This window comes from Diadema antillarum, unplaced genomic scaffold, assembly GCF_040938485.1.
Source record: "Diadema antillarum isolate AM-2024a unplaced genomic scaffold, OU_Dant_1.0 seq00000400_RagTag, whole genome shotgun sequence".
Lineage (NCBI taxonomy): Eukaryota > Metazoa > Echinodermata > Echinoidea > Diadematoida > Diadematidae > Diadema > Diadema antillarum.
The window spans coordinates 1,847,000-1,985,000 of record NW_027271391.1 but is presented as its reverse complement, the minus strand read 5'-3'; the positions used below and the strand labels follow the sequence as shown (position 1 = coordinate 1,985,000).

The 138,001-nt window shown below is 36.9% G+C and overlaps 4 protein-coding genes across 6 annotated transcripts in view; all 4 read left to right on the top strand.

Annotated features, from left to right (window-relative positions):
* Window positions 1-4,331, top strand: part of LOC139732153 (uncharacterized) — a 37,283-nt gene extending 32,952 nt beyond the window's left edge. Inside the window, exons 9-13 of the mRNA XM_071643025.1 lie at window positions 649-816; window positions 1,591-1,807; window positions 2,639-2,872; window positions 3,455-3,564; window positions 4,140-4,331. Coding sequence (XP_071499126.1) covers window positions 649-816; window positions 1,591-1,807; window positions 2,639-2,872; window positions 3,455-3,564; window positions 4,140-4,331 — 921 coding nt within the window. The remainder of the gene's footprint in view (window positions 1-648; window positions 817-1,590; window positions 1,808-2,638; window positions 2,873-3,454; window positions 3,565-4,139) is intronic.
* A 15,366-nt stretch (window positions 4,332-19,697) lies between these two features.
* LOC139732132 (uncharacterized) lies at window positions 19,698-133,351 on the top strand. 2 transcript variants are annotated; one of them, XM_071643006.1, is made up of 18 exons: window positions 19,698-19,828; window positions 32,894-33,009; window positions 115,029-115,085; window positions 115,936-115,988; window positions 116,335-116,539; window positions 117,191-117,376; window positions 118,041-118,238; window positions 118,647-118,844; window positions 119,271-119,468; window positions 120,141-120,272; window positions 121,032-121,126; window positions 124,302-124,344; window positions 125,901-125,986; window positions 126,765-126,932; window positions 128,019-128,235; window positions 130,043-130,345; window positions 131,566-131,675; window positions 132,748-133,351. In XM_071643006.1, the coding sequence occupies exons 2-18, from the start codon at window positions 32,970-32,972 to the stop codon at window positions 132,952-132,954; spliced, it is 2,496 nt and encodes an 831-aa protein (XP_071499107.1). In that variant the 5' UTR covers window positions 19,698-19,828; window positions 32,894-32,969; the 3' UTR covers window positions 132,955-133,351. The 2 variants fall into 2 exon arrangements, with proteins under 2 accessions (XP_071499107.1, XP_071499106.1); XM_071643005.1 differs by lacking the exons at window positions 19,698-19,828; window positions 32,894-33,009 and adding exons at window positions 102,148-102,259; window positions 113,846-113,950.
* Window positions 47,986-59,912, top strand: LOC139732124 (caspase-3-like). The gene is made up of 8 exons (XM_071642993.1): window positions 47,986-48,076; window positions 51,411-51,453; window positions 52,165-52,250; window positions 52,584-52,751; window positions 54,026-54,242; window positions 57,304-57,603; window positions 58,679-58,788; window positions 59,666-59,912. The coding sequence occupies exons 4-8, from the start codon at window positions 52,593-52,595 to the stop codon at window positions 59,870-59,872; spliced, it is 993 nt and encodes a 330-aa protein (XP_071499094.1). The 5' UTR covers window positions 47,986-48,076; window positions 51,411-51,453; window positions 52,165-52,250; window positions 52,584-52,592; the 3' UTR covers window positions 59,873-59,912.
* LOC139732123 (uncharacterized) lies at window positions 73,688-94,734 on the top strand. 2 transcript variants are annotated; one of them, XM_071642992.1, is made up of 17 exons: window positions 73,688-73,731; window positions 76,965-77,061; window positions 77,867-77,920; window positions 78,764-78,816; window positions 79,198-79,402; window positions 80,085-80,270; window positions 81,010-81,207; window positions 81,552-81,749; window positions 83,424-83,573; window positions 84,291-84,385; window positions 87,162-87,204; window positions 87,885-87,970; window positions 90,343-90,510; window positions 91,031-91,247; window positions 92,542-92,784; window positions 93,231-93,340; window positions 94,485-94,734. In XM_071642992.1, exons 2-17 carry the CDS (start codon window positions 77,022-77,024, stop codon window positions 94,689-94,691), a joined length of 2,253 nt encoding a protein of 750 aa, XP_071499093.1. In that variant the 5' UTR covers window positions 73,688-73,731; window positions 76,965-77,021; the 3' UTR covers window positions 94,692-94,734. The 2 variants fall into 2 exon arrangements, with proteins under 2 accessions (XP_071499093.1, XP_071499092.1); XM_071642991.1 differs by lacking the exons at window positions 73,688-73,731; window positions 76,965-77,061 and having other exon boundaries at window positions 77,736-77,920.
* Window positions 133,352-138,001: the final 4,650 nt, after the last annotated feature.

The window sequence follows — 138,001 nt, the reverse complement described above, 5'->3', positions numbered from 1 at the left end:
TGAATTTGTCAAATGAACTTTTAAATTCCTAAATGAAAAGAATGATTTAAAGACATTTTGTCCATTTCATCACCTTTGTGGCTTTACTTCCTATGTCATTTGACGTGGAATTTGATAACAATTCTTATTTTCGTCCTTTAGATTGTCTTTAGATTCCTTTAAGGCAGTAAACAGATACAATAACACGAAAAATCATTTTTGCCATCTCATTTATATCCCTCATCGTGTTAAATTCGTCTTTTTTATCATTTTCATCTTGAAGGGTATTTGCAAATGAATGACAATATGTCTTTTTTTTACATTTTTACTCTTGTGCCTTGGAGGACAAAAATGAGTATGTTCACTTCGCGTAAAGTTCCCTCTTACTAGGCTGATGGCCTATTCAATTACCTTTGATATTGTATTAATCTTATCAAAATATTTATTGAAAATATGAACCTGAATATTTATAAACTATGATCTAGATATCGATGGCTGTGTAAACGTGATTCTTGAAGTGATTTTTACATCAAAAAGAATAGTGTCATTTTAAATTATACTTTCCTTTTGACATTGTTGGCGTCATTTTACACTATAATCAGCTTTCACAGTGTTTTTGTAGCATTATACGGAGTTTGAAATTAGAACAAATAACTTTTTTTTTTTCAGAGTTACTCAATGAATCTGAGAAAAAAGGGCATGGCATTTGTTCTTAAAAACAACGACTTTGTGGACCGAGGAAAGAGGAAGGGGTCAGAAGTTGACGTAAAGAATGTAACTCACGTCTTCCAAGAAATCGGCTACAAGGTCATAGTAGTCCAGGACCTCACTGCAGACGTAAGTTCGTCAAAATTATCAAGATTATCTTCACAAAAGTAATTTTTCAGCATAAGACGTCAGTCAGTGGTAACAGCGCAAAATATCAACAGTTCTACAGATTGAACCATATTCTGAATACGTTTGTTTGAACGGATATAATTCAAGCTTGAAAGTTATTGCGGCGTTTCACAAGGTAGGCTGTAAGACCCTCTAATGTTTATTTTCTTTATAAATGACTTGCAAATCTTCGAATGTCCTTCCATTCATACTATTTCTAGATTATTCAAATGTCTTCTTTTCACGCCGAAATCCAATTACTCTTGCGCGTATCGTAAAGTTTGAATGAATACGAGCAAATAATTTGTCTTTAAACCATCAGAAAACGAAGTATATGCTTTTTAGTAATACGATAAAGTTTTGACAACAGATACTGTATTAATAGGAAATGTATCTAGAATTGAATTTCTTGGTGTTACTGTCGATGATAAATTGTCTTGCCAACTCGTGTGCACTGAAAATCACCTGCGTTTTTTTTTCTGTTTTCTGTTGAAGAAGAAAATGAAATTAATTCATTAAGTTGAATTGAATTTTAGTGATAATCATCACCATGTGGTATGATTCATGTTACACTGTGAGGTGCAAAACATAACGCGGTAAGTAATTACCGAATTGTAATCTACTATGGACCGGTAAAGATGATTACAACAAAAACGACGTTTGAATACATTTGGTTAACGACTATATCGGCACTGACTACCTAAGGGCTAAAACTAATATCATATCATGTCATAGGAGATCAGAGACGCCCTCGCCTCACTGAAGACAAAGATTCAGTCATCTCACACATCCGCCGTTCTCGTGTTCATGAGCCACGGAGACCGCGAAGGGATTTGTGGAAAGGATGGGAAAGTCATCAGTGTGGAGGAAATTAAGGATATCTTTTCCGGGAGAAACTGTCCCAATTTATGTGGAAAACCCAAAATATTTTTCTTCCAGGCTTGCAGAGGAGGTAATTGGAAATGCCATTTGCAGTCTCGCTGTTTGATTTTAAGTGATTATCTATTGAACCCATCGCCTGAACGAAGCGAATAGATCATTTATGAAATCATATAGTTATCATGGAATCTCCTTAATGAGATATCACGCTTTTGAAGATGCATGTAAACACAAATGTCATATTTGCAAAGTGGAGAGTGCATACTATACAAAAACCCTTGAATTAAAACACGAACAAACAAACTTGTTCAAGTTGGGTTACATAACTGTAAATATCTATAGATTCGAGATGATAGTGAAAGTTTCGACTAATTGGACTGAATTCATTATTTTTCATGAACTCTTGAAGTTGTTCGCAGAAGAAGAAAAAATGTAGGTATGAAGCACAAGGTCAAATGCGGTACAGAAGGATCGAAGAAATAGCATGTTTGCTCTATGTTAGCAAAATTCATCAAATTAAAGTTGAGTTAAATGTGGAATAGAATTGTACACTTAGAATTTCAGAAGGTAAATATAATCGAAGTTTTGAATGTTGACTGCTTTAAAGGTAAATCACACACACATTCCTAAGCTACTCGTTGGCTTCAAAGTGGAATCATAAATTACATCGGCTGTGATAGTCGCATTGATAGAAAAATCTTCCCCCGCTTTGTTCTTTATTGTTTTGTTTTTTAATTAGTGCATGCTTAGGCTTTCAACAAATGATAATGATAAACATTATCTCTCTTTTCCTTTTTGACTAACTTTTTAAACCAATTGCTTATTTCGTTACTGGACAATATGAGAATAGGAGACATAAAGCCATCAAAAGTGAGGGAAACCTTCATGATTGCTTTTTCTCCAGATAAAGTGACGACGAGTGCAGCGGACAAACCGGTACAGCCGATACCACGGACTGACAGGTCCAACACTAGAGGTGTCGGCTCGTATAACCCAGTGGACATTGGAGATGAATCAGGCGAGGGAGTAAACTCTGGTGCTTACGCAGCGTGCCAGACTTCGGGGAGCCCCCAACCTGTCGAGTTCGACAATGTTCCTGACAATGCGCACATGTTCATCGCTCATGCGACATGCGAAGGTAAGGGATTGATCATGGCAAAATTAGAGACTTTGCGCACATAATGTCACTTATTATCAATGGTCGCGATAATAAACTGAGCATCTTAGCTTTTGAAAACGTAGCGCCGGCCATGAAAGATACTTGAAATATTCAACATAGCAATGCAAAACATATTGTTGTTTATTTAGATGCACGTAAAGAGACCGACACCAACGAATCATTCAGCCCACGAGTCCTACAGCCACGAGTCCTACAGCCCACGAGTTTGACACTATGAAGCAAACAAGGCCCACAGGGCCAACATATTAAGCCCCTTGTTGTATCTGTCGAACTCGTGGGCTGTTTTTTTACCAATTTAGTTTGAAATACATCTGCCTTATTTAGCTACTGTTGAACTCTTTGCTGTACGACTCGTGGGCTGCTTGGTTCATGGACCTTTTTTAAATATCGAACTCGTGGGCTGTATGACTTGTGGTTGTCGGTCTCGTGGGGTGACCCCGTTCATTTCACCCACATGAATTAATATTTTATAGTATTTTAAATAATACGTTTCCATGTTAACACAAATGCAATTCACACTTCTCTACCGACACATCTAAGGCTATGTTGCACTGAGGGATAACATCAACGGATCTTGGTTCATTCAGGCGTTATGCGAGGAACTTATTGCTGGGGCGCACCTGTATGACCTTAGCACCATCATGAACAAGGTGAGATCATGAGAGAGCCACTTAAAAAATAAAATCATTTACCATTAACTAGCATAATGAACATCAGTATTGTCTGACAATTAAAACATTAACAAACAGCTGGCAAAGAGTAGGCATTGTTAAATGGTCAGATTTAACGTTCCTTACGCAAAAAAAAAAAACACAAAAAACCCCCGAAGGCTCTATAAATTCGACTTACCTTCGAAAGGGCACTTAATTTTGTTTTCTATATTTTCAAAGTCACAAATGAATAAATTGTATAAACTTTCTTCATTTTTGAATAAACGTTATTTTCTTTAAGTTAAGCATCTATGGCAATGGTTTTCCCCTTTATCAATTTAATTTTGTTTTATATAATCAAGCTCACAGGTGAATGAATTGTATAAACTTTATTTATTTGTGAATAAATGTTATTATCGTTAAGTTAAGCATCTGTGGCAACTGTTTTCCCTATATCAATTTGTGGATAGCATCGATATAATTTGCATCCTTGGGATCAGTAATTACTACGTAGACATTATTTTTCAAAATTGCCACACAGAAAGTCCCAATGTTACTTTCGAATTCTTCCAAAGGTGAGTGGGCGTGTCCAAAGACAGCGAGGTTGCCTACGCCAGGAGAAAGGAAGGGTGATCATCTACCAGACAACGCAGACAATCAGCCAGGGGATAGTGAAGAAGTTATACTTCTTGCCCAAGTATCCTCCCAAAAGATTCGCGGCAGTCTCTCTGAGCATGGATACAGCATCCAGGAATCATGTAGTATGACGTCATACACTCATCCTCTGTGTCGTGAGCTCAAGATCAATCTACAGAATATTTTCGAGCAAACTATTACACTAGCTGCTTTCAAAGCCTGTAGAGGTGTCGCGTCTGTAGATAAAATGTTTAGCCCGATCCCCATAAGTGATAGTCGTATGAAAGGTGTTGGTTTGGCATACTGTATTGGAACATACTACAAAGTACTCATGTCGTGACTTTTAGAGAAGTGTCATCTACATCTTAAATTAATATGTGGGTTTGTGGAGAATCATTTACAGCCAAGCATCCCAACCTTTTTAAACCCGCAGCCCACGCTGACTCTTTTTTCTTTTGAGACCAGTTAGATCACATACATCAAATATTTTTTTTTTTCATTCTGGACCGGCATCGCGACCCAAGTGCGATAGCTTCGCGGCCCATCGGTGAGAAGAGCGGATTTATAGGACCTTGCCTGCTAATATAGAAGGACGGTGAACCAGCTACGGCATAATGTGTTAAAATTATGTGATATGTGTGAAAATGCAAAATTCTATAAAGTATTGTACTCTAAGTATTCGTATATGCAAATGTCATATTGTACCTTATATTTCTGATTGAAACTTGTATAAAATGAAATATATATCATTGTTTTATTTTGTGTTAGTACACAAGACCCACTGGAAAACTGTTACCAAACTAAGCGAACTATCTGTTCAAAAATAAGACTGAATAATTAATTAGTAAGTAAATATAACGTTTTCCAAGAAATGAAGTCTTGATATGGCACGCTAACACCTTCTCACAGCTATTATAAAGATTTGTAGGGCAAATCATGGCACAAGAAGTCTAATTAGCAAAGTTCTCTTCGCTGACCTACCAATTACAACCCAATTCAGTTCAGTAACACTATTGCTGTGTTGCTCATTATGTCTGTGATATCCAAAATAAAAGAGACAAATTTGTTTTCCATTTCATTTAAGAAACAGGCATGTGCATATCAGTTTAATGTGCACATCAGTTTTCCCAAGGGAATACAAGATATCTCTAATGTTGTCCAACGTATGGACATTGTTATTCCCTCGGACCACAAGACTACAACTACCCCATCTACGGCGAGTCACCGCCAGTCTTCATAAAACTGAATAACAGAGTATAGACCTATTCCGTGACGCGCTATGTGTATTATCGGCATGGGCAGCGCCATTACTGCGGTGTCTCAGCCGACCCCCTCCCCTCTCTCCCACCCCCTCCCTATATTAGCACGCGCACGGAATGAAAAACTGATGCATGGTTGCTTTAGCCAATAGGCATCTCGTATTGTGTGCGCGAATGCTTGCTTAGTGCGCGTATGGCAAGCCTTTCTTACAATTAAAGTTAATTTCTGATATCACAAATTGCATTTTGTGATATCAAAAAAAATCAAATTTTTTATATCAAGAATTCAATTTGTGATATCAAGTATTAAATTTGTGATATCACAAATTCCCGTAAGTGTAGCATATGAACTTAATTTGTGATATCAAGAAATCGAATTTGTGATATCACAAAATCCATTCTTGATATCACAAATTCAATTAGTGATATCAGAAATTCGAATTCTTGATATCAAAAAAAGGTTTCACGTGAAAATCCAATGGTAATTCGTGATATCACAAAATGATTTTTTGATATCACAAATTCGAATTTGTGATATCACGAAATAAATTTGTGATATCACTAATTTAAATTTGTGATATCAAGAATTCTTATTTGTGACATCACAAATGCGAATTTCTGATATCACAAATTCCAATTTGTGATATCACGAATTGAATTATTGATATCACAAATTCGAATATGTGATATCAGTAATTCACAGGGAATTCGAGCGTTAGTTTTGCGCTGAAATTCAACTGTGAATTCGAGCGTTAGTTGAGCGCAGAAATACACGGGGAATTCGAGCGTTAGTTCAGTGCAGTAAATCCCTCTGAATTCGAGCGTTAGTTGAGCGCAGAAATACAAAGTGAAATCGAGCGTTAGTTTTGCGCTGAAATTTACCTGTGAATTCGAGCGTTAGTTGAGCGCTGAAATACACAGGGAGTTCGAGCGTCAGTTCAGTGCAGAAAATCGCTGTGAATTCGAGCATTAGTTTAGCGCAGAAATACAAAGGGAATTGGAACATTACTTTTGAGCTGATATTCAGGTGGAATGTATACTACTGCTAACTTTTTTAGAACAATGTTCAAAATACAAATAATTGAGAGATTTACACATCCATCATTCCCTAAATGATCATCAAGGTATATTCGATGAATTATTGATACAAATCAATTGTTTTGCAACATTTTATCAAGAATTCAATGATACTATGTTCACTTAGGGCCTACATCTAATTCATCGTTTAAACTAATGCTCGAATTCACAGTTGAATTTCAGCGCAAAACTAATGCTCGAATTCCCTGTGTATTTCTGCGCTCAACTAACGCTCGAATTCACAGTTGAATTTCAGCGCAAAACTAATGCTCGAATTCCGTGTGTATTTCTGCTCTCAACTAACGCTCAAATTCCCGTTGGTTTTCTGCACTGAACTAAAGCTCGAATTCCCTATGTATTTCTGCCCTCAACTAACGCTAGAATTCACGGTTGAATTTCAGCGCAAAACTAATGCTCGAAATCAAATGCTTTCTTTGCGAAAGATATGTGCTGAAATTCCATGCAAATAATGATATCACAAATTGGAATTAGTGATATCACAAAATGTATTTCTTGATATCAAGAATGTAAATTCGTGATATCACGAATTGAATTTGTGATATCACTAATTCGATTTCGTGATATCAAAAATTGATTTTACGTGATAAACCAATGGGTATTTGTGATATCAAAAATTGAATTTGTGATATCAGAAATTCGAATTTTTTATATCACGAAAGGGAATTCGTGATATCAGAAAATCTTTTTAAAGAGTAGTTTGGCTTGCCATATGCGCGAACCTTTGTTAAGTGCGCGATAAACATGTTGCCCGTGGGGTGGGGGAGAGGAGGGGGGGTGGCTGGGACACCGCAAAATGAGCTAATGGCTGCGCCCAGTGCCACAAATTGTCTGCTGCCGTCAACGAACCCGAATCGGTCAATATGCATCACGGTTAACTCTATGCACACTACAAATCAAGTGTTCGCGCAACATACATACCGAACGTTTTGCATCGGTAAATAAATCTGTATGGAGATGCGTGTCACAAATGGTAATAGGATGTACAAGGGGCGACCGAAAAGTTCTAGTCCTCAGAAAAATGGTGAAAGGCAAAATATATATATATATTGCCCCAATCATCAACCCCACGACCCTTGTGCATCCACGCATATTTCCCTCAGCGGTGCCTCGAGTAGAAGTCCGTTGGTTTGTCCTCCAGATACTAGTGGGCAGCATCAATGACCTCCTCATTATTGATGCGGCGTTATCCAGCAAAGCCGTTTTTTTGTTGCTGTTTTTGTTGTTGTTGTTGTTGTTGTTGTTGATGTTGCTTTTGTAGTTTTTTTTGTTTTTGTTTTTGTTTTTTGTTTTGTTTTTTAAAGATTTGGGAAGACCTACGGGGAAAGTCCTGAAAAGTCCTACGGGACTAAACAAGCATGGTGGATATGGTAGGGGCGGATTAAGTTGGAAGCCACAGTCGCGGATGCCCTGTTGCTATCGCAACCACTGATGGATATCCTGGAGAACCCCTGGTGAAACAATGCTCCATCTGAGAAGAGCTGATTTATAGGACCTTGCCTGCTAATAGAGGGACGGTGAACCAGCTACGGAAGGCGCGCCCTAAAATTAAGGCTAGAAGCGCAATCCCGGGCGAAAAGAAGGATTGGGGCAATTCATATTCACGTGGGCAAGTGCTCTGGTTGTAGGGTTAAAATGGCAAATGTAGGCTCAAGCTACTGACCCATACGAGCACAGATCTCAATCATGCTCGTAGTGGAATGTTTAAGTACACGTATCCTATTATACACAAGTGGAACACCCTTGGTATTCCCTCTTCACTGAACCCTATAAATTACATCAACACTTATTTTCTTATGCAAATTTTCTACGCATATGTACAAATTAGGGAATGTTACGAAACCTAGTCCAGACATTGGAAACTGACTACCAGAACATGGAAATGAACCAATTAACCATTCGTCGTGCCCTTTCATAGTCCAGAACGAGAATCGACAGGGTTAAAGGCGCTATATAGTTAAAGAGCAGAACAAATCTATATTGTTAAATAATGTTCAATGAATAAATCCTACGTGAAATCTATCAACAAGTAATATTTCTGAACTTGATGCCTTGATGTTTACTCTCCGGGATACTTGTCAGTCGTATCACAGAAAAAAAAAAGGTTTATTGAAGAAATACTGTTTAGGTGAATGTGGATCAGAAAGCATATCTTCTTTTTTGTTAAAGGAACCTCAAGATGTCTATTTCTTTTTCATAATGATGTGGAGATGATCGCTGTGGGGGGGGGGGGATTATTCTCCTCTCATGGCTGACCTCCTCACAGAATTGTGCTATGTCAAAGATTGTTGATATTGCTTTATAGATAGGTTCCTATATGTGTCACATGATGTCACGAATAATGCTGCGTAAAATACAGCCATGTGGAATTAATTTCTCAAGTTCAAAATATAAAAAAAAAAAACAGACAATGGCTCAATTTGATCGGAATCGGAATTGAAGTTTAAAGATTATACCGGAATTTTTTTTTTTTTGAAATTTTATACTGGCTTTTTATATTTGTTGTTAGTTTTACAGCAAATCTTTATTGTATACATATATACATTAATAACTTTTAATTTATTTCATCTTTGTTACTTTCTTTGTTATGTCAGTCTTTTGTATGTAGGCCTACTACTTTTTACCTATATGGCATAATGTGTTTAAATTATGTGATATGTGTGAAAATGCAAAAGTTCTATATTGTACTCTAAGTATTCGTATATGCAAATGTCTTATTGTACCCTATATTTCTGATTGAAACTTATATAAAATGAAATGTATATCATTATTTTATCATGTGTTTGTACACCAGACCCGCTGGAAAACTGTTGCCAAACAAAGGGAGCTATACCATATCTAAATAACACTGAATAAATAATTAATAAGTAAATATAACGTGTTCCAGGAAATGAAGTCTTGATATGGCACGCTAACACCTTCTCACAGCTATTACAAAGGTTTGTAAGGCAAATAATGGCACAAGAAGTCTAATTGGCAAAGTTCTCTTCGCTGACCTACCAATTACAACCCAATTCCGTTCAGTAACATTATTGCTATGTTGCTCATTATGTTTGTGATATTCTAAAAAAAAAAAAAACAGGAGAAAAATTTGTTTTCCATTTTACTTAAGAAACAGGCATGTGCATATCAGTTTAATGTGCACATCAGCTGTCCCAAGGGGAATTACACAAGATATCTCTAATGTTGTCTAACACATGGACAGTATACGTCATTCCCTCGGACCACAAGACTACAAATACCCCATCTACGGCGAGTCTTCATAAAACTGAATAACGGAATATTGACCGATTCTGTGACGCGCTATGTGTATTTTTGGCATGGGCAGCCGACCCCCCCCCCCCCCACTCCCCCACCCCCTCCCTACATTAGCACGCGCGCGGAATGAAAAACTGATGCATGGCTGTTTTAAATAAGAAAAAATTGTCACTAGTTGAATGCTATTAAATGTGACCCTGCACCTCAAAACAAACAAAAAGTCGCCAGACATGAATTTTTAGTTAAGACCATATTCTGAAAGAGCAGACTTTAAGCTTTAAAATGATGTATAATTCAAATCAAATGGACTCTCTTAACCTATCTAAATATTGGAAAGAAAGCACAAACTCAGGAAAAGTGTGAACTGAGAAAAGAGGCTCTGAAGTATAGTGTCTATTCAAGCGCTTAATCTTTACCAAACCGTGCTGGCTGTGCGATGAATGGGACAAAAAACAGGAAGTAAACCACCAGAGTAACAACAATGAAGGGATTATCAGATTAAACTGAAATTAAGCATGCCTCATTAACTCACTCTGTCCATAATTAATGCTAACTTTCAAAGCAGTAGCATTATCCTTTCAAAACTTATTAGAGTTGAAAGTGAAGAGTGTGGACAAGGTTTTTCAGAAATGAAAAAGGGATTCTAAAGACACACCTAATCACACTATTCTACCAAAAATGTTGAAGATAAACTGCTAAAAAACACACTTTCCTGCCCGTTTTATGATACCAAATTTTAGCATAATGTAAAAGAAGACCCGCTCTTTCACAAAATATGAAAAAGTCAAGTTCGGCTAGGTTGACCCATTTCACTTATTTTCAGTCCTCACGCAAAATCAGTGTGTGCGACTTTATGTTCGTTTTGAGGTGCACTGTCACAAATGTTCTGGTGTCGTCTCGTAAATGGGAAATCAGCTAAATCATCAAGCATTATTTATAGCTTTGAATTTTTCTCCTTTTTGAAGGGGAAAAATCAGATAGGTTCAGAGCTACCAAGTCTCACGCATTCTGCGTGAGACTCAAGCATTTAGGGTCTGTCTCACCATCTCACGCATGGCACCTATTTTTCTCACGCATCTGGTGAAGTCTGCAATTTGGGCCAAAAATAAGGAGCATATAGCTCAAAGGATTAAAGTGATAGTTGCAATTGAAGGTATATTTCCCTTTTGCCTTTCAAAATTGATAAAAAAATAGTCACTTAAGTATGCACCAGATCGCATCATTAAGATCTAATAATTTAAAAAAGCTCCCTACCATGGGAGGGGGACACCCCCCCCCCCCCTCGTTCGCGCGCGCATGCGCGCGAGCGCCGAGTTGCCGAGTCATAAAAATCTCACTCATAAAAGTTTTTTGAACCTGGCATCTCTGTAGGTTGGATTTTCAAAGTAAAGAATACTCTTGATAGCTAGCTTAGGCCTTTCTGACGTGTGGAAGAGTCAAGTAAGTAATCTATCTTTATCTTCATTCAAAAGAATAATAATTTTAGATACAAAAATTAAAGATATGAGTTAGTCCAGGCTAGAAGGCACCCAACCTTGTTTTTGGATATATACAATGTTTTTTGATGGTTTCTTGTCAATTCGAGGGAGCTGATTCCAAATCCGATTGATGCCACTCGTGTAACCTTGAGCATTTCGGCCAAACGCAAAAATCCAAAATGGCCGCCAGATATGCTAATTCGGCCGTGATAAACACAATAATGTGCATTATATGACCAATTATTCCACCAAACTTTGTACATTTCTGCTTCTAGAGTTACTCCATCTGCATTTGCAAGCGAATTTTCATTTCATATAGGTTCATTTAGCATTTAAAGCTCTTTTTTTATTCAAAATGGCCGCCATTCCTATGCTTATGTACTATATGAATGGCAAAACATATGCATGGAAATATAGAACAAATTTACTGTATTTCCAGTCCCGTACCTACAATATCATGAAGTGTTGCATATGTGCAATATGTTGGGTGTCACTTTCAATATACAGGGGGCCTACATTATGAGCATTTAATATTCATAAACCTTACGATGTTGAACACAATTTCTTATATATTTCATTTTGTCTCAACAAAAGTCTCAACAATAAGTTCACTAAACGTCTCGCAAGGAATCAATATACCATCATATTCTACATGCCGGTTGAATAAAAAAAAATGTAATACTAACACAATATATTAAGGAGCCTAGATACATGGTATTTATCAAATAATGTTGAAAATGGAGGGGAAGCTAGAAAGCAAAGCTTGTAATATGCATTCCCCTAAAACCATATTAACAAAGTACAGAAAAATCCTATATAGTAAGTGCAGAGATACATGGTTGCAGACAAAAACACATCGGACATTAATGACACAACTAAAAACCCTTTACATTGTAGATTTTTTTTTTCCAGCGAGGAGTTGGGGGCGGGGGGGGGGGGGGGAGCAGTCCTGAGGCGAGTTCGAAATGGATCATAACGTCCATCACTTTGATATGATTTAATTTAGAAGTGCCGCCTTGAGCAAACCTGATTTTCTTCTTGAATTAAAACAACAACAAAAACTGTTGAAGGCATAAACGGAACTGTCCTAATGCAATACCGTACAAACTGTTCATTAAACATCAACCAAGGAGCAATGTGAGATACCTCTTTTAGTTCTCTCACAGTTCCCAAGTGTTGATAATATACACTTTGACATCATAATCTCATTCAGTCTTGTCTTAAAACTAAAACTGTCATTTTTATTGTCTTTAAAGAACCCTTTAATTGTATGTTTAGCAGCAGGCGACATCAGCTCCAAATTTGCAGAATTCTCAGGTTAAAGATGCATATTAGTCCTGCAATTGCTTTAATTGCACCACATCTGGTGATGTTCAGCACTTACTCAGGGGTCAGAGGGCGATTACTTGCCATAGAAACAGGATGAAAACATGAAGACTTGCTTGATCACCACCCGTTGAAGCCCTGTGGCTTTGTTGCCAGGCCAGAGACAGTGTTGTAGGTAACTTGGGTGGTATCAGAGATGACATCAGACCAGCATCTGCCCCAACCTGTTTTGGGGTCAAAGCTTTCAAGTTACAGTTGGGAAATCTAGGCTTGTGGGATTTCAGGCGCATTGATGGCAGGTTGTTCAAGGGGGCATTTCATGAAGTGTTTTGTCAGATCTTTTCTTTTTGACAAACTGTTATAAGCTATTAAATCCTTGCATCTGATTGGCTGAGAGCAAATTTGTCAGACAAATTTGTCAGACAAAACGCTTCATGAAATGCCCCCCCCCCCCCCATGCTATCGTGTTTGGAAGGTCAGGGTATGCGTTGACGGCACTGGTGACACTGGCCATCCTTTCCTTCCAGTGTGAGGGAGAGTGATCGAGTGCCAGTGAAGGAGGGTGGACTTCCTTATAGCCTATACTTGGAAGGCTTGCCAGAGAGGGCTACCTTGAACATAGCATTGGCAAGATGGTTACTAAGATGGAAGGCATGGGTCTGATGATAATCTAAGAAAGGTTGGGGCAAAGTCTCCAGAAGATGAAGTACTCCACCATTGTCTTGAGATGGGTCAATACTCGGCTCATGTCATCCAAGGACTTTCTATGAGACGTAACTTAGGCAAGATCATCTGCAAACTTCCTATACGTGAAGTGAATGTAATGTCAACACATATGTTTTCCTCTGATGCAAAGATGAGCATGCAGGTTTCACAGATCTGTAAGTTAGCTAACTACTACATCAGAAATCTGTGGAGGATCAGAAAATTTATTGATGCTTCTACTTGTCACGCAGCAGTCCGTGCATTGGTCTTATCGCGACTTGACTATACTGTAATGCTCTTCTTGGCGGAATCAGTCAGGCTGATGCGGATCGCTTACAGAGAGTTCAGAATGCTGCCTTTAGACTAGTGTACCATGTTCGTTCACGTTCTAATGCCACTCCTCTTATACGTCAACTCCACTGGCTGCCAATCAAAGCAAGAATATCCTTCAAGCTTCTCCTGCTGGTCTACAAAGTAGTCAACAAAAGAGCTCCAGAGTACATTGAGGAGTGTCTGGTACGACACTCTCACTCTAGGCGCACTCGTCTTTCAGCATCCGTTATCTTTACACAACCACACACGAAAAAACTAGCCGGAGATGCAGCTTTCTCTTCTTGTGCTCCTAGGCTGTGGAATAAGCTCCCTCCTCTTCTCAAATCTTCACCCACACTCGATCATTTCGAACAAAACTTGAAGACTTATCTATTTTGATGTCCCTCTATGTGCACTGGACTTTAAATACTGTCACTGCCTGGTATTTTGTATATATTTTATCTCCTATGGCGACCAGGGATGACATGTCATAGCGCTTTGCATCCAGTGGAAAAGGCGCTCTGTAAATGTCTACTATTATTAAAAAGACCTCTAGTGGAGTTAGTTTGCAGCCACCATTAAGGAGGCCATCATTCAGAGTCCTAACACAGCTGGTCTGGTTACCGAGAGCAATCCTGAATCTGCAAATGCTGAAGATTACAGACAAGCAGTGTGAAGTTGTTAGAACACTGCTTTCAGAATGAGGCAGCACTGTACAGATCTCAGAGTCTCCCTCGACATCATAGGCCTATACTCAAACACATTCACTCCGAAAAAACGGTGGTAAAATTCATCTACCATATATAATTCATCTGGGTTAACATTAACAACTTTGGGGCATTGTTTTCATTTCAGAGATTTCACAACAGGAAGTGAGGTGGTCCCTTTTTCCACTTTCCCCTGCCTCATGTTCTTTCTCGGATGAGGGGACTGAAAAGTTTGTATAATATCGCTTTTAGATAATGTAGAAGAGGACAGTTAATTGGAAATTTCAGTTGTGTCATCATCTAGGATTCAGCCTTTTAATTCAGTAAATCAGAATGAATATTTTGATGTTGAACATCTCAAGGCAAGTAAGTATCAAATGTTCATGTCTAATAATTCCTGATAAACGATCTTGATGTTGGCGTCAATTCAAGTTTTGGTGGATTTTTCCAAATACCTAGGGGAAAATTCAGATTGAGGTAGCAAATTTGGATGTTTGCATCAAAAAATAAAACAGCCTTTGTTAGTAACATCCTTCTGATCTATAATCAGCACACAAATTGGTAAACAGTGTACCTGAGTGACAGAAAAAAAAAGACTTTTTTTTTTTAATTTCACACGCTCTGCCGTTCATATTGTGCAGGGGTATATGAGTGGCATCCATTTTGAAGTTTTGTATTAAGAAGAATAAAATAAGCCTAAAAACAATAAACTTTCTGTTTGTTTGCTTGTTTGTTTGCTTGTTTTGCTAGTGGCACTCATCAGATTTGCATTGCACATGCAAAACTTGATAAAAGCGTAGGTATGTGACTGAAAATTCGTCTTCTATTTCTATGCATATTTTTTGCCATTCATATAGTACATGAGTATAGGAGTGGCGGCCATTTTGAATTGAAAATAAGCTTAAAATACTACATGTACCTCTTCAAATGAAAAATTTCTTGCATGTGCAAGTAGAATTACTCAAGGAACAAGAATTTAAAAAACTTTGATGGAATAATTTGTCATAAAATTGACATAACTGGGATTATCATGGCCAAATTAGCATATCTGGCGGCCATTTTGGATTTTTGCGTTTTGCCAAAAATGCTCAAGGTTACGCGAGTGGCATCAATCGGATTTGGAATCAGCACCCTCGAATTGACCAGAAACCATCAAAAAACATTGTATATATCAAAAAACAAGGTTAGGTGCACTTTCTATGGAGCCTAGCCTGGACTAAGTCAACAGGAGTGGCACAGTGATGTTGAGTTAAACAATCAATGCACTGTTTATAGAATTTTTAAGCAGCAATTATGCTTTGAAAAGTATCTGATTCGTCTTAATGAAAATGATAGGATATCTTTAACACGTTTTCGTTGCCTTAATCATAAGCTTCCAATAGTGTCTGGGCGTTACAAAGACATTCCAAGAATTGAACGTTTGTGTACCTATTGTTCTCAAAATGATATCGGTGATGAATTTCATTATTTGTTTGTATGTCCCTTCTTTAAGACAGAACGTAAAAGATTTCTCGAAAAATATTATAGGAAGTATCCTAACACATTTAAATATGATCAATTGTTCAATTCCACTAGGAAAAAGACTTTGTCAAACATTTCGAGGTTTTGTAAGGTAATAATGTCCTTTTTTTAGTTAGTTACTGCACTTTATTATTTCGTTTGATTTAGTTTATTTTATATACCCTTTGCATGATTATTTGCATCAGGCAGTGCCTGCATCGTTCGTAATTCATGTGATAGATTTACATTCGTATAGTATATTATTTATAACATACTTTTATGCAAATCATATTTGAAAAGTATGTTGATATCTTGTATATATTTGTATTATACATGTATATATGTTAATTCTTATTTGACATTTTTCTATTTTGTGTATTTTCAATTGACATTGTACTCCCATACCCCTTGAGGGTCGTTGAATAATAAATCAAACTTCAAACTTCAAACTTCAAGCCAATCGGCGTCTCGTACTGAGTGCGCGAATGCTTGCTTAGTGCGCGAACCTTTGTAACAAGTGCGCGATAAACATGTTGCCCGTGGGGTTGGGGAGAGGAAGGGGGTAGGCTGAGATACCGCAAAATGAGCTAATGGCTGCGCCAAGTGCCACACAGTGCCGTATATTAACTTGTCTTCTGCCCTCAACGAACCCGAATCGGTCTATATGCATCACGGTTAACTCTATACACACTACAAATCAAGTGTTCGCGCAACATACATACCGCACGTTTTGCATCGGTCAATAAATCTTTATGGAGATGCGTGTCAAAAATGATAATAGGTCCTACAAAGTTCTAGTCCTCAGCAAAATGGTGAAAGGCAAAATATATATATTGCCCCAATAATCAACCCCACTACCCTTGTGCATCCACGCATATTTCCCTCAGCGGTGCCTCGAGTAGAAGTCCGTTGGTTTGTCCTCCAGATACTAGTGGGCAGCATCAATGACCTCCTCATTATTGATGCGGCGTTATCCAGCAAAGCCGTTTTTTGTTACTGTTTGTTGTTGTTGTTGTTGTTTGTCGTTGTTGTTGTTGTTGTTGTTGTTGTTGTTGTTGTTGTTTTTAAGATTTGGGAAAACCTACGGGGAAAGTCCTGAAAAGTCCTACGGGACTAAACAGGCATGGTGGATATGGTAGGTGCGGATCAAGCTGAAAGCCACAGTCTCGACCACAGATGGTTATCCTGGAGAAACCCTGGTGAAACAATGCCCCATCTGTCATCATTCCGGGACTTTTTGTCTTGTTATTCTCGTGTAGGTTCTTCAGTTAGTCAGAGTTGTATTTTCCTTGTTTTGACCCAAGAAATTTGATGGGTAGGATTGAAATTAAGAAAATTTTCAAATTCGGTCTTCCTATCTTGCTCCTTTCCATGTTAGGCTTGAAAACTTTTTAGTCGCTCTGGTAAAAAAAAAATGATAGTAATAAATAAATAAATAAATGAATAAATAGATAAAAATTGAAAAAATAAATACAAAATACATAATAAGAATCATGATATACAAGGCATACACCAAAGTCAAATACATAGAATATTCAATATCTCTTGGTTTAAAAGTGAATGCGAACCGTTATGTTCCATTCCAGTCCTTAAGTACCATAGGAGGGTTCTTGTGCTAAAACTGCATACAGAGGTCTTGCAAGACTACGTTTTCACTGTTTAAAGGGTTGGTATGGTTTTGGTTCGGGTATAAGGAGATTAAGATTTTAACTTTTAGTGAGATAATTAGAAACCACTTATGAATTATCAAAGCGCAAAAAAAAGGTATTCAAATTTTATCTGATGAAAATTCGTTTTGAAATGGACAAGACCTTTTTTTTTTTTTTAACCGCAACAGGGAAATTATTGTTATAATTCTTTTTCGGTTTTATTTCTAAACAGAATATATTCATAAATACACCAAAAGGCAATTGTCAAAAAGAAATCTAATTCAGTCTCCTTATGGGCTTTTAACAGATGCATTCCTTTTATCTCAAAATCAATATTAAATATTAGTTTTATTATAACTCTTAGAATCGAAAAGAAAACCTTATTTAATTTACTCTCAATAAACGCATGTTCATTATTTCCATCTACACTGCAATGCTCACATTTTCCATCTCTTTTGATATGCCATCTGTAATTTTTTTTTTTACTGGTAGCAATTTTTTTTTTGATTTCTTTGCAATAAGATAAGTTTCTTTTTAATATTATCCAATCAAATGATGAGTCCAATATCTTTTTCCAATATATACAGCATCTGCTCCTATCGGGACAGTGTGTACATCTGAAACATCATAAAACATCTTGATTACTTCTTTTCTGCTTTCTTATTCCTAACTTTTATTGTAGGAATTTCTAATTATCTATTATGAAACTTTATACCTGATTCCGTCATTGTCTGTCCATGATTTTGGGATGGCGTGGCGTACTAAAATATAACAAAAATCAATGTTAGCTCACTTTTCTGTCATTTAAGTAGATCAGTTAATAGATATAAGATTACCATTCTTGGATATGTCTTTAACAAATACAATACCACTTTGATACCAACCATCATAAAATAAAGTACTTTTATGCAAATTTACATTGTTATTATGCCATAAAATTCCGTAGTGTACTCCATGTACACCATGGGTTGATATTAAAAAAAAATATTGTTCTTTATCATTAACCAAACTTCTAATATTTCAATATAAAACATTGAGAGTTGATTCTTACTTATCTCTTTCATATTCATACAATCCAAATTGGAAATTAGTAAACAATTTTAATAACCAACAGAATTACACCAATGAAAACACATTTTACTCCATGTTCCTTTTGTTGCACCTATAGTGCGTCCAAGCCATCTCAATCGGAAGCTGAGTTTTTGCATGGAAGGTGAAATTTTATATGATGAAAATCCGTTCTGAAATGGACGAGATATTCAAAGACAAGGTAAAACAATGTGGTCCCAATGAAATGTGGGTCCCAACTTTTTAGGATTAATTAGTTTTTGAATATCTAAGCCATTTCAAATCCGATTTGCATCAACTATACTTTGAATTTCTCTTGAATTGTATGGTCTTTAATATTCCATAAGAGGCTTCACATTACCTCACACACACACACACACACACACACACAAAAAAAAAGTTAGAAACGCGAAGCTCCATCTCAAACAAAACTACACCAGCCCCTTCACAAGAGAAATAAAATAAATATTTTCTAGGTATTCAAAGGATAGGCTGCCGAGTCTCAACAGGAGGTGCTGTTTCTAGAGGAATCCATGCGGGTTATTAGCCATAGCAGATTGCTATGAATCCAGTCCTGAATGTGAATATCTAGTCCTCAGAATGAATCTTGATGCTGCTTTTCATGACTTTTCCTTGATAATCTCCATAATCTTCCATAATCTAGAATCGCTGGTACATGAAAGTGATGAGGCTTAGGATGGTCCACTTCTATGTGGGTACACGTATAAGGTGTGAGACCTGAATTACGGCAGATGTATAATGGCGAGCTGCGTACACGGTTCAAAGAATAAACTAGCCAAAGAGGTTCTGTACATAGGACCTCTGGTGCGCTGGCAAACACATTGTGAGTGAGAGAGAAGGAGAGAGAGGGAGAGGGAGAGAGAGAGAGAGGGAGAGGAAGAGAGTGTCGAGGGCACTGAGGGGAATACGTCATAGGGAAAATCCCCATCCATGGCCATTACAGTCTGTGTTCAATTGGAAACTCTATACCATACACCGAGTACTATAATATGCAAAACACATAGTGATCTCTATTTACGTAAAGATTAGTGATAACACACCAGTATATGGCAACAGTTATGAGCATGCGCAATCACATGAGTCCATCCGGACCGTGCTACATTGATAGTACTAGCAGACTACCTATTGAATGTCCTTGTGCATCGCGTGTCGGAAACTTTCACATTTGACTGCCGATTTCTATTGTAAATTGAGGATGTAAAGTCACACCAAAGTCTACCCTCAAGAAGAAATCTTGAACGATACGCAAGGTGAGTGCTTGGTTTCTTCTTCTTTTCTTTTCTTTTCTTTTCTTTTTTAAATCGTAGTCATCACCTTTCTGCTGGACCATCTGAGCTTTAGGGTCGATCTTCCATTCTCAGTCGGTGAAGCCATGCCATATCACGTGTGGAATGAATGCAAATGGCAGTTAAGAGTAAGATGCGCATGCTTCAGGCAGACTGAGGATACGCATTAGGAGTATCTTGCGATCGAGAAGTATAGATGCAAAGTCTTCTCATGTATTCATAATGGAGAAAAGTCAACCTGAGAAACGTCATCATTGGTAAACGCAATGGGCAAGAAATGAGCTCATCGAGTCCGTCATATAAGTTGTAAAGTGAAAAGATGATTATCCTAAGATGAGCACTTACGTAGACTAATTCCCTGAATCAAGACATGAAATTGTTCCTTCTATATGTATATTCATTTAAAAGGAGGTTGAAGCTTTCTATTGTACAATTGTATGATTGAACTGAATCGAGCTAGCCTGTAGCCGTACTTGGTTACACTGGAAGAATCTGCATTTATATTAGCCACTATTGCCCAAACACAGCTGGGCTTCTAATAAGAGCAGAGTCTATTCGAGGCATTTTTGCAATTCCTCTATGTTTCTTCTCCTTTCCATCCGTCACAATACTTTCGACATAATTTCTTTTGTATTATCTTCTCCCTTCATGCTAATAGTCTTGTCTCATCTTATCTTGTCATATTTGTCTAGTCTCATTTTATGTCAATCTTCTTTCAAGTCGTCATGTTGTCCCAGTTTCATTTCATTTGATATTTGTAACTCTGTCTTGTTTGTGGGATTCCACATTTTTTTTCAACCTATTTTCCATTGATATTGATTCTCAGACAGCTGCCAGAGGGGTCCACATACCAATAAGCATTGTCTTTTCAGTGGGACCCTTCATTTTTCGTACATTGCATGTCATTCATTTTGATTATTCATTACAATGTATCAGTATATACATTGTACTATAAGGTCTCATTATTGTTGTATAATCTGTTCATTTCACAACGCCTTGTTAACATTAATTATCTGTTACAAAAGAAAGTGAAGTGTATGCTAAGTTTTTGTCAAAAAATGAAAACAAACTTGAATTCAGTTCAGTTGAATTGATTTTTGTTATGTTTTATTTGGGGACAAAGACAGGAAAATTTGTCTTTTTCCAGGTACTTCTGATATATTCATAGCATTGTATTTTCAGCTCAACTGGATCCTTGTATCTTACAGAAAACATTTCCAGACTCAATCGTTCAGTCTATAATTGTGAAGGCAAAGGGGAGGGGAAGAGGGGGAATAAAACACAAGCATTTGAGGAGGTGGAAAACCAGATGCATTCTAGTGCTGAAATCCTGTCCTTGGTCACGTATTCAGCGATAGTGCACAGATAAACTTGTCGTTGTAACCTTGCTATTCACATGACGCTTTGCAAAGGGGAAACGATGTCGGCATCAAACCTCAAAATGGCCGACGCGACTTCCATTTATGTGTGTGTGTGTGTGTGTGTGTGTGTGTGTGTGTGTGTGTGTGTGCGTGTGTGTGTGTGTGTGTGTGTGTGACAGGAAGATTGTGTTATTGAGTGAGTGTAGGTAGGGCAGCTTCATGACACCGGGACATTTTTATTTGGTTATCTTAGATATCATATGTGACCGTGCATCACAAAACCAACAAAAAGTCTCCAGTCCTGCTTTTACATGAAGACTCAACAAAGGTGAAACGGGTCAGCGTAGTCAATCTTGAGTTGTTCGTATTTTCTGAAAGAGGAATTCTTCTCCTACATTATGCTAAAGTTTAGGATGATAAAACAAATGGGGTTTTGTGTTCTTAGCATTTTTTTTTTTTTTTTTTTGGGTAGAACATCTTTTTATAGAATAATGTAGTCAGGTGTGCCCAAGAGATCCCCTTTTCATGTATCAAAAAAAAAAAAGATACATACTCTTTACTTTCAACTCTTATAACTTTTGAAAAGTTATTGCTATTGCTTGGAAATTTGATATTAGTCATCGATAGAATGTGTTAACAGACGATTTTTAATTTCAGATTGACTTATAATCCCTTCATGTTGTTGTTATGTAGTTTGACATCCTGTTTTTGTCCCATTCATTGCACAGTGCACGGCTTGGTATAGATTAAGCGCTAGAATAGACCCTATACAGTGGACTCCCGTTATAACGAAGTCCTCGGGAACGGCAATTTTCTTTCGTTATATCCAAATTTCGTTATAACCGAACAAATAAATGATAAAAAAGCAAAGAGCAAAAAATGTTGCGGTCCGAATTCTTACTTCGTTATAACCGAAATTTCTTTATAACCGTGTTAGTTATGACGGGAGTGCACTGTACTTTAGAGCTTATTTTTCTCAGTCCACATTAATTTTGTTTTTTCTAGAGTGTATGCTTTCTTTCCATTGCTTAGTCAGGTAAGGAGAGTCTGGGTGAATTGAGTTATACATTATTTTTAAAGCTCAAAGTCTGTTCTTTCTTGAAACTCAGTGTATACATGTATCACGAAATGGAAATTCTCTGGGAAAGTTTTTGGCCAAAAGGTCAAATGTTAAAGGTCAAGTGAAAAGGCTACAGTTCACTTCTTCCTCCATATCTCGGAAGTGGCCCAAGGTATCATCATGAAACTTCGTACATCATGTACTGCCTGTCAGTGATTCCCTGGGTAATTTTAGGGTCACGGGGTCAAAGGTCAAGGGTCAAAGGCCAGGTTGAAATGTTAACATGTTGCTATTTAATGCTGAAATTACACTTTTTTCTCCATACTTTGGAACTTTAATAGTCAATGCATGTTAAAGGCCAAGTAATAATCGTCAAATCCCCTAATTACTGCTCTCTTAAACAATATAGCCATTAATCCAATTAAACCTACTTCAAGGAAGGAGAACAATCACCACATTTGTGACAAACATGTCATTTTTATTTTTTTTCCCAAATACGTGAAACTGTCATCACACATTGTCAAGACGTACTATAGACTTATTGGAAGAACCATGCATAATGGCGGAGGCATACCAGTCGCCATAGCGACATTTCTAATTTTGAATCAAATTTTGTTTCAAATAATTATGTCTGTTGAATTGACTTGGTAATACATTTCTTTACGTTTTTTCATGAGTTTGGATTTTCCCATTGTGCGTTGAAAGGGATGTGAAGTGTTGTTAGCATTGTTCTTCTCTACGAATCACGTACTTTATAGACCGCACAATGTCAGGAAACGAGAGTGTTTATGCAAACTCCGGGGTGAACCGATTTCCAGGTTGAAGAATGAAAAAAAAAAACATGTGAGCGCTCAAAAAAAAAAAACATGTGAGAGAAGCATAAAATCGTTATGACCACAAGCACCTCTATTCGACTGTCCTTTAGTGATTAGTTTGTTTAGTGTGTCATATTGCATCATAATCATACTGTCATGAATTGTTTTCATTTGCTGCTGAAGGATTAGCTCAGTATACGTTAGAGAGCATAGCTCACGGGTAAATTTGAGTGTTTTTGTTGTTGCTTTTTGTTTATTTGTGACCCTGTAATTTTCAACAGCAGCATTTAATCATTGAGGTTGTTCTCATAGCTGTAACAATAAAATTCGATAAACCTTGGTTGAACTTTGTTATTACCTTTGACAAAATGCTTGTACACAATATCAGTGACAATTTGGCTTGTTGGTTATGACAAGAGGGTTATAATGATTTAATGACTCAATCAGTATGTAAACTTCAATCAATGAATAACACAATATTTCTCGGGCATTGAGCACATTAGAATTCCTGTGAGAAGCAGACAGCAACGAAAATATTTCTTCACAAAAAAAAAATGCCGTCACTATCAAAGTCTCTGATAATCAGCAATGTCCGATTTGTTCTTAATCTTCAACTGGTGATTTTGATAAATTTGATAGTCAAAGTACAGTTTAGAAAGATGAGATAACACGTGATGGTTTTATTTATTTCCAGTGACTTCCTTATGATGCACCAAATCTTCTGTTATTGTCTTCTTCGATGGTTACTAGACACAACGTGAATTAAAGAAAACACAAACAAATTTTAGATCAGGAAATGAAAGCGAAACTTAAAAATCGCTTGACTGTCTAAAACATTTAAAGTTATCAAAATCCTCGTAGCCAAGTGCTAAAAGGAGACAGGTGGTGAAAGAACTATAGTCAGTTGATTAAATAAACGTTAAATGGGCACAATCAGAATGTTAAACAAATGAATACAAGGTTGTCGAAGTTCAAAGGGGAGCCATTATGAAAAATGCAAAATTTGATACCGTTTGAATCACAGGAAAAGGGTAACTGTCTGGCTTTCATTTATACATCATCACTGCAAAACTAACATACAAAATTTATTTTCCAAGTTTGTGAAAATCTCAGATTTTGGTCATCCATGCAGTGTGTGTGTGTGTGTGTGTGTGTGTGTAAAGTGAATTTCAAAGGAAAATATAACTCAAAGATTAATGCTGATTGAAATTTTTGAAAAAAATGAAAATAAAAGAATGTTTTCATGAAAATTACACATTCCATCAACTTGATACTGACATAATTATGTTAAGGGTAGCAATTATTCCCCCAGCTTTTTGAAAGAGGTTAGTCAAGTGCTCTTTCATTATGCTAGAAAAGTTAATTTTTTGTTGAATTCTCTTTACATTTCCATTATATTGTTGTCCACTCATGACATCATGACCTCTAGTAGTCTCCTCATCAAGCGGTTCCAACACCAAAACTTTAAAAATTCATAATTTTAAAAATTGTCCGATTGTCCGATTTTCCCCAAACTTTCACTAATGTGTTCTAGTAATGTTGCTGCTTTCACTCAATCCACTTTTCCATTTTGTCTTGGTTTCCTTTAAAACATCATTTCTAAGCGCTTGCACATTGTCATCCGCCATAAAAAAAGGAAAGTATATAATGTACTTTGAACCCGGCAGGAAACTCAGCAAACATCAACTTGGCAAACATGTTTGTTCTTCGCGATCTGTCTCCCGCTCTCATTACGTCCAGCTCTTCTAACTTCCAAGGACGGCCTGCACATACAAACTCTCACACACAAACAACTCTGAATGGGAATGGGCATAACCACAACGTATTCATTGGATCTGTTGGTGTTACTATACTAAAGACACTTACAAGCGATGAGGCGTGTAGTCCAGTTTCAAGTGATAATGAAATACATGGTCCAATAAAAGTCTGGGATGCTCGGTCAGTGATGCATATATTCTTAACTGCTGATGATCCACAGACGAAAAAAGCTGATATTTGTTTGTTGTTGTTGTGCGGAATATGTCATTAAGAATCCCAGAAATGCTTGTCGAAATGTTTTCAGACTTCCGAAATCTTAACCATCGAACAATGATATACATATAAGAGGATTGTAACTCTTGCAAGAGCACGAATAAAGAAGTTAAAATGCTTACAATAATGTGAGGTGACAATGTCAAGGTTCGCTTACATACAAACATGCAATATTCGTACAATGCAATACGTTAAAGAACTTCCTTGGCTTGGAAAGGGTTAGCAAAGGCTATCTCCTATCATGAGTGAGAAAAGTTACAATACAATGATTACAAAATCTACTTGTTGAAGGAATGAAAATGGAACTAGGCCCGATTGATTTGTTTCGTTGTCCTTGCTATAGTTGTAAGATTATTGTAAGATTATCATGATATTATATCATGATATTATATCATGATATTATATGATGTATGATGTATATATATATATTATATACACATCATTACCTGTTAAATAGGTTATGAATTGAAATAATTCCCATACAAATTGTTTGGAATAGGAAATTGGCCACCGATTGTGACGCAGTCCACCTCGGGTTAGAATTAAAACTCGCAGGAAAGTGCTACATGTTGTTAACGTTTACGCAATACGAAAAAGAATCTACACAAGAGTGCAAGCATATGCTCCATGGAAGCGTATACATTATCCGAAAAGGTTCACGATTCCAGCTATTTCCTTATCCCTTTGTGTGTTTTGAATGCCGTTTGGAACACACAAACCCAACAAAGCGTTGTAGACACCGTCCAGAGTCCCTGGCACAGAAAGGGTCAAGAGTAAGCTTTTGAAGATTTGATATTGATATTACATTCTTTTCCTTAAAAAACATTAAACAAATAAATCAAACAAATAAAAAAATACACTGCGTGTATAAAGCGTCGTGGTAGACAATTATCACACATTGAAATGAACATAAATACAGTGTAACAGAATGGACCCGTTCTTTGTTAAACAATTTGTTGAATTAATCTCGCTATAAAAGCGTATTACTCCTTGCTACGACACAATAAAAAGACATGGAAAACCAAATCTGCGGTTATGGTGGTTTAATCGTGGAAGCCATAAGTTATATAATCCATACAATCGAATGACAACGTGCTTATCCATAATAACGAGTTCGATCTTGCATATACATTTTGATATAGTGAGAACTTCTTACACCATTCCAAACACGTACAATAGTAATACACTTCACAGCATTATGCATCCCGAGATGAAGGGGGTTTATAGCCTCTGTGACAAGGGCCCTTAATTCATATAGTAAACCAATGTTACTCAACTGGTATATCAAGCGAAAGCAAAGCCACCCGTAAAAGTCCATCTGCCCCGCCGCACCGATAGCGAAATTGGCAGGAAATAAAACCCAAACACCTGTTCTGGTCGCATTAACAAGTGCTTCACGAGGGCACATATACCAACTCCGATCCCTTGCGTCCGCGCCATGAAGCAGTCACCGACCAGCGCGACTGCCCCAAGACTCGCATATTTACGGAGGGCTTAGATAACAATCCATCCTCGTGGTACTAAGGTCAGCCTGCTTCGCTACTCGCCGGTAAATAGAATTGCATCCAAAAGTATGTTACCAGAACAAAGCCCCCTTTACCTCGAGAGGAATATAATTATGAACGATTCAAACTGTACTTTAAAGCAGATGTTATCCTATAGCGGCTTAATTTTATCAAAATACGGCCGCAAAGTATGGCAACCCCCAAGCAGGGGCGAAAAACCAGCAAAAAACCCTTCAGCTTTCTCAACCACCATTATTATGAAGGGAAAATGTCGCCGGAAAATTCCCCTGCGGTCCACCTGCGCGGTGCAACCAAGCTACGCTCTTGAGAATGGCCACACTATCCCACTGTTACCTTACAACCCATGCCTCCCTGATATCCATTCAAATATTGTTATCATTAATCGGCACATCCGTTTCCATCAAAACCGAAACGTCCATTACGACGCCCGTATGGAAATACGTAGGTAAGCTTGCCCCCTATGTACTTTGTTATCAATTATCGAAACACCCATAAGAAATGAAATACCAATCCAAGATTTGCAGGAGGCGGACGGGGAGGAGGTGGGTTTCGAAGTTCAACGTGTAAGACAATGCACGAAATCCAATATTAGGAGCCGCCTCAATTACTTCCTGCTTCCACGACAAACCACCATCGAATGACGCTACCTAAGCAATTTCTTCACCGCGTGCGCTTACCCCCGCAAACGAGAGGGGCAGCAAGAGCAGGGGTCACCTGTTGCGTAATCCCCCTGCCCTATATCTGCCCGGCAACATCGCTACTGTGTCCTTCAAGAGTAAATTGTTTTAACTTCCTTGCAGTCCGTTAAAACCCATTACTCCTTGCTACGACACAATAAAAAGACATGGAAAACCAAATCTGCGGTTATGGTGGTTTAATCGTGGAAGCCATAAGTTATATAATCCATACAATCGAATGACAACGTGCTTATCCATAATAACGAGTTCGATCTTGCATATACATTTTGATATAGTGAGAACTTCTTACACCATTCCAAACACGTACAATAGTAATACACTTCACAGCATTATGCATCCCGAGATGAAGGGGGTTTATAGCCTCTGTGACAAGGGCCCTTAATTCATATACCCCGCGTTCACATTGTCCCCCGCGCCGCGGGGACAGCCTCAAGAGATCTTATCTTTTTTACGACTGACCGTTCACATTGGTATCTCATCTGTCCCCGAGCTGTGGGGGCAATTGGGGCTTGGGGCGAGCTCTGCCAGGCATAGCGCATGCGCACATTTGATGACCACAGCTGGACGCTATCAATTTCGCCCCAAGGTCACTCTCCCCTCCAAATCTTGTCCCCGTACCCGACTTGATTCGCGGGGACGAGGGGACAAGTCCCAGCGAGCGTTCACATTATGGTTTTGGAGGAGAAAGTCCCACAGCTCGGGACTTTCCCCGCGGCGCGGGGGACAATGTGAACGCAGTGTAAGTAAACCAATGTTACTCAACTGGTATATCAAGCGAAAGCAAAGCCACCCGTAAAAGTCCATCTGCCCCGCCGCACCGATAGCGAAATTGGCAGGAAATAAAACCCAAACACCTGTTCTGGTCGCATTAACAAGTGCTTCACGAGGGCACATATACCAACTCCGATCCCTTGCGTCCGCGCCATGAAGCAGTCACCGACCAGCGCGACTGCCCCAAGACTCGCATATTTACGGAGGGCTTAGATAACAATCCATCCTCGTGGTACTAAGGTCAGCCTGCTTCGCTACTCGCCGGTAAATAGAATTGCATCCAAAAGTATGTTACCAGAACAAAGCCCCCTTTACCTCGAGAGGAATATAATTATGAACGATTCAAACTGTACTTTAAAGCAGATGTTATCCTATAGCGGCTTAATTTTATCAAAATACGGCCAAACGGACCCCCAGGGTCCGCCGCCATAGGATAACAGAGTCACCGAGAAGTACGGACATCATTATCTCCAATCATCCAAGGAGCTCAACGGAGCAGCTCCTTTATAATCCCCTAAATTCATACGCAACCAATCAAGACCCTACTAGAGCATGCCCGCTACCCCCAGACTAGCATATAACATATATACAACCTATAATAGTGAAACATGAATGTACACGGCCGAACAATAATCCAGATGGCACAACACTGACGGGCCGCTACTTTACGAGTTCGTATTATATTTCTAATTTATTTACTTACTAATGTATTCATTTATCTACGTGTTTAGTTGTAATCCATGCCAATAGAGTTAACATTATTATATGAGAACGGTTGGCCACAATATTAAACTGTGTCTTGAAGGGCCCAAACAAGGGAATGTATGATACAAGGTAAAACAGTCAAGTATGTAAACCCGAATAACGCGGAAAAGAGGAAGCAGAACCTACAATCCTGCGGGGAACCGGCTTCTGTCGAAAGTCAATGCCATGGCCTGTTTGGGTCCATTTAAGAATACTGCTCCCTGCCGCTAAATACACCTGTGCTCCAGCCCATGGCTGACATTATAATGACGCGAGAATATTGCTTTATTTATTTATTTTTTTTGGCTTGTCTGTTTGTTAGTTGGTATGTATCGTGCTTTAATCCATTCGGAACAATGTATAACACAAAGACCAGGCAGTTCGAGATCGGTAGTGGGATGATATCATGGTAGCCTGACAGCGACTACCAAGGAATGATAGGATAAAGTTGCCCCGGGTTGAAACGCACACTATAAAAGTCGATGATTCTGACCTCCTGTGTAAACGCACACTATAAAAGTCGATGATTCTGACCTCCTGTGTAAACGGAGCCGACCAGGCAGCAACGCGAAGGTGGAGATGCTAATGACCTTATTACTATGCATGTCCGAAGAGCGAGTCCCAGCAGGATAGCCCGAGCCCGCTTCGTCGCTCCCCTGAATCCCCGTCTGCGATCACTCTTACGCCTGTATTGTGATAAGAGAGAAAGAGAGAAAAAGAGACGAGAAGCGCGGTATCCGAAATGGAAATGGATGGGGGGGGGGGGGGGGGAGGGTGCTAACTTTGGCATGAAAACAAACTTTGTTGCCCTATCTGTACTTTGACTAATGTAAGACAGCGTTCGGCAACTGTAATGCAACTGTAATGCACTGGCATATTGATAACTCTCAGTTTACAACTCTCAGTATACGATAATAACGATTGGGTAGCCCTTACCCCAACTTGAAACATATAATTAAAGCTAAGAGTGAAGAACATTTGGCTTTCAAAAGATTGATAAAAACTTATTTTCGCTTTCAAACCAAAACTTTACTTGGGTTGTAAACCCCGAAACGCTCAATAAGCGCCACAATAATGTGCGCTATTATGAGAAAATCTTATCAATTCGGATGTAGCGTCTAAATGTATTAGACGACCACCGGCCCATGCCTTTAATCCTTGCATCCGGAATGCCTGCCGTGGCAGCTGACGTGGCCGCTCCAATACGGAACGAATGAGAAGAAAATAGTGCGACTGGGAGGCGTACGAACTCCACGGAGCGCTTTAATATGTTATTGAAATCCTTCCTAACTAGGGGGGCCCCGTCATAACGCACGAAGAAAGCTTCGCTACCACGTGGACGCACAGCCACGTAGGCACTAGCGGCTGCTACTGGACATAAGCTCTTGGATTCGTTGCTAGGCAAGATTATATAACAACCGGCACCCCCCTGGTCAGTCTTGGAAGAACGGAGGTGTAGCTCCAAAGCTGCCTTGCCGCTGTGCAGGCGAACGTCAATCAATCTGAGAGTGGGGGTGTGGTTTCGGGCGCGGACGGTAAATTCCCCAACCCGGAGAAACGCAAAGAAAGCTACTAGGAAAGCAGTTCGAAACAGCAACGCGTCGAATGACGAAGCGCACACGTGTGGGAGAGCCACAAGCATGCGGCTTAATATGGGTAAGGTGATCGGGCAGCGCACGTCCCTGGAGATGCGACCACGTTTGCTGCCGTCCAGCATGCGCCTAACGATAAAGCACTGTGTGACGTCACGTAGCCCGCGTGACTGCAAATGAAAGGAGAGCCCCGCGATATAGGTGGCCAACGTGGCAGCTGCGTAACCGTTAAGGGACAGGTAGGCTATAAATTGCACAATCTGCTCGAGCGTGGGGTTAGCGCTGAGGCTGAAATGATAAGCCGATCGAAAAGATTGAAAAGATTCCCATGCCTGTGTATACGTGCTGTGCGTGCTAGCAGCCCGGGATTGGGATAGGAGTCTCTCTCGTTCTAGCACAAGCTCTCCCACAGCTGGCGTGGCAGGGGGGTCTCGTGGGGATCTGCTTGTGGTGCCAACAAACGGAATCTCTCCATCTGAAAACGAGACAAAGAATCAGCTATGTCATTACGGCAACCGGGGACGTAACGTGCTCTGAACCAAATGTTGCGCTCGAGGCAGCACACTACGAAAATTCTGACCAGGGCCATAATGCGTGGGCATTTAGAGCTCTGCTTGTTTATGACATGCACTACCGTCTGATTATCTGAGCAAAACAGCACCTTCTGATTAGCAATGCGCTTTCCCCAAACTTGCACTCCGATGACAATGGGAAGAAACTCCAAATATGCGATGGAATGTTTTTCCCGCAGCACCCCGGCGGGCCATCTGCCCTGCGCCCACTCCCCATCGAAGTAGATGCCAAACCCAATGCTACCCGAAGCGTCTGTATAAAAACTGAACGCGCTATTCGAAGTCCATTCGCTTGCCGATCTAATCACGGTGCCATTGAACTGCATTAAGAAGGTGAGCCACGCACGCAAATCCTCTCGGGCGCCGCGGGTCAATCTAACCTTATGAAATGGTTGCTTTATCCCAATTGTAAGGTCAATTAGTCTCCGCAAGAACGCTCGCCCAGGTGCGACCGCGCGACAGACGAAATTAAGCTTGCCTATTAGCGACTGCAAACGCCGGAGTGTAAGCTTTTGGCAACAGGTGGCTTCCTCTAGATCAGCGCGCAAAGCCACCACCTTCTCTGCTGGGACCTGTACAGTAAGCGAAACAGAGTCGATTGTGAGCCCCAAATACTCGATAACGGTGACAGGACCCGTAGTCTTGTCATTAGCCACTGGCACCCCAAACCGCTCACACATTGCAAGGAAAGAACGCATTAGACTGGCGCATTCACGTCGAGAGCTAGCTGCGAAGAAAAAATCGTCCAAATAATGCAATACGCCATCCGACTCAGCGATATTTCTACAACAATACTCAAGAAAGGTACTGAAACGCTCGAAAATCGCGCACGACGCCGAGCAGCCCATCGGAAGACAACGATCGTAATAATATAGACCATCTATGCGCATGCCCAGTAGCTCAAAATCATCAGGATGCACGGGGATAAGACGAAAGGCAGACTGTATGTCCGCTTTTCCCATGACTGCCCCCTGCCCCAAACGCGTTACGAGGTCAACGGCGTCATCGAAAGTAGAATACCTGACCTGACAATCGCGCGGGTCAATGCAATCATTTACGGATGCACCGCGAGGGGCTGACAGGTGTTGGATCATGCGAAATTCCCCTGGCACCTTCTTTGGCACCACCCCAACTGGGGAGCAGCGAAATCTTGGAAAAGGAGGTGAGACATATGGACCGACTATTCTCCCCAGGCTAACCTCTTTGAACAATTTACGATGTAGAACTTGCGCGTGTGCTGTCGCTGAGACCAGGTTCCGTGACTCGTGAGCGACCCGCTCCCCCGTATAACCCAAACGGAAACCAAAACGAAAGCCCTCAATAATGTTAACTGCAGCTGTCTTATCCGGATAATTGCGCAGAAAGGGGATCACGCGCTCAATGTTAATTGGGGATGGGCCGAGAGTCTTTTTGGGTGCCATTGACAGCGCCCCGCGTGCAGGCTTGAGCTGTGTGGGTAGAGGAGCCGCAATTTGCGCAGACATGTGCGAATCTGCAGATCGCCCGCTTGCAAGAGCCCGCGTTGAATGCGAAGCAATATTAGGAGCCTCCTCAATTACTTCCTGCTTCCACGACAAACCACCATCGAATGACGCTACCTAAGTAATTTCTTCACCGCGTGCGCTTACCCCCGCAAACGAGAGGGGCAGCAAGAGCAGGGGTCACCTGTTGCGTAATCCCCCTGCCCTATATCTGCCCGGCAACATCGCTACTGTGTCCTTCAAGAGTAAATTGTTTTAACTTCCTTGCAGTCCGTTAAAACCCATTAAGTTTTAGAAATCTTCATTAACGTACTCCGAGAAAATGCAAAGATGAAAAGAACGATATTAACAAATTTTTCAAATCCATTTCACGTGCAGAAAGACTTCACGCGGGCTTCTCACGTCCAGGCCATAGGCAAGAAATTTCGGGTCTGACTGCCAACGTGTTTACATCATGAAAGTGTCATCAGCTATTTCGATTTGCGTCTTCATCGGTACGTGCTTTGTTACTTTTGTTATTATGTACGGCATGTATATCTTTTTTTATAGAATCATTTACAACAAAAAAGTGTCTTATATCAATTGAAACTATAACACATTTTACACATGACTTCTGCATTATTTTCTAATATTTATATATCTATACTGATATTTCATTATGAGTGTATGTATAGAATTATCATATAGTGCATGATAGAGCAGGACCACTTGTAAAATGAATTAGGCTTATTTGTTAACAATTTGTACGAGTAAATAAATTGCTGTAAACATAAAGACTTTTATGAATTGTAACAACAATCAATTTTAAGTGATACGAATGCAACCGATCACAGTTCCTGTTATGAGTATATCCTTGCTTTTTGTTGTTGTTGTTGTGCATGATTTCTTTCTTCAACATGCTATATTTATCGAAAATGTATGTGACTATAATTGCGCGTAAATACAAGTTACTCACATACATTGTACGTGTATGTGCATTAAAAGTTTTACTAATCATCTTTGATTTTTACCCTACTTGAATTATTGCATAATCGCATCGCAAATGTTATTGTACTTTATTATTTTGTTGGAAATGAAATAAAATTATATGAAATGAGTGAAATTGCAGAAACGCTTACACTGTAAGTGTATAGGTTCAACATTGCGCCTTTACCAGTGTAACACCGGGAGCACCTTTACGGGTGCAATTTTGTAGCTTTCAGACCAGTGTCACAATTGGAGTACCAAAAGGTGAAACTTTGCACCTTTGTGGTCCGAATGATGCACCCTTATATCTCAGAGTGTACCTAATACTTGTAGACTGGTCGTCTACGGGTACTTGGGGGATTCTGGGCATCAAAGCCTACGGAGATTTCAGTAGCTTGTAATAAACGGATTGGGTACGCCCAGATATTCGAAGAACATCTAAAAAGAAAAAGCAAATAGAAAATCATTCAATATAGTCGATAGCGAGAGATACGGAATGTGACAGTCTCTTGCATCTTGTAATCCACAGGTTGTTTGAGGACCTTACACGGTGAAGGACCTGTAGAGTACGTGACAGACCCAGGTATGATTGTTCTTAATTAAGCAAGTAATAAATGGTCGTTGCTTTACGAGACTTAATTTGATTTGATTTGATTCTATTGGTTCCTGCATTATATCATTGCTCATGCCGATACATACACATATTATTACATTGATGGTGCCATACATATTATATATATATATATATATATATATATATATAAACATTAATTGTAACAAAGTAAGTTTCTTCATTACCTATAGAATATACAGCAATAAAGTTTCTTCATTGCCTTTACAATGTACAAAAGAACATATCAGTGATGCAATGAATAACGCAGAAGGGCTACAGCTTAAGCATTGCTTGATTTGCATGCAGCCCTCATAATACATAACATATAGGAAAATAGGAGGGAGGGATGACTTGCATAGAGATAAGATAGAAGAAAGGAGAGAGGAGAGGTCTGTCTGTTTTCGCTAATACACAAAGTTAGATCACCTGGATCACTTAATAGTAAAGCATGGCAAAATATTTTCTCACCGAGGAACAGGTGAACAGTTACAGGTCATGGTCGGTTACATAACATTACGCAATAAAATCTGAACGGCGATATTCCCACGAGGGAATTTCATATACAATACAATTACAATGACATTATAAATAAGATCACTGATATCCAGAGAGCAGCATTGTCTTTACAGCTTTCTTAAAAGAATACATAGACTTAAGAGTTCGAATTTCAGAAGGAAGAGAGTTCCAAATATCTGGTCCAGTGAGTCTGACTACAGAGCCATCACCGTTTTAGGATTTTGTCAATGAAATTTATCAGATTGCCTAGTGGGATAAGAATGTATGTCCTTGTTTAACTGAAATAATGAGAAAAAAGAAGATGGCAACTGACCGTTATACAAACGAAACATAAAAAGTGAATTTTGCAGAAAATTAATGTCATTTACCTTTAGCAATTATTATGTGTTTTTAATTCTACGAACAAAGGATCTGAATGGTCCCGATAACCTAAATTGGTGCATATACGTATAGCTTTCTTTTGTAGAAGCAATATGCTGTCGATGTGACGTTTTGCAGTTGCCCAAACAATGTTACAATATGAGATGATCGATAACATCAACGAATTATAAAGCATAAATAAAATATTCTTTGGGACATAATACTTAAGCTTACAGAGACACTTTATCTGAGATGTATCGCACATGAGCATTCCATTTCATATTTTCATTTATATATATTCCAAGAAATTTGACACTTTATTTTTGTTCCAACAATGTACCATCCACCATAATATCTAAATGGTGCATTTCATTTTTATGCTTCTTATTATGAATATAAATAAAATTTGTCTTTTTTAAGTTGAGTGATAATCTATTGCTCTTAAACCATGTAGATAATTTCGGCAATTTTTAGAGTTCTTAAAAGCGAATGAAAATCAGAACTGGAACAAAATACATTGGTGTCATCGGCAAACAGAATATATTGCAGTAACTTAGATGAATTTGTAATATCATTTATATACACTAGAAATAGTAGCGGTCCCAATATGGATCCTTGCGGGACGCCACAATGTATGGGTAAAACTTCAGAGTTTACCGATTCCTAGTATACGTACTGCTGTCTATTTGATAAAGTAATCTTCAAACCATTCCAGTGGAATGCCACGAACTCCATAACAATGTAATTTGCGTAAAGGGATAGTGTGGTCAAGAGTGTCGAATGCCTTGCTCAGGTCCATAAACACACCAATGACATGTTTTTGTTCAGCTAAGGCAGTCGACACTCTGTCGTACAATTGGGCTAGTGCCATATGTGTAGAATGAAATTTCCTGAAACCATGTTGGTCTTGGCTCAGTATATCATTTTGTAACAAAAAACCAGTCTGTTATAAACAAGCCTTTCTATGACTTTAGAAAGACTAGGAAGAATAGAGATAGGTCGGTAATTTGAGACAAGAGAAGAGTCATCTTTTTTGTATACTGGAATAACTTTTGCAATTTTACATGCGTTCGGAAATATACCAGTTGACAACGACAAATTACAAATATGTACTAAAGGTGTCAATATACTCCCAACAATTTGTTTTAAAAAAGACGTGCTCATTTCATCATGACCACATGTATAACTTGATTTTAGAGAATGTACAATATCAAGGCTCTCACTAAAATCTGTTGGTTTGAAAAATAATGAATTATGGTTTGACGTGCCTAAATACTGCGAGAAATCTGTCTGTGTATGATCGATCTTAGAAGCTTGACTAGGACCTACATTAACAAAATACTCATTGAAACAACATGCTACATCTTTAGGATTACAAAGTGTTTGTACGTTATTCGTAATTTGAAATGTTGACACCTTCTTTTGCTTACCAATGACCTCATAAATAACCTTCCAAGTGGCTGACATATTTCCAGTAGCATTTTCAAAAGCTTCCGTATAATACATTCTGCGGGAAAGCCTGATAATCTGTGTAAGTTTATTTCTGTATAATTTCTATCGATTAACATTATCGTTATCAGGATACCGTAAACTATATCTATATAAAACATTTTTTCTTAATGGAGCGAAAAATTCCCTCTGTTATCCACGGATTTTTGTTTGTTTGGTTTTTTTTTTCTTTTTTCTTTTCAATTGTGGGGATATGTTTGTCAAAATAAGAAAGAAATATATTCCAGAAGGTGTCATAAGCAATGTTTGGGTCTGTAGAAAGTAATACATCATCCCATGTTTCCGTGATTAAATCATCGTTGAGTAATGAAATATTTTCTAATGTGAATTTCCGCTTCTTCTTACGTTCTTTTTGTTTAACATGGGAATACGGTGTGTCTCCACAAATGAAAAATATAGATAAATGGTCAGAAATATCACTATACAAAACACCAGATTTCGAATAATCTGTGTCAATATTAGCAAAAATGTTATCGATCAACGTTGATGAGTCGACCGTAATTCTCGAAGGCTTATCAATTGTAATGTTACAAAAATTTGCTTGCAAAATATTGCAAAGTTTATTTCTAAGGATGTGCTTTTCTTTCGAGAGATCAATGTTAAAATCACCCATAATATATATATAACCACTGTTATTACTTTCAGGGAGAATACATCCATGTGCTACATTCGCACTTTGCACGAAGTGCCTAATTGACAATGTATTTTTTGTTTTAAAGGGGGGGGGGCTGTGGCATCTAGTGGATAAGACTCTTCACTTTCAATCGCACGTCCGAATCCCGATGGTTCGAATACTGGCAAGCACGTGCATCCGTAGACAAAATGTTTAAACCAACCAAATCCCTCTCGACCCAGGTATATAAATCAATAACGCCATGGTAATGATATCGGTAGAGCCCTCTGTCTCTACCATTATTATTCTTACAAGGTGGCGTAGGTGACAATACTGAAAGCATCAGACATCAAAAATATCAGACATGAAAAGTTTAATTTTTTTGTGACGGTGAAAAAACAAGCTGCAGACAAGTCATACCACAAGTAAAGATATTGCTTGTAAAATTCATAGAAAAGTGAAAATGGCTTTGAGTGGGAAGAAAATGCATTTTAAGAGTAGTATTTTCACCTCTGATTGTAATACTCATGATAGGTTTACCTCTTCTACGGGTAACAAAATAATCCGTTATTTATACTGTTTGCATTTTTTATCTGATTTGTTGAGAGAAAAAATAACTCAATGGAATTGAGCCGTACTGCGTATGCGTGTTGATGACTATTTGTAAGAACTCTGATTATGCAATAACAGAGGTTTCAATGAAAATTAACGCAAACAGTATAAAACCGATATTTCCCGAAAGGAAACTCAGGAAATAAAAATCTCCGAATTGATGATAATATTTCATCTGTACATATCATCTATTCCCTGACACAGGCGAGATTTCTGATTTCGAAGGTGTATTGTTACCGCCAGCACACCAAAAAACAGTAAGTACATCTTCTCTCTCGCAAATTCTCTGTAAGGTCATTGCTTTTCTTTTTTTTCAATGTATTTTTCGTATTTCTTGATATGACTCAGGAACAAGAGGTACTAGTATGCGAACGGATTTATGTGTGTTTTCGTACTTGCAGTACATTCTGCAACCGTGAATAATGTTCTTTTATCAGTCCAGTTGTCAAGACTTTAAAACAGAAGAGATTTGGGTGTATTGTTACTTTTTCACAATATATCATTTATTCATGAGGCCTTGATATTATTCGATACATTTGCAGTAAATTTAGTGTAACACTTTTTTTATCAACCTTTTTGTTTGATGTTTCTGGTTTATCTGTTTTCCTTTTTTTTTTCTCTGGGATAGGTTTTTATATGTTGTCGCATAATCAAATACTTAGTGAGGGGCAGAGTGCATAGCTGGGGTGAACTCTGGGTTTACGATGGAACTGCGACTGACGTTGAGTCCCAGAAGAAGCTGCTTATTACTCATCATCACGGACTTAGCCCAACTTATGACGCTTTGGGCCTGGCTATGATAGATTATCTGACGTCACTAGGAATTCTCCACGGTATGTATCTTTTTCCATACTTTTTATCTAATCCATATTAAGCATAAAGGATATTATGCTTCTATAGGTTTCTGCTCATAAGCAAAGCAACAACAATGTAGTTAAATTATATGCAATAATAAAAGAGATAACCTAATAAGATCAGACGATATGATAAAGTCGTTTCGGTATTCATTTCAGATACCCTGGCGTTATATTATCTAAGTGCTTATTTTATTAATCTCAAAGTGAATGAAGAATTTCACATTGATAAAAAAGGAATGATTGTCGTTCATACCAATGCTGTGTCAAATGTATTGCACATATAGATATTATTTATCCCAAATTAATAATTCATTTCATTATCTACCTCTTAATAAATGCATACAAAAGCAGAATTTCATATAAAAACATGCGTTCAGAAAAGTAGAATAATTCACAAGAAATGTTCATCAACGTAATATGAATCTTACACATTCACACAAGTGCAAGCTGGTTTTTTATCATAAGTAGCTGCATACGATTCAATATGTGTAATCACATAAGTATTCCCTTGAAATGCATGTACAGGGTATATACTTCAGCTAAAACATAAAAACAAAACTCATCTTTTCAATTACTACTCAGTAAAAGTACCATGTCTCATCATAACGTGTAGAATCACATACTCAAATATTTCGCTGACCAACTAAGAATCGCACACTTCATACGCAAACCAATCTTTTAAGCATGGAAAGGATGCACTTTGTTTACATAAATGTCTAATTTCTTCAAAAACCTTGACAGTCACCAATTACCTGCGAGTATTTCAGTTGTCAACATCTGGAACTAGTGTGAGTGACATTATTGCATACCTCATCAACGGACTCCAGTTGTGAATTACTCTTCCTTTGGGAATAATGATTATTATCCATACGTTGCTTTACAATGAAAACATGTTTTTTTTTTTAATTCTTACATAAGTATAGGTGTGTTTGTTTTGATTTTAAGATTTTAAAACTCTTACGTAAGCTGCAGCGTATTGGTGTCTTTTAAATGAATTAAAAGGTCTGCATAATGCTCCACATTTTATGTGTGCGTGTGTGTTTATGTGTATGTGTGTATGTGTTAGCACCACAATGCTCAATAGTGTCTTCAAGCTGTAGTGACCTCAGGAATAATTACGTTAATTTTACTGCTATTCTTGCTGTAACGTAACTGTCATTGCTCATTCGACGTGTGATATGAACGAAAGAACTGTCTCCATTACTGGGACTCAGGTGTAAATATAAGGGAAATGAAGATGTTTACTGCAAGTTTTTAAGATTTCTTCATCTCCATCTTCAGACCGGCACAACTAGGGTGAGCTTGGTAATATGTTAAAAAAAACACGAAAAAAAAAAGAAGAAGCTTAAGCTTGTTTTTTACCTCTTCTATGGACTAATAGCCTCGTGATTACATGCACTTTTCACAAAGCGAACCAGTGATAAATGGGGAAAAATAACTCAAGAACCAAGCTGTTATTTCAGTATTGTGCTGTCAAAAATAAGTAAGATATTTAAGAGAAAGTGTGATATCAAAATGAATATGTATATACGTGTATGTGTACATTAAACTTAATTTATATCAAAATATAGTTATGCTTTATCGTTGTGTGACATTTTGGAAGTGCGACTGTTGCATATAAAAAAAAAAATGTAACATCGCCCTCCGCTCCGCCCTCATCCATAGCCCGAACATTACAATTGCTTTTTCTAATTTGCAAAAACATAGATAAACCGTGCACCATCCCTACCTACTCCTATCCTTTGCTGAGTACCTGTGCGCCGGGTGATAGCATAAGCTGTGAACAGACGTGCTCGTTTTCGTGTAGAACACCGGGATTCCAGTTGGTAGGCAGTCCTCAAATCCAGTGCTGTAACAATGGGAGTTTTGCCCCAAACGTGCCGTCATGTCAAGGTAAGCATCCTAAGTTTGAGTCGTTTAGGATTATACAGTGGGCTTTAGAATCTCTGCAATCTGATTGGTCAATTGTTATGCATTGATTTTTACTGATCCACATTAAGCCATGCGTCCGGTATTAAAAATCCGAACGCGGGCCATGCATCTGGTAAAATCCTAACGCGTGGCTCACACCTTGTATAGTGTTGTAGGTTTACTGGACGCATGATGGGGGAAACTGGTTGTATTCAATGAATTTACGGGCCCATGTATAAACACAATTTGAAACAGTCTTAAACCACTCGCTCATTCAAATCTCGCCGATCCACTTTGTCATGTGCATCATTTATATAAAACTATACAGTATAATGGATGTTTGTTCTCCTAACAGAAAAAAAGTGGCATAGTATTGGTTTGGTACATTGTTGCGTGGTTGGCTATTTGCTCAATACCGAACGACATTGTGACGATTCGTGAGAATTTCTCTGATCATACTAAACACTATCATAAACGGCCTTGGATGAATCTTACCTTTATTTGGCTCTGTAAAGTATTGATTAAAAAAGAAATGTGCTCATTTCGAGAAACAAATATCCCGACAAATTTTAGAATAAATATGAGTGGTCTGTACATATGGGGCATTGTGGATGATAAGGCATTGCTGAAAAAAAATGTCTTTATATATTATAACATTGATAAACCAGCCTTCACGCCACCGTCATCCCACCCCTTGTCTCAGTGCGGCATGCTGTATATCCTTACTTTGAAATTGCTGACCAAATCTGCTTGCCTCTATAATGTGCTGCACCAACTGAGTCAATAGTATCTACGTAATATATGAGTCTATTTTCAACTTTTTGAACACCTTGGCTAAAGCTGGCCTCCTTTTTAATACTCAAACTCCGTCAAGGTTTGGTTGAGACGAATATCCTGAGAGGATTCTGTTTTATTTTCTGTGGATATGCTTCATATTCTGTTTGTCCATCAAATTTGATCAAATAGTCTGTCATTTGTGCTTCATATGCTGATTGATTTTTTTAAGCTGATTCCTGCGTTGTGAGTACGTCGTCGATGACGAAGCACCTCATTGTGAGTAAGGGCAACTGCGCAGCCGGCCAACGAGTCGACGTCGATATCGGATGTGAATTCTCTTGCGACGTCGGTTACCGGCTTTCAGGCAGCACCGTCTCGACATGCGGGCGAGACGGAACATTTTCTCCTCCATTTCCAACCTGCATAGGTAGACTCCTGTTTCTTATCACTGCAGTTTCAATGAGAATTGAATACCTGTATATAAGAACGACCCAAGTCCATTAGAGAAATTTTGGGGGAAAATGAATAAATAACTTCATACTGCTTTTAGTATTTTCAGTTATTGGGATGTTATTCATACAAATCTGAACGTGAAATAGCCACTTGAATGATTATCTTTATTTGCATGACTTCGTAAATGGTTTCCAAAGGCAATAGCCAAATTTGGACTTGGGTCGTTCTTATATCTCATGTATTCAATTTTAATGATATGTTTATATTGTCTACTGATATAAGGCTCTGTTCTAACAAACAAACAAACAAACAAAACAAGTGCTATAGTCAAACTATCTTATGTGGTCTCCAAAGCTGATTCTTTAAACGTTGGTATTGTGTGAAGGACTTCAATTTGCTATAATTTGAAATGACATCTGAAAGCATAAATCTACAGCTGCTTGAAAGCATCGTTTTTACTGTCATTTCATTGGTTTCACAATGTTTTTTCTCCATATTCATGTCAATAATCTTCTCTTGTCTCAAAATAGCCCTGCGTCTACATTAGTCTATTTTTTAAAATATATATCTAGTGGACTCTTGCCTAGTCAACCCCTCATGGATAACAGACCACCTCATTGTCCAAACGGGTAATTGCCTTGCCGGAAGCCGAATCGACATCGATGCCCAGTGCGAATTTTCCTGCGACGTCGGATTTCGTCTTTCGGGCAGCAACACGTCGACCTGCGGTAATGACGGATCGTTTTCCTCGCCATTTCCAACTTGCATCGGTAAGCATGGCCCCCTATAATTGCCATATCCGTGTTTGTTAAATACCTACATGTAATTGAGAATGGCGACTAGTTAATTTTTTTCTGCTGGTAGATCACACCTCTTGAAGATGAGTAAGGATTCTACAAATTTTCTTGAAGCCTATTATTTATGACTTCATTTCAAGGTTTACACACTTAGGTCTTAACTGTGCTGTCAATCCAGTGTTGACATTATGTAGAGAGCATTATTTCAATCAACTAAATCATGAAAGGGCATAATGAAATGTACTGCGTGGCCTCTCGCCTCTCAGAATTTCTCTCTTTATCTCCTTTTTTATCCATCTATCAATATATATACCTAATTTTTTATGATATACAGTATATATATATATATATATATATATATATATATATATATATATATAGAACTTTCCACGTGTTGGATTTCGAATGTTGTAATCATTATTATAAGAAGAACGAGTCTCAAATACGCCATGAATCCAACAAGAAGGTTTTTTTTTTAATTTACAAAATTTTCAGCCTGCCTCAGGCCTTCGTCAGTGATGTCTTAGTATACACTACACTGACGAAGGCCTGAGGCAGGCTGAAAATTTTGTAAATAAAAAACCTTCTCGTTGGATCCATGGCGTATTTGAGACTCGTTCTTCTCATTATATATATATATATATATATATATATCTTGTGCCATATTTTGATCTCTAAATCTTTAAGTGTCGATTATTTTGATCTTCTGGCTTCAATCTTTCGTGTACAGCTGATTCCTGCCTTGTAAGTCCGTCATCGATAACAGACCACCTCGTTGTACCGGACAAATGTCATGCTAATCGCCGAGTCGACATCGAAACCAGGTGCGAATTCTCCTGCGAAGAGGGGTACCATCTTTCGGGTAGTGACTTCTCAACTTGCACGAATGACGGAAGCTTCTCCTCACCGTTTCCAACCTGCGCAAGTAAGACTGTTTTTCAAAACTTACCTAATTATAAGGTTACTGTTGTGTTGTGTTTTGTGTTGGGGCTAACTTAACGTTTAGCCAACTTAAAGCGTCACCGGAATGTTGACAATACCATGTCTTCATGTGATTTTCATCACAGAAATCTCGAGATAGACGAAGTTTATACATGTGTTCCACGATTTCTTTCTAAGACTTCACAATCTTGTGGGGAAAAGCATCCTTAAAACCCAATTCATCATATGAGTGATTTCCTCCCAAGCTACGTTCAAAAGAAGAACATTCAGCGACATTACATGTGTTAATTACATGTTAATTACATGTGTTCCAGTAGCCTAGCCGAGGCTTGGGGAAAATATGCTGAATAAGCAACCGGTCTTTGCATAACGAGGCAAAAGGCCCACTGTGTATTCCATTTAATACTATGAATACGACAATGATAACGATAAATAAGAGGAGGAGGAGGATGACAACGACAATGATAGAAAAACATGATAAATTGTTACTATTTTATTTATTCATTTATTTATTTCCAGCAATAGGGTGGATAGCCGTTTTCAGCACAGCTGATTTTCAAAAGGGTCCACTTGACATACATATCACATCACTGGCGTAGCCAGGGGGGGGGGGGGGCGATGGGGGCGATCGCCCCCCCTAAGATTTGGACCGGGGATTTGGGAGGCGGAAAAAAAATGCGTGTATACTGTATGCATGCACATGAAGCGGGTCTCCTTTGCAACCTTTCATCAAATAAGATATTGTTTTGAATATTTCACTCAAAGTGTGCACCAGATCGCTGAATTTCAATTCAAAATATGCAAAATCTCTCGTGCTTGGGAGGGGGATACCCCCTCCCAAACCCTCCCCCTCTGTGCCTCTTTCCCTAGCTTAGTACACTTTTTAGATTTACAAAAAAAAATTATGAATAATTCTGAGTGCACAAGACTTATCACTTATATTCCGAAAACTCAAGGTTCCCTCATGTATAAGGGGAATTTCCCCTTTTAATCGACCCTTTCCTCCCTCAGTCCCCCCCCCCCCTCCCCCATCAGTTTGTGTGTGTGTGTGTGTGTGTGATTTTCCAAATGTTGATTCCATCAAATGTGCGTAGACGAGATATCTCAATTTCAACCTTAAAAAGGCAAAAGCTCAATCGGAAGGGAAGGGTGGGGATAACACTCGCCCACGCCTTCTCCCTGCTCGCCCGCCCCTCCCCCAACCCTTCCGCCATGCATAGAAGTAGACTGTGGCTATACCCAGATCGCTTTATTTCAATTCTAAAAACGCAAAAGCTCCGCGAGCGGGAGGAGGAATCCCCCTTCCCCTAAGCTCTACCTCACTAGACTTTATACATACAGTGTACACACAGATGGTGCACATTCAGAATAAGAGCTAAATTCCGTGATTTTATCACTTCGATGAAAAAGTATTGCACCAAAAATTTGCAACAGATCGCTGAATTTCAGGTCTGAAAATGCAAAATCACCTTCGTGTGGGAGGGGATATTCCCCTATCTACACCCTCGTGTGCATGCTTTTTCTGTTTGACTGCTGAACAGTGTTCATGATATTCAGTGTAAGAATTACTACAAGAAGATTATTTAAATGATACCATTTTATATAAAAATTGTTCAATAATAATCTACACTAAAATATACTGCAACTTTAAACAAGTGGGACTGTTTCAACTCGTTAAAACACGCAAAAACATGCATCAAATTGCACCATTTGCAACATCAAAATGCAAAAAGTTCTCACTGTGGGAGGGGGGACACCCCCTCCCGCACCCTCCCCTCCCCCTTCGCTCTCTCCGCTCTCTCGGGTTCAGTCACGTTCATGATATTCAGTGAAAAGGATTAATACAAGAAGCGTATTTAGATGATAGCATTTTATAGGCAAATTGTTCAATGATAATCTACATCAAAATATACTGCTACCTTAACCAAGTGGGACTGTTTCACGTCGACAAAACGCGCAAAAACATGCATCAAATTGCACCATTTCCAACATCAAAATGCAAAAAGTTCTTATCGTGGGAGGGGGACACCCCCTCCCACACCCTCCCCTCCCCCCTCACTCGCTCCGCTGGCTCGGGTTCAGTCGCGTTCATGATATTCAGTGAAAAGTAATACAAGAAGTGTATTTAGATTATACCATATTATAGGCAAATTGTTCAATGATAATCTACATCAAAATATACTGCACGCTTAAACAAGTGGGACTGTTTCACGTCGATAAAACGCGCAAAAACATGCATCAAATTGCACCATTTACAACATCAAAATGCAAAAAGTTCTTACCGTGGGAGGGGGGACACCCCCTCCCACACCCTCCCCCCCCCCCCTCGCTCGCTCCGCTCGCTCGGGCTCGGTCGCTTCGCTCGGGTTCAGTCGCGTTCATGATATTCAGTGAAAAGAAGTAATACAAGAAGTGTATTTAAATTATACCATATTATAGGCAAATTATTCAATGATAATCTACATCAAAATATACTGGAACCTTAAACAAGTGGGACTGAGTGTTTCACGTCGATAAAACGCGCAAAAACATGCATCAAATTGCACCATTTACAACATCAAAATGCTAAAAGTTCTTACCGTGGGAGGGGGGACACCCCCCTCCCACACCCTCCCCCCCCCCCCCCTCGCTCGCTCCGCTCGCTCGGGCTCGGTCGCTTCTCTCCCTCGCACACTAACCGCCCCCCCCCCCCCCTAAGATCAAATCCTGGCTACGCCGTTGTATCACATTCATATAAAAACAACAACAGCGATAAATACACGGTAAAGCTTGTACACTATGGGTATGAGACCATTGTAAAAAGTGACTTGCTATCATGAAGAAAGGTTACCTAATGATTACATTTTTGTGTGTGTATCAAATGTAATGTTTTCATCACCACCTGGCAATACGTCACCGTTACCTGCCAGTCGCATCAACCCCACGACAGTCGCCAACAAGTCACGTGATTTCGTCTGCCTCACCCAAACATGTGACCGACGTTCCAACCACGGACAGCAACCCTGTGTCACACGTTACTGACGAGAATCATAGCGCTCATAACAATCTACGAGGTTGGTAACTTGTCATATTTACTTTTTCTTTGGAATAACTACAGAGACGTACAATTCTTGTAACATTCGTGTAAAAGAAAAGAGAGAAAACGAAACACAGAAGGGGCATGGAGGTGGAACTTGTAAATGTCTTCGCAATTTTGGTACTTGAGTTCAGTCATCTTTTTGTAGTAACATACAATGTACTACTGTGCATATAAGAGCTAACTAACTACATATAAGAGGAATAGAATTACACCCCTAAAACGGAAGGAGTTCTATCAGTATCGGATATATGATAACGGCGTTATTGGAAATGAATTGTGTTTACTGGTGTATTTTCTTTTCTTCTTTTTTTCTAGGTAATGATGTTTATCATAGATGTTAATTATATTATTATCAAATGTTAGGAAACGTATGCGATGACATCATCTTTTTTTTAAGAACATGTCTAACTTTCCATAATTCTCTTATTTTCTGTGTATTTTTTTCATAAAACTTTATTTCTCGTGTTTGTTTGATCACACAACTTTACTCCAGCAAAGTTTAACATTGAGTAGTACAATGTTGTATTTCGCTTAATGAAATGTGTCCATCGCTTTGTCTGTAACATATTGATAATCGGGTTGGGAAATCTATTGCTAACATGATGCAGAAACAGAGTTGGGTTTCTTTCATAGAACAAATATTATTTCGAACTTTGAACACTGAACGGAGATCCATGACGGTATCACGAATGGCGGTGAAACAGTTAAACAAAAGAAAATCAGTGTAGTGAATGACATCGATCTCGCATTTTCGCCAAATAGTATTTTTTTTTTTCATTACATCAACATCATATATTACATGGCTCTCATTTGTAGTCTTCCAGACGTTTATTTGTTCTTTCATACCGAAGGATAAGTTTTGAACAATTCTGTATTCAATACTCAGACATGATGAAATAATTGTTATTGTATTTACATCTGTTTGCTTTTCAAGCCGTCATGAGAGTATTACCGTAGTTGAGTTATGACATTTGTGTTTCTTACTGTAATAACCTTTATTATCATTTCAAATGACTGAAAAAGAAACTCCTGTGGAATGTAAAATAACTGACCATATATATATATATATATATATATATATATATATATATATTGAAAAGATATTAAGAACATTATTTTATATTTCAAATAGCTAAATCTGGAGAGAGAAAAGGCATATTCAATGTCTGTGGATGGAGGCTGCGCTTTGCCAGTGAAATGTGTTTGTTTAAACTGGGAGAGGGAGAGATATGGCAAAGTCAACAATATCCGGATAAATAATGAATTTTAGGAAGTTGGAGGCAAGTATCAAATGTCATTACATACATTATTTTGGGTATAAGATTTATTTTACTCCTTCCTGCTTGGGGTGGGATGAGTGGCATGATTAATGCTTTTGGTTTAAGGCTTATTACAGTTGTTTCAAGCGTTTCAACATGTAAACATATAAAATGGCCCGTTTCTGTCTTGCCTGCTTCTTAGGTAAATCATGGCTGCCATATTTGGCATTTCTGTCGCTGGTCTTCCTCGTTATTCCGATCGCAATATACATCAGGAGGAGATTACGCGTAGTCACGGTAAGCATTCATAAAGGGTGTAACAACCCTCTTTAGCATGCTGCCCAATTACCACCTGGTTTCACCTATGTTATCGTAGGTACATAAGTTAGCTTAGTAACAGCGAAATTTCAATAAGGCTTCAGCTGTAGACGACAATACTAAATGTCAAATACTACAAAATTTCAATGTTAATATTCAGTGTTGCTTTTGACGCCACACACACACACACACGCACACACACACATACACACACACATATATATATATATATATAATTATATATATATATATAATTATATATATATATATATATATATAATTATAATTATATATATATATATATATATATATATATATATATATATATATATTTGTGTGTGTGTACGTGTGTGTGTATGTACATACATAGTGTATGTAATCTGGCCTAAAAGCTGTCGTTACTGCTACATAGTAAAGCCATTTGCGATAATAACGTGATTCAAACGATATAATTTAATAATTGCTTTCATGAAAGACAGTGTATAATTATTGTTTACAATGCAATGTGAGATGATTCATGCGAGCAAAATCCACATGACATCGCCTCATTCATACTCTACGCAAGACCTATTTGTGAATGACATCAGAATATGTAAAATACCGAAGTTGAGATAGTTCCAAAATGTTCTTAGCGTCAACCTTCTCTCTATGTGATTTTACTCTCTTTATTCAAGTCAACCTTAACATGCGGTGAACTTTACTTTGGTTTCTGCTTTCATCATTGTGTAACAGTATCCTTATTGGCAAAAAGGATTTACTTGGGGACGTCTGAAGTTACGTCATTTTTTTAGGAACCGCTGACCTTCAACGTATTATACAAAGTAGAATGTGCTTTCTTCGAAACTAGTTTCGAAACCTATGTTGAATGCTCTGAGCGCTTATCATTGCCTTCGATACTTATCAAGTATCAAGTCAGATTATAATGACAGAGATAAAAGGGTAGAGACAGAGAGAGAAGGGGTGAAATCAGAAAAAGTATAGACAGAGATTTGGAAAGGGTAATTCGTCACAGATATATATTTTCAGTGTCATTTGGGAAAACGTAACAAATCAACTGCCTGAATTAGTAGCAGACCAAAGTTCGCGTAATGAGGAAGCTTCTCAAACTATTGCACTACTGTCTTCCCTCTTTTGTTTACCCATCTTTCACAAAATATAGTTTGGTAGCCAGTCTTAATCGACATCATCCTCGAAGAGATATAATGCACTTTGGTATTCAGTAGCGATACCAAAGGCTTACGTAAGATTGCAGCAATCCAAACTTTGGACTTTAAGCAGGCGGATCGAGTTCATTGCCCACCTTAAACAATCGTGAAGACATTGATGGGCGTAAAATGTTTCCGGTTGCTTTTGTTTGGTTTGTCACGAATTTGTTTCATAAACACGCCTGACACCTTTAGAGGGACTGTACAGTACTGGTTGGGGTGGGGATTCATGTTTTGAACATTCTTAAGTGAGATAATGAGAAATTATGAAATATGAAAGAGCATGTAATTTTAAGAAGGATTCAAAGTTTATTTGATGAAAATTGGTTTTCAAATGGCTGAGATACAAAAAAAGTGATAATAAAAAAAGGCGACATGCCACAACTTTATTAGGATCTCTTTGTTTCACCTTGTTTTTGGATATCTCAGCCATTTCAAAACCGATTTTCATCAAATAAACTTTTGATGCCCCTTAGAATTGCATGCTCCTTGATATCTCATAGAGTGGTTTCTGAATATCTCGCAAAATGTTAAAAGCTAAATCCTCACCTCGACCAGAACTGTACACACCCTTTAATCTTATATTACGGATCGGTCGAACACAATGCTATCATTTAATAGTGCGATGCCTTCTTCGATGTATTTGGCCATACTATTTAAAGACAAAACACGGTGATACAAATACTCTACTACCCGAGTGCAGACAGAGTGCATTTAAATAACTTTGCTAACAATATTATATTCACCTTCGCTTATTAGTTTATACTTTTTAACGATACAAATATTTTTTCATTCCAATAAAAACTTTGAAAGTCTTGCGGCAAAACTAAATTGAGAAATATTCAAAGTACGTTTGAGGGGGTGGAACAAATCATTACTATATATATCTGAGCAAAATTTATGAAATATACATTTCATAATTTTTCAAATGTCAATCATACTCATAACTAGTTTTACTTGTCGGACATCCCATTGTCAAAAAAAAAAAATCTACTGAACTTTTTTTTAGGTGCAAGGTATGCATTGATGCAAATTTGTCGTGGAATGAGCATATAATTTACGTACCTCAGTTTTTAGAGGTATCGGAATTCTATTTTATACCGTCTGAAAGAAAAATCTCTCAAAAGGCCTTGACTGTTCTGTTAGCATCATTATGTGGAAATTGGAGTTCAGTCAAAGCAAACTCAATACTATTCTACGAAAATGAGCCGTGCATTTATTGATCGCGAACTCAGACCGTATTCTATCCATTGCTTTATAAAAAAAGCACTAGATATAAATGACATCTAGACCTTTCAAACACCATACACAAAATATCATCGCCCCACAAACTGTCCACACAATTGCACTCTGCACCACTGAACATTTTTCCCACTTGGTCGGTGGTAAATCAATTATCCATTTACACTGTCGCATTGTATAATCTGTGATGAGGCACTTATCCTCGCGTCTGCTTATGATAACAGTCTCCTGCATTCCATTACACTTTAATCAATTTACTTAATTTGTCTCCCTAAGCATAGGAACATGATATCTTAAAGTCTGAATATGCTTAGAATGACACCTGCTCGTCTTCATTTGCAATCATCATGAAATAATGCCGTACATTTCAGTAAAGCATGTACTTGTTTTCTTGCACTTTTTCACCGTTACATTCAAATGTTACTCAATAACTTTGTTTAACTGACTATGTGCTACATTAACATACGAAAAAGGAATATAGCAATCACATCAATTCTAATTAGAAAAAAGCAATTTGAGCTGAGATGTTCATGTTTCTCCAGTTATGCCTGGGCACGAATTGGAGTGTTACTGTATGAAGTACGGGTTGTAGATCTGGGTATTTTTTGAGAGAAATGGGAAATAGTTCCAACATATTGGCAATATGTGTTAGCAAAATTGCAGCTTTGAATACAAAATGCCGCCAAGGGGAAATTGCCCTCACTCTGGAACTCCTTGCACATCAGAGCTCTGATATCATGAACAATTTCACATCCTTGTCCCGTAGAGTCAAACCATGAAGTCGTGTGGTAAATATGAATTGCAAAATCTGTAGTGTCATTGATTTGTATTCATTTCTATTTGTTTTGTTTTGTTTTGTTATTAAGAATTACCAACCCCTGGATAACTCCCAAGAATGTGTCCTACCAAGTAAGTACATTGTTTTTCTATAATGTTATACCAACACTGATACAATAATGTAGGAGCAGTAACCGTGAAAAAAAAAAAGTTTTTATAAACGTAGTCATTAACTCGACCCGAAGAGAGAGAGAAAAAAAAATGTAGTGGCCCGAAATAATTATGCAGGGTTCAACATTAACATTTTATTTATTTATATGTGTATGCTTATACACACACACACACACACACACATACACATAAATGTATATATACATATATATATATATATATATAATTATATGTATATGTATATTTATTTATTATATACAATTTTTTTAGGAGGCGCGTGACCTTATGTAGATAATTTGTGTCTCGTCAACAACTTTGAACTTCAAAAAACCAAATTATACATATATATATATATATATATATATATACATACACATAATGAATGAATGTATACAAACGAGGGCATATGAATGTAAGATCTGATTAACGCACAATCAACAAAATAAAAACGGAGAAAGCAACACACAGTACGTTTCCATTCAGCGAACATATATGTTTAGAATTGAGAAGTACACCAAACTGGCATTTTTACCTTCCTTTTGATCATGGTAAACATTCATTCAGATGAAATATTCTTATAACTTCAGACGATAGTATGATATAATGCAGTGTACAAAAGCAATATGATTTGATCTATCTTGTGCTGAACTTTTGTATGATCTTCGTATAAAGATATCTCTCCAGATGTTGACGGATACTACAAGCATGAACACGTGACTCCAGCCACGCCCACTAGGGAGCAGCTCGATCCTAGCGAGGTAACTATATCTTTATTATAGAAGTCGACCGATGTGATTACATATTTCTCGTTATAGTATACCTATATACTCTCTCTCTCTCTCTCTCTCTCTCTCTATATATATATATATATATATATATATATACATATTAAGAGAGAGAGAGAGAGAGAGAGAGAGAGATAACATGTGTAATATGGTTGCATGTCTGTAATAGCAAACGTTTACGTATATAATGTTTCTGGATGTGTACTAAGTAATGGTAGATATAGATAAATACGGTCATGTCCACGACTACATGTTCGGATGTCTTACAACGTCTTTTTTTTTTCTTTATTGTCTTTTTTCTTGAAGTGCTACTGCATGAGCCTTAGAAATAAAGGAATTGTATTCGTTCTCAACAACAACAACTACGTAGACAGAGGGGTCAGGAAAGGGTCAGAAATCGACATCATCAATGTGACGCACGTGTTCAACGAGATCGGCTACACTCCTGTTGTAAAGCAAAATTTGACCGGACAGGTTAGTTCTTTATTGCCTACTGTAAAAAGATTTTTTTTTTTGAAAAACAAACAAACAAATAAACCATGCTCTGGCAAAACGTCGCCTGATATTTCTGTTGTTTGTTTTAATCTGTTCATTTTGTTATCGTTGTTGTTGGATGTATTTGTTGCGTGTCATATTATTATTATTATTATTATTATTATTATTATTATTAATAGTAATAATAGTATGATTAAGATTATAATTATCATTATTATTATCCTCGTCATCATCATTTTCATTATTTGTTTACTTCTTCAAACCAGATGTAGCGTTCACCCAGTCTTTTATCAATCAAATAAATTGTATTATCAATTTGTTTCGTCCCTAAATTCGTGCCTGGATTCAGTGTTTTAATTTTCTTACACCACCTTGAATTCTCTGTCAGTTTCCATGTCCTACATTTGTAATCGAAAGTGTCAAGTATAGTTACATGTTTGTTTATTTATTAATGTTAATTCCTCGTATCTTCAAATTTAATTTCAATTTCAAAGTAAATTTCATTTTTCAACAAAACATATACATTTCACTTCCTTTGATAGCTGAGCTTTGATAATTGAGGAACCTTGTATAATTGTGATAACAAACAGAAGTGGTCGACAGTAATTTAGTTCGGCTGCAACTGGAGTCTTTCTTGATTCTGTTATATTTGCTTTTTCTTTGTGATCTATACTGTCTAGGGATATTATATACCTGGGAACAGATATGGGGAAAACAAAGACATGGCATATTCGATTATTTACTTTAAAAAATCATACAAAAATGAAATTAACTTATGATTTTCTACGGAGTAGTTTCGTTGTCCAAAATTGTGTGATTAATTCCCTGTTTCTTTCTTTTAAGGTCTGTTTAAAAGTTTACATACAATACTTTGTATCTATCAAAGGTTCATTTTCGCATGGGCAGTGTTAAAGAAATAGAACGCCATTCACAGGAATTCTCTTGTTTTTAATAGTGGTCGACCCTGCAATATGAAAGAGCATGTTAACCAGAAAACATATAGAGGCAGATGGATTGATAAGTAAATATGAATAGATAAATGTATAACTAACTAGAAAAAAGTATGAACAATTTAACCTATATATATATATATATATATATATACTGCATATATATATATATATATATATATATATATATATGCATATATCAATAGATAAGAGATAAATAGCAAAGTTTGTAATTCTTCCATAAACCCAGTTCACGTGTTGAAATTTTGATCACGATTTGTATTTGGATGCTCCAATTTGAAGGAGATAATAGGAGCTCTGGCTGAGGTCAAGAAAGCGATCAGGAAGATTCACACATCAGTGGTACTGGTCTTCATGAGTCATGGGGTACAGGAAGGGATCTACGGCAGCGACGGTGTCGTCATCACTGTGGAGGATATCAAAGAGATGTTCTCGGGAAAGAATTGCCCCGCCCTCATCGGAAAACCCAAGATATTCTTCTTCCAAGCATGCAGAGGAAGTAAGAATTATTCACTATACCTTCCCCAAACCCAAACTCAAAGCAGATAGAATTATGCGTAAATATATCATATTTCATATTTTCACGATATTTCTTGTCGTTTTCCTCTTTACCTTCCTTGTTAAAGGCATACATATGAATTTCGCTTATTATACGTTGTAACTTAAAAATAAAATTGGATTTATATGTTTTGTCGGAATTGGAACATAAATAAATAAATGAATGTGAACCTTTTTCACGAGAAAACCCGCCACATAGTCCATCAAAAGGACTCCCAGCCTGTCAAAATGAGATATTTTCCCATGAGGACCAGTGTTTATTTTTAAGTTAAACTCGAATACGATGGCACACACAAAAAAATGCTTTTACTGTAATCAAATCTTGCAAAAAAAGGTGGCAATTAAATTTTGTATAGAGTTTAAAAAGTGTTAATTATGGCGATATAGCAGTTACAGCGAATGTTCATGTTTCAAATGATTTAAACTTTATTTTCATTTTTTAGCAGAATGTACAAAGAAATAACGTGAAAGCTGGCGTGCGTGTCGTTGAAAATATACACAGCAACCCAGGGATAACAAAATGTTCATGTCTTTATGGTCAGTACAAAAAATAAGAAACTTACAATGTGATGTAATGTGAACAGTTTGCTTGAAAGCACCATAAATGAATATTGGATATTCAGCCGTATTGTCTTGTCCCGGGCGGTAATCTGAATATACCATAAATATAATGTATTAACCTCACCCGGTAGTCCAGGAAAAATACAACCCGCCGGATACAGCCTTGCAACGGACGGAGAAACTGCCTAGGGCCTACAAGTTGTTTGAATTGAGTGAAATGTATGGGGGGGGGTGTTGATTTTTGTGTCATGAATAAAAAGGAAATAGGTAGAATACATAAAACACATTTTGATATTCAACTTTCCTGACCATCCCATAGGTAAGCTGAGAATGGCAGATTGTAGAACCCCCACATTAGTGAACATTGTTTAGACACTATATGCAGACATACAGTATGTATTGTTTGTAACGGTGTCTAAACCGCAGGCTGAATTTTAATCCTGTTTTAGCGAGGAAGTGGTTAAAGGGATGGTACAGTATTGGTGGAGATGAGAATTGGGCTTTTAACTTTTTGCGAGATACCAAGAAAACACTTATGATATAGTACAGAGCATACCATTTTAAGAGGAATTCAAAGTTTATTTGATAAATATCGGGTTTGGAATGACTGAAACATCCAAAAACAAGGTAAAACAAAGCGATCGTAATAAAGTGTGGGTCCCACAACTTATTAGAATCTCTCTTTTTTGGATATCTCAGCCATTTCAAAACCAATTTTCATCAAATAAACGTTGAATTCCTCACAGAATTACATGCTCTTTCACATTTCATAAGAGGTTTTTCATTATCTTACCAAAAGATGTTAGAAACCAGAAATTAGGTCTCAACCAAAACTATATGATCCCTTTAATACACCGTTATTTACGGTAATCTTCCGTTGTCATGAAATATTATTCATTCAAACGAAATTATTGCAATATCGTCCTACAAGGAATGTCTGGATGAGACGAGACCTTTACTGCATTTCATAATTCCTGAAAAGGTGCAATCTATCATGTTTCAATTGACAATACATTTAATACTCATTCCTGTGAGAGAAATGAAAAAACTAGATATATCGCTACGGCGACTGATATGCCTCCGCCATAATGCATGGTTCTCCTAATAGGTCTATAGTACAATGTCTTGACAATGTGTGATGACAGTTTCACACAATTGGCAAAATATTGAAATGACAGGTAGTGCAGGTATTTGGGGAACTGATGATTTTTACTTGTCTTTTGACCCTTTTATATGTTTATGCATTGAGTAATTTTCATGGTATTGAGAAAAAGTATAATTTCAGTATCAATGGGAAAATAGCATTATCTAAACCTGGCCTTTGACCTTTGACCTCACAGTTCCAAAGAGAATCACTGTTAGGTTGAACATGCATAAATATGTAAGTTTCATGATGATACCTTGAGTTACTTTTGAGATATGGAGGAAAAAGTGCAATTCAGCACTTTCACTTGACCTTTGACCTTTTGACCTTTGACCTTTTGGTAAGAAACTTCCCACAGAATATATATTGGGTAATACATATATACATCAAGCTAAAAAAAAAAAACACCTTCAGGCATTGCATAAATATAAGGAAAGTAGTGATATTTTGAGGAGTTGACCTTGACCTTTGACCCCTGACCTTTGAACCATGACCCCAACTTCCCTAGATAATCACTGCCCATTGGAACAAGCATATATTATACTAAGTTCCATGAAGATACCTTGAACCATTTGCGAGATATGGAGAAAAACATGAATTTTCAACCTTTTTTTCACAAAATAATCTGTGACCTTTGACCTTTGACCCCGTGACCCTAAAATCCAAACAAAGTATTATCCCCCCCTGGATATACCCTCATACCAAGTTTGATGTAAAACCACCACACGGTTCTTGAGATATCGACAAAAACAAAACGGGATGGACGTACGTACGGACGCACGGACGGACGGACGGACGTTCGGACGGACGGACGGACGACCCGAAAACATAATGCCTCCGGCCACTTCGTTGGCGGAGGCATAAAAGATATATATATATTGCAACAGTATCTTTCTTCGGGTGTTACTGTTCTGTAGGACATGGAAAATGGCTAAATGATGGACACTCAATGCCCATTTAGGAGCATTTCGGCTCCATTGTAACCTACTATGTGCCGGTTTTCCGAAAAAAAAAAGGAATTAGGAAAGAGAGAATTAACAAAAAAAAAAAGCAGACAAACTTGTTAACCTCATTGTGGTTGGCTCATCATCAAAATGAAGACAATAGTTGTGATGCGTCTGATTGGAATTCGGTTAAGTGTTGCATGGAGGGAGTGTTGCACATATTCATCAATATACATCATTGTGTGAATCACATATCATCCAAGGAACAGATGAGAACAGAATGATGCTCTAATCATTAAATTAACATATCCTGTGCTAAAATGTTTGATTTTTTTACTGCCCTTTTACGATAGACAAATTAACAAAGAGCGCCACCGACGACCGGACTCTGTCAGTCGTACCAACGTCACACAACCTGGAGGACGGGGGCTTCCTCAACACACTTGCGAAGGAAACCGAAGGCATCGATCCAGCGAGAGACAGTGAACTACAAACCCTGAATACCGGAAGTACGGCAACGGATCGCTTGGAAGCACGGGGTGAACTACAAACCCTGAGTACCGGAAATACGGCAACGAATTGCTTAGCAGCACTCGAGACGGACGGCGTCCCCGATAATGCCGACATGTACATCGCCCATGCAACCTCAGAAGGTAAAACTCTGAACAACGTTGAACAAAAGCAACAAGAACAAAGACATCACCATTCTAGATGCTGCTGTAATGTCAGGTTAGGTAGTGACATAATTCTATGAAGTAACCCCAGTGGCGATTGTATCAGCACATTAAAGTGAAAACATGAAAAGTTGTAGTTATGAGAATCAGGCATAATGAAAAATTCTAAACTAGTTATTATTCGTCTCTTATGACCGTTTTTCTTTTTGGTTTTTATCTCTGTTTTCGTAGTCATTGCATGAACTGGTAATGGAAAATGACAATTAATACGCAAAATCCACTTCGTTGTATCAACGTTGAATACACATTTAACAGCATGTGGTGGGACGAACACTGAACAATGAAATGAAGATGGCGATTAAGCTGTTATCATATAATAGTGTAACTGGAAAAGACAAAAAAAAAAACAGTTAAAGTGAGGCAGTCCTCACGAATTAAAAATATATATATATATGTTGTTGTTGGTACCTCCAATGAACTACTTTCACCAAACACAAACTTTCAAATCACCAAATAAGCTCGTAAATTAGTAAAGTAGTATGCAACACGGACAGAAGATATAGAAAAGGACCGTGCCTATTTGATGTCAAGTACATGGTTTATTTGATTTTAAAATATAGGCCTATATACATTTTTGTTTACAATATTAATTTACATGAATTATATATAACTAAGCTTGAAATATTTTGTTTAGAATAATTAAATCACAAACGTTCACATTTTATGGTAAAATTACAACTGATCATTTGAACACTTAAATTGGTTTTTAGAGGCACGGCTGTCAACTTGGCGAGTAGGGCATGCATGACGTAGCATCTTTTTGCAGGCTCTTACACGATCGCTTGCACGAATTATTTTTCAAAATTCGCATACGGAGATAGTTTTTAATGTCCATGCGTATAAACTGGTGAAAGATTATATTTTTTACTCTTCTGAATTATCAGTACAGTGAAAATCTCAGGACTGCCTCCCTTTAAGCGAAGCAAAAGTAAAAAAAAAAAAGATAGTGTTTGATTTCGTCCGTGGTTTCTTTTTTCTTGTTCTTTTGTCAAAGGCTACTTTGCGATCAGAGACCGAGTGAATGGTTCGTGGTTCATCCAGGCTTTGTGCGAAGAACTCATTACAGGGGCCCATCTTTATGACCTCGACACAATAATGACCAAGGTAAAGAGGTCAAATCGTTTATTTCCGGGTCAATCATATCATTATTATATCCCATGAGTTCGCTGCTCAGAGTTAACCGATTTTGCATGGTATATCGAAGGAGACGATATGAGCGTCTTACGCGTTAACAAGGGTAAATGATATGGCTATCGCGTGGTATGCACTGCAAAAGTTTAAGAGACCAATATAGTAAATTAATCAAATCTAGGTGAATATTGTTGCGGGGAAGCTTAAGGCTGCAAACCGCAGTAAAAAGCCAGCTAGTCAAACACGAAAATAAGAGTAATAACAATGTCATGACCACGTAACAAAAAAAAAATCACACTAAGAAAATGGTGAAATATTACAAGACAGAGAAACCAAAGCTGTGTGACCGGAATAACAGCTACTTAATGATCATGTCCCGCATGTCACGTTGAACGATGAATCGTTTTCAAAGCATATTTGAAGTTTTGTAATTTGATATGTGACCCGCCACCGGCTTAACCAGATATAGTCTCTAATGTTGTAGTTCAGGAACGTGGCTATGTCTCGTCAAACTGCAGGAAAACTCAAATTTCTGCCAAAAAAAAAAAAAAAAAAAAATCTTCACTTTGATCTCTTGATATTTAAACTGTAAAAGTCCAAGTATGTTTTGAAATTTTGAGCATCTATGTAGTTCTGATGTTGCATATTATAAGTTCAAGTATTGATACTGTGAAATCATACTAATCCATCAGCCCGACGGGGATTTAATAAACCTGATGTCCACGTTTGTGCAACGCTCCGCTCTTTCACCATTGGAAGACGATTTGAAATGACTGTAAATTTATCTCAGGTTTGCGATTCGTAAAATGATTTCATTTCGCCATCTTCTCCTTTGTGATTTTTTTTTTAGGTGGCCAAGCGTGTAAAGAAGTTAAAGGGAGAAATCGAATACAACGGGTACAAGCACATCACCTATCAAACACCACAGGCAATCAAGCAAGGGATTGAGAAAAAAATCTACTTCTTGCCAAAGTACCCGCCCTTACGGAGACACATGCCAGCTGAAAGGAATAATAACGCTGTCAAAAGACAGACAAGTCAAACGAGATTGGTGTAAAGCCTGAGACTGTTCAGAAAGGCTAGATGACCAGTTTTATAATGGCAACCCTTTATTGTATATACATTTATATATATATATATATATATATATATATATATATATTTATATATATATATATGTATGTATGTAAAATATATATATGTATATATACATTTCAAAAGGAATTGTGGTGTGTATAATGATTCCTCATGACTGTGCTGTATGGCTACTTGTTTCTATCAGACGACTTTACATGTTTGAGGTGAAGAATGATGCTTACCATGCAGTAACTGTACCTGAGCAAAGAAAAACAACCTCGGATTATTATTAATTTCAGTGATAGCTTCAGTCACTATGATTTAGATTTGATAACCAACGAGACGGAAATTGCAAAGCTTCCAAAATTGTAATCTCATTCTTTAAAACGCTTACATGCTGGTACTGGCAAACTTCAGGATAAAACTAAAATGCTTCACAACTTGAAGATAGACAACATTGTTTCTTAAACAAAAACGAATGATAAACGTTATTTCATTTGAACAGTCTCTTTCATAGAATGATTTCCTTCCGCAGAATGGTTTTGCTTCTTTTGTTTTACTCAGTAACGAGTATTGTAACTGCGCTCTTCGCGGAAAAATGCACCTATTGATTTAGAGTGATGCTTATATTTCATCTTCAAGTATTATCCCCAGACACATGGAATTGCAACATTTTATAGAGGTACTTTCTTTCACAAGCCGCTCTTTTGTGTCACCTCTCAAATGAAACTCATAATAACATATGATTACAACATAATAGGCGGTGTAATGTTGTTTTGTGTTAACTGCTGGAAAGAACACAGTGTCCCGAGTGTGAAACACAATATGAAACACAGTTTGAACACATTGTAAACACAATTTGAAATCTCTTCAAGCTGTTAAATTCGAGCGTTTCTGAATCATCAATTCACAGTGGGAAACAGAACATTACTATGAAAACTTTCTGTGAAAAACCACACCACAGTGTGAAATGGACTCTGTTATAAATTGAGCATTTTCGCATTGTCGACTATGTGAATGCATTGTGAACACACACTGAAACACTATGTTTTTCTAGCAGGGTTGCATGAGTTTGACCATACTTCTGTCTGCAGTGTGTGAAAGTATACTGCAAATGATTTTCCAAAACCAACATCAAAAGTCACAATACACGTTTACACTCCTAATATATAAGGAATACAGTCTGAATACATAACATAGAAATACAAAAGTAATTATAAAAGTAAGAGTGATTTATAAAGGTCATAAACGAAAAATGGGAGCAGAAATCGTTGTGAAATTTGACGTCAGATTGTTTCATTGTATGAAACACAGTTGATTGTTTATAAAATTCACTTAACAATTAGTCAAATTTTGGTATTGCTGTCACGGGTCATAATTGCTAGTCAATATGGTAGTGTTATTATTAGCAATTACAAACATGTAGGCTTGTTTATGGATCGCAAGGTCATGTAATATATTTGTGAATTACGAAATAGTTCTCTCATCCCTTCATTTTGTGTAGAAACCTTAGCATGCAATAAACCAAATACAAATGCAATGTGGACTCCTTGTTTGGGGGCTTCATTTTGAGAAACAACCCTGCCTTGAGGCCCCATCTTATATTTCCAGCCTAACCGCGCTCCTGCGTTCAATTATCTCTGTCATTTACTGGAAAAATACTTCCTATATTCTTATATGTATGGTACATGTTTATTGTATGATACTATTGTTTATATTTGTCTACTTGTTTAATAGTTGTCATTGTATATTTTGTATTTCTAGTTTGAATTTGTACTTATTTGAATGCAGAAATAAACCCAACCGAACCAAAACCAAACTAGAAAATTGATTCTTCTTTATTCCTTTAGCAATAAGCCAATTGCAGTACAGCGTAGTCACCGTAGATTACACTATAACATTTACTATATATTTCCCCCATCTCTACATTGGTAATTACAAGTTGAAAAGTTCATCCACATTTAATTTTTTCATACTAATCGTGCCGAACATATTTGTGGCGCATTTTAAAGTCATTTTTCATCTTGGAATGTGGTTTGCGTTTTCGGCTGTGTCTGGTAGTAAGACTAATCATCTCAGCCACGTTCTCATTTGGGCAGAAATGTTAACTTTATCATAACATAGCTAGTTTCCGATCTAAACCTAGTTCTTATAGTTATCACGCGAGGGATATGTAAATAGACATTTTAGTATTTATCAGAAGGTATGTACCAAATTAACATAATAATTTTAAGGAGAAGTAAATGAGTTTTTTTAAATTTATTCAAAAATGTACTTACCGGATGAATATTTCTAATGTGTAGGATGATCTTGAAAATTATGAAAATCAAAATATATGCACCTACGATTTTTATCAATATAATTGTCTCCCTCTGTACAAATGAACATCAGCAGTTGTGATCTCAAAAATACATTTTGTACAGAAAGAGAGAGACAATCTACCAAAAAAAAAAAAAATCATGGCATATCTTTACCCCTCTGCCTTATCATGATTATAATTATGCACGAATCTCTGTTTGTCATTTGTACAGCACTGAAAGGGTCCCTTGAAAAATTACAATTTCGCCATAAAAATTTGTTCATAATGGCTAGAATTCAAATTCCAGCTTACATTTCATTTTTTCCATGAAATATCTGTATGACACTTTCTGTCTACGTGATAGGAAATAAAGTTACCGTAGTTATGATCACGGAGAGACCAAGAAAGGGGCGGAGGGGGGGGGGGGTCACAGCTATCACAACGATGGTGTACACAATCTGTCATATACATTCTGTACATGATAATCCATCACGTTTGAATAGGCCTACCCTTTTTGTAGGCTATAGGCTACAGTTCATTATGCAAAAGAATCGTTATTCCGAAGGTTCGTTATTCCAAAGGTTCATAATTCCGAAAATGCAGTAAGGTTCGTTATGCCGGAGTTTCATTAATCCGAAAAACAAAAATGGTTCGGGATATCCAAGGTTTGTTAATCCTACAACATATTAAGTTCCTACTTTAACGAATTAAGCTTGATCGTAATGAAATAAGACCATTTTGAAAATTAGCTCTATGACTGAGAAAGGGCGATCCTTAACATGAGTGGAGAATTAATTAAGATAATAATGATGATAATAATAATAATAATGATAACAACAATAATAATCCAGAAGGTTTGTTGATACGCACCTTTTTATTTCCACTCATTTTCGGAATACGAACCTTAAGAATAATGACACAAAGTTTGAATTAACAAATCTTATTTCATTTTCGGATTTCGAACATCCGGGTATACGAAAGTCGTGTGATTCAGAATAAAGAACACCACTGATTTTATGCTGCGCGGGAATGAGTTCTGTACTGAACAGCATAGGACATCTTATCTCATTATAAGAAAATGGTAATTATTTCGTGTCTCAAAAAGCAATCATTGTCTTCTATAAGACAACTACACAAAGCAGATTGGATTACTGCAATGTCGTTGGAATAATACTAAGAAGTAAAATGTCAAAATACTCAAAACTGTACAAAGAGTGGAAACCAGATATCCAACTAATTTTCAATTTTGTAAAACTTTGTCCACTGGCACTGGAACAAAGACCTGAGAAAAACACATTGAATTTGATTAAGAAAATCACCGCACAATATATCCCAGAATATCTATTAGAGAAATCTGATTTTAGATAAGCTTGTCATAAGAAGTTTATTGTTTGTAAGAAGTTTTAGATACACTTCTTATGATATCGAATAAGTTGTTAAGCTTCTCCTTGCCCAGGATAAACATACATTTTGAATAGAAAAGCCTCAGCTACTATAGGGCTATAGACTGTGGGATGATTTTGTCAACAGATCTGACATCCCAATCCACTTTTGATGGTTTTAAAAAAGTAACTAGATCGGTATTTTGAAAGAGATCATAATAGAGTAACTTCGTGGAATATAGTGAATACTGTGACCGCTGATCGGACAAGATAATTTCGGTATTACACTGATTATATTTACCCCTTGCAAAATCCTGTACCGTCTCACTCGTGACCACTCGCCATTTGTATAATTATCGAAATCCTGACAGAAATGGCATGATCAAAGACTGAAGACTACAATAACCCACATTGAACGAGTTTGTTCACCATTTGCATGCAAGGCACATGTGCCTGTCAAACTGAAAAAAAAAAAATACCCAGAGTGTGATACAAAAATCATTAATACAAGAACACATATAGGAAACCAACAGCATTGTGATGCAAAAAAAAAAACAACAACACGAAATCTGTCGGGATCAGAAAAGACTCAAACAAGTGAAAAAATCTACAGACAATCAGATACAACGTAGCTGTGTAATAGACTGACATGAGTAATCATCTCTTTTGTGTCTTATATAAATGTTTTACGTATAAATACACATCACACAGGTGATAGCATGAATATAATTAAATTATTCCCAAACCGATCAAAGAAGTTCAAACAAAATAGCATCATAGAATATTGTCAATATGCTACACAGCTATTGAATGTCTTATCAAAATGTATTCACATGTATGTACCGCAGAAGACTTAAAACTGGGCCAATATTCATTGAAACCCCTAACGCCCTCATAGTAAGCCGACCTGTAAATGGTGATGTTTTGTGTTTACCTTGTTGACCACCGTCACTTAGACTTGGAAGCGTGAATGGACTGAGGAATGGCGTACCCGGTAATGTGTTGACACAATACTTTGTGTGTGTGTGTGTGTTTTTTTTTTTAACAGCTGGCCAGTGAGGGATCACCCTTACCCCTTCCGAATATTCGCTTTGAGAAATGACAGCAGCTGAAGTGCGACGTCTATTTCGAGTTGTGTCTTTTTGATTGCATAACCGGACAACCGGATATAAAGATGTGTTTTGGCTTGTTTGTTTGTTATGTTTTGTCTTGTTGGATTGTTTGCTTGAATATGTGTATCTTTCAATATAGAACAAGTTGAGATTCGATATGATAGAATCTGGCATGTGTTCATCACCGTCAGATTCGAGATATGTACATTTATATTACAGACATTATCTGTCCGAGTCCTGTGGTTGCGTGTATTCTCCATTCATGTGATCAACATGTGGACATGACGCTATCCGTCAGCAAACAATCCAAGTTTGCTTTACAGCTTGACCGTAGTTAGTGCGAATATTATGTAACGTAGGCTGAAGTTCTACCTGTCAGCTTCTTTTGATGATGCTTCCAAGATCACTTAGCAATATAGAATATGCATCACAGTTTCTACCCATACGGCCTTCGAAGAGTTCATACTTTTCAAAGTATGTGTTCGCATAGAATATACACGCTTAACATGCTTAATGTTTGGCATCGGTGAATGTTCGTCAATTGAGGATCTGTTAAAAATCAATGATAATGAAAAATAAAAAAAAAACTTTCGCAATTCTCTCGTGTTTATAAAAGCATGTACATGCCAACTTGGTTCACGTCAGATCACCGCCTGCTCGTCACTATTTAAAACATACGCCTGCCGAATCTTCACAAGAGATGCCGTTTATAGATTCGGCGTTATAAATTTGGCGTTACCAAACGCAGCGAATGACAATTTGATATGTATCCAACTGTTCAATGCTCATTTTCTAGTGAGTGTTCCATTAATATTGTTCTGTAATACTTTAATTGTTACGTCAAGTGATGAGGTTTAAGATGGTCAACTTTATACACAGGTGTGAGAACTGGCTGAGAGGAAGTTAGAAAGAGAGGGGAGGAACGGGAGAAAAAAATCACTGAGGGGAATACGTCATATAGGGGAAATCCCCCTTCGGACGTCCTTCTACGCTAAAGTTTGCTTTTACAAGTACATGTACAGCCTCACCCCTAGTATATCAGCAGTATGTCAACAGTTATGAGCATGCGCAATCGTGTGGACCATCCGATTCATCCGGAAAGCATAAACTGGCAGTCTACCTATTGTAAGTCCTTTTTATTCGTGTGTTGGAAACGTCTTTCCTTGAATAGCTCATTGTTGATTTCTCTTGTAAATCGAAGTAAAGTTTTAAAAGATTCGCCCTCCAGAAGAAGATATCCTGAGTGACTCGCTGAAAAAGGTCAGTATTGCATTTCATTCAGATAATTTCCAGACCCTTCCGTGCCTGCTGGTCATCTGAACTGTATAAAAGAATATCCTCAGTTCTCTGTTAGCGAAACCATTACACACCATTGGCCTATGTGGAAAGCATGCACATAGCAGTTGAATTGGGAGTTGGGTGCGCGTGCTTCCGGCAGGCCGATAGTTTTTAAAATGGTCACTTTTTTTTTTCACAGGTCAAATCTGCCATGGCCCTACATCCGGACATCTAAAAATCACCACTGGGCATGTTTTTTTTTTTTTTCACCAAACCCTCAATTCTCTCAACTATCTGCTGTTACCTGCAATTCTTTGCCAACAAAGCTCAACAGCGTACATCTTTTAGATTTCTTAAGAGAATTGAAAAGTGCGTGGCTCCTTCTCCTCACCACGGTAAAGCTATAGTCAATATTTTACATCGGTCTTCTAGGCCATTTTTGCTGTTCGTTCGGAAGGGTCAAATACCTTGACACCTGGACTTTTACGATCAATCTGTATTGGTTTTATTGTGACGAAGAACAACTGAAAGGCACAACTGCGTTAGCTTGTTAAGAAGAAATGATAATTAAAGAAAAAGAAATAACAACATTTGACGTTTTAGCGTCGAACGGAATGTATGTTTGTCACCACCCTTCAGCAGCTAAATAAGGCTGCCATGCATGCAGGAATGTTCCATTTTATACCCTGTCTTGCCCGTTGGATTTAGTGGCGGGCATTATCCTTTGATAAATAAAGAGAGTTACATAATTTCTGATTGAAAATGGGCTGCTTTCAATGGTCAAATCCACCATCACTGCGGCCGGGTATGTCAAAACACATTCCAACCCGGAGCTCTTTGGTTGATAATTTTCCTTTTTCTTACAACTTATTGTTACTGAGCAAGAACATCTGAAGTCAACCAATTGTCAGCTAAGCTTCCATACATTTTTCCTTGTTTTGATATTCAACCATAGAACTCAATTGTGTATTAGCCTCACCACATGTGGCCAATTACGTGTCTTGTGCATGCGTAAACCAATGTCAGGGCGAGGTTTCCCCTCCACGCCTCTGCTATCCGACCTCTTCGTTGATCCACTGTGAATCAATGTACAGAGATTCACTTCATAAATTATTATATTTAAAGAAATCACATTATATTGTAAAGATTTTGATAACCGGTAAGGTGAAAAACCTAATGAGAAAAAAGGGAAATCAGTTTCTGTCATCACTGTAGGGGTACACAGTTCAAATCGGCAAGGTTATGTTCATCCGCCAACCAGCCTGCGAGCTGAATGTTGACAATTAGTACCTTACGTTTTCACGTATCAATTGTAAAGCCAGAAATGTTCACCTGCCTGTTTCCCTTTAAGTTTCAAAACTTTTTTGAACCCATATCTCCAACTTTCTGAATGAAAGTTACTAATCAATTTGAAGTTTACTGATAACTGGCAAACGGTTTTTACAAACCTCCATACTTCCTGTTATTGAACCTCGATTTTCTCAGTATAGTATCCCCTGCACTGCTTTGGCAGGCATTTATCCCTGTACTTGCCCAACAAAATTATTTTGTTTTGCAAATCATCTTTGTGACAGTCAGAGGTGTTTCCACTGACGTAACGTTCTTATTCTATGCATGTGTACTATCAGAATTTTGCAAGAATGTGTAATCGTTCACATGTTTAGTGTAGATACTGAGCGTGGCTACTCTTTCACACCACGACCTACTTATATCTCTGTATGTTAATCAAGCCACTGCAAGTGGCACCTGTGTTTGACGCATGTTGAACGGGTTCCTGTTTGTACACCCTGATTTCCATTCAATATTTGTACAGTATTTTTTTCTTCGACGTGTCTTTTAATGGGTACTGAGTACATGGTTAAAAGTCTCGTATTTGATAGTCAATACAGAGATTGCAAGAAATGTACCTTCACTCCCCCTTTACTCCCCCCCCCCCCCTCCCCTCCCTAACTGGACAAGGGCCACGGTCCTTTGGTTTTCATATAAAGGAACTCTAAAGTTTGTAATGAATTTGTATAATGAATTTGTGTTAACCAATGATTTTATTCAGTTATTTCTGCAACGTAACCATAATTATATATAAAAAAACAAATAAATGTGTAGTCTTTATAGTTGTCCACACACGTCTAAAATATAGACACAGGGCGTGGCTCCCCTTCCTCACCACGGCAAAAATTAAATCTAATATTTTATATCGGTCTTTTGAGCCATTTTTCCTGTTCGTATGGAGGGGTCAAATACTTCGACACTTTGACTCTCATGATCAACTTGTATTGGTTTTATTGTGGCTAAGGATCATGTAAGGCACAATGGCGTCGGTTGAGTTAAAAAAAATAACAAATAAAGAAAAAAAATAATTTAACACATTAGCCACGAAAAGAATGTATGTTTGTCACTACCTTCCAGGAACCATTAAAAAGCTACCATACAGGAAGATTTTATTTGCCCTGTTGGATTTATCTGACGGGCATCGCCCTTTGACTCGTAAAAAAGTTACGTAATCTTTGATCGAAAACGGTTGCCTTCAATTGCCAAGTCCACCATTACTGGGAATGGGAATGTCAAAGCACATTCCCATCCGGAGCTCTTTGGTTGACAGTTTTCCTTTTTCTTACAACTTATTGTTATTGAGCAAGAACATCTGAAGTCAACCAATTGTCAACTAAGCTTCCATACATTTTTCCTTTTTCGATATTTAACCGTAGAACTCAATTGTACCTTGTAACATCACTACAAATATATGTGTTGTTAATTACGTGTCTTGTGCGTAAACCAATGTCAGGGCGAGGTTTCCCCTCCACGCCTCCGCTATCTGTCCTCCTTGTTGATCCACTGTGACTCCCAACGCTGTGTGTAATGAATGATAGAACCATGGTTTGTTTCAACCATTTTTATTTCCTATTATATACATTCATATGTACATATATATATATATATATATATATATATATATATATATATATATTTTGTTTTGATGGCGGTTATCAAGAAAGTTTAACGGGAAAAAAAAGAAAACCTTTTTCCGTCATCATTTTAGGGATACACGGTTCAATTTTGCAAGGTTATGCTCATCCACCACCTGGTCATTCTCCACAGTATGGTGACAGTTTATAGTACCTCATTTTTTCACGTATAGATTGAAGCCAGACATTTCTACCCACATATTTCACTTCATAGTTTCAAAATGTTTTTGAACCCATAACTTTAAATTTTTAAAGAAAGTCACTAATCTTTTTTAATTTATAACTGGTAGATGGTTCTTTTAAACCTCCCACACTTTTTGGTATTGAACTCCGATTTTTTTTATCATTATTATTATTTTTAGTACAGCACATCCCTCACTGCTTTGGCAGATATTTATCCTCCTGTGAACTGTCCGGGAAAAAAAAAATCCCTTTGTTCTACGAATCACCTGTTGAAACTCCGAACCCATTGATAAGACGTCCGTATACATGTACAGTAAGCAGTTTCCATGAATGTATAATCGTTCACATGTTGTGTGTCGACACGAGGCGTGGCTGCTTTTTCGCGCCACGGCCGACTGATCTCCAATGGTAATTAAGCCACTGCAAGTAGCACCTGCGTTTGACGCATGTTAAACGGGTTGCTATTAACACCCTGATTTCCATTCAGTATTTGTACTGTTTTTTTTTTCTCTGATACGTGTGTTAATGGGTGCATGGTTAAAAGTCCCACATTCAATAGCCAATACAGATGTTGCAAGAAATGTACCTTTACTGTTTACTCCCCTTTACTCCCCCCCCCCCCCCCTGTATACGGGAAAGTCTCCCTGAACTTTAACTGGGCAAGTGTCACGGTCCTTGAATTCTCTGTCTGTACGTGTTTTAAAACACAACACCTTTATACTGAGTGGTCCGGCTATCCCCTGGTGATCTGTTGTAATTGCGTACTAGTAATTATTGTAAGTGTGACCAAGATGGGTCTAATTGTACCAAATTTTGTATTGTATATTGAAACCCCACACACATTTGCACTTTGCACACACACCTGCACAGAAGTATGCACTTGCAAAATGCACATTAGCACCTATGCAGTTGTTGTCTCTCAAATCTCCGGTAATTTACATCTCTGTATTACGGAATGGCGTCGTCACATGTGAATACCCCCGATATTCCTGCTGACATTATGCCTATGCGCGACAGTAAATATTACACACCCCTTGAATTCAATGATATTGTATCGTATAGTTCAGATAATATTTCACTTCTTCATATAAACTCTAGGAGTTTGAATAAAAATTTTGAATATATGGAAAATCTTTTGCACTCTTTAAACAATTTTGAATTTTCTGTTATTGGAATAAGTGAAACTTGGTTACATCAAAACTCCCCAGATATCTTTAATTTACCCAATCATAAATTAGTTAGGGCTGATCGTCAAGGAAAAAGGGGTGGCGGTGTTGCGTTTTATATTATTGCGCAAAATTTACAGTTCAAAATCCGTTCTGAAATCACGTTAAGATATGCAGAAACGTTATTTATTGAAATTGAGAACCCAATCTCTAAAAACGTTATTATAGGTTTAATTTATCGACCTCCTGATCTGAATTGTGAATTATTTTGTGATGAATTGGATTTATATCTCCATAAGATAGGTAATGAAAGCAAACATGTTTTTATTTTTGGTGATTTCAACATTAACTTTTCCCCCACATCCGATAACAATAATTCCCTTAATTTTATGCATTTAATGTATTCATATGGTTTTATGTCGATTATCAATAAACCCACCAGGATAAATCCACACTCGTCAACTCAGATTGATAATATATTTTCGAATGTGTATAATAATACAATTATGGGGGGTATATTATGTTCTGAAGTTTCTGATCATTTACCAATATTTTCAATTTGTGAATGTAAAGTGGGTCGCAATAAATTACATGATAAAATATGGTACTATAAAGAGTCAAAACGTAATGTGGAATTATTGAAACAGAATTTATTTTTAGAGGAATGGACAGATATTTATAGTATTAACAATGTTAATTTGGTATATAAATGTTTTAATGATAAATTGTTGTATTATTATGAAAATAATATTCCTTTATGCAGAATAAAAAGTAACCGAAATAAACCAAGAAATCCTTGGATTACAAAAGGTATTTTGAAATCCATAAACACTCGTAATTTTTTGTATAAGTTACATATTCGTAACCCAACTGAATCTAATTTGAATATGTATAAAGTTTATCGAAATAAATTGACAAAATTGATTCGTTTATCCCGCAGATTATATTTTTCTGATAGAATGAAAAAGGTTTCTTCGAATATTAATGCAACATGGAAAATTATTAAAGAGGTCCTAGGTAAAAAGCCTGATTCTCCGCCAACGGATGATATCACATTAAACGGTATTAAAATAAATGATCCTAATATGTATGCTAATTCATTTAACTCATTTTTCGTTAATATCGGTCCGGAACTTGCTACTAAAATTAGCAATACTTCTGCTCATTTTACAGATTATCTTTTTGACCAAAATCAAGAGTCTATTTATTTTAACCCAACAAGTCCCAGTGAAATCATTAGTATCACTAAATCTTTAAATAGCTCTAAATCTTGTGGTTCTGATAAAATAAGTATGATGTTATTGAAAGAAATAGTTTATCCACTCGCAGAACCGTTAAGTTATATATTTAATCTTTCTTTATCACAAGGTATTTTCCCTGACCTGCTGAAAATAGCGAAAGTTAATCCTGTACATAAAAAAGATGATCCTCATGAAATTAGCAATTATCATCCTATTTCTTTATTGCCTAGTATATCCAAAATCTTAGAAAAAATTGTTTATAATAGACTTCTTAAATTTATTAATAAGTATGATTTACTTATTCCCAATCAATATGGTTTCAGAAAAAATTATTCAACTGATTTAGCACTAATACAAATTTATGACAAAATCACGAGTGCTTTTGCAAACAAAGAACATGTTGCAGGTATATTTTGCGATTTGAGTAAAGCATTCGATACTCTTGATCATTCTATTTTACTCACCAAACTTAGTCATTACGGTATTCGAGGACAAGCACTTTTATGGCTTAAAGATTATCTAACTAATAGAAGACAATATGTTATTTTTAATGGTTGTGAATCTGACCCCCTTTTAATTAAATGTGGTGTTCCTCAAGGCTCAATTTTAGGCCCATTATTATTCCTTCTTTATGTTAATGATATCATAAATACATCCTCTCTTCTCTCTTTTGTTCTATTTGCTGATGATACGAATATATTTTATTCTCATAAAGATCTTAAGATTTTAAATGACACTTTAAATATTGAAATTAGTAAAGTATCAAATTGGTTTAAGTCTAATAAACTTTCTTTGAATATAAAAAAGACTCATTTTATTCATTTCAAACTTCATTCTCATAATGAAGATACGTTGATACATATTAACATTGATGATATCCCATTAGAAAAGAAAATGAATTCAAAATTTCTAGGAGTATATATAGATGAAAGTTTGACTTGGAATGAGCATTTACATTATGTTGCAACGTGTATTTCTAGAAATATAGGGATAATTTCCAAGCTGAAGTTCTTTCTTCCTCGTTCAACTTTATTTCTATTATATAATTCCTTAATTCTCCCATATATAAGTTATTGCAATGTTGTATGGGGCACTTGCGGCTCTACCAAAATAAATTCTATATTTAAATTACAAAAGAAAGTTATACGTATTTGTACAGGATCGCATTTTCTGGCTCATACTGATTCTTTATTTCATGAGCTTAAAACATTGAAGGTTTTTGATTTGAATATTATTCAAGTAGCAGTAATTATGTTCAAATATATACATCATCAACTTCCATCATCGTTTGATAACATGTTTAGGTTCAATACTTCTGTCCATTCGTACCCTACTCGTATATGTAGAAATTTCCACCTTTTGAATCCCAAATTATTAGTGACACACAAATCTATAAGACATTCGGGTCCGGATATTTGGAATAATCTCCCGGATAATATAAAGTCTTGTTCAAGTATTTATTCTTTGAAAGCTTCACTTAAACGATATTTGATACAATTATATTCTCCAAACCAATTGAGCTAACAAATATTTATAGTATAGATTGTCATCTTATTGTCAATCTCAATTTTCTTCCTACAACTGCATCTTGCACTCTCACCTGCAACTGCACTGCACTCACCTGATCACCTTCCTCCAAGAGAGTTATGTCGTTGGATAGTCATTTTATGAGGCCTCCATCCATTTCAAGCTTAATCGCTTATGATGGTGGTCTCCTGCATTCAATTATCTCTGCTGTTTACTGAAAAATACTGTATATTTTATTTTATGTTTCTGTGTATCTACATTGCTCAATGCAATCACCTATGTGAATCTATTTATGTACTGTTATCGATTTATTTCACTGCACTTGTTATTCTTTGTCTTTGTACTTTTTGAAGTTTGCATTCAAATTGCATCTGATTGAATGCAGAAATAAAAGCAAACAAACAAACAAACAAACAAACAAAAGAAAAAAGAACCCTCTATATTTCAGTATTTTTCATACACATGAATAGACTCATACCATAGGTTCCCATTTACTCGATTAACATTTACTGAAAGGTCATGATATTATACGGTACGTTTTTCACATCACACCAATTAATATGCAGAATACGTACTTCTACCACCATAGAGCTACTGGCTCCATGCTTCTACAGATCAAGATCATCACAACACACAACGCACACCTCACAGCGCTGCTGCGCACACCCTCTGCACTGCCGTTCGCAAAGTGAGTGGCAACATTTACAATGTACTTTATGATATTCTTAATTTAAGATAGTTGTAAGTTTACGCTGCATTTCCATTTTCCAGAACTTTTTTTTTTCGAAGTGTTCCGTGAGTCTGTTAAAATGTGCTTTCAATTTGACATATCCATATGTATTATATATATAGACTGGAATAGTGGACCTTCCATTCGATTTTACAACGTCATGTGTATTGATGCACGAGATTCGTTCGTACAGTTATGCCACTTTAATTTTTTGTAGTATTGTATTGCAAAGGTAATGCAAAAAAAAAATAGCTGAACTGAGAGATATGAACAACAGTGGGACTAAATGATTAAAGAATATTTGTAACCACTTTGCCGTATGTATGAACAATAAACAATGAATAGTAAAAATTAGAACTTAAAGATACAGCACAAAATCACAGAATGTTGTTATGGAACTTTATGTGTTAAAGGAGAATAAAATCCAATATGCATGTGCATTAAGTGAATGCAGCAATACTAGCCCGTTGAGGACGAGTCCCGAGTATACTCTCGCAGGTGTCTATGGGAAATGTGTGTTGTGTGAAAGTATATGAATTTTTAGGTTTCGGTGCATTCGTCGATGGATGAGAAGATGGCAATATTTTTTGACGTCACGTATGGAAAACGGTATAACGAAAATATAAAGCCAATTTAGCATATTTTCTCTTTTCAACAAAATCAAAAAACACTTGACTTCATTCTTTCAGAAAACAGGGGGAATATAGATTATTACCCTTAGCGACAATATGTCAGCAACAAGTCAATGGAAGGTGTACTTTCCATTAAAAGAACAAGACATTTTGGGGAATTACGTTTATCTTCTCTTTATATCGTTCTCCATTTATGACGTCACCCCATGTTGCAGTCTTTCTATCCAGCAAATCTATAAAGATTTCTAACATCTGTCATTCTGAACAGATTGTCCGATTTTTCTCAAACTTTCACTGATGTGTTACCTAATATTGTAGCATTCACTCAATCCACATGAATATCTGGCCTTCATTCCCTTTAAAAGACAAAGCAAGAATGAGATATTCAGGTATCTATAAATGTACTCCCCCCCCCCCCCCCCATCATGATTTGACTGTCGTAACATCACAGTTAGATGGAAAAACAAACGCTAAAAGGGAAAATAATCAGAAATGATTTTGTAATCCTATTACACTGTCTTTGTCTAGTACCTCCTTGGTGTAGCAAAGCATCACACGTGTACTTTGAACCCTGCGGGAAGGATGACAAACATGCTATTTGTTCTTCACACACACATATACACACACACACACACACACACTCTCTCTCTCTCTCTCTCTCTCTCTCTCTCTCTTTATCCAGCTCTCCCCCTTCCAAAAGCAAGCAACAACACACAAAAAAAACTCTAAAACAAAATGAAATATGAATTGACCCTTTAAAACAAACCTTCCTTCATTGAGTCTCTGTTTCTCTGAGACACTTTTACGCTGTTGTTATAACAATATGTAGGTTTTCCCGGTCAGTTTCACACTGTTATCATTCAAACTCATGAATGTGCATTCAAAGTCATACAGCGCACGTACGCTCAAATATTCATGCATTCTAATTCAGAATTATGAATCCCATCAATCAATTTCATTTAAGGAAACTCTATTTCGTTTCCGTCCAATGAAATTACGCCCACGCGCGTTTAATTTCCAAATGTGAGCATTGCATTTCCTATTCTTGCATTCAAATTTACGCGATAAACCCGATGAACTTATTTGGGGCGTTCAATTTCATTTTCAGGTGATCAATTCCCTACCTCGTACAATGAATTTAATGAAGAAGATGAAATATTTTTTTTAAGAAGAGGGTAAAGGGATGAGGAAGTGGATGTTTCTCATAAAAGCAAAGACAAGCACACATGTATACACAGCCCAGATAGGCTTATGCATTTGATCAGGTTTAAAGGTTCTGTATTGTTCCGTATTCATTGATCATGGGTTTTCATTTCATAAAATTCTAAATGATATTATTTTATTATCAGCAGTGCATCGAAACAACACAACAGTTCAATCATACTCCTTGATGACACGAAATTCGCTATAAAATAATAACTCATGGGCCTTGTTCACTTAGTGTCTAGCTCATGGGCTGTATGACTCGTGAGCTGTATAACTCGTGGGTGTCGAGCTCGTGACATGCATCCGCTTGTTCTCCTGGTGGTGATGTGGTGTGTTAGTGTGTGTGTTTGTGTGTGTGTGTGTGTGTGTGTTTCTTTTCCAATTTTAGAACCTACCCTATTACATGCAGAAATTTCATGTCTTGACGTCAAACAAAAATAAACTTTTATTATATAAAACCTTGTTGTCTTTATAGAGATTCTCACCAAATGATGATAATAACAAACTGTCAAATGATTAAAACAATTTCCGTATTAATTGTTTGGAAAAGGACGAAAACAATCCCCTTGATAAAAAGACTTACTACTCTAGAGAAAGTGCTACAAAAATCAAATCTTATAAATGAAAAATAGAACAATACAAGCATTGTGCTAAAATGAAAGCATTCACGATTGTGCGCAACGGTTCAAGATTCAAGAAAGCTTCCTTGAGAAGGAGCTTGTCAGGATTTAATGACTACATGATGTTCTTATCCTACAAAAATGACGTCGATATGAAGCGTCATGTTACAGTCATTGAACATTGAATTGGATGTGAATATTATGCCACAAGATTGATTTTTTTTTCAATATATTCTGGTCGAAAGGTATAAAGATTCTGTTTTTTCACGGTATTTCGAGGAAAAAGCAGACATGATTTAATCGAAAAGGAGTGGTATAGGCATTTAGTGGTGGAGATGAGGATTGGGCACTTATATTTTTTGTGAGATACCAAAAAGCCACTCATGAAATAGTACAGAGCATACCATTCTACAAGGAATTAAAAGTTCATTAGATGAAAATCGGTTTTGGAACTGCCTAGACATCTAAAAACATCGTAAAACAAAGCGATCATGATCATAGGTGGGTCCCACCTTTTATTCGGATCACTCTGTTCTGGATATGTCTGCCATTTTAAAACCAACTTTCATCAAAGAAACATTGATTTCCTCTTGGAATCAGCATGCTCTTTCGTAATATTTTATAAGAAGTTTCTCATTATCTCGCCCAAAAATGTTAGAAACCTGAAGTTAGATCTCAATCAAAACTATACGATCCCTTTAAGACAGATCTTTGAAATTGCTTTCACGTCCAGGAGCCTGGCATCCCAGAGGCAAGGAATTAGTGATCTGACTGCTGGAGAGCTTAAATCATGAAAATTTCATCGGCTATTTCAATGAGCATCCTCATTGGTATGTGTTCGATATACGGCATGTCGCCTAAATCAGTTTTCGAGAATGATAATATTTCATAAATAGTACAAGATAAGTATAATAAGTATCATAAGTATAAGTATAAGTATAATCATAAGTATAAGTATAAGTATAATTAAAAGTATAAGTATAATTTTACAATGCACAAATATGAAACGGGCGCATCGTCAAAATCGCTAGCTGATTGCAGGGAAGTAAAGCAAGTACTAGTGACTGCACTCTGACCAATCAGAAACGGGGATCCATGATTTGGGGTATAATCATTATAGTGCTTCATACATAATGCACCACGAGGTTCCGTAAAATTTGTAGATAATGTAAAAAAGTAGTATAGACTGGTTCTTTTTAAAACATATGCAAACTTTTATGAACATAACAATTAAAGTTATGTGGTACGAGTGAAAACAGTTGCAGTTAATGTTATGAATACTAGTATGCTATTTACTTTTAGTTGTTGTTTTTGTGTTCAACCTGCTTAATTCTGACCAAAAAAAAATAAGTATGTTTTGTATGTCAACATAATATTACCTGATACGACACATACATACGTTATTCACACACGCAAACCCATTGACAAGAACTAGAAAACACTAATCTTGGTTAAAATATCACAATCAAGAAATGCTTACATAATACCTGTGAACATAGGGGTCCTGGGCAAAACCCATGGAGATTTTAGTATTCTCTGGTTACGCTCATGTGCACGTGAAAAAAAAAAATAATACAATTGTTTCCAACAGAGAATTACGGAAAGTGACTATTTCATGCATCCTACAACCTACAGGTTGTTTGGAGACTCTAAATGGTGCAGGACCTGTACAGTATGTGACAGACCCAGGTATGATTCTCCTTGCATCATATTGATATATATAATATAATTAATTGTCTCGGCAGTGGTTCGGATAGGTTTGATCAACCGTCGTGATTACTCCTTGGGAGAATGTATCTTGTATTCCATTCGTTCTTGGTATATGGTACCCATTTGCATGTTCTGTTTCCATTGTACGGAAAGACCGATGAAAATACTGAAAGTAAAAAAAAAAAAAAAAAAAAAAAAAAAAAAAAAAAGATGTCAGGCGAAAATGTCTAATGTTAGCATATACGTGGCAATGTAACCGGCAAACAAGATATGAAATAAATAAAGAAATAACTGGTAAAAAAATCATGGAAATTTAAAGATGACAATGAGTCAAAAAGTTGAATTAACTCCTGGCATTCTTACCTCTGATATCAATGTTCATGGCAGTCTTACATCTGACCTTAAATCTGTGGGACTGTTTCCATTTGTTTGTAAGTTTTATGTTTTGTACGCTTCCAACATGTCCAAGGGTCAGACAACAGTTAAGTCTGTACTGCATCCCTATACCTTCCTTTGCTGATTCCTCCAGTGAACTGTAACGTAATTAGTTTGAGGAGCAGAAAGTACTTTATGGTTTCTTGATCAAGAGGCGACGATAACAGCGAGAAGAAAACAGAAGAGGAAATGGAATTGGCAAAACTTGTTTCATGTTGATGAATGAATATCCGTAACAACCACGATTTGGTAATGAAAGGAGATTCATTAAATTTAAATCATTTATGATGTATTCTATTTACAGACCGAAAATGTTCCTTATAGGGAGGCAAGAAATATAATGACGAAACATCTCCGAAATTATTGTCTTATCTATCTATGACACAGACGCGATATCCCATTTCGAAGGGAAATTTGTCCTGAATCCACACAAAGCAACCGTGAGTAGATCTTCGCTTGTAAGGCCAATGTTTTTCTTCTTTTTTTTCAATTTAATTTCTTACTTCTTACTGTGATTTAGGGGAAAGATAAGTGTCAACAGCACATGCTGCAACAGTGACCTATATTGTTCTTTTTCAGTCCAATTACACGAGATCTTTAAAATAACAAGGAAGTTATGTGTAGTTACTTGGGCGTAAAAAAATAGTACGATTTAAAGCTATTTATATAAATCCTTCGAAATTAGGTTCATCGCATGATATTTTAATAATGGAACAGGTGGGTTTTGTGTGTGGTTTTTTTTTTTTTTTTTTTTTTGTTTTTGCTCATCTACGTTTTTTAGGGGTTTGGTTAACCTATTTTCCACTTCTTCTCTGATATAGGTTGATATATGTTGTCGCCTAATCAAATTCTTGGTAAAGGGCAGAGTGAATAGTCTAGGCGAACTGTGGATTTACGATGGAGTAGCGACTGACGTTGAGACCCAGAAAAAGCTGCTTGTCAATCATTATTACCACGTCAGCACAACTTACGACGCTTTGCGCCTGGCTATGATAGATTATTTGACGTCACTTGGAATTCTCGCAGGTATGTACCCTTTCCAATAATCTTCATTTTCCCATCAGTATATAGAAGTAATTTTACGTACAGGTTTGTGGTCGTAAGGAAAGTTACAATAGCGCATTTTAATTGTATACGATGATAAACGAGATACAACGAAAGAAATGGTCGCTCCAAGTGAATTCCAGTTGCCCAGGCGTGATGTAAGTGCTTACTCAAAATATAGTCTACATGATCAACTTTACAAAGAATTCAAATATGTAATTGTCCTTGACCCGCCGCGGCCGGTAATATCAGAAATGACACATGTATAACTAGCTATCATTTATCCCAAGCTAATACTTTATTCAATTCCATACCAATTCACCTGTCTCATCCCAAGGTATAACCCCAACTAACTGCATTTGTTCAGTAATATGGACATTATTAGAATAAATAATGCAGAAAAGCAAATAGTATTTCACTCTTTATCAGTGTTGTATTACAATGAATATACTCACATATGCAAAGACAGCCTTATATCGTACACAAGTATGCATGGAATTAAAGAATTAACAAAAAATAGCTTACCATTATAAACGCTCTATAATTGTATCAAGACATTTAGGGAGTGTAAATGCTGTATTTATCATGAAAATGTTTCGCATCCCCCTCCATATCATTCGTGACCGCCTTCCGATACCTCAAACGCTCTTTTTGCCATACGCAGATATTCCGTGCACCATCCCTACCTTCTCCTACCCTTTGTTGAGTTCCTGTGCGCCAGGCGATGGTATAAGCTGTGACCAGACGTGCTCGTTTTCGTGTAGAACACCGGGATTCCAGTTGGTAGGCAGTGCACAAGTCAAGTGCTGTAACAATGGAAGTTTTACCCCCAACGTACCATCATGCCAAGGTAAAAATTGTCAGTTTGAGTCATGTACAGGAAGGATTTATCATGGATTCTCGTACTTTTCTTTACGGTGACGTAGTGTTGGTTTAGTTGCTCTGTTCAGAACGATGATAATATTCAGACGATGATATTCATGATGATTATCAGCACATACTCACCCGAACGTTGGCCAAGATTGTTTACTGTGTAAGGTATTGACAAAAATATTATGTTTATAAACATATTATGCATATCTACAAGATGCTGAGATAAAGAAACCTAAGAAAGGACGCGCCCCATTAGTCTTTAGAATGAATGAGTGTGTTCGATGCATTCGCGGGCATTGATCTTCCCGCCATCCCGAACAACCCCCCCCCCCCCCCCCCCGCCCCGGCCCCTTGTCTTGTTGCATGCTCTTCTTCCTAAATTTCACAAGTGTCGACCCAATCTATCGGCATTTATTATCATACTAAACTCAAAAATCATTACTATGAAGCCTACATTATCCAAGCTTCTGCCTATTAGTAGGTTCCTCATATTACACATTCATATTTCCTTATACACTTTGTACTATTATATTTGTTTAATTGTTGACTAATTTGTGTTGTGCTTCTCTCTCGTAATCAAAGGAATGTAAAATTATAAGAAATTTGGAACATTGAACAATGAATTAAAAAAATTTAGAGGATTAACTTTTTTTATGGCTATGCGTTCTGTATGACAAGCATGTTTTGTATGCTGATTGATTCGCCCTCCAATTCAGCTGATTCCTGCGTTGTGAGTACATTGTCGATGACAGAGCATCTCATTGTCAAAAAGGGCAACTGCGCAGCCGGCCAACGGGTCGAAGTCGATATCGGATGTGAATTCTCTTGCGACGTCGGCTACCGGCTTTCAAGCAGCACCGTATCGACGTGCGGTCGAGACGGAATATTTTCTCCTCCATTTCCAAACTGCATAGGTAGACACCCGTTTCTCATCACTACAGTTTGATAGATACATGTATTATGAAAATAATACATAGGACTTTTGGTCTGCCAGGGTAAAGCTCTATTCTAGAAAAAAGAAAAAAAATGGGATTGAATCCACCCGACGCAACCTTAGTTGGCCAGCACAACTTATAGAAAAATAAATGCTATATTTTAAGTACACAATTCTCTGATGAAATTCCTTTTGTTCTGTTTTTATTTCGTATTTGAAAACACAAATTTGGTGTTTTTCCGGTCACTGCATTGGTAATCATTGCATCATGTATCAAAACAATTCTGCATCTATCAGTCTACCTTTCTTTGGTTTCATATCCAGTGGACTCTTGCCTAGTCAACCCCTCATGGATAACAGGCCACCTTGTTGTCCAAACGGAGAACTGCCTTGCCGGAAGCCGAATCGACATCGATGCCCAGTGCGAATTTTCCTGCGACGTCGGGTTTCGTCTTTCGGGCAGCAACATGTCGACCTGTGGTAGTGATGGATCGTTTTCCTTGCCATTTCCAACTTGCATCGGTAAGCTTGGCCCACAATAATTAAGATTGTCACATGATAATAGCGACCGTTTATTTCTCTGCTGGTAGGTCACAACGCATCTCTTGAGGATGAGTAAACAGTCAACGAATTTTCTTGACGCTCATTTTTATCATTTCATTTCAGGATTACACAACCAAGTACAGAACTTATTGACTTTAGTTTTTCATATTCTGCATCGGAACGTTGCTATCAATCCAGTAATGGCATTATGTAGAGAGCCATACTTCAATCAACAACAGTCAAATTGAAATGTCGTGGCGTATCTCCCCTCTCTGAATCTCTATCTGTATCTATCTATCCATATGTATGTATGCTTATATTATGTGTTCGCATATAGGTATCTCTCTCTCTCTCTCTCTCTCTCTCTCTCTCTCTATATATATATATATATATATATATATATATATGTATATCAAGAGTAAAGACAGTCGTATAAACACAGCAGGAGCCAAAAAATTGAAATAATATATATCTAAAATTGTGTAATAAAATGTATCTAAAATTTTTATGAAATTTTTTGGCTCCTGCGGTGTTTATACGACTGTCTTTACTCTTGATATCTATTTATTACACACCGTCGCAGAACTTTCATTTTTTTAATGATATATTTATATATATATATATATATATATATATATAATTACATTATCACATGATTGTATGATTTGTGTCACATCTTGTGATCTTTAAAGGAAACCTCCGGATGATTTTCAGACTTTTACATTTGAACAACTACAAATTAGTTATACTGACTACGTAGTTTCAGAATTTATAATGATTGGGGTGACGAATAAGAATGTTTTCAAAATTTATAATAAATTGCAATGAACAAGGATGATGACATGGCAGCCTAACCATAAGAATGCATGACTTGGGGCTAAAGAAGCAGAACAAAAGAAGAAGGCATGCATAGATTCTACACAGGTGAACTTGTTTAGCAAGCGGTATTGTAATGGAATCACACTGCTACATTTCTGAAATAATATGTGAGGCTCCTATGTCATCACCACTGTTCAGTGTAATTTGTTTAAGATTTTTCAGAGTATTGATTTCTCTGCTCAAGGACCACAGTAAATTCTGCAAATCCACGTATTTATGGAACCATCGATTTATGTACTACATGATGTTATATTATGAAAATCGTCTGGCATGGAGTGCCCCTTTAAATCTTATGTCAACAAAGGGCGACGTAAAGTGTAAATGAAATATTGGCGACACCACGTCTTCATGTGATTTTCATCACAAATATCTCGAGATAGACGAAGTTTATATTCCTCGATTTCTTTCTGAGACTTCACTATTTTGTAGGGAAAAGTATCCTGGGAAGCCAATTCGTCATGTGAGTGATTTCCTCTCAATCTGCTTAGTTTAGTTATTGATGACAAATATTAAAATAAAAGCATCCAGTGTCAAAGCTTTATAACAATCACATGTGTTTAACTTGCCTGGTCGAGGCGGGGGGAAATCTGTTCAACAACCTGTCTTCGCATAGCGAGGGGAAAATTAGGCCCACATTGCCTCCCAAAGAATAATATGAATATGACAATGATAATCATGAATTAGAGGAGGATGCCAACAACTTTGGTGATTAAAAAAGAATGTACATCAAATTAAATGTTTTCATCACCACCTGGCAAATACGTCACTTGCCAGTCGCATCCACCCCACGACACTCGTCAACCAGTCATGTGAGTTCGTCTGCCCCAGGCCCACCCAAACATGTGACCGACTTTCCAACTACGGACAGCAACGCTGTGTCACTTAGGACAGACAAGAATGACGATGTTCATAGCAATCAACGAGGTTTGTGATTTGTCATTATTTACTTTCTCATTCGAAATAAAAGCAGAGAAGAACTATTCGTCAAACATTCGTGTAAATGCGAGAAAACGAAACAAAGACGGACGGTCTAGATAATGTAATGACATACATTATACCAGTTTCTAGTCAAGGGCTAACATAATAATAACTACACGTGACAGGAATGGAATCACGGATAGAGTTCTATTACGATTGGACATAGTTGGTAGTTTAAACCAACTCTCATCTCCTTGTTTAAACCCTTTAGGCTTTTAGGCCATCTCAAAAGTATCAGCTAACAAAACGCTTGTATATTTTTCAAATGACTTTAAAAAGTCTGTAGAATGTAAGATAACAGACAAAAGAAGTTATTGGAAAGAAAAGTAGCTAAATCTGGAGAGAAAAAGACATATATTCATGATCTTTGAATGGAGCTGCCCTTTGTCAGTGAAATGTGTTTCTTTAAATTGGGAGAGGGAAAGGTACTCTAAAATTCTTTAATATCTGCATAAATGATGATTTCTAGGAAGTTGGAGACAAGGATCATGTGTCATTCAAAACACTCGCAATTAGATTTCTTTTTATTTCCTGCTGCTGGGCTGCTGGGGGCCAAGGGGAAGTGCCATGATTAACGCTGATCAAAGTTGCCTCGCACTACTCAAAGCATAGTCAACATGTGAACAAATGATATGTCTCGTTTCTGTCTTGCCGGCTTCTCAGGTAAATCATGGCTGCCATCTTTGGCATTTCTATCGCTGGTCTTTCTCGTTATTCCGATCGCAATATGCGTCACGAAGAGATCACGGGTGGTCGAGGTAAGCATTCATAAAGGGTAGCAAACTTCTTTAGAACACTTATTAGTTTTCATTTGGTTTCACCTATATGCATAGTATCCACATTAACAGCGAGATTCTAATCATGCTTCAGCTGTTGACAACAATATCGACTGCCAAACACTAATGTTAATATTGATATCACATGTTACCTATGACAACAGATAGATGTATTCGTGTATGATATTTAGATATACTAAAAGCCATCATCACCGCTCTACAGCAAGGCCATCCTGGAATGATATTTTGATTTAGATAGTATATACATAATGGCTCATACTGTATTTGAATTGTGATTGACACCAGGAATCTGTAAACTCATCTGAAACAGTTCCAACATTTTTGTAACCTTTTTTTTCAGAGTCAATTAAGCTTTCAATGTTCTGATATGTGACTTTATTTTCTGTATTCAAGCCAACCTGAACATGCGGCAGAGCTTCTCTTTAATTTGAGCTTCAATCATTTTGTTTGCAAGAAGGATTTAGGACGTTCGAAATTACGTCTTTTTTTAGGAACCGTTGGACCCCCCCCCCCCCTTCCCCGGGAGGAAACTAGTTTCGAAACATATGTCGAATGCTGTGCGCGCTGTTCATTGTCTTTGATATCTATCAAGTATCAAGTCGATCGATCGAGAGAGAGAGAGAGAGAGAGAGAGAGAGAGAGAGAGAAAGGAATAGGAAATAGCATAGACAAATGTGACAAAGGGGAACTCTTCACAGAAATATATTCCCGGGGTCAAAATTTGATGAAACGTAACAAATCAACTGCCTGAAGTATGAGCAGGCCAAAGTCCGCGTAATAAGGAAACTTCTCAAACTATTGAAGGACTGTCTTCCAGCTTTTGTTTACTCAGCTTTCACAAAGTAATTTCTGGTAACCGGTCGTAATTGACTTCACCTTCTAAAAGATATAATGCAGTTTGGACTTCAATTACGATGTCAAAGGCTTACGTAAGATTACGGCATTCCAAACTTTGGACTTAAACAGGAGGGTTGAGTTAATTGCCCACCTTTATCGATCGTGAAGACATTAATAGGGCGTAAAATTGTTTCCGGTTGATTGTGTTTGGTTTGTAGAGAATTTGTTTCGTAAACACGGCCTGACACCTTCAATCTTATTAAAGGTGATCATCGAGTCAGATACATGTTATCATCCATTAGTGGATGGCTTTCTCGATGTATTTAGCTATACCAAGTAGGTTCGAGAAATGGAGTCACAACAGTCTTATTCGCTTTGATCCCATGCTCGAAGCCGCCACTCAAAAATATTTGAAGTATGTGTCAAACTGGATCTGCCGCTCAGATGCGAAGATAATTGACTCGTGTCTCACTGCATAATCACCAGCCACTTTCCAAGGAAAATATGTCTTTGTGATGGTAATTACTTTTCGCTATCCCTACGATGGGCGGTAGACAATGGTAAAGGCACGGGGGTGCGCGAATAGAAATTGCTCAAATATTGCTGAAATAGATATCAAAATTACTCGAATGTACGTGATTGTACGCTAATCTGACGTATTAATTTATAAAGAACTATACTTGAAGATGATACCATATTAGTTTCATTTTGCGGAAATAAGGAGAAAAGTGATAAAACCGGCTTTCCATGAGGGTAAAATTTCAAACACTTTCACAAAATACAGCTCAGATTTACACTTTTGCACATATGTTCGAACGGAATGGACTTTTGTTTTATATTCTTTATCATTAGGTCAAATTTCATTGCATTTGATATATAAACGAGCAGCTAAACCCGATATTATGTTAGCGTTAAAAATGAATCTTCAGATTGCTCAGGAAGATGGCGGCTTCAAGCATCGAACATCAAAGGCACAAATGCACCTGTGGAATTATTTTGTCCGTCCATAGAAAACTGACAGCTGATTGAATGATTATAGTCAGTTGTAACTCCATCTCTCAAACCTCCTTAGCTATACTATCAGACACAACATGGTGATGATTTTATACTTATTACACCCCAGTGCAGACAGAGTTTGAATGATTTATATCAACAATATAGCAAATTCATCCTCGCTTTTTAGTTGTATACTTTCGCAGATGATACATATTGGTCTTATAATTGATGCAAATTTATAGTGGAATGATCAGACACAATTTCCATACCTCAGTTTCTAGAGGAATCAGAATTCTATACCGTCTTCAAAAACAATCTGAGAAGTCCTTGATTATTCTGTTCAATGTACTAATAATGCTGTATAAACCATGTAACACTGTGTGGGGAAATTTGGGTTCAACCTAAACAAACTCAATATACTACTTCTACAAAAACGAGCCATGCGTTTGATCGCGAACTCTGCCAATACATATCTCCATCCGACCATGTTTTGTCCATTCAAAGCACTAAAAATATATGACATCCAACCTTTCAGATATCAATCTGTCACATACGCACAACTCCTCGTTGCACAAAATCTTCACATTTTCCCACTCTGCACCACTGCACATTTTTCCCACTTGGTCAGTGGTGACTCAAGTACCCATTTAAACTCTGTCGCATTGTATAATCTGTATTTCTGCGGTCATTATTGTCGTCAAGCGTCAACTTATGACAATAGTCTTCTCCATTTATATACACTTAGATGTTTTTGTTTAATTTGTCTCTTGAAGGGCAGGTACAAGAAACTTTAAAGTTTGATTATGCTTAAAAAGGCATCTACTGCTCGTCTTCATTTGTATTATCATGACACAATGCTGAACAATTCAGTCTTTGATCTTTCTTTTGTGTTTTTTTTTTCAAGAATTACCAACCCCTGGATAACTCCCAAGAATGCGCCTTATCAAGTGAGTGCATAGTGTTTCTGCCCATACAACTATTTGATATGCATGAAATAACAACATTGATAGCAACAGTAAACGATTGATATTGGGAAAAAAAAGCTCCTCTGCATATTATGTTTGCATACAAAGAAGGCCGTATGCATACATACATTCAAACACAAGTGATTAATGTAATCTGATCAAATACGCACAACCAGCAAAATAAAATCGAAAAAGACCAAACACACTTCATTTCCATTCACTGATTGGTGAGTGGTTGATGGATGAATGGTGAATGGTGTTGGTTTAACATTGAGACGTACAAAAATATGTCATCATAAGCTGCCCTTTGATAAATATTCATTCAGATAAAATGTGCGTCTAGTTAGCTTGTATAATAGTATGATATGATGCAGTGTATACAAAGCAATATGATTTGATATCTCTGTCTCTTTATAAACCTATATATCTTTATAAACCTATATATATATATATATATATATATATATTGTTACGGAGGTTAACTTGGCCTAACAAACCATCATAACCACCAAAAATACCCAGACTCTCAAACAAGGTGTTTGGTCGATCTCGGTCATCTTGTCGAACTCTTTTATTTACATATTCCTCCGCGGAACAATAAAGTGCCCAGAAATGATAGTACAATGCACATGTATCCATAACAATATGATCTTCGTATAAAGACATCTCTCCAGATGTTGACGGATACTACAAGCATGAGCACGTGACTCCAGCCACACCCACCACGGAGCAGCTCGATCCTAACGAGGTAACTAAAGAAGTCCTGAGGGGCATTTCATGAAGCGTTTTGGTCAGATATTTTTCTGACAAACTGTTACAAGCTACGGAAATCCTTGCATCTGATTGGCTGAGAGCAAATTTGTCCGACAACTTCGTCGGGCAAAATGTTCCATGAAATGCTCCCCTGATCATCAGTGCGATCACGGTTTGCGTGTGTGTGTTTGTGTGTGTGTGTGTGTGTGTGTGTGTGTGTGTGTGTGTGTGAGTGTGATGTTTGATATACATAAGATTAGGTGGTTTGGGGTGCATGCATGTGTGTGTGTGGCGGGGGGTTGATCGAGGTGACTATGTTTGGTATGTTGTGATATTGGTTATATTATGGTCGGGGACTTTTAAAGAGAAGTACATGTACAAGGAAAATAAAGGGGTGGAGAATGCTTTAGTTGTAGAGGATGTCTAAAGGATGTGATTTTGGTTTAGGTAAGGATAGGACTTGGTATAGTGATATGTTATCAATGTTAATACTAGGCCCTATATAGGTTGGTGTTAAGATCTATATGTAGGAATATATGTGGAATTATTCATTCATTTCATTCATTTCACTAATTTCATTCATTTCATTCATTTCATTTTATTTCATTTCCGACGAAAGTATAATATGACAAGTGCATGTAAACAAAGTAAAGTACAATGTTACATTTACATATCCAAATGAGATTTAAATGCACGTCATTTGTTTACAATGAGACAATAAACATACTTTAAATGAAGAAATGCATTGGCAAAATGTAACTGAATCATAACAAAGAAAAAGTCAGAAATGGAGGGGACTGTTAAAAAGCCAAACTTGTAGAATGCAGTCCCCTCGTAAATAGTTAATTGTAGTAGTAATCAAACGAAACAATTAGACATATTCCTCGGGAAGGAGAACACAAAACAAGTACGCACACAAACGCACACACAGACAGAAACAAAGCTGCTCTCTTACATACGCGTAGAAAGAACAAACAGGAGGTCAAAGACCAGAAAAGGGACAGGAAGAGGACGGAGGAAGGAGCAATGAAGGAAGACGTCAAGGGTCGATGCCAAGGCACATGAGACTTTCGTACCAAGATGTGGACTATTTATATGAATAATGTATTATAACAGTTATAAAATAAATCATAGTTAAAGACGTTAAAGCAGAGAAATAAATTAGCAGCTTTCAAGAATGCAATGATATAAGAATTGATAAAAGTTTTCTCCAATTCAAGGGTAAAAGTGTTTTAACTTAGAGCTTCTTTTATGCTGCTATCAAGGGAATTACAGAATTTAGGTCCGGTGAAAGAAAATATAGATTTTGTAAAAATGGTCCTAGACAGTGGTAAATGAAATTCATTAGATTGTCTAGTGGGGTATGAATGCACAGTTTTACTTTGAATAAACATGGAGTCACAAACAAAAGGAAGGGAATGATTTATTAACTTATACATAAACTGCCATAAATTTAAACAATGCAAATCCTTAATTTTTATAACATTGCTTTGATGAAACAAGTCATTAGTATGACATTTCCACGATTCTGCACAAATAATACGAAGAGCTTTTTTCTGCAATAATAATACTCTTTCTAGATATGAGGAATAAGTGTTACTCCAGGCAAGAATGCCATAATTCAAACAGGGTAGTATTAAAGATGAGTATAACATTAATAAAACATTTTTGGGAAAATAGAATTTAACTTTATTGATTACGCCGATATTTCCATTTGGATGAGGCAGTGGTGAGATTTTGGGTATGGGTGGGCACGGACGGCTTTTATCTTTTTCTTCTTTTTTTAGATAAAGGATTTCGACAAGTATGTGTTCACTTAGTTTGATTATGCGTTGTCATCTGATCACAGTAGATTATTATCAAAGTTATGTGAAATATTTTTTCAGTTACCTTTTTTATCGTAATGAGTTGTTTTGTAAATACAGGGGGGAAATCTATAATTGTTTAGTCCAATTCGTAACACATTTGAAGTGATTTCTTTCTTTCATTTGAATTATGTTGAATCAGAAATAAAAGTTATTTGAAAAAAAAATGTATGCGTGCGAGATAGGTCCATCGTACAGAAATGTCAACAAACATGGCAAAAAAAAAAAAAGGTTTCGAAACATTGGGACATTAAAATTGACTACTATTCTATCATGAAGAATAAATATGCATATGTATTATATGTTATGTATATACGTATGTCTGTATGTAGGTAACATAGGTAGGTAGGTATAAAGCAAAAGTTTACGAATACAATGTTGGTGGATATGTACGAAGTGTTATAGTGGCAGATATTTCTATGATTACAGCATGTGCATGCTTACACATGCGGATGCCTGACGGTTTTTTTTTTCTTCTTCTTCTTCTTCTTCTTCTTGGAAGTGCTACTGCATGAGCCTGAGAAATAAAGGAATAGTCTTCGTTCTTAACAACAACAACTACGTGGACAGAGGGGTCAGGAAAGGGTCAGAAATCGACGTCATCAATGTGACGCACGTGTTCAACGAGATCGGCTACACTCCTGTCGTCAAACAAAATTTGACCGGACAGGTTAGTTCTAAGTAATATTTGGAAAAAAAAAATGCTCTGACGAAACATCACCCGATATTTTTACTATTTGTATAATTTCGTTTCTGTTGTTATTATTGTTGGATGTATGTTTTCTTTTACTTCTAACCCGACGTACCATTCACCCAGTTCAATCAATTGAATAAATTGTATTATCAACTTGTGTCATCCCTAAATTCGTGCCTGGGATTCAAGGTTTCAGTTTTTTTTTCTTCGCCATCTGGAATTCTCTGCCATTTTCCATGTGCGTCATGAAGCCTCAATAATCACTGCTCCGACTCGTATCAGCTAGGTGCTAGGGTAATTACTACTGCAGGCAAGTCTTTTCACTCTTTTGTGTGCTGAGATAGATATGTAAATATGAATAAATGAATGCATGAATAATTAGAAAAAGTATAAACAATGTATAATCAAAGGAAATACCAATATTTGTATCTTCCTCCATAAACCTATAGTCCACGTGTTGAAATCACGATTTGTATTTGGATGCTCCAATTTCAAGGAGATAATAGGAGCTCTGGCTGAGGTCAAGAGAGCCATCCGGAAGATTCACACATCGGTGGTACTGGTCTTCATGAGTCATGGGGTACAGGAAGGGATCTACGGCAGCGACGGTGTCGTCATCACTGTGGAGGAAATCAAAGAGATGTTCTCGGGAAAGAATTGCCCCGCCCTGATCGGGAAGCCCAAGATCTTCTTCTTCCAAGCATGTAGAGGAAGTAAGAATTATCTACTACCCTGTCTCAAACCCTATACATTGTATCGGGTTTCACCTGTACGCCTCCGTAGTAACTGGCGTCTCTCAACACCAAAGCAGATATGCAGATGTCATATTATGTTTTTACAATATTTTTGTCATTTTCTTCTCACCTTCCTTGTTAATGAAATACTTATAGTTTCACTCATTATAATTTTGTTATGTCAACATTTGCACCCATCTTCGATAAAAATGGTATTTACATATTTTGTTGGAAATGGAAAATGAATGAATGAATGAATGAATGAATGTGAACCTTGTTAGAAGAAGACCCTCAGCACAGTGAGCCAAAATGAGATATCGCCCTCTGCCAGTCTGTGGATCAGTGTTATTTCTAAGTTATACTTCCCTAATACTCTAAATATCATCACGAACGCGGTGATCAGAAATCAGCTCTTACTGTAATAAAAACGGGCAAAAGGGTGACAATCAAATTTTGTAGCAACCTGTCAACGTAGAGCTAAGACCGTGTGGATTATGCTGATATATCATTTACAGCGGATGTCCATGGTAATCTTAACATTTTGCTGGAAAACACCGAATTGTATATTTAATAAACATAAATATAACCAAGCTTAATATAGAATATCCAGTTGTCTTGTCTTGACCAGGTGGAAATCTGATTGTGATGTTATCCTGTCACAATTACGTAAATCATTACTCATTCTAATGGGTTTTGCTTGGATACTAAGCAGTCGCTATAATGTCTTACAAGGAATGTCTGTGTGAGTCGAAGCCTTTATCTCCTTGTAGAATTCGTGAATAAGTGCAACTAATCATATTTGAACTGAAAATACGCAGCGAGAGAAAGAAGTACTGCAACAGACTTTCCTTCTCCGAGGTATTACTGCATCCCTGGACATTGAAAATGGAAAATAGAAAAATGATGGACACCCATTACCCATTTTAGTACACTTTGTAGGCTTCACCGTGGCCTACTTTGTGCAGGATTTCAAACGAAAAAAAAAAGAAGAAACAAATAAAGAAGGAGAGAAAGACTTAATAAAGACAATAAAAAATTCTTCTTTTTTTGTACCTCGTGATCGGCTCATCAATGGAGTGTGATGCGTCTAGTTGGAGTTTAGTAGTGCGTTGCATGGAGGCCGTGTTTTCACACATTGATCAGTGTACATCATCGTGTTAATCACATTTTCATCCAAGGAACAGATGAGAAACAAAAATGATGTCTTAACCATTAATTTTGATAGGATGTCCCATGCAAAAATGTTAAGATGTTTCCTGTCCCTTTACGATAGACAAACTAACAAAGAGCGCCACCGACGACCGTACTTTGTCAGTCGTACCAACGTCACACAACCTAGATGATGGGGGTGTCCTCAACACAACTGTGAAGGAAACGGAAGGCATTGATCCAGCGAGAGACAGTGAGTTACAAACCTTGTGCACCGGAAGTACGGCAACGGAACGTTTGGCAGTACTCGAAACGGACGGTGTTCCAGACAATGCCGACATGTACATCGCCCATGCAACCTCAGAAGGTAAAGCTCACAACGTTGAACAAAAGCAACAACAAAGACGTAAAAAAAGATGCTGCTGTAGTGTCAGGTTATTTAGTGACATATTAATGGAATCAACCCTAGTGGCGAATGTATGAGCATATCAAAGTGAAAACACATGAAGTTTCAGATGTCGAGTAATTCTTCGTTTTGAATGTCCGTTTTCGTTGTTATTATCTGAATTGGAAAATGCCCTAAATACGCAAAATCGAGGTCGTTTTATCAACGTTGAATACACATTTAACATCATGTGCTCAGGCGAACTGCGAACGATGAAATGAAGATGGAGTTTAAGCTGTGATCAAATGAAAGTGTATTATTTAGGGTGTAACTGAAAAAGACGAAAACAGAAGGTTAAGCGAAGCAAAGGAGAAAAATTAGTGTTTGATTTCGTCCGTGGTTTGTTTTTCCTTGTTCTCTTGTCAAAGGCTACTTTGCGATCAGAGACCGAGTGAATGGTTCGTGGTTCATCCAAGCTTTGTGTGAAGAACTCATAACGGGAGCCCATCTCTATGATCTCGACACAATAATGACCAAGGTAAAGAGGCTAACCCTCTGAGTGCCACAATAAGTTTTCAGTCCATACGTTTGTGTGTAGAATTTGTGCACATTTGACTACTTGGTACAAATAGGGTTAAACTGTTTTTTTTTTCCAGATCAATCATACCATTATTACATCCCATATAAGTTCTGTGTTTAAAGTTAACCGATGATGCATGGTTATCGAAGGAGAAGATATATAAAGCGTCATACGCGTTAACCAAGTCTGGTAAGGGTAAATGATATGGCAATCGCAAGGTATGCATTGCGAAAGTTTAAGAGACCAATATAGTAAATTAATCATAAAGCAAATCAAATCTAAGAAAACATAGTTGCGGATAAGCTTAAGGCTGCAAACCGCGGGAGTTGAGCAAAAAGCCAGCTAGTAAAAACGAAAATAAGAGTAATAACAATGGCATGAGCATGTAACGAAAATCACTCTAGGAAAACGGTGAAATATTACAAGACAGAGAAACCAAAATTGTATGACGTTACTTAATGCTCATGTCCCGCATGTCACGTTGAAAGATGAATCGTTTTCAATGCATATTTGGAGTTTTGAAATTTGATATGTGACCCGCCACCGGCTTAACCAGATATACAAATTTGTATTCTGTAATGTTGCACTTCAGGAACGTGGCTATGTCTCGTCAAACTGCAGGAAAACTCAAATTTCTGAAAAAAAAATCTTCGCTTTGATCTCTTGGTATCTAAACTGTAAATGTCCAAATAGTGTTAAAATTTGGAGCATCTATGTATAGTTCTGATATTGCATATCTAATTTCAAGTATTCATACTGTGAAATCATACTAATCCATCAGTCCGACGGGGATTTAATAAACCTGGGGCCCGTTGCATAAAAGTTACAATTATGGTAACTTTGCCATCCAATGGTAACTACCATGGCAACAATACTCAACAGCCAATCACAATCAAGAATTTCATGGAAGTTACCATTGGATGGCAAAGTTACCCTAATAGTAACTTTTATTCAACGGGCCCCTGATGTCCACGTTTTTTGTAACGCTCCGCTCTTTCGCCACTGGAAGACGATCTGCATTGACCAGCTGTTTATTATCACAGGTTTGCAATTTTTAAAATGAATTGATTTCGCCATCTTCTCCTTTGTGATTTTTTTTTAGGTGGCCAAGCGTGTAAAGAAGTTAAAGGGAGAGATCGAATACAACGGGTATAAGCACATCACCTATCAAACACCACAGGCAATCAAGCAAGGGATTGAGAAAAAAATCTACTTCTTGCCAAAGTACCCACCACTGCAGAGACGCATGGCTGTTGAAAGAAATAATAACGCTGTCAAGAGACAGACAAGTCAAACGAGATTGGTGTAGAGCCTGAGACTGTTCAGAAAGGCTAGATGACCAGTTTTATAATGGCGACCCTTTATTGAAGATATATATGTATAAATATATCTATATATATATATGTATATATATATATATGTATTATATATAGATATATATTTATATATATATACAAATATATATGTATATATATACATATATATGTGTATATATATATATATATATACAATATATATATTTCAAAAGGAATTGTAGTGTGTATATATCATGATTCCTCATGACTGTGCTGTATGGCTACTTGTTTCTATCAGACGACTTTTACATATTTGAGGTGAAGAATGATGCTTAGCATGCAGTAACTGTACCTGAGCAAAGAAAAATAACGTCAGATTATTATAACTCTCAGTGATACATTCAGTCATTATGATCTAGATTCGATAACCCACGAGATAAACATTGCAAAGCTCACAATATTGTATTCCCAGTATTCAAAACGCTGACGTGATGACGCTGGCAAACAAGCAGTTTTAGAATATGGCTAAGATGTTTGTCAGCTGTGAAGATAGACGACAGTTTTCTTAAACAAAAACGAATGAAACAAAATTACATTCATGCTGTTTGAACAGCTTCTTTCATGGAATGATTTTCTTCCGTAGAATAATTTTCCTGTCATTTGTTTCCCTTAATCACTAGAATTGGAATTGCACTCCGTTTAGAATAATGCACCCATTGCTTTGGATTGGTGCTCATTTCATCTTCAGATATCATCCCCATCAAGAACAAGGAATTGTGGCGTTTTCCATAAACTACTTTATTTCTCACAAGGAACTCGATTGTTTAAAAAAAAAATCTGAAATAAGATGCATAAGCAAGCCATAGAGGCGCCGTCAAATTTTGTTGTATGTTGGATGAGTATTACCATATTTCTATAATATGCAGTGTGTGAACTTTAGTATCCGAAGGTATATTCCCCTTCAAATTATTTTCCGAGACTAAACGCAAAAATGCGTCACTGCATGCATTCTGAATGAATGCATTCCGATGACAACGTAAGAAACAGAAGCAATTATGAAAGCAAGCATAATCTATAAACGTCATAATCATGTACCAAAATCCGAAGTAAAAATCCTTACAAAATTCGTTGTCACATGTGTTCACAGTATGAACGCATGTGTCACCTTATAGAGTTCACTGAACAATAAGTCGTGTTTTGGTGTTACTGTCACAGGTTATGTAATGGCTTACATTAATTACATTATCACAATATAAATAGATGAATATATGCACATATATATAAGGATAGTTTAGCTAGGGCATGTAATACTTTTTGAATCACCAAAAATATTTCTCCAGTGATTAATGTCGTGAAATAAAACGAATTTAATGTGAACTACTTGTCTCGATGCAACATTTTGAGAAATGACTCAACGAGGCCCCATCCATTTCCAGCCTAACCGTTCACGATGACAGTCTTCTTCGTTCGTATCTCTGTCATTTACTGGGAAAATATTATTTGCTATATGTTTATCTTATTTACATGTTTTGAATATGTTAATTGCAACAGATTATTGTTTGTTTTTCTACTTGTGTAGCATTAATCCGAATTTTGATTATGACATTAATTATTGTGTGTATTATTACCATCAAAATCACGTTGTGAGTGATAGCACAAATTAACAATGAATTAATGTTCAGGCCGTTTATTAGTAATTGTATTTCCGGCACAAACACTGATCTGTACAATCGTCAATAAAATCATTTACATATTATGCGATCCCTTAGTCTAATCCAAACGTGTTTCCGCGTAATTCCCGCAACTTGTCCGAAAGATGATGCTCGATGCATAGATTGACAGATAAATGATCCACTCCGTTGTAAATTAAGGGGCACAGGTCATACGGTATTGCAAAGTAAAAATCCACGGTCGTGATACGTGTAGAATCCAGATGTCGTGACGACCTCGTCCAGTCAACATGCGATAGATAATCCAGTACATGCAGTAACATGATTATCTCGCAAGTCACATCATCAATGTAGCAATGTCTACATATATGAAATTGTAGCCGGCCATAAATTTAGGCGAATTAACTCTCCACAGGCGATACGTCTCCCAGTCCCAGACGTCATCTCCACAAAACATAACAAGTCAGCAGTATATGACTAAAAAACAAATGTCAGAGTAAAGGTGTTTGAGGTACTCCGCCTACTTTGTATTTTCTGCGACTTAGGTAGATCCCTTCAACCATGGACCCTACCACAATAGGGTCCATGCTTCAACCATCCTTTCATGTTCTGTAATTATCTCCAACCTCGCGCGACATACTTAAGTTCCAGACTCTTTCACATACCTGGACTCATAGGCCCGAATTCACGAAGGTGGTACAAATGAAACCATGGTTTAAACCATGGACAAAAACCATGGAGCGCCAAGTGTCGCACGGAATATTCCGTTAACGAAATTATCATTTCGTGGACGAAATGTTCATTTAGTAACAAAATGTTGTCATTTCGTTACAAAATAATAATTTCATCGACGAAATGACTGATTTCGTAACGAAATATTCCATGCGACACTTGGCGCTCCATGGTATTTGTCCATGGTTTAAACCATGGTTTCATTTGTACCGCCTTCGTGAATTCGGGACATGTCTATTAAAAATGTACATGACATCATTCCTACAAATAGCTAACACAAAAAAAAAGAACCTATAGCCACACACTACAATTAAATAATATGTGTATTGTACAGTGTATTACCAATATGTTGACTCACTGTGTGTTGATACACAAACACAATACAACAGCAGGAAGGGTTATATACACAAACTTACACACATACACTCATATATGTGTCTGAAAGGAATTCCCCTCGGCAGTGTTGTGCTAAACATACCAGATACTTCTAACATCTTCTACTGCATTGCATCAGTAGCTAAATATACTATGTATGCAATGCCTAGAACGTACTGGACTGTGTGAGGTCTTTCCTTTCACATGCATGCACTGTAGCTTTAACAAATAAATACTTCTCCACTAATCTGGTCAATCCAATGTGTACATACACCTGCACGCAATTGATAAATTGTATCTGATGAATGTACATTCATGACAGTGTATTTGGAATTTGAGTTTGAATTTATATTTGTTTATATGCAGAAACAAACCCAATCAAACCAGAACCAAACCAAAACCTAAATTTATTTCTAGGTATTCCTATAAAGCAATTAGCCGATTACACTATGCCCAAGTTGAATGATCCTTTGGGTTTATGCCAGGGTTCAAGCGTGCGCGTGTGGGTCACACACAAACACACTGCCATAGCTTCTGACCATTCGAGCATTGAGAAATAGGGGTTTCTGGGACGAACACTGAACTAGGGCTTTCTATAGCTCAGTAGGTAGAGCACCGGGCTAGCAATCCGGACGTCTCGCGTTCAAATTCCGATGAAATCCCAATTTCTTTGCTCGTTTTTCCACTAATAAGATATATTTTTGTGACAGAAATGGCCAGTGAGGGATGACCCTCCCCCCCCCCAACCCCCAGAAGATTCGCTACAATGTGCAGAGTTGTAGGAAATGCTAGCGACTGAAGTGCTACATCTATCTCGACTTATGCCTTTAACTCCTCGGACACTTATATATGTTGTGTTTTTGGTTTGCTTCTCGTTTGTTTGTCCAAATTTAGAACAAGTTCAGATAGTAAATTCACCTGATATGATCTGACACGTTTTGATCACCGGCAGATTCGTAATATGCACATTTATATTATAACCATGATCTGCCGTCCTGTGCAGTTGCGTGTATAATCTCCATTCCCATTCATGTGATCAACATGTGGACATGACGTCATCCCTCAGCCCGTAGAATCGCAAACAATCAAAGTTTGCTTTGATGCTCGATGGTAGTTAGTGCGAATATGGTAATGTATAGGCTAGACAAAAGTAGTGCTTATATTTATAGTACATTCATGCTTTCGTATTTTAATCATTGTATAACTGTATGGGGTAAATATGATAAAATAAAGCTAGAAGTTTTACATACGTTGCAGAAAAGAATCACTACGTATATGTAATGGTGGTCATTACCTTGCTCATTCGGCTTCTCTTTTTCGTAAATTTAATACTTTGAATATATTTGATTTGTATATTTATAATACCGCTATTTTGGGATTTTTTTATTTCAAAAATATCTTACCTCATGATACATGTATGTCTTGCATCGATAACGAAATTCAAAAATACAACACGAAATTGCAATAGATTCCATAATGTTGGTAGTAAAAACAAATCTGGTTTCAAACTCCGTACGTCACCAATTTCCATTAATCTGGTATTCGATTCCTACAGATGTTTGTTCACGCAATTAGCCTATTCGGTCCTTATTTAAGAAATTTTGTAAAATATACCTTCTAGCAAATCACACATAGTCAATCCATCATTCATATCATTTGTCTTAAGTTTCGTTTGTTTGTTTTGTTATGTTGTGTTGTATTTGTTGGTTTTCTGTCCATGTCTACACTTTATACTTTAAAAATCCATTGTTTTGTGCATACTCGTACGTAAGGGAAATCACTGTACAGGGCTTTTTGGCTTTATTCAAGTTCTCTTCTTTTTTTCATTTTCACTGATATATGTAAATGATTTATTATTTTTTCTGTTCTCTGTTGTGAAATTGAATACTTTTGTATTGTTTTATCTAAAAATGAGATGATGAATAAACGAATTGAATATGATATTTAGTTACATGTATGTAAGAATATGTTTTATATATATATATATTATTATTATTATTATTATTATTATTATTATTATTATTATTATTATTATCATTATTTCGTTTTATTTATACAGTGTAGCCCCGTCAGTAATCAAGTACTGTTTTCCAGGGGACCCTGCAAACACATACGTACGAGGTAACATTCACAAAAAAATAACATTAACATAGCACAATAGGTCGTAAAATCATACAGAACAGAACTGTTCAGAAAAATGAGAAAATGAGGAATGAGACTAAATGTATCAATTTGCAACCAGGAAAAAAAAAAAAAACTTACTGACTGGGTTTATAAAAAATATGTATATATATATATATATATATATATATATATACATATATATAAGTGTGAGTCGTGTGTCTTCAGCTAATGATGAACCCCTGGGTCGTCGCATCTTTTTGGAGTGTGTATGTAAACGAGAGTAAGGAGGCGGTAGACGTTGTTTAATTCTCACAAATGATTTTACTCAAGCTTTTGGGCTTCCTGCCCTTTGTCAAGACTGGGGACAAGATACAAAAACATGGATATCATATACACAAATAGAAAATAATAATGATGATCAAAACAATAGCGGAACTGATAACTACAGTGAAAGAGGCAGAGACGGCAGGGAATAATTACACAGGTGGGAGTGTATATATGCATCAATCATGCATAATATAACTTGCAGATATACAATCACAAACAAGCATACAAAATATAAGCATTTACAAATACAGTGTACGTATGACTAAACATCTGCACACACACAATGGTAACGGAAGTGTGCGCACAATTACACAGTCATGTGAAACTCCTCGCGTATGACAAAGCAGGCAACCATATAAACAATAACGGCAATTAATGAAATCATAATATTTATTAAATCAAGGAGTGTATGTATGAATAAGCGGAACATAGGTACACACAAAAAGAGCACATAAGTAGCGTTCTTAACCGGGAATGAGTGTGTAATAATGTGACGGCATGGAATAATTACACAGGTGGGAGTGTATATATGCATCAATCTTGCATAATATAACTTGCAGATATACAATCACAGACAAGTATACAAAATATAAGCATTTACAAATACAGTGTACGTATGACTAAAGCGTATTTAGTCATACGTACACTGTATACGTACACTGTATAACGTCTACCGCCTCCTTACTCTCGTTTACATATACATATATATATATATATATATATATATATATATATATATATATTTGTATATATATATACTAGGTGTTTCAAAAAACATTTCCCACTTTTGATCATTAATAGCTCAAAAACTATTCATCCGATAAAACTGTCATTGATATGAATAATAGCTGAATAGTGTACAATTTGGTTGAAGATAATTTGAATGTGAAAGCATAAATCAGTTTCATTAAATCTAAGATTGATTTTGAAGTAAGGTTTCAGATTTTGGTCAAATTTTAACCCTCTGTACAAAAATGAACTTTGCACAGGAACCAATGATGTGTATGTGAGTGTGTGCTGACAATGGCCCTGAACAACAGACATGCCTGAACCACCTGTTGACTAGGCGTCAGTCTCGTGCTCCCAGGCACATGAATGCTTAATCAATAATTCATGTGGATTGCCCTGGGCACTGCTAGTCTGGATTCATGCACGGTAAAGGGTAAACTGCATGCACATGGAAAAAGTAAGCACATGTTTCCATGTGCTTGCAAACACCACATTCCGTTCCAGCTGGCAATCATTTTCAATTTTTGCTTCACATATCGCTAAATTTGGGATATAAATAAGCATAAATGATCTAAAGTTCCTCATTTTAATACAACTGTCTACTAATTAAATAGTCTGAAAAATTTTCGCTTTTTGATAAAAAGAAATCATTTTTTGGTAAAAAGTTCAGCAGCATTTATCATTGGGGCGATATGTTTCACAGTAGATTTATTTAAGGCGCCATTTACACAAGTGTATACTCTAATTGATTTTCTTTGCTTCCTGTCACCATGTTTACGATAGAACAGAAGGTATTCATTGTAATTTCGTTTTTCAGAAGTAGGGAGAGCACTGTCGAGACCCAACGACAGTATCGGCGGGCGTTTGACTTTACACAGATACTGCCAGAGGCTGAATAAAGACTAGTTGTGATAGTGGAATTTCTCATGAATAAATAACGAAGCATTCAAACCCTAACCATTGTTTAGGACCATTGTCAGGGTGTTAACCACACACTCCCATACACACCCAGTGAAATTTTGTACAGAGGGTTGAAAATAGAGCAAAATCTGGAACCTAACTGTGAAATAAATCATGGATTTCATGAAACTGATTTATGTTTTCATATTCAAACCACCTTAAACCAAATTGTACACTATTCAGCTATTACTCATATCAATGACAGTGTTATCTGATATATAGTTTATGAATTATTAAGAATCAAAAGTGGGAAATGTTTTTTGAAACACCTAGTATATATATATATATAAAGAGAGGGGAGGAGCGGGAGAAAAAAAAAACAAAGAGCACTGAGGGGAAAATACGTCATAGGGGAAATCCCCCTTCGGACGTCCTTCTATATGCTTTACAGTTTGCATTTTCAAGTACATGTACAGCCTCACCCCTGCCGTTGTATACACAGCAGCCAGTGTGGCAACAGTTTCCGTACGAGCATGCGCAATAGCGCGGACCATCCGGACTGTGTAAGCCGGTAGTCTACCTATTGTAAGTCCTTCTTGTTCTGGTGGTGGTGCAAACGTTTTCGCTTGAATGGCTACATTGTTGATTTCACTTGTAAATTGAAGTAAAGTTTAGATTAAAAGATTCGCCCTCAAGAAGAAGATATCCTGAACGACTCTCTGAAGGTCAGTACTTAATTTCATACAAAATTTCCCTGGTCCTTCCGTGCCTGTTGGTCATATAAGCTGATTTCTTAGCGAAACCGTATACATCATTATGTGTGGAAAGCATGAACATAATAGCAGTTGTGCTGGGAGTTGGGTGCGCGTGATTTAAGCATGCCGAGGACTTGTGTAGCCTGAAAATTTCTTGCCAACGACAAACTAAGATTTTTCAAGTGTTGATCGTGAGGATCGTTCAACCTAGCAGGGAACGTAATGATGGGAAGATTTTCTTCCGTAACAATAAAACTAAATAAACAAAATAATTACATGTAGTGGGAAAGATATGACATTAATACAACCTACACGTCTGTTTTGTTTTGTTTGGGTGCAAAGAGAATAAACGGGCAGGGAGATAAAGGAGCGAGCCAATTGTTTAAGCGAGAGTTATAAGACAATGTATACAGGTATTTGCACATTTGCGAACGATTTACCGAATCAGCATATCCAATAAAGGAATACAAAAGTTCATACAAATATAAAAGAATGCAAAAGTATGTCAAGTATTTCAAAGATAAGCCGCAAAGTGAACCGACTTGTACTTCTATAACGTTTTTTTTCTTGTTTCTCAATGCAATTGAATTCAATTACCATTTATTTTCATCTAACAAAATAATGAAACAAAATACATCGACTACTTTACACAAATAATGTTCTTTTATCAATTTAAAGAGACACAACATGTTTATGTGTACATAATGAATATATCTACAATTGAGTGAGTGAAATTCTCTAAATTCAGAAGAAATCATGTCCAGCCTCAAATGAGGTTCAGTACGTGAAGGATCAGTCTACCATCGTCAATTAGGAATCCCCGCTTAAGTTTTTTTTTTTTCCTTTTTTGTTATCCGGCAATCTATATTGAATGCACTTTAAGTTCGATTTCTGAGGGCAAGTTAATGCATAGGGCTTTGGAATATTCTTTGTATTGACATCTCTGATGCCTTTAAAGATTGAGTGAACACATGTGAATTGTATTATTTCTTGTTGGATACGCCTATTCTTTTATTACTGGTAAATCCGAAGCACTGTCTTCCAGGGTTAATCATACATTACGTTGATAAGGTTGGTTTAGAAGGGGAGTTGTTACAAATGTTGCATAGCAAAATATTACATAGAACAATGCTACATTAGGGAAATCAATGTCGAATAATGTTATCAAAATGATAATGTCCATTCCCTTCTAGATAGTGCTTTCTTGAATCACAAAATCATTATTTCACATATGTAATTGTATTGTTTAGGACATGTTTTCAAAGTGAAATGTCCACTGGCTCAAAGCCATTATTGATATAGGCATTTCAAATGTTCATGTGCATTGTAAGAGAGATGAATGTAATGTCAACAATACAATACGGTTAGCAAAAGGCAGTTCAATTGTCCATGTAGGTATGGAATGTCAATGTAGCACATGTCAAATATCAGACTAGGCAGTTCAAATGTCGCATAGCCAAACAAGTATCCAAATGACTAAGCAATGTCCCATTAGGGAGATCAAATCTGACATAGTGATTTCAAATGTCCACAGTCTTAAAAACTGCTTACATGGCTTATTTAAACCATATAAAACCTACCACACACACAAACACGGGTCCACACGGTGTCAAGATTTAAAAAAAGATTTTTATTGAACCTGTTGTAAAATTGCGTTAAAAAATCAATATAGCTAAACTTAAATGAATATCATGATAGTAGTGTGGCTTCCTTACGTGCAATTTATTATTTCATACTAAAGAATGACATTTTCTGGTTTGAGACTATTCACTTTTATTGTCTAAAACATAGCGGATGTCATATTTCTAGAGACTGTTTCTGGTGATATTTTGCATCTCATAGATAGAAAAAAAGTAGTTTATATACAGAACGGTCTCTCTTGTACTCCCTTTGCTGCGATTGTTCTGCAGTTCAAAAACAAATGTAAAGTTTCAGTTTTCTAAAAAACGTTTCACCGTCCTTTCAGGCTTGCCGGACGGAATTTGAAGGTGGAACGGTTTCAGAAGGGCCTATTACCCTTTATCATTTATGACCATCTTATCTTCTCTCTTCTTCTTCTTTTTTTATACTCTTTTTTCTCCCTCCCTCTTCTCATTTCTCTTCCCCATTTTTCTCCCTCGCCCTTTCTGTTTCGGCTAAAAAGTACAATTCATACCTAATAACATTCACTTCGACGGACCTGCTTTTGCATATCCTGAAAAATAGTGTTTTCAGAGATGAAATTGAAAATCAATCAAAAGAGAAACTAAGTTATTTCTGTGATGTCATTTAAATTGTCTTTCCATAATGTTGTCATAGTCTCCATAATACAATAATATGCTTATCATCGTCTTTTCGGGTCAAAGGATATTTGAATTACCTATGTCACATTTGAATTACCTATGACCGACATGATACTCTCATTGACCTGTGATGAGAGAATTTCTATTGTGTGGACATTTGACTTGGCTGTGGACTACTCATGTACCTATTTGGACATTTGATTCCCCTAAGGACATTAGAGTGACTATCATACTTGCTTCGGTACAGAATTTGACTCGGAAAACCTATGTTCTTGTGCTTACAGAGCACCATACATCAAACGCCAGACTACGGTGACAAGAAATATGAAATTCATTTAAATCTTTGCACACCTACAAAAATTTACCAAAAAAGAGAACATTTGAAGATCTTATGATCGGAATTCCATCGAATAATTCATAGTTTTTAAGAATAGAACTTTTCAGGTTCGGACTATTTACTTCCATGGTAAAAAAAAAATACAGGAAGTCACCATTCTTGAGAATCATTCTTAACTCTTTTACATCACACCACATGAAAATGTGATACTTATTTTGCTTCATTTGTTCATTTTCTTGCAATTCATAGATATTTACCTGCCATTTTACTGCAAAAGCAAAATTGCTTCTCAAGTTTCACATTTCTAGATAATGTTTCATCACTCTTTTGAATTCACTGAAAACAAAACAGTGTTCTTCAGAAAAAGGGAAAAAATGAGTGAGACTCGCTTTGTTTTGATAAAGTCATGACAGATTGTCCCTGAATAAAAACGCATTTGTCTGCGCCTGATAATGTTCATCAGGATGTTATATTCTTTAGTAATATATCTTTGCTGTGTTTTGGAGTCAAATGATATCTAAGTTACTTACGTGGCATCTGAATCACATATGAATGACGTGATATGTTTTCGTTGACCTGAGGTGACGTAAAAATTTTCATTGTGTGGATAACTGACTTGGCTATGGACATCTTATTTACCTTACAGGATATTGATCTTGCTAAATGGACATTTGATCTCCCTATTGACATTTGAATTACCTAATGTGACGCTTGATCTAATATTGCGAATATTTGACCTGGAAAACCTATTTCAAGCATCGATGTAAATTTTGATTCATACAGGAAGTATGCTAGCATCGTGTAAATTAAATCTGTTCGACTGGACTTACTTGTGAAAATCACGAAAAGAACAGTTTCTTGACTCGTCCAAGTCCCTTCCGAGTCACTTCTTCAGCTCTGTCTGGCTGGTGAGCATACACCCGTGGAGGAAGTCTGGCTCTGGACACTTTTTATCGATTCTTTTTCTCGCCGACATATAGGAAATCCAATCCAAATATAAGTTAGTGTGACAAAAAAGAATAAGGAAGTTATGACATTTTGAAGTTCCGCTAATTTCTGCAAAGCAGTTCTTTCATAGTGGATACGAATATGCAAATGAATGAGGTAACCATGCCATAACCCTCACAATTTTCCATTGATTGTGTACAGAAAATAATGACGAAAATTCAATGTTTCTGTCATTGAAGTCTAAAACATAATGTCATTCCTATAGTTGAATGACTTCAGAAAGTGATCAATTAGACATACGAGGATTTGAAAGACTGGAAATTTCAACATTTTATGTACAAACTATATGGCAAGTTGTGAGGGAGGTTAATGACATGCTCACTTTGTCATTTGCATATTCATATTGACAGTTCAAGAACTGTTTATAAATATAGCGAAACTTCAAAATGTCATAACCTCCTTATTTTATATCCGATCAAAATTATACCGTTGAACTCGTAATATTTTACTCTTTCTTATCAGATTAACTCATGTTTGGACTGAATTTCCCCTTTAAAAAGGATACCTCCCGATGATTTTCATATTTTTACATTTGAACAAATATAAACTAGTTATACTGGGTACAGAGTTTCAGAATTTATAATGATTGGGTATTAAGAATAAGAATGTTTTCGAAATTTATAACAAATTGCAATGAAGAAGGATGATGACATGGCAGCCTCAACATAAGAATGCATGAGCTGGGGCTTAGGAAGCAGAACAAAAGAAGAAGGCAAGCAAAGATTATACACAGGTGAACGTGCAAGCAAGTGGTATTGTAATGGATTTACACTGCTATATTTCTGAAATATGTGAGGCTTCTATATCATCATCTTTGTTCATTGTAATTTGTGAAAGGTTTTTCAAAGTACTATTACCTTTAACGATCGCCCCGACACTGTACAGTCATGCTAACCTGGAAACAATGAACTGCACATTACTTGAATATGAGACCAATCTGATGCAAATAATTTTCACACAACAATAGATGGATAATGTACTCTTAAATGAATCCCACAAGGATTGGAACAATCATTTCCCAGCATTCCCACTGATTCCCACTGATCAGTTACTAGCCATCCCCTTAAAAATATAACTTCTTAGCTCTATATTTCAGAAAACCCCATTCAATTTGGTTAAGCAGTCACAGAGAAGTGTAGATTGTTGTAAAGCACGTCATGAGTCTGATTCTTTCAAGTTTAGCTCTTAATGCTCCTGGACCTGCATATTCCTGTGTAAACACAGTGAAAAGAACTTGGAGGGAAGAGATTCCTGACACGCTCTACAAAATTCCTCATTTCTCTTTGACCACTGAAGCAACTCGAATTGGGTTTTCTGTAAGATGTGGACTATGAGTTATAATTTCATACCCTGAAATTGTATTTGGAATGATTCACTATTTTTAAAGTTATCATTGAGGAGGGTCCCTTCTGTAATTTCTTCTTTTTTTGGGGGGGGGGGGGGGTGACACACGGAAGAAGTGACTCGGGCTAGTCACAAAATTGTTCTCTCCGTGATTTTAACAAGTAAGTCCAGTCAATTTCAAACTTTATTTTCACTTTTTTTTTTCCAACAGAATGTACAAAAAACAATATGATACATTTGGCATGCGAGTCATTGATAAAAGTCCAGTCGAACAGATTTGATTTACACGCTTTTATATATCAAGCATTTAACGACTTTTTTTCATGTCGCAACGTTTTGTCACAAAATGGTAGACACAAGATGGTAGAGACAATATAAGCGTATAGGAGAGTGCAATTCCGCATGCCAGAAATATTATTTGCAATCCAGCGTCTTTAAGCTTATTCTTTTTTCTATACTTTGCTTAAACTTGCCAAACAAGGGTAATTGCGATAGAAGAGAATGTTAAGTTGTGATGTAAGTAATGTAAGTTATAATATTTTTCAAGATAATAATATGACTCCTTGTTCACTTCATCTTTAGATTTTCATTGTGAAAGCGTTCTTGAAATCTCAAAGCCAACTACATTCCCGGTCAGCGTACAATTTGCTTAATCTATCTTTATTTAAATTTATGAAGGGGAGCGAAGCTTTTTTTAATTCTCAAATGAAGGAGCACGTCAACTTGACAAAGTGAAGACAAATACTTCACAGCAATGGTGAAATAATATGTGTTATATTTTGTGTACAACATGTACGCATTGAGTCACTTGACATAACTTCTGTTTTTTTCATGGGTTCAGTTTTTCCCGTTTTACGTTGAAAAGGATATGAAGTGTTGTCTTGTTCTCTGCAAATAACATGCCTACGACAATATCAGGAAATGAGAGTTTTTATGAGTCTGCTGGGTTAGCTTCCATACTAAAGAATAGATGATTAAACCACAGGATAAAAACTGAGAGGACTCGAAAATAAAGAAGCACGAGATCGTCATGACCACAGGCATCTCTTTTCGACTGTCCTTCCGCAACCCATCATGGTTTCGGTTAATTTTCTCGCAAGTCTTTCATCTATGATAGGCAGCATTAATTTGATTACGAACACATCCTCCTCACTTAGGTTTATAACGTACCATGGCTGTATTCAAGAAATAACACCATTGTCTAGTACTCTTTCTCTTTTTTTTCTTCTGTTGCATTAACGTGATTTAAAGGGGCATTCCATTCATAAATCGACAGTTCCAGGTATAGATTTGTGGAATACATTGTGGAAACTAGTACTCTAGCAATCTTAAACAAATTACACTGAACAGTGTTGATGACATAGGAGCCTAACATATTAGTGATATTTCAGAAATGTAGCAGTGTAATTCTATTACAATACCGCTTGCTAAACAAATTCACCTGTGTAGAATTCATGGATGCCATCTTCTGTTCTGCTTCCTTGAGCTCCATCTCATGCATTCATGGTGAGGCTGCCATGTCATCATCCTTGTTCATTGCAATTTATCCTATCTCAATTAAAGGGACATTACAGACGATTTTCATAATTTCACATCATATAGTACAGAAATCGACAACTCCATGTATAGGTTTGTGGAATTCATTTTGGGTCTTGAGCAGAGAAACAATACTTCGAAAAACCTTAAACAAATTACACTGAACAAGGATGATGACATAGGAGGTTCACGTATTTCAGAAATGTAGCACTGTAATTCCATTACAATACAGCTTGCTTGCGAGTTCACCTGTGTATAATCTATGCATGCCTTCTTCTTTATTTCTGCTTCCTTGAGTCCCAACTCATGCATTCTTATGGTGACTCTGCCATGTCATCATCCTTGTTCATTGCAATTTGTTCTAAATTTTGAAAGTATTCTTATTCTTCGCCCTTACTATCATAAATTCTGAAACTCTGTCTTAAGTATAACTAATTTATATGTGTTCAAATGTAAAAATCTGAAAATCATCTGCAGGTCTCCTTTAATGTAAATCCTGAAACTTTGTAGTCAGTATAACTAATTTATAGTTGTTCAAATGTATGAAGTCTGAAAATCATCCTGAGGTTTCCTTTTTATGTTCAGGCTGATATCTTATTGTCTTATAATGTAAAGCGCGAATGTGTATCCAGAGTTTGCGTCAAGTTAATTTTTCAATGTATAAGTTTGCATTATGTTATATTGCATTGTGCTGTAATGAATCATTTTGAATTTGAATTTAGTTTATTTTATTTGTTTGATTCCGTAATGATTAACAGCAGCTTTCATTCATTCATTTTGTTTTGTTTTGTCTAATCAGCTGTAAGAATGCCAATCGATAAACATTTGTTAAACTCTGTGATTATCATTGACACCTGTTTGTATATACACTACTGGAAAGAACACAGTGTCTCACAGTGTGTTGACAGTGTGTTCATATAGTCGACTATGTGAAAACGCTCGAATTTAACAGTATGAAGATAATTTCACACTGTGGCGTGGTTTTCACAGAGTGTTCATATAGTAATGCTTTGTTTCACACTGTGAATTGATGACTCACAGTGTGTTCACACTGTTAAAACGCTCGAATTCAACAGTTTGAAAAGATTTCACACTGTGTTTAAACTGTGCTTCTCACAGTGTGGGACACTGTGTTCTTTCCAGCATACGCATGTTTGTATCATCATAAATACCCGGGCACTCGGTTCATTAGGATTCCTCTGTGTAGTTCAGTAGTTCATAGCAACTAAGAAATGTCTTCAAGCAAGCACACACACACACACACACACACACACACACACACACAAATACACATACACACACAAACGGCTTTATCATTAAATCTTTGATTATCAGCAATACTCAATTTCCTCTTTGCTGTCCCCGGCTGATGACGGTGATAAAGTTTTCAATCATAGTATACTTCAGAAAACTGTGTACCGATTCTGGTTTTCTTTTTAATGACTTCCTTGTTATTGGCTATGATTCGTTCATCGCCTGTCACCTCGACATAATAATGTAGACACTATGTGAACGTAGAAAAAACAAAACAAGTAGATTTCAGATCAAGAAATAAAAAAAAATAAAAGTAATCGATATTCTTTGTATCAATTCTCAGGGGAGACACATTATTAAACAGCCCTTTAGGTGGGCGTTAAAATCAACATATGTTTTCACTATCTCTAATGGCCACCTTTATCATCAATTAACATATCTCTAATTTTTTTAAATTGTGAAACGTGGCTCAATTTATCTTTTAGGTGTCCATAATGGAGTCTTTAGCCTGTATAAACGCTTTGGGAAATAAAGAATAGCATCAGAATGAAGGGAGATTGTCTGTTAGGACATGTACAGTTATCTTAATACTTATGTACCTTAACTCTCTTTACATGTACACATACATATCTTTTACAGCTACCTATATAACTTTTCACATTTACCAATGTCAAGCTGACAGCACATGTGAATGCAACTTTGCACCTTTCAGACCATTGTCACAATGGCAGCACCTTCAAAGGTGCAACTTTGCACCGTTCTGGTCTGTGTTCAGGGATAGTTCCCCTAAATAACGAAAGGAGTTCCGGGTTTTTTAGAGGATGACCCGTCTCTTCTGAAGGATTGCAGACAAATATTTGTACTGCCTATTTATGTGACTGTGCATCGCAAAACAAACAAAAAGTCGCAGACACTAATTTTGTGTGAGGAATGAAAATAGGTGACTCAGCATAACTTGCGTGTTTCTGTGATATTAATGTGACTGGCAAAATACATCGCCAATGGTGAGGAAACATGCAAGTTATGATGAGTTATGACGGAAAGGTGTCATTCCAATGTCGTTTGTTTAACATATCAGTACTTTAGCAATTATTGACGGATGAGGTCACAACATGATTATTGGTTTGGATTTTTGGGGGTATTCAAGTAATCTGGAGAAAATTACAAGAAAAATTAGTAAAAGATGTATAGAATGTTTTTGAAATTCGTTTCTCCGCAAAAGTGATGCTGATGGTATCATAAATCAACACAAATCAACAAACATTTGTATTTTAGGAAACCTTCAATCTTATACAATGCTTTGATTCTGCCATATACTAGTACTGCAGGGGTGGGTCTGGGAATTTCATAAAGTAGAGGGCGAAAAAACAATTCTGGGGCTACTTCCGGGTTTCATCAGCTCCCAAGCTAAAAAAAGGGGGGAGGGCATCAATGCAATTTTCTAGTGCCACTATATTGAAAAATTAAAGGTGTGCATGTGCCTCTTTTATTCTTTTTATTTCTGTCATAAAAAAGGAGGCCTGGCTGGCATTGGCTGGGAGAAGTCTCACCACGCAACAACCCTATGTCATCTTAGTCACTGAAATATTTAGTGATTCCGTTTCACCGATGAAATCGCTCGATTCGCCAAACGATCTGCTTCGTTTTGGCTCTTGGTGGCTGTTTGACCATCCCACGAGCCCAACACCCACGAGTGATACAGACCTAGAGCTCGACATTGAAAAAAAAAAGTCGTGCAGCACGAGTCACACAGCCAACGAGTATACAGCCACGAGATCGAATCTAGGCACAAAAAAGAACCCAGATCGACACTGCGTACATTTAGCCCCATGAAGTAATGTCGATCTCGTGGGCCCTTTCATGTCTAGTGTCGAGCTCGTGGTCCTTAATTGACTAGTGTCGAGCATATGAGCATTATTTGCCTAGTGTCAAGCTGGTGGACCGTACGGTTTGTGGGCCTATTTTACTTCAAGCTCACGGGCCTTGTTCACTTTAGTGTCTAGCTGTATGACTCGTGGGCTTTGTAACTCGTGGATTGAATGACTCGTGACCTGCATGACTTGTGGGTGTCCAGCTCGTGACATGCACCCGCTTGTTTTTGGCTCCTGGTGGTAGTTTGATGAGTCTCTCTCTTGATTGACCATCTAATAGCTCCTTCTGCAATTGCTACAGCGGGAGGGCCTTTTCGCATCTTTTATCTTGATACGACGTCTTCCTTATAAAGTGAAATAGTATGATGATTGTCATTTCTATTATATGTGAAGAAATTAACATACACGGCTAATTTGTTTTATTGTCCTTTGACGAGTTATTGCAACGATAGCAGCAGTTTTAATATGGCTTGCGCATAAGGTAGTATGTTAGCTGTTGTTGTTTTTTTGTATTTATATATCTTTGCTTTTGGTGTGTGTTTTTTTCCTTTTAGAACCGGATTTTTTACTTGCTGGAATGACATGTCTTGACGTCAAACAAAGGTTTACTGCATATGAACTTTGTTGTCTCAGAGATTCTCTCCATCGAGAACAGGTCTTGGTTAGAATTGTTTTAAATAACGAACTAAATAATCAAAAATTGTAATTGCATTTTCGGTACCGATTGTTTGGAATGGGAAAAGCGTCACTCCCTCGATAAAAAGACGTAAGCCGTGGTCACGATCTACTTGACAAAAAGTAATCCACTAGTGAATGCATAAATCTTAAAAAAAAAAACACGAGAATACAAGTATATGTTCAAGTGAGAGCATTCACGATTGTGTGCAATGGTTCAAGATATGAGACATCTCTCTTGATAGTGAGCTTATCAGGATTTGATGAAATTCTTGTTTTAAATTTGAATTTTATTATCTAATGCAATATGATAACCTGTGCACATCCTAACAAATATGCAGTCACATAAAAAATGCAAGGATAATAAGGAACAAGAAAATAGTATGAACGCTAGTCGAGCTTGGCTCCTTGAAGTTCAGGCAGTTACAATTTTTTTTTTAAGTGTGCAGTAGTACGTTACGACGGTTACTCTTAGATAGTTATGAATAAGATATTATCGTGCTAATAAAAGCAAAATGATTAAGAATAATTCATTTCATGATTAAAATACTGATACTTGCAATATAGGCATGTCATATACAATGTCTACTGTTAATAGAAACAAAGTACATGTACTAACATTTATGGGATAAATATTTGTTCACATTCATGAAATTCTTCCGTCGAGGTGTTTTTATTGCAACTGATTGACAAATTGCCCTACATCGACATGAATAAGCACTGAACTGATCAGTATTTTAGTAGTAGCAATGACAACCAAAAAAAAAAAAATCACCGTGATCACCATGATCACGGTGATGACGGTGATCAGGAGGTCGTAGGTTCGAATCCTGCTCGAGTATGTACGCCCATAATGTTTTATCATGGCTACTACTAAAACACTGATCAATTCAGTGCTTATTTACGTCGATGTAGGGCAATTTGTCAATCAGTTGCAATAAACATTTGTTAACAATAGTTATCTCAATGGGCATGTGAATTATTTCTTAAAAGTTCTACGACAGCTTTACGAAAACTTGACCTTCATGTTTTCTTCCTAATTCTTACTGTTAGATAATTTCAAATGGTTGCACCTTGGTAAGATAAACACTTCCCCCCCCCCCCCCCTCCAACTCAACCTTTTCTTTGTTCAGTTTTCCTGGTCGAACGGTGTAAACTTTGTACAAATTTTGTTGTCTAATTTGGAAAAACGCAGAGATGAAATAAACAAAGATTAAAACAGATCTTTCAACATACTTTCGATGTCCAGGAACATCACATGCAGGCAGTGCAGAAGCAAGGAATTTCTGAACTGACTGCTGGAGCACTGAAAACATGAAAACTTCATCAGCTATTTCAATTAGCTTCCTCTTTGGTATGTGTTCGATAATACTGCATGTCGCCTCTATCGGTTTTCACGAATGATATAATTATGAATAACGCAGGCTCTTAATTGCGCTATGCTACACAAATACATAAATTGCCAGTAATTCTATTTCATTGTGCGTTAGATAAAGAGAATCGTAAATAAATATCGACAGCTCGGACGGGCACGGTTATCATTAATTGCAAGCCAAGAGGTCATTTCCCAATAATGCTTTGCCCCGAGACGAATTCAAGGGGTATCATCGAGAGCAGATATTTTTATCGTGGCCCAAAAAGGTGTGTGCGATATTTGCTTTATATACCGCACCTAACTTTCCATAATCTAAGGTTTCAATGCTTACATTCAGACACTGAAATCAAGATGTCGTGCTACCGTCAGAGAAAATACATAAAGTAAAATATAGAATTTATTTCATAATGCACAAATAATATCAAAACCCTCTATCTGATTACAGGGCAGTATAGCGAAAACTATTGACTGTACATTTGACCAATCAGAAACGAGGATTCATCAGATGAGGTATATAGTGCATGATAGATCATGCACCACTAAGTACTATATATAATTTGTACATAATGTAAAATATATAATAGATGAATTGCTTTAAACGTTTGCAAACTTTTATGAATATAAAAGTTATGTGGCATGAATACAAACAATTGTACTTCATGTTACAAATAAGCTATTCATTTTCAGTTGTTGTTCCTGTCGTCAACCTGCTTTATTCAAGCAAAAATAAGTATGTTTTAAGTGTATGTATGTGAAAATATTACCTACCAGGGCACGTAAATATTACCTTTATATATATATATATATATATATATAAGGGACAAAATGACCTTCATATATATATATATAAAAAGGACAAAATTAAATGACCTTTCGTTAATCCAGAAACGTTGACGTAGTGCGGGGAAACCTTGGTGTTCTGGGCAAAGCTTAATAATTATGAAGATTTTAGTATCTTGTAAGCAACGGACTGGCTACGCTTACGTGCTAAAGAACACATGAAAAAAAAATAGAGAGATACGGAAAGTGGATATTTCTTTCATCCAACAATCACCAGGTTGTTTGAGGACCTTGATCGGTGCAGGAGTGACTGTAAATTACGACACAAACCCAGGTATGATTCCCCTTGCCTTGTATCATTCATATTATGTAATCTATCTACGCGGTGGTTCTAGGAGGATTCTAGACAACCGTCGTGATTATCCTCAGGGAGAACGTTTCCATGAATTCCCTTCAACCTTGGTAATGTTCTCTTTCCAAGTTATACAAGATGACGGATGAAAATACTGAAGGTAGAAATGTCAGGCGAAAGTGTATACTGTTAGCATATAGATGGCAAGGTAAACGGAAAGTAACATATGGAATAAGTAAATATATATATATATATATATATATATATATATATATATACATATATATTTGTGTATGTGTGTGTGTGTGTGTGTGTGGTAAAAATTCATGGAATATTAGAAAAGACGATGAGTCAAAAAAAAAAATGTTTCCTTTCACTTTGGGATGGTTACCACTTATATCAATGTTCGAAGAAGTATTACATCTGGCCTTAAATCTGTGGTATTGTTTCAGTATGCTTTTTATCTCTTAATGCTTCCTAGGGTCCGACGACAACCAAGTATGTATTGCATTCCTGCACCTTCTTTTAATATTCGTGTAAATGAATTTGAATGATTTTATTTGAGGAGTTAAAGTATTCATGGATTTTTTTTTAAGAGACGATGGGAGCGCTGAGAAAGAAACAAAGGAGAAAGTGGAAACAGTAGGCGTGCTTCATTCTAATAAATACATCTCTGTAAAAAACTATGGTTTGGTAAAGAAAGGAGATTTCATCAAATTTAAATCCATTTAAATGATATATTCTTTTTTAAGGAACGACCATTTTTCTCAAAGGGAGATGAAGTTAATAGTTAAACACCCCAACATGATTATCATTTTATTCCCTGGCACAGACGCGATAGCTCATTTCGAGGGCAAATATGTACTGAATCCACACAAAGCAACCGTAAGTAAATCTTCTTTTATAAGGTCACTGATTTTCTTCTCTTTTTTTTTACTTTTTTTTTCTACTGTGATTTATGGGACAGCAAAATATAAACTGGTTCTTATTGTCATTGTACTTCGGCACATGATGCGATCGTCACTCGTATTCTTTGTTTGTTAATGGTCCAATTACATGAAGACTTTATAAAGAAGAGAGTAAGTCAATTTAATTGGTCATATAGATTAGTATGCTTTATACCTATTCTTGATATTTAGGTAGTTGCATTACACTAAATGCGACATTTTCTTTTTTGTTCATTATTTTTCAAGGCTGTTGTTAACTTGATTTCAAATCTTTTCTGGGATAGGTTTATATATGTTGTCGCCAAGTCAAATTCTTGGTGAAGGGCCGAATGCATAGCCTGGATCAGCTGTGGGTTTACGATGGAGTAGCGACTGACGTTGAGACCCAGAAAAAGCTGCTTATCAAGCATTATTACCATGTCGGAACAATTAACGACGCTTTGCGCCTGGCTATGATAGATTATCTGACGTCACTAGGAATTCTCGCTGGTATGTACCCTTTGTAGTAATTTGTATTTTTCTCCGTAAGTATAAATGTATTTTTACATTATAGGATTGTGCTCAGAAGCAAAGCAAAAATAACATATCTTATCTAAATGCATGATACATGACACAAAACGAAAAAAAAAATCGTTCCAGTATTTCTGATATTCAGGAAAATAAGTGCTTACTCAATAAGTACGTAATAGATTGAGCAAATAATTCAAATATTATATAATTGTCCTTGGCCCCACCGTTATATCAGAATGAATACACATATGAATATCATTATCACAAGCTATGTACTCCACTTCATTTCCCACCTATTAACCTGTCCCACCCCAAAGTCTAACCCCAACTCATCGCGTTTGCCCAGTTTGGAAATCATACTTACAATAAAAAGTGCACAAAAGCAAATAATATTTTACCCATTATCGACGTTCGATACAATGAATATACTAACATATGCAAAGTCACAAACAAGTATGCAGGAAATTTAAAAAAAAAATCTCAAAAACAGCTCATCTTTATGCTCCATGGTTCCACAACATTTTTGGAGTGCAAATGTCATTATTAAGATAATGTTTCGCGTCGCCCTCCATATCATCCGCACCCGCCTTTCGAAAAGTTCAAGCGCTCTTCTTAATTTCCCATACATAGATATTCCGTGCACCATCCCTACCTATTCCTACCCTCTGCTGAGTTCCTGTGCGCCGGGCGATAGCATAAGCTGTGACCAGACGTGTTCGTTTTCGTGTAGAACACTAGGATTCCAGTTGGTAGGCAGTGCGCAAGTGCAGTGCTGTAACAATGGAAGTTTTATACCCACCGTGCCATCATGCCAAGGTAAACTTTTCCAGTTTGAGTCATGTGCAGGAATGCTTTTCGATGGGCTCTTGTACCTTTTTACGGAATAGAATAGTAGTAACGGACCAACACCGAAGAGATGCCAAAGTAGAGAATGAATGCATGTTTAAGTCCAACAGTGATATTCATTAATACTACATTTTATTAGTTTATTCGTTAATTCATTTATTGATTAATTCATGAATCGATTCATGTCAACCCTGAAAAAGACTTATGCATGGGTATTTGTTTTAAGATTTACTGATAAGCTTTCTCACCTCAGGTGTAATAATGAGCACTGTATGATATCGTTACGCGTTACGTAACTTAATTACATTATCGACATTTTTTGTTGTTGAATGGTTCGTCATTTTCGTCCTTGATATATCGTGCTAGACTCTAAATTCATTAGTATTGACCCTACATTCTACAAGGTCAGTTCATGTTAGATTCCTCGCATTACTCTTTGTTCATATTTGCTTATTTTATATTTAATATGTCCATCTCAAGTTGACTATTTTGTGTTGTATTTCACTCTCGAAATCAAATGTAGTGCAAAATTGTATCAAATGTGGAAAATGGAACAGTGAATAAACACATCCTGAGAGGATTTTTTTATGGCTATCATAATGATTTCCGTATGTTGACTCGCCCTTTATCTCAGCTAATTCTTGCGTTGTGAGTACGTCGTCGATAACAGAGCACCTCATTGTCAAAAAAGGCAACTGCGCAGCTGGCCAACGGGTCGAAGTCGATATCGGATGTGAATTCTCTTGCGATGTCGGTTACCGGCTTTCAGGCAGTGCCGTTTCGACGTGCGGTCGAGACGGAACATTTTCTCCTCCATTTCCAACTTGCATGGGTAGACACCTGTTTGCAATCACTACTCTTACAGTGCTATTGATAAATGTGACAATACATTTATATGATTTGTATGTCTTACTGAGATAGGGCTCTGCTCAACAACAACAACAACAAATACGCTCTGGCGTATTCATAGTTTGATAATTAGTCAACTTGTCTCATGTGATCTTCAGTGCTGATTTTTAATCGTTGGTACTTTTTGAAGGACTTCTATTAATTTGTTCTATTTTAATTTTATATTTGAAAGCATAAATCTGAATGAAAGAAGTAGTTTGGGGAGGGGGGTTAAGATTTCATTTTTTCATTTCATTGGTCTCACAATATTTTTTTCCATTTGGACACTTTATCTTGTCTCAAAACAATTCTGCGTGTACTTCAGTCTACCTTTCTTTGGTTTCATATCCAGTGGACTCTTGCCTAGTCAACCCCTCATGGATAACAGACCACCTCGTTGTTCGAACGGAGAATTGCCTTGCCGGTAGCCGAGTCGTCATCGATGCGCAGTGCGAGTTTTCCTGCGACGTCGGGTTTCGTCTTTCGGGCAGCAACATGTCGACCTGTGGTAGTGATGGATCGTTTTCATCGCCATTTCCAACTTGCATCGGTAAATACAGCTTTCCATTATTGTCACATATACTAAAGGGGGGGATAGAGAGAGAGAGGGAGAGAGAGAGAGAGAGAGAGAATAGCGACTCATTGATATTTCTACTAGTGGATCACAGCTCTGAAAGATTACTGTATTCAACAGTCAAGACTAGTGATCTTCTTAAAACACAAGTTTCATTTTGTTTTTCTTATAACATGAGGCTAGTCAATCATGTGTAGAAGACATCGATCCATGCAAAATTTCGCGTTAGTCCTGTGATCCCATAATCTAGAAAGCCTTATTAAAAAGGATTGATCAGGTAACTTTATATGTGTATATATATATATATATATATATATATATATGTCGCTATTGTCACATTTTATGGTCTTTAAGTCTTATTCCTGACCATGCTTATTGTCCATTTATTTTTGTCATCTACAGTTGACTCCTGCCTTGTAAGTCCCTCATGGATCACAGACCATCTCGTTGTCGCAAGGGGCAAATGCCTTGCCAATCACCGAGTCGACATCGAAACCAAATGCGAATTCGCCTGCGAAGAAGGGTACCACCTCTTAGGCAGTGACTCCTCAACTTGCGGGAGTGACGGAAGATTCTCGTCGCCCTTCCCAAAATGTGCAAGTAAGTTTGTTTGTTTGGTTTTGAGTTTTTTTACGTGTACAGAGTCAGGTTTCTAAGGTATTCAGATCCAGAGTGTTGCCGTAATGTTGACAGTACTTTGTCATTATTCGCTGTAGTTTTCACAAGTCTTCAAATTCAAATTCAAATTCAAATGATTTTATTTCCATATAAAGTAATACAAAGTGATATACATAACGCTTACATGAGTACAGAACATTTCAAGGAATTTCGAATCACATAAGCTTCAACAAAGCATCGATACAATCATAATAATAATATCATATACTTTATATTTCGATGAATAAACAAGAATAAAGTTAATAAGATTTTATTTTTACCTCTATATGGAAAAGAGGAATTCAAGAGAAATCTTATAGGAAATAAGACTGTCGAGACATTGGCAACTAGTCTTCACAAGCGTCGCGGGGAAAAAGGTCCACTTTGCCTCTCATATTTTGTTGAAGATGATAATAATAACAAGGGGGAGAAGGATGCCAATGGTAACAACTGTGATAACAACGAAACTGGTTAAGATTTTGCTAGTATGCTATAATAATCGTAATGAAAAAGGTTCCCTAAAAAGAAAATATATGAATAGCTTTGTTGATAAGATTTGAGAGTGTGTTATGCTCATTTTATTCACCTCCGGGGAAAAAATGCATTATCTTCCAGGCGCATCGACCCCCAACAGTCACGTGACTTCATGTGCCTCACTGAAACACGTGACCGACGTTACAACCACGGACAGCAACGCTGTGTCACACAGGACCGACAAGAATGACGGTGTTCATAGCAATCAACGAGGTTTGTGATTTCATCATGTATATTGAACATTTGAACATCAAAATTCGGTTCTTTACTCTGTCTTATTGCCTATGTTGGTGCCATGGTTTTGAAATAAGTACCGATATCATGTATAGACAAGATCGGATGATTGTATGTTTGTATAATCTTTTACACATAATCATTTTCAAACTTCTAACACTTAGCAAAAAAATCCGTGACCATTAACACAGTAAACGAATCAATAACTAATAGTCTAAGAGATTAGAATTGTGATCTGGCTTTGATTCCTGTACGGCAGTCATTGTGGGACAGCCAATTTTGATTTTTTTTTTTTTTTTTTTGGTTACCTTGATTGTTCATTATTCAATTCCTGGTGATCTGCACAAATTGTCCGTTTGAAAATTTTTACATCGATCCTGCCCCAAATGTGTTGAGATCTTGAACAGTAGCCATTCGTTGTATTATGTAATACTTCTTTGTATTATGTAATACTTAATAAACATGAAAAAAAAAGGTTTGTTTGTGATGTTACACATCAGTAAATGCAGCGGCTATGGTCTCTGGAGGAAAGTTGCCCTCTGCCAAGTAATTAATATAATTATATTTCTATAGATTAGGAATAACAAATGGTAAGGTAATGACAATAAAATCTGCATAAATAATGGTTTTGGATGGGGGGAGGCTGTAGTAGCATGATGGACTCGATGTTTTATACTGCACACATATGTTAACATGTGAATAAACAAATGTCTCGTTTCTGTCTTGCCTGCTTCTTAGGTAAATCATGGCTGCCATATTTGGCATTTCTATCCCTGGTCTTTCTCGTTATCCCGCTTGCAATATACATCAGAAAGAGGTCATGCGTGCCAACGGTAAGCACACTAAAGGGTAGTAACCCCCTCCCCCCCCCCCCCCCCTTTAGAAAACTTCTTTGTTTTATCGGGTTTCGCCTGCGGAGACATAAATTAGCATATTATTGACAAAAATAATTTTATTAGGCATTTAATAGCTGTCGAGAACAGTATCGATTGCCAAATACTGTTTCGGAGGTTTCTTGACTTAATGTCTCATTTGACAACTTATAATCATTCAACGCTCTAAACCTTATTTTGTTTCTCTTTGTAGAATGGAAATTTTATGTCTTCACGTGCCTATAGGTGTAAAAAGTTGTTCATAGTTCATAGTTTCATGTGCTGAACAGGGGGAAGAAAGAAAATAAAAGTGAAAATATTTCCTATGCGTAGCGGTCACATAAACAATTAGTTGGCTTTGGTGTTCATAAAGATTTTGATACATATAACATAACGTTGCAATTTAGAAACAACGTCAATCGACAAAGGAAAAATTGTCCAATGAGCCACTTCCGTGCGATCAAAATGAGTGTTGCACATATAGGATGAGAAAGGCTGGATGAAGGGTCTTAGCTTAGAACAATAAACATTTCCTGAATCCTGTGCTAACAGTTTCGTGACCAAAAAGAATCGGGAGAGAAATGCAAAGCTGATCAAACTTAGACTTTGCCCAGTACCGCATTAAAATGAAAATCCATTGAATGGTTATGTTTGTTTCATGTGTTGGTTTGGCTTCTTTGTGTTTTGAGGGAATAACGCCTGTCTACTCGAGAATTTCAGAAAAGCAAAGTTTGATTACAACTCAACCAAAGGAAACGCTCGCTTGTACTGTATAGTGACGATGGTGGGATTGTCTGAATTCCCCGTTCGTCTGACTGTCTGAAATCTAAAAAAAAAAAAAAAATCTAATAATAGAATTATAGAAAACATAACCAGTTTCATTCAAAGAAGTTATCATTGCTAGAGCAGAGCTTGGCTTGATTCATATGATAATTTTAAATTTTTCAATTATCTTAATGGAAGATAGTCAAATTGTGTGTGTTTTTTTTTAAAGAAAGCAACACTTTCTTTTACCGGGGTAGTCTTTTCTGCTAACTCGGAACTGCCAGGGGCCCTACAACATATACAAAATAACAAAAAAGATACTACTGCACATACTTGCAGACATAGTAAAAATATGAAATACAAATTCATAACTATATTAAAACGATATCAATAAAAAAACTTGCTAAGATAATTAAACGGTTGAACGTAAGCCATTTAAGTAGGAAAAAAATAGTCCGGGAGAGATAAAGTATACATTCACCTCCACACAAGTACCATTCCCCCCTCTCCCCATCCCCACCCCACCCCGTCCCCACACACATTGGTACCACTCACGCTTGCAAGTATTTCTATATGAACATCATTCAAAAATATATTTGGTAGTGCTTTTTCGATACATTTACTAATGAAGCGTTTCGAACGGAATCGGGTAAATTTTTCGAGATTTTAGATATAAGATAATGAAAAGATTTCTTAAAATATTCAGCTCCTAGAAGCTTGATGCTGAAAGAACAGCTTTTTGCTTATCGTTTAAAAAAAAAAAAAGATTTCGTATCAGGGTTCTACGGACATAACGCCTCCTTTGACCTCTTTGCACCTATTATTGTACCGATGCAGTAATAGTAATGTGCTTTCCGCAAGAAACTAGTTTCGAAACGTGTTACGAATACTCTAGACGATGTTAATGCACACGCATAGTCTTAAGTATCCAGTCAAATCATTATGGAAGAGATAGAGAAGGAGAGATATAAACGAGGATAATCAAAGGGGGAATAGAAAGGGGAATTCATAGATACATATTCCTTAGTTCACCTTTATATCAGCATCACGAATTTAGGACAGACAAAAGTCCGCGTAATAAAGACTCTTATCCAATGATTTTACGACTGTCTTCCAGCTTTTGTTTCCCCGGCTTTCAAGGAGAGCATTTTTTTTTTTTGGCAGTCTTAATCAAGGTCATGATTCAAAGGATGTAGAAGCAGTTCGGCATTCGATCATAACGCCACAAACTTGTTTACTTTCTTACGTAAGATAGCGGCAACACAAACTTCGGACTTTAAAACAGGAAGATTGATCTATAATTCACCACCTTTTTACGATCCTGAAGATATTTATGGTGCTCAAAAGTCGAAATTGCGTCTGGTTCCCTGTGCTGCTTTTATCCTTGTATTTGTTTCGTAAACGCAGCCTGACATCTTTAAGGGATGGTTTGGTTTTGGTTGAGATTGGGGATTCAGGTTTTAATTTTTGCGAGATAATTAGAAATCACTCATGAAATAATAAAAAGCATACAATTTTAAAAGGAATTCAAAGTTTATTAGAGGAAAATCGATCTTGAAAAAGCTAAGAAATCCCAAAACAAAGTAAAACAAAGTGGTCCTAATAAAAGGTAGGTTCCATCTTTTATTAGGGCATCTCTGTTTTTGAATGTCTCAGCCATTTCAAAACCAATTTTCACCAGGTGAATTTTGATTTACTCTTAGAATTGCCTTCTCTTTCATATTTCTGTGATATTTCTCTTTATTTAAAAAAGATGGAAACCTGAAGTCCCATCCCAACCAAAACTATACCATGCCTTTAAATCGTATAACAGGGGATTATCGAGTCAGATACAATGTTCTCATTCAAAAGTTCAATGGTTTCGTCGTTGTACAATCATGGTGAGCTGATGATATTTTCAGCAGCCAAGTACAGACAGAGTTTAGATAGCTTAGAATTAGGGCTGAGTTGTTGCTCTTATTATGCCTCAACACGACTCGGAGTGTGATTTTATAAGATATGACTAGGCACTTGCATACTGAAGGAAATTTGAATGTTCCTTCTTTTTTTTCGCATCGAATGAGAGATATTTCAAACACATCTGCCTAATTACGTCTTTGACAAAAAAATTCACTATGGGCATTTGATGGCTTACAAAATGGCATCAAGAGGGCTTTGCCCTTTATTTATCTATTTGTTTATCTGTTTGTTTAGTTATCTGTTTATTCATACATTTATTTATTGCTATTGACCTCCTTTCACAGCACGGCTCTGATGCTGTGGACAGCCTTCGAGCCCTGTAGAGTCTACTAACTATATAAGATCAGGTTGCTGATGGTGAAAGTGAACTGCACATTTTGTAATTACATTATTTTGTATCATTTGTTTAAAGGATTACCAACCGCTGGATAACTCCCAGGAATGTGCCTTATCAAGTGAGTATATTCTGTCTCAATCAATACGTCAGTTTGATAGCTAAGGATTATTATTTAACAATCTTGGCTGGATATGGTTTTTCTCCATTTTTTTTAACATTTCAATACAAAACACCATCATTGATAATTATTTTTAACATTAATTACAACAGAATATACAATGTAACAGAACCTACAAATTTATCATGAACGATGACAAATCGACGTCAAGTAAAAGGAATATTCAGGAAGGGAAACTGCATCAGACCGCACATCGCAAGCCTACTCATGAAATTATGATGGCCTGAGAATATGGTAATGAAAAGAGGGGAAAAGAAAAAAAAGTTGGAAAATATTGTGCCAGGAATTTTGCAAGGTTCATCGTGCTGTGTGTGAATGTGCATAGACCTCAAAACAATACGTTATTATAGAAAACAAAATGTATTATGATTTTTGCTAAATCTGATTTTTTAAAAATCATTCATGATTGATATTTACCAAACACAATTCAGCCGTGATAAACAAGATTAAATGGCTGTACTACCCAAATGTTATCTTTATACTGGATGTTATATTCATATATGTGTGTATGTGTGTATATGTGTGCGTGTGTGATGTATGTATTTGGAAGTGCCTAAAATGGTATATTGGAGGGATTTCAATCAAATTACATGTACATGATTATTTGTTCCGGCTGTCCAGCTTACAACACTTTTATTCAAATATTATATATATATATATATATATATGCTTCTTTTTATTGGTTCTTGAATTATATCTACATCAAAGCAAAAAAGTAAATAAAATTTGCTATTAAAAACAAAAATGCGTGCTTTTCCACTAGATTGTAATGAAAAATAATTCCTGACCAAAACATAGCAAATTTTACCTTCTGTCTTAGTCCAATTCCATATTTTTCAAGCACATCCAAAAGTACACATATTTTTTTTTTTTTTTTTTTTTTGGTATCGTTGTAAATTTTCTTCTAATTTGCCGATGAATGGCAAAGTCCTGTAGGCACAGATACCGCGCCCTCTGAGCCTACTTTGGAATAGTCATGAAGCGTCATGACCACCGCAACCCTTTAAACAAAAAACAGAGGGAACTCAAATACTTCCCCTGTAGGAAAAAAAAAAGTGTTGTAGGAAAAGAATGGTATAGCAAAACGTATGCCTTTTCATCATAATACATATTGCCTTTTAAGAGGTGTGACATAACACTTAGCAGCCCAGCCATGCCAGCGGGAGTTATATTTCCCCGAAACTCGCAGCGCTGATGGAAATTATTATCTCTAAAGGAAAATGTGACTCCTAAAAGACTGAAGATTTTATGTTACAACGGTTGCGTGTATCAACTTTCCAATTTATTAAACACGTTGCACTGTCCATTATCAATCGTTTGAAAATGCCTTTCGGATCGCGTTTTTTGAATTGTTGTGTTTATCAACTCCGTTGTGAGTCAATGGGGGTGCATGAACGTGCTCAGTTCGTATAATCCTGTATAATGGTGTATAATGCCATGTATAAGGCAGGGTGATAAAATCTTGTACATAACTTGTGTATGATCTTCGTATAAAGATATCTCTCCAGACGTTGACGGATACTACAAGCATGAGCACGTGACTCCCGCCACGCCCACTAGGGAGCAGCTCGATCCTAGCGAGGTGACTGAAGAAGTCCTGGATCATCAGTGTGATCACAATTTGCGAGTTCATGTGTGTGTGTGTGTGTGTGTGTGTGTTTGTTTGTTTGTTTGTTTGTGACATCGGTCTATCGTACAGAAAAGCCAACACGTGATTGAAAAAATAGATAAATTGTTCGAAACAGCGCGACATTGATCGCTTCAGAATCATAAGTATATAATCTAAACGTTTATCATATATGTATATATTAAGAACTCGGCACAAAAGTAGAGAAACTATATTGTGATCGTATATGCTTTAAAATGAGAACAATGTAGGTAATATTGAGTAGCGTTTAAAAAGTGAAATAATTGTTACTAAATTTAGTTACATGCTCGATATAATTTGTTGAATCGCGTGAGTACATGATGCAAATTATAAATGTGGAAGGTTTAAAAGAAAATGTTGCAAAATGAGGGATATTTTGGCTTTGTTAGGACAAATTTTGATTTGAATTCAATTTCATAACAATAATTTTGACACGTAAACAGGAACTTTCGAAAGATATCTGGTATATTGCAAGCGCTGAATGTATCTTTTCTATTCGTTATTTATTGAGTGTAAACAGGAGGGGGGAGCTATCAAACATTCAAAGTCATGTGAAGACAGTCCTACAAAGAGGACTTTTTTTCTTTCTACTGTTAATGATTAGATAATGTGGGGACTCCACAGATGCAGTCAATATTAACTGATATCTATTTCACTAATTATATGCATATATATAATATAACAAGTTATTTATTTGGATTTTTTCTTGAAGTGCTACTGCATGAGCCTGAGAAACAAAGGAATAGTCTTCGTTCTCAACAACAACGACTACGTGGACAGAGGGGTCAGGAAAGGGTCAGAAATCGACGTCATCAATGTAACCCACGTGTTCAACGAGATCGGCTACACTCCTGTTGTCAAACAAAATTTGACCGCACAGGTTAGTTTGTGTAGCTCCATGGTGTCATGTTTATTGTGAGAAAGTATAGAAGGAGGTTAACTTGTTCAAGATGCATGTTGTAACCACACGTCACCTGTTCTGATTAATCTGTTTGTTTGTTTGTTGATTGGTTGGTTGGTTGGTTTTTGTTTCAATGTTGGTGCTGTTTGGTCTTATCTAATTTTTCCCTTTTTTTTTCTTGCTCTTATCATATTCAAATGACTGTATTATATAAATATTTTTGTCCCTAAATTGGACTGGTGCTGGGGTTTCATTTTAAGGGTTTTATAAGGAATTTTCTGACAGTTTCCATGTTAATCAATCATCATTATCACATATCTCAATTTTCATTGCATTCGATTCCTTTCAGTTCTCAGCATGTATGAATTACAGGAAATATCATCAGCGCGTGGTCCTTTACTTCAATTTTTATGTGAGCTTTAGAGTATGGCTACACGTTGCAATATTTCTCTTTTTTATTTTCAAACATCAATGACAACAAAGATGTATATTTTGTTATCATTCTTGATTTTGCATTTTCTTTTTGTTGAGCTGTAAATTGAGCTTGTTATCTGATTGAGTAATTTGCTTTTAAATATCTTTTTTATTACAAGGGAACTTACTGTTGCTGCCAACCGAAAGTGCCGGAAAGAAAGTCTGGCTTTGTATTCGCTGGTTTGCTAGAAAACATTGAGATGAAGAATGCTTTGCAATCATGACGAAGTACTTTTTCTATTGTCAAATTTGTCCTTTCTACCCTTATCTCTGCTTTTAGGTTTGTTCCAAGCACATTTTGTATCAACAGTTAATTTCCCCATATGCAATGCAATTACAATGCCACGCCACTCACAAGAAGTTCTTATGATTTGTCATAAAATAATTTTGCAATCGTTTACAAGATATAAATCTGGAGATTATGATAGATTTAATTATGATAGATGTTTAAAAAAGATTAGTAAATAAGTAATAAGGAAACTTGATTGACATTCATTAGTGAGTTACAGAAAAGCATCGATGCTTGTGGTTCTTTCACGCATCAGCCAATGTGTTATAGTCACGATTTGTATTTGGTTTTTTTATACAAAGGAGATACGAGGAGCTCTGGCTGAGGTCAAGAGAACCATCCGGAAGATTCACACATCAGTGGTACTGGTCTTCATGAGTCATGGGGTACAGGAAGGGATCTACGGCAGCGACGGTGTCGTCATCTCTGTGGAAGATATCAAAGAGATGTTCTCAGGAAAGAACTGCCCCTCTCTGATCGGGAAACCCAAGATATTCTTCTTCCAAGCATGCAGAGGAAGTAAGAAATATTACCACCTTTACCTGTCCCAAACGCGATATCGGGTAACATCTGCCGCCGCATGAACTGGCGTCTCTCAGAGCAGATTTGCAAATGCGAACCTTTCCACGAGGTGACACTGTTAATCGGCGTTCGCATCTCGTCAAATTTAGATTTAGTTAGTTGACTCCGCTGGGCCTATACTATACACTAAAGAGCATTATGAACGCGGCGGGGGGGGGGGGGGTATGGGGGAGGGGCGCTGTAGCATCTAATGGATATTAAAGACTTCCGACTCCCAATCGTAGGACACGAGTTCGATTGCCGCCAAGTGCTTACCCCCTTGGACAAGATGTTTTTACCCACCATGTCCCTCTCGACCCAGGTGTAAAAATGGGTACCTGGCAACGCCAGGGTAATAATATGGCAGGGCCCTTACCCTGGGTATAAAATGAGACCTTATCATTATCATATTATTGTTATATTTGTTATCAGCTCTAAAGCTAAAATTATGTGGATGACGGTGCTATAACATTCAAAGCGGGAATCAATATCAATCAAACTCATGATGAACGTGCTTGACATTTTGAAATGGATCCTAATCCATTTTAACTGTTTTTGCTCAGCTTTTCAAGCAATAATTCTTTGTGAATGTCTTACAAGTTTGGACACTCACCTCCAGAAAATTGTGCATTTAGCAAAAGTTCAGGTAGTCGCTTTAAACGCTCAATTTTGTGAATAAATGCAAATTACCATGCTTGAGCAGAAAATACACACATTTCATTCCAGATAGAGACAGGTTGCAATGGAGATGGGGAAAGTGGAGGTAAGAAGAGCAGAGACCGACTACCCCCTTTCACTGCTTCGAGGAATGCTAGCTGTAGTTTACGTTAAGATGGGGATTCAGGCTTTAACTTTTTTGCGAAATAACTAGAAACCATTTTCACTCTGTATAAGATCTTAAACACCACACAATTTCCAAGAGCAATAAAAGTTTATTCGATGAAAATCGATCTGCAGTGGCTAAGGTACAAAAAAAATAATAAAAGATATTGATCCTATTAAAAGGTTGGCACACATGTTTATGGAATTTGATTTTGTTTGTATGTTCTCAGACAGCTCAGAGATTGAATCAATGCAAGCCGAATAGTTGTTTACCAGCGTGTTCTCTTGAATCCTTTGACACAAAGACTCCGATGAAATTAACGTATTTTTTCCAGTATTCGAACATTTTTTCAACATTTTATTTAGATAACGAAACATTTGGACTAATTTAATCAACGTAGATGGGTAGCAACTGTTATGCGGCTACAATCAAAGAACATTTTCCAAATCCCTCTTTGTTAAGAATGATGTGCCTCTAAAGTTAAGGAGCCGTCAGTTCTTATCTATACTTTCCTCTAAAGTCTGTTTCAGAACATTCTTGTTCCACAGAACAAAAAAAAAAGTAGACAATAAAAAAAATCATGGCCATCCAATATCACATCTGTATTATAATCAATAAACCACTTTTATCCAGCACCAATTTCGACTGACTTTGATTTCATCATGGCCTACTTTGTGTCATTTTTCTACCCCCCCCCCAAAAAAAAAAAAAATAAATAAATAAATAAAATTAAAAAAATAAAAAAAAATAAAAAAATAAAAAGTCTAGTTGGAATTTCAAAAGGTAGCTTGTTTTCACGTAATTGATCAGCATAGACCTATATTTGTGTGAACCTCGTTATCATGCAAGGAACACAGAGAGCACAATGTGGGTTGTTGTGGGGTTTTTTTCAATCATTCACTGCGTTACAAACAAAAAAATGTTCCTACCCTAATACAATAGACAAACTAACAACGAGCGCCACCGACGACCGGCCCCTGTCAGTCGTATCAACGTCACATGACGTGGAGAACGCCGCGGGCATCCTCAACGCACTGGTGAAGGAAACGGAAGGCATCGATCCAGCAAGAGACAGTGAACTACGAACCCTGAGTACCGGAAGTACGGCAACGGATCGCTTGGCAGCACGGGGTGAACTACAAACCCTGAGTACCGGAAGTGCTGCAACGGATCGCTTGCCAGCACTCGAAACAGATGGTGTTCCAGACAATGCAGACATGTACATCGCCCATGCAACCTCAGAAGGTAAACTAACCATAGCTGGACCCCCACCCCCCCCCCCCCCCCCCCAAAAAAAAAAAAAGAATAAATGAATAAATAAATAGAATAAAATAAACAAAGAAGAACCTTTTACTTTAGAAATCGGCTTTCAACGAATGAAATATTTAACAATCTCTATAAATACAGATGGAAATCCATCCGTCAGAATCTGACGTAAGAAATACAAGAAATTCATAAACCTTTGACGAAAGGGTAAAACGTTGAAATGTAATGCAGTAATAGTCACCGTTGTCACTGTGATTGCACGAAGTGGCATGGAGAGCTGCCATACATGCCTATAAGTATGCAAAATCTAGTCCGCTTGATATTTATAAACACATTTTACCATCATATGCTGGACATGAACGTAAAGAATTGCCATTGAACTGTGTAGTATAGTATTGGTGCATTTAATACTACATGTTGCATGTTCTCATTGGTCAGAGCACCCCTAGCTGTCGTGCTTCGACCAATCAGAGACAGAAATAGAGAAATTGGATGTAGCGCCTTTTGGTTGAAATAAAAAATGGATTTAGCGCCTTTTGGTTGAAAGCATGAATTTCATGTTTGATTTTTTCATATTTCCTGAAACAATTTTGATTAAATTTTAGTGCCTTAAATGCACATGACAAAGATCTGTTCGAATCATGCGAAAGATACAGTTCGATAAAAATTGGAATTAGCGCCTTTTGGAAGCTAGCTCTTCAAATATTTTTACTCAATGACTAATACCTACACAGCTTTATCAGTTGTTTAATTTGTGCAATAGATGCCATATTGTTCATCGTTTTTCCCAATTTCCTTTTTAGTTCATCTAGAAACCGTTGTAGTATTTACATGTCTTTGAAATTGTTCTAAGCGTTATATGTTTGATTTTTTATTGTATTTAAATGTATATTATATACATTTTTTTTCTTTTTTCTTTGTTTGCTAGTAACTGTTATTCTGCAATGTTTTATGTGTTGTATTTCAAAGGGCCCCGATGAAAACCAGCCAATGCTGACTCGGGCCACCCTTTTTAAAGATGTGAAATAAATAAATAAACGGTTAACGATGAAATGAAGATTTAAATGAAACTTTAATGAACTGAAAGTGCTACTATAGAAGTGTAACTGAAAACGGAAAAAAAAAGTATTTAGTGAAGCAGAAGTAACAATAATAGCTTTTGATTTCCTCCCTGCTATTCCCCTGTTCTATTATGAAAGGCTACTTTGCGATCAGAGACCGAGTGAATGGTTCGTGGTTCATCCAGGCTTTGTGTGAAGAACTCATAACGGGAGCCCATCTCTATGATCTCGACACAATAATGACCAAGGTAAGGGGGTCACTTTGTTGTTCAAATTCATGAATTTCTTCCGTCGAGATGTTTTCATTGCAACTGATTGACAAATTGCCCTACATCGACGTAAATAATCCTGCTCGAGTATGTACGCCCATGATTTTTTTATCATGGCTACTACTAAAACACTGATCAATTCAGTGCTTATTTACGTCGATGTAGGGCAATTTGTCAATCAGTTGCAACTTTGTTGTTGTTGTTGTTGTTGTTCAGAATTAGTCTCTTTAGCATTCAATTCTGTAGGTATTAACATTTCCGTATACTGCACTGAATTGGAAGTTAACTGCATTATTTTCTGGAGAATGAGAAATAAAGGGCGCCGCTCACGTTACCAGAGAGAATTGTTTGCATCTATTCAGTACTGTATGTGGTATGGCACCAAAAGGGGGTTATCACAACACCTATATACTGCGATAGCCTCAGAGATTAATAAAGTAGATTAATCAAATTGCAAAACCAAATCAAAAACCACAGCAAAGGAAAAAAAAGGCAGCCCTTCAGCAAAAGGCAAAAGCAAAAATACTACTAATGACAATTATGCAATTCTGTGTACATTTAACAAAATCATTTCCCTAGCTCTAAAAACCAGAGCTGTGTGACCAGGATATCGAATAATTGATGCTCCTGTCTATTATGGCAGAAGCAAGGGCGCTCATGGTTAACAATTTTGCAAAACAATCAGGAAAATGTGTCTCAACGAAGACTTGCAGTGTAATAAATATGACTCGTTACCAGCTTACCCTGATGAAATCTCAGATGTTACAGCTCAGAATATTCATACCAGTTCGGTCAACTGTGAAAGTCCAAACATATTTGGAAATCAGAGGTTTCCGATCCTTACAATGCATAGTTTAATTTAAAGTATCAAAACCGTGTCATCCTACCTATCCATATCTCCAAGGTGGTTTGAATAATCCTGATTCTCTTATATTCTGTACTTTGTCGCTTTTCAATGGATCGGCAAAATTGGAAGACAATTTGGCTTGACTGTTTATCATCTAAATTCTACTATCTTAGAGAAATTTATATCGCCTTGTATTTCTTATAGGTGGCCAAGCGTGTAAAGAAGTTAAAGGGAGAGATCGAATACAAAGGGTATAAGCACGTAACCTATCAAACACCACAGGCAATCAAGCAAGGGATCGAGAAAAAAATATACTTCTTGCCAAAGTACCCGCCCTTACGGAGACACATGCCGGCTGAAAGGAATAACAACGCTCCAAGAAGACAGACAAGTCAAACAAGATTGATATAGAGTCTGAAAGAGCTGAGAAGCCTGATGACCAGTTTTATCATGGCAACCCTCTATTGTACATATAAAGGAGAATGAAACTCGCATATATATGTGATAAGGGAATGTAGCACTATTAGTAGAACACGTCAACACGGTTTGGGAAAATAATGCCAATTCTTTGAAGGGTTAAGAATTGTTAATTCTCTGTGCCGCCATCGTTTGATGAGAAGCCTACAATATTTTGTGACGTCGGGCGCGGACAACAATAAAATAGAGATATCAAGAAAATCCAAAATATTTTTACCTTTCTAGCATTATGAAAGAGTACTTGACTCAGGGGGAAGATATTTGCTTTAGCATATCATTATGGCATTAACAAGTGGAGGGAATGTGTATCTTCGCCAAAATTAATTTTGTGGAATTTTTATTCAAACATCGCTCACCGCCGGCGCCATGTTTTCGGGGGGGGGGGGGGGAGGGGGCACTTCCGGGATTCTATAGCTGACAAGCGAAAAAAAAAGTGGGGTCGAGTTCCTCCCCCCCCCCCCCCTCTCCCCCCGCCCTGTGACTCTGATTTGTTCTTATATTGCTGTAATTCCCTCAATCCACATATCATATCTTATTTATTCCCGTTTGAAAGAGGAATTCCACTCCAGTTGTAAGTCCATCTGACAATGTCTGATAAGAAAGAGTAAAACCTTACGCGTACAATAGGGAAAATTTGAGCAAAATCGGATAAAGAATAGGAAAGTTATGAAATTGTGAAGTGTCGCTCATTTCTGCAGAGCAGTTCTTGTGCAGTTGATACAAATATGTAATTGAGTGAGCCGATGCTGTCATTACCTCAGAATTCTCCATTGATCGTGAACAAAAAACAAAATAAATGACTAAAATGCAATAAAAATATTCTGTTATTAAAGAGTAAAACATATTATTCCTGGTTGATTAACTTCAAAATACTGATCAGTTATAGATATATTGGGATTTGAGACTCGGATGTAATTGCGTTTGAATGAACACAAAAATGAAAATGTCTAAAATTGTATGTACAACCTACGTGGCAAGTTGTGAGGGGAGGACATCGTCATCATGTCACTATTTGCATATTCATATTGACAGTTCGAGAATTGTATCCTGAAAAATTAGCGAAACCATAAAATGTCATAACTTCCTTATGTTTCATCCCATTTTGATCAAATTTCCACTGTTTCGCTAAAATGAAAAAAAAAAATTACTCCTTCTTTTCAGACTAATTTTTAGCTGCACTGGAATTCCTCTTTCAGACATTGTGGTGGTGTGTACTTGATCGTGCTTTCCGCATGACTGTGATCGTAGGGTCTCGTATGTGTTTCTATTGTCCGTCAATAACCGACGATATTTTGCGTTAACTGAAAAAGAAAAATGAAACAAAACTTTACTGGAACAGCTTTTTTCCTCGAATTATTTTTGTTCAAAGAGTAATTCTTTCTTCATGTGTTTCACTTGATGGCGAGCAGTGTATTTGAATTTTATAAAAAGCAACAAATGAGATGCAAGAAGTCTCAAAAGAATAATAGCACTCGAATACGGTATTGACCGATTCTGTGACGCGCTATGTGTATTTTTGGCATGCGCGCAGCCATACTGGGTGTATCATCCGACCCCCCCTCCACACTCCCCCCACCCCTCTCCCTACATTAGCACGCGCGCAGAATGAAAAACTGCTTTAGCCAATGGGCGTCTCGTACTGAGTGCGCGAATGCTTGCTAGTGCGCGAACCTTTGTTACAAGTGCGTGATAAACATGTTGCCCCGGGGTGGGGGAGAGCAGGGGGGGTCGGCTGATACACACCATGGCTGCGCCCTGTGCCGTAAAATGTCTGCTGCCCTCAACGAACCCGAATCGGTCAATACTGATTTGAATTGGTGTTCCACGAATTTCATTAAAATTATCACATTGACTGGTAAAGGCTCGGTCACAAATGCCTTTACGAACTGCTACGAACGCCGTACGAACAATTTTAAGGCAATTTCGTAAGATCTTCTTAAGAAGGCCGTACGAAATTAGCGTTCGTAGACCGTTCGTAGACGGTTCGAAAGTTCGTAGGCGGCTGTACGAACGTCGTACCGACATCGTAAAAACTACGCAAGATTTTGTAGGGTCGAGAGACAATTCTAGAAGACTTAAATTCTTACGATGATTGTAAGAACGCCTTAAGTCGTTCATAAAGAACTCTTACGTCTTTCGTAAGAATACTTTACGAACGGAGATTCGTACTGCGTTCTTTCGAACAGCTCTCTGAGTTTGTAAGGAGTTCACAAGGGACTCGTAAGGCGTAGGTACACAATTTTGTGCAACTGTTAAGTTTTAGGGGGTATAAAGCCAAACGCGGTAAGTTCAAATCGTCCCTCTGTTCTATGTTAAATATGGGATCAAAAGGGAAGGCGATCAAAGGGAAGAGGAGGAAGGGGAAGAAAAGAAAGGAGGGAGATGAGGAGGAAGAAGCGAGAGGGGGAGAGTTTGAACAACAACCTCCTCCTCCTCTACTTGTAGATGCAGCTGCAGTTGTAGTCTCATTGGCACTACTGCCATCTTGAAGTATAAAACTTTCAACTATTACAGAAATTTCGACAGGACACTGCAGCGTCTTTTTAACAACCCGACAAAATATTTCTTTTTTAAATCGTAAAATATTCTTACGAATGACTTGAGAGTGCCGTGAGTTGCACGTACGACCATCTTACGACAAAAAAAAAAAAACCCGTAAGATGGCCGTAAGTCTGACAAAAGAATAACTCAGTGCATTCTTACGAAAAATGTACGAATTCTAGCGTCATTGTATAACTGAAAATCATTCTTCTCTAAAAGGTCTTAAGTTGTTCTTGCGAATTAAATAGCGTTCGTACGAAATTCGTAAGAAGGCCGTAAGAATCTGTGTCCCATCTACGAATCTCTACGAACTCCAGAATTCGTACGAACAGTGACATTCGTACGAATGCATCGTTCATCCGAACCTTTGTGACCGTAGCTTAAGAGGCTGGTTAGCGCACATAGTTGGTAGGATTTGCATGAATGTACTGCACTGAGTTCCTCTCCGTTTTCCTCTTGCCATTATTGCTAATCCATGTTAGTGTATACCTGTAAATGAGATTAAGATATGATAAAGTAATTTAATCTCTTTAATTATGAGCTGAATTCACAAAGTATTGCACATTATATGTATACGTACTTTTCTACTGGCTGTACAGTAGGCGTAAGTATAAGAGTTTTAAGGAGGAAAATGTGTACACAACACTGTACAGTACATTGTGATCCTTTTTCTATGTGTGAATATGTGAATATAGTGGGGATATGGATATTGCAGCATCGTTATCGAAACTAGTGATTATACGATAGAGATATTCAAGTAGTTTCGTGACATGGAAATGCTGATGATCAGTGTGAATTTAATGATCACGACGACCTATAAATCACTCGGTGTGTAGAAAAAGTTCACATATCGATGTAGAATGGTGATGGTACTCCATCTTTAGATATAATTATGACTCATGGATTTTTAACAATCTAGAGTTACCTTATTTCACAAGGCACTCTACCTTTACGCTTGAAAATAATAAGCTGTATAGCATAGGCAGTGTGAAATTATGTAAAATGATTGTTGACTTACTATGACCATACTTCAATCATGTGATATGTGAAAGTCAACTTAAAGGACAAGTTCACCTTTATAAACATAAGGATTGAGAGAATGTAGCAATATTAGTAGAACACATCATTGAAAGTTTGAGGAAAATCAGACAATCCGTTCAAAAGTTATGAATTTTTAAAATTTTTGTGCAGCAACCGCTGGATGAGAAGACTACTGCAGTGTATGAATAACTTGCGTACAACAATATAAGGAAAATATAAAGAGAATTTCACAAAATTCCATCTTTTGAAAAAAGTACGCATTCCCCTGACTCGTTACCGACAAATGTTATGGGCAATATCATTCCCCCTACCTTTAGAAAGAGGCAAGTCAAGAGCTCTTTTATTATGCGAAAAAAGTGAAAATATGTTGAATTTTCTTTTACATTTTCTTTATACTGTTGTACGCATATGACTCACAAGCTGTAGTAGTCTCCTCATCCAGCGGTTCCAACACAAAAATTTTAAAAATTCATAACTTTTGCATCGATTGTCCAATTTTCCTCAAACTTTCACTGATGTGTTCTACTAATATTGTTGCATTCTCTTAATCCTTATGTTTATGAAGGTGAACTTGTCCTTTAAGTTATAAAAGCGAAACAGTGAGTTTGCTCCAAACGAGGTTCTTAGTGATATCGTAGGTAGGGAGTTTAAGTATAGTACAGACAAAGAGGGGGTGATGAGTGCAGGGACCTTAAAGGTGACAGAGGATAGAGTTTCAGAATTCATAATTGGGATGGAGAATAAAAACATTTTCGAAATTTATAACAAATTGCAATGAACAAGGATGATGACATGGCAGGGTCACCATAAGAATGCAAGAGTTGGGCTCAAGGAAGCAGAACAAAAGAAGAAGGCATGCATAGCCTATACACAGGTGAACTCGCAAGCAAGCGGTATTGTAATGGAATTACAATGCTACATTTCTGAAATACGTGAGCCTCTATGTCATTATCCTTATTCAGTGTAATTTGTTTAAGGTTTTCCAAAGTATTGTTTCTCTGCTCAAGAACCACAATAAATACATTCCACAAATCTATACATGGAGCTGTTGATTTATGTACTACATGATGTGAAATTATGAAAATCGTCTGGAATGCTCCTTTAACGCAAACGAAATCAACAAGAGGTTAACATATAGGATGGAAACGAGGAAGCAAGTTCATTGCAAACTTAAAAGAGATAGAAAGTATTTGGATAAAAACCGCGTTACTATCAAACCCCGAAACAAGGCAGGAAGTTAATCGCAAACTTGAAAGAGAAAGAAAGTGTATGGATAAAAGCAGCGTCACTTTAAAACCCCTTTTCACTACGTATTGTGATGATCTCAAAATCTATGAGCACGTCATCTTTTCTTGGCTTGAGGTATCATGCCAATATTAAAGGTGTGTTATCATGCCAA

What these genes read in the sequence shown, in the direction of transcription:
- LOC139732132 (XM_071643006.1), top strand. Translation starts at nt 32,970, where the DNA reads ATGAAAGTGTCATCAGCTATTTCGATTTGCGTCTTCATCG. An exon ending in GTCACTAGGAATTCTCGCTG is followed by an intron (nt 116,540 to 117,190) that starts GTATGTACCCTT and finishes TCCCATACATAG; the next exon opens with ATATTCCGTGCACCATCCCT. An exon ending in CACCGTGCCATCATGCCAAG is followed by an intron (nt 117,377 to 118,040) that starts GTAAACTTTTCC and finishes CCTTTATCTCAG; the next exon opens with CTAATTCTTGCGTTGTGAGT.
- LOC139732124 (XM_071642993.1), top strand. Translation starts at nt 52,593, where the DNA reads ATGAGCCTTAGAAATAAAGGAATTGTATTCGTTCTCAACAACAACAAC. An exon ending in AGCAAAATTTGACCGGACAG is followed by an intron (nt 52,752 to 54,025) that starts GTTAGTTCTTTA and finishes TCCAATTTGAAG; the next exon opens with GAGATAATAGGAGCTCTGGC. An exon ending in CGCCCATGCAACCTCAGAAG is followed by an intron (nt 57,604 to 58,678) that starts GTAAAACTCTGA and finishes CTTTTGTCAAAG; the next exon opens with GCTACTTTGCGATCAGAGAC.
- LOC139732123 (XM_071642991.1), top strand. Translation starts at nt 77,749, where the DNA reads ATGGAGATTTTAGTATTCTCTGGTTACGCTCATGTGCACGTGAAAAAA. An exon ending in TGAATCCACACAAAGCAACC is followed by an intron (nt 78,817 to 79,197) that starts GTGAGTAGATCT and finishes TCTCTGATATAG; the next exon opens with GTTGATATATGTTGTCGCCT. An exon ending in TCGACACAATAATGACCAAG is followed by an intron (nt 93,341 to 94,484) that starts GTAAAGAGGCTA and finishes ATTTTTTTTTAG; the next exon opens with GTGGCCAAGCGTGTAAAGAA.